The 141360-nt window shown below is 53.2% G+C and overlaps 2 protein-coding genes across 9 annotated transcripts in view; both read left to right on the plus strand.

Moving 5' to 3' along the window:
- The first annotated feature begins 2533 nt into the window (after window positions 1–2533).
- On the plus strand, window positions 2534–65450 carry SLC37A1 (solute carrier family 37 member 1). 4 transcript variants are annotated; one of them, XM_032392591.1, is made up of 21 exons: window positions 2567–2620; window positions 3262–3357; window positions 6536–6767; window positions 16348–16429; window positions 23169–23295; window positions 23963–24041; window positions 27387–27522; window positions 28880–28956; window positions 29886–30052; window positions 34208–34245; window positions 36623–36700; window positions 42352–42483; window positions 44874–44964; window positions 47404–47466; window positions 47977–48062; window positions 49044–49092; window positions 50221–50294; window positions 52781–52859; window positions 60764–60861; window positions 64099–64163; window positions 64582–65450. In XM_032392591.1, the coding sequence occupies exons 3-21, from the start codon at window positions 6712–6714 to the stop codon at window positions 64595–64597; spliced, it is 1593 nt and encodes a 530-aa protein (XP_032248482.1). In that variant the 5' UTR covers window positions 2567–2620; window positions 3262–3357; window positions 6536–6711; the 3' UTR covers window positions 64598–65450. The 4 variants fall into 4 exon arrangements, with proteins under 4 accessions (XP_032248485.1, XP_032248482.1, XP_032248484.1 ...); XM_032392593.1 differs by having other exon boundaries at window positions 2603–2620; window positions 3259–3357; XM_032392594.1 differs by lacking the exon at window positions 3262–3357 and having other exon boundaries at window positions 2534–2620.
- Window positions 65451–129842: 64392 nt separating this feature from the next.
- Window positions 129843–141360, plus strand: part of PDE9A (phosphodiesterase 9A) — an 89822-nt gene continuing 78304 nt past the window's right edge. For 4 of the 5 annotated variants that reach the window (XM_032392528.1, XM_032392530.1, XM_032392532.1 and 1 more), the window contains exon 1: window positions 129843–129955. In XM_032392528.1, coding sequence (XP_032248419.1) covers window positions 129887–129955 — 69 coding nt within the window. In that variant the 5' untranslated portion in view covers window positions 129843–129886. Of the gene's footprint in view, window positions 129956–138919; window positions 139171–141360 lie in introns of all 5 variants that reach the window. The other variant, XM_032392533.1, reaches the window with a different exon arrangement.

A 141360-nucleotide genomic window follows, 5' to 3' on the forward strand; every position in this document is an offset into this window, starting at 1 on the left:
TCCTCTCTCCTTCTCCCTCTGCCCCCCCACTCTCTCTCAAAGAAATTAACAAAATATTTTTTAAAAATTTCTAAAAAGTTACTTAGTTGCACAGAGAAAGTGTCTCAGTGGTGATGTCCCAGCTGTTCCCTCTGCCCTGAGCTTGCATGCAGCCAACTTAACCATAAAACCTGGAATGTTCATCGAAGCAGTCGCAGGTTCTCATTTCGAAGTGTGAACTGTTTTATTTGGAAGTTTTATACAAATTTATTATCTCCCCTACTACATTTTTTTGGTGTTTCTTATAATCATATAAAAGATTAATATTTTATAAAAGATTAATATTTTAATCTTTTTGAAATTAAAAGACTGAATATTTTCAGCAAATATGCTATAGACCATCCTGGGCCCCTCTGGTTTTCCACAGTGTGCCATACAAATACTTCCTCTGAGAAAGCTTGCGTACAAGGACTGCGGCCTTCTGAGTCAGGGCATGACCCTGAGTATCTCCCCAACTACATTTAGAAATAACTAGTACCAAGTCACTATGATAAGTCAGGATAAACTGGTTTCAGCTGCCCCCAGGAAATGCAGAGCAGGCCGCCTGAGAGGACAGAAATACTTGAGCCCAGGAGGAAAGGCTGAGGTGGGGCAGGCGTCACTGTGTGAGAAAGCACGCTTCCTGGAGGCGACAGCACTGTCCCGAAGCTGGGGCAGGAAGCCGCAAGAGTGGGGGCAGGCCTCATCCGGCTACTAAGGGACCAGGTCTTGTTCCTGTGGGACAACCACCGTGAGGGGTTTCATCAGGAATGACAGGATCCCAGCTGCTTTAGGAGGGCAATTTGAGGCAGTGAGTGGGTGTCTGAGGGAGAGTGGTGAAGTGGGGGGCTAGTACACACTTTCAGTGAGAGAGCAGGAGCCCTGAGTAGAACCCATGGGAGCGCCAGAGGAGGGGTGGTTTGGGGAGAGATGGGAGCCGGACGGGGCTCATTTGGGGATCACCAAGAACAGATAGTAAGGAAAGGGAGAAAGAACTGGCCCAAGGGAGAAAGAAGTTGATTGGCCTGGGGCCATCTCACTTGCCCGAGGAGGGGGCCCAGCAGGTGTCCTGTGGCTGAAACCTTGGGGCCCCCGGAGGCTGGCAGGTTTCCTTTCTGCATGGAGAACGCTTCCCAAAAGCCAAAGGGGACATTTGCATGGCTCAGTGGGTTAAGTGTCTGACTCTTGATTTCGGCTCAGGTCATGATCTCAGGGTCCTGGGATAGAGCCCCGCATAGCATCTGGCTGGGCATTCAGTGGGGAGTCTGCTTAGAATTCTCTCTCCCTCTGCCCCCCCCCCCCTCCCCCCCCCCCCCCCCCCCCCCCAGCCCCCCCCCAAAAAAAAAAAAAAAAAAAGCCAGAGAAGTGGTGTATTCTACACAACTCAGTGAACAGAAAAGGATAGCAGAGTGTTCTAGAAACAGAACAGGCTGCAGGGGAAACCGTGAGGCCTGGCAGGGGAGGAGGAAACCTTCTCCAGACCAGGCTGAGGGGGATGTTGGGCGGGGCAGGCTGTGTGCCCAGACCACTGTCCCGACAGACCTCTGGGCATTTACAGTGAGGCCTTGGATTGCTTTTAGCCATAAGCATTGTTTTTCTTGTTGTTGTTGTTTTGTTTTGTTTTTTATAACCAGGGGCAGCCTCCTTCCTGGAATTTCATCTGCAAAATGTGTTTTCTGCTTCACTTTGCTCTTCCTGGGAGGTTCAGTTCCGGGACGCGGGCGCCTGGGCCCAGTTAGGGTGCTCTGTGTGTGCTGTGGGTGCCCGTAGGAATATCATCGGGCCCTTCTGGGGGCTGCCCAAGGTCAGAATGGGCCCTAAGTGAGAGTGGGATTCAGAGAACAACTGTTCTGGGAGTAATGGGAACTGTTTGTGAGGGCACCAGCGAGGTGCCATGGACGCAGGTGACTGGAGCCAGACTGGCCTTCTCCAGCCTAACCGTCTGAGCTCCGTGTCATGCACACACAGGTGTGATTAAAGGCTCAATAGAGCCTATCCGTGGGCCCCTTTCCACTCAGCAGAATGCTAGTTTTAGGATTCTGACCGTTGAGAAGGGGCAGTGGGAAGAAAAGCAAGTAGACCAAGGCACACCCTCTTTAGCGCTGGGCCTTCCAGGGGGCGCGTCGCGTTACTGCTTGTGGGTCAGACCCACCTTGAGGACTAAGGGCCCAGGGGGAGCTCCGTTGGCCAGTGGAGAACAAGCCAGTGATTGACCGGGAGCCCGCCGGCAGGTGCAAGGACACGAGCCGGCCGCCAAAATCCCGAGCTGGGCCCCGGGGGGTGGGGGGCGGCCTGGGGGCCCCTGCAGCCGGCGGGCGGGCAACGCCACTCGCGTGGGCCCCCCCCCCCCCCCCCCCCGAGGCTGTTTGGGACCCTGGGCGCGCCCCGGGGCCGGGCGAGGATCGGGGGAGGGCGGGGAGGGTCGGAGGAGGGGGATGAGCCGGAGGGGGAGGGCCGAGCGGCCAGCCGCCGCCCCGGCCCCGGCGCCCCGCCGGCCGCAGGAAAGTGAAAGGGGCGGCGGGGCCGGCGGGGCCACCGCGCGCCGCCCCAGGAAGTCGCGAGCAGGAAGCGCCCGCGGCGGCCGGCTCGGGCCGCGGCGCAGGTGAGGCGCGGGGACAGGGACGGGGCGGGGAGAGCGACGCGGGGACGCTCCGCAGCGCCTGCACCCGCCGGGCCGCCGGCCTCGAGCTTTGCGGCGGCGCAGCACCTGCCGCGGCAGGCGGGTCCCTGCGCTCCGGCCGTCCCCCGCGCCGCCGGCCTTTGTGCTTGGCCTGGGCCTGGGCCGGGGACTCTCGACTCCTGCCTTGCCTCGGGAGGGCCCGGCGCGGCGCGGGGATCCCGGGCGAGTGGAATCAGGGGCGAGCTGAGCGGTCCTGCGGGCGCCCCTCCCCACCCGGCCCCGGCCGCGGTGACAGCGGGGGTCCGGGGAGCCCGCGGGAGGAGCCCCGCGCATTGGCCGCCGCGCGCCGGGGACGTGGGCGTGCCGCCGAGTCCGCCTTCCCCGGGGACCGGCCGCCGGGGAGGAGCCGGCGCTGAAAGCCGTCCGGAGGCTCGGGGCGCTGGCGCTCTGGGCCTCTGGGCTGTTTGTTGCTCAGGTGGCTCCCCGGAGCTCGTGAGCCTCCCGGCCAGCACGAGCGATAGCATCCTTGTGGATCGATCGGAAAGCGCCCCACCTGCCGACCTCCAACCATCCGGCTCTTTCTTCCTCTTTCCCCCACCTTCCGGCGCTCCCCGCCCTAGCAGCCTCCCGGCCGCTCCTGGTGACCCGGTGACCCGCGGGACCGTCCGGATTTGCATTTGAACGGAGGACACCGGAAAGCTCCTTTTCCCAGCCCCCAGGTTTGCATTTCTAAAGGTGGAATTCCAAAGCCTGCCTCTCCTTCCGTCTCCTGGGGCTGGGAGCTGGCAGCTGGCCTCTGGCTGCTGGGAAGGTGCCTCCCGCCTTAGGACCAGAAATTGTGGGAAGTTGTTTGAGTTGGTACGTGTGTTAGATTTTCTCCCAGGCTCCTTCCTTGGTCTCCCTGTAGGTCAAGACTCCAGACCTTAAGTGTCTCACCATGTAGTCTTGGACCCCCATCCGCAGGTTCTATTTTGTGCATCCCCTTTGGCGTTCAGTGTGTTGGTGGGGGAGAGGGCAGTGGTGCAGATCGAGGAGTCCTTTTTGTGTTTAAACCACAGGAAAGAGATAGTGGCCACTGTCAGTAATGTTTAATATGGAATAGAGCCTTTAAAGTACAAACCATAGAAAGTGTTTTCTCTCAAAAGGAGGTTGTATTCATTCTCTCCCTACCCCATTCTCTCCTCTGTCTTTCCAGGAAAAAGAAATAACTTTTTGGGGGGACATGCACCTCCCAGCCAACTTTGCCTTAAAATAAGATCCACTTTAGAAACTCTGTCTTTAAGTAGATCATTTAAAATCTGCACAGGGCTGCTGAGATGATTTACAGCAGCGTTCCATTCTGGGAAGACCCTTTCAGTGTTACTCGTGCCAAGACTTTCTTTCAGTCTTACTCTTGTTGGAAGAGTGCAGGGAGCTGCTCTGGGTGGTGGGTCACCCGTGGGCGGCCCGAGGGCGCGGCTTGGGAGTGTGTGTTTGTCTGGGGTCATTCCTCTTCTCGTTGCCTGGCTGGGGCTCTTTCAGAAGATGGGTATGAAAACGTGCCTGTTACGATTTTGACTGAGCTGCTCTGGGAGGAGGGAGGGAGCTGAAGTCCCTGTCTGATGGTAGAATGACACTGGATGGTGTGACTTCTCTCCTGGATCGGTGAGTCCCAGAAGCCCCTATAAAGAGCGACTAGGGAAAAAAGTATGCTTTTTATGTAATTGGGCTGTACACCCAACACAGGGTGGCAAGCAGGTGCCCCGCCTCGTTCCCCTGTGCTCTCCAGAGGACACGGGACAAGCCGGAGGAAGAGAGGGAGGACGGGGCTGAGAGAATGTTGACCTGAATTTGCCCAGTGTCCGGCCCACCGGGCAAGCTGCCTGTTCTCGTCAGAAGGGAGTGCCGTGCCTCACGGCAGACCTCACAGGGCTTGGCGGGCTCTCCATGCGATTCAGTCGGTGCTTCTCGGGGGTCACTGCCCGGGTTCTGGAGGAAGGAGCCTCATTAAATTGAGCTCTTAACATCCCACGTGTAAAATCACTACCTTTATGCAGCTTAACTGCACTTCTCTGAGAATTATAGCACTTGCTTTCACCCATTTCACAGGGGAAGCCCCTGCAATTGTTTTAAAAAAGAAATTGAGATTGTCTTCCCTGCTGATTTCCAGGGCCTTCTGGATTTTTTTGTTAAATTACAGGTTTTACCAGAATTGAGGTTGGTTGATTGATTGATTCAGATGGCAATAGAATATTCCTAGACAAGCCACACCTAGTGGACTGAGGAAGAAAGTGGACTCCGACCACCCATTTTCAGACACCGAAAAACTTAAATCAAATCCTTTACTCTGAAGTCACCATCACAAAATTGTTTCTCAAAGTATATGGAGACCCAAACAGGACCCCACTCATTTTGAGCGGAGTTTTAGTAAAATATTCTTTAAATCTAGATTTTGAGGAGAAACATCTTTGAAACATTTGCGGGGATTGGTTTAACACATCTCTGGAGCCCTTGCTCTGTGCTGAGTTTGAACCTAAGTCACGGGAATGGGGCAGCCGCCTGCAGCCCGGGCTCCCTCTCTAGCTGCTATTTACAGAGCTGCTTCTACCCACCAGGCCCTGGTGCTAAGGGCTTTCCATGGATGATCTTCTTTCCTCTTCCTAAGAACCCTAAAATGTAGGTGCCTGAGGTCAGCTGCGGCAGTTGCGGGGGGGGGGGGGGGGGGCGCAGGGGGGCTGGCTGGCCGAAGCAAAGTTCTAGTTCTGGCTGGGGCGCACACGCCTCCCTGAGAGAGGTGGGGAGGGGTCAGGGTCAGGGGTCCTGGGATGAAACGCCCCAAGGATTTTGACTTTTTTGCTAAAAGCATGCAGGGAGATCCTTGAAGAAGGCGCAGTGTGTGGAGGGGGGAGGGCTAGAATGAAGGGGGGGTGCCCAGGCTCTTAGGAATTTAGCTGGAACCTTCCAACAGAGCTATTTGCTTTGCTTGTCTGTAACCCCAAAGAAGTTCTTTGAAGACATTAAATAAATTTCAGCAGCTTTAAATTGAGATGAATGTTTACTCAAAAGTAGCTTTTTTTAAAAAAACATCATATAACCGGTGAATTTTCAGTAAGTACTAAGACAGCACGAGCCATGCTCCTGCATGCACCGGGTCCCGTGTTATCTAATACATTGGTCCAAAAGATTCCGTGTTGCCAAGCACAGAGGATAGACTTGAGGTTGGCTTTGGGACAGGAGCCCAGGCCTCCCTGCCCATTCCTTCCTGTCTTGCTCTGCCTTCGGCCCTGACTTTGGAACGGGGTCATTTTCCACGACCTCTGAGGGACACAGGACATGAGGTATCAGGAGGCAGAAACACAGTCAGGCACCTCCCCGCAGCGGGAGATGCATTTCAGTTCAGGTGCAAGGCCACAGTGAAATGATGGGCTTGCTGACCTGCCGTCTTGCCCAGGCCTGTGTGCCTCTCTGTTAGTGTGGTTCAGCGTGGCCTGGTCCACCGCGGGTGGAGTCGAGAGTGTCCCGTTCCCTGGCATGCTCTGGTGATTGAGCACATGGTGTAACCACTGGGCACATTACTGGTTTCACATGAATATTAATATTAGTTCCGTAGAGTATTGTGGTTAAGAGTGAATGGGATGATCTGTAGATGTCTCCCAGATGGAGAGGGACTCTGGGTCTGTCTATTCATCATCAGAACACCATGTGAAATTCATGTCTGTGATTGCTGAGCAAGCCATCCCGAGGGTAGACGCTCTGCCTCCACCCAGTAGCTGTCGTGGGGGGCAGTTCCCTGTTGCGCTGGAAGCCCCGCTTTGGTCTGGGTTGGCTGACACCCGCACCGCATGTCACTTCTGCCAGGGACTCCCACAGCGTTCCTGTTGGGACACCTGACTTTTCCATTCCTCATTCTCCTTGTAGAGAGCCGAGCCTCTGCCCGAAGGAAGAGGGCAAGCGAGACCCAGCAGGACACCTCGACGCACCTTCCAGTCCGCGGAGCTGCAGGGGCCAGAGAGAAATACTTGGAGCCAGGGTTGATCACCTCTGCATGAAGCATCTTCTCTTGTGACCAGAGCTCCGTGGTCTGTGCGGTGTAAATGGCTCCACTCCCCCCCGGCATTCGCTTCATCATCTCATTCTCCCGGGATCAGTGGTGAGTGTTGGCTCGTCAGTCCTGTGGCCTGGTGCTGCGTGGACGTGTGGGCCCTCGCGCGCCCGATGTCATTATATAACATGCACGTGGATGCCTGGCCTCCCTGTGTGACTGTTGAATGGCTTATCAGTGGTGGCAGCTGTGACCGGGAACGTTGCTAAGTTGTCCTCTGTCTTTGGTCTTCAGTAGTTTCTATAATAATCACAGTGTCCCCAGAAAAACGACCACTGGCTACTGGAAGGATTATAAAATGGCTGTGGGGGAGATAAGTATATGAACCCTGAGCCCAGTGAGTGGCTTAGCTGGGGCAGAACTTGCTGAGAGAAAATAAAATCTAAACAAGTTAGATGCAGACCAGAACACTGCTTCCTGTTCTGAGAGCAACCTCACCTCGCGTGCTCTGACAGCCCTTCTCATCGTGGGTTCAGAACTCCCACCCTCCTTAGAGGAAGAAGAGGGCGAGGGCAGGGTCTAGAACCAGCTTCTCCATCCTCGAACCCACCCTCTTAAAAGTTCCTCTTCCCTGTTGATCTCTATTGGGAAGGAATAAGTTTTCCTCTATCCTCTTAGGCTCTTTCCTTAGGGGCATGCAAATTAAACTACAAAAAAACAGATGTGATCACGTATGTAGGGGAGGTTGCTGAAAAATGTGATTCAGAGGTCTTATATGCCATCTTAATAAGGGAAAAGGAGGAGGAGAAGGGCATGTATGGAAAAACAAATGACTTTGGAAAGGTTAAATGGGCCCTTCTGGGAATAGATGGGAGATAAGATAGTGCTGTGGCAGCCTCCGTTTAGGTGTGCTGGGGATACTTCTCATTTCCAGTAAGAAGAGTCCTCTCCCCTGGTTACCCCTAGGGAGGGGTTTATGACACTTGAGTTCTTCTAGGTGGCTGTGCTTTTAGGCAGATGAGAAATTTCAGGAACTCAAATGCCTCCCACTCAAAATCGTTTCTACGTCATAGTGGCATATTCTGGATCCCTTCATCTCTGCCATGACAACCCACTTGTAGCTGTCACACCCTTATTTGCTTCTCAGGCCCCTGCTGGTTGGTGGGCACCCACAGGGCCTCAGGTGTGACCGCAGACCTCTGCCTCCCTTCCAGAGCAGTTCCCTTGTCATTTCAGGTCTACCAGTAACCTGGCCACAAGCTTTAGACACTTATCTTTCCATCTAGTGGGTGCTGACCTTCAGTTTCCTTGTCTGTTTTGTAACTTTATTTTGATACAATTTTCAAAATCACAGAAGAAAATTGTAAGAATATCACAAAGAACTCCCTGGAATTCCTGTATGTCACAAATCCTTTCTTTCTTTCTTTCTTTCTTTGGTTGAGGCACTGGTGGGGCAGGGCGTCTCACACTTTAGTACACATGTGCATCCCCCCCCCAGAACTTGTTAAAATGCAAATGCTTACTCAGGAGGTGTGGGGTGGGGCCTGAGAGTCTGCATTTCCCAGGGCATGCGGTGCCCTGAATCCACAGACCACACTCTGGGTAGCTAGGATATAGAGTATGTGTTCCATCTCTGCCTCAGACTTGCTCTTTGACCTTTACTTTCTAGATCCCAGCTTCCTTCCCTGTTGGCTTTAACATTCCTTTGAAGGGCTTTATATCTTTTTCCCAGCAGGCCTTGCCCTTCCTAACAACATCTTGATTTCCTTTGGGGACCTGACTTCCGTCCTTTTTGTGCAGTTGTGGGACTGATGCAGGCTGGCTGCGTGGAGGTGACCCAGAGGAGGGCCCCACGGGACCAGCCAAGAAGGCCCTTGGCTTCATGCAGGATAGAAATCAGACATGAATTGAGAGGAAGTAAGAACAGAGTCTGTTAAAGATACTGAGAGAGTGTGGATCCAGACAGAGCGTTTGGGAGACTCAGAAAGGAAAGAAGAGTAAGTCTCATATTTGCTTGGGGCCTGGGGTTTTTATTGATGATGGTCTGGCGCCCACATCTCCTCAGTGATCCAGGAACAAAGACGAGTGTTCAGCTGTCCTCCAAAAGTCACTTATGCCCTGGAGCCAGGGGTCTTGGTGAGTCTGTGGTCTTGGAAAAGTTCATGACGACTCCGCCCAGTCACTCCTTAGATGTTATCTGTTGTGCTGGAAGACTCCAAAGAAATCATTAACTCCTTGACATTTACAAGGAGGACATAGTTACAAGGAGGACATAGACGTGTAAGGCAGGGATGTAGGTCCTCGCAAAAATAGACGCAGGAAAAAGAGTGAGAAAAACAGTTTTTTTATGGGGTTCCTTTAGTTTCCCTATCTCAGTAGGCGGGTAAGTCTCAGGACTTTGGGGTTCATTATGGCGGCCATCAGTGGTTCCGGAGGCCCTGTTACCATGACCTTTCTCCTTAGCCCACATCCCCCAGGAAGCAGACTAGGACCCTGGGTGGGCTACGGGTCTCTCTCCTGGGATATTGAGTCTTGAGTAGAGTAAACCTAGGGTAGAGGGACTATTGAATGCAGCTGGTCCAGCTGGGGGCCAGGGCTCAGCTAGCAGACACACCTTCACATTCTGCCTCATTTGTTTCTCCCTCCACCCTCTGTGTGTGTGTGTGTGTACACACACGCACACACACACACACACAGCACGCACACACGCACACACACACACACTTTTTTTCTGAATCATTTGAGAGTCAGTTATGGGCATTATGCCCTTTTATTTCTAAATAGGTTAGTGTATTTCCTATGAATAAGGCATTCTCCTGTAACTGTGCCTGAAGGTCAGAATCAAGAAATATAACATGATGTAATACCATGATCTAATCCACAGTCCATATCCAGAAGTTATATCAGATGTCGCCTAATGTCTTGTCCAGTGTCCCCTGATCCAGGACCCCATCCAGAATCACATGTTGTCTTCAGTTGTCCTGTGAGTTTAGTCTCCTTTAATCCGAAACTGCCTCTTGGCCTTCCTTTGTCCTTCATGACCTTGACATTTTTGAAGAGTACCAGCCATTTATTTTGTAGACTGCCCCTTGTTTTGGGTGTCTAGTTAGTATTTCCTCTTGATTAGATTCAGTTAACGCTCTTTTGTCAGGAACACCACAGAAGGGAGGTAACTTCTCACTGCTGGGTGAAGGAGCTACGAACGTGGGTGCGGGAGGGGCTTGAATGGGTCAGGTGTGTTAGCTTGGAAATAACGTTATCAGGAAGCGCTGGAGAAATAGATACATATGGTTCTGCTCGTGTATTTGATGTGTGTGTGCTGTGTGTGTTGCGTGTGATGTGTGTGGTGTGTGTCTATGGTGTGCGTGTGATGTGTGTGATGTGTGGTGTATATGTGGTGTGGTGTGTTTGTGTGTGTGATGTGTGTGTTGTATGCTGTCTGTGTGTGGGTTGTGTGTGTTGCATGTGGGTCACGTGCCCTACCCCCTGCCCGCTCAGAGCCCGTGGGAACAGCAACACTCAGTGGCGGTGAGCACCACGCTGCCGGATCTTGGTCTCTATGTGCCGTCTCCCATGGAGGGAGCCGGGCTTCCTTGGAGACTGGGCCGATGTCAGGGCTGGGGCAGCAGGCAAAGTAAGATGAGCCGGGAATATTTGGTACCAGAAAATGAGGAGGTGCTTGAAAATGAAGGGGCTCTCGCTGGCTAAGTCTGGAGTGACTTGAGATTTAAAACAAATGATACTAGTGATGGATTAGCCCGTTGAATAAAATAACCTCGTGAGCGCGCACTGCTGTAAATAAGTGTGTGCACAAGGGGGAGAAAGGAAGCCCCCCCCCCTGGGGATCCCTGCTGCTGAGTAGAGCCACAGGGCCCGCCTGGCCCGCCTCCGTGTCGTGACCATCAGGAGCACACACTGTGGGGGAGACTGGAGGACAGGATAGCCGTGTCGGCTCCACGTATGTCCCCACAGACTGCCTATTAATTACACAGGGGAAAAAGTGTCGCTTCCCTGAGGGGCGGACAGGGGCAGAGAGCCCCTTAATCAGGTGGTCAGTGCCAACGTCACCGACATCCTGTCTCTGCTTTAGGATGCTCCGGAAAGGACTCACATCATAGCTGTGTGTGGTTTCCTTGTTCCCAAATTAAGGATGTCTTTGGACTAATTTGTATGCCAGATCCTAGTGCCCAGTTACTCTCATCTAAAGCATTTGTTTCTCCTCATTTGCATATGACTCCAATAAATAACACCCCAGCGAGGAAACAGATACTGTGCCCTGCATCGCTCAGGTTGAAGCAGGTTGCTGTTCATCTGGGGGCATGTGCGAGGTTGAAGAACATGTCTAAGGAGACCCTGCGGGTGCACACCTATCCTGGGCTGGCATCGCCGAGATGCGCTTTTGTCTTGCTAGAAACTTCGCGCTAACCCCAGCGCTGGTCTTGTCGTGCTTGTAGATGCGACCAAGGCTACCGCCAGACATAACCACAGAGTAAGCGGCACGCCGAGGAGTGAAAGGGTTCAGTAGCTCACCTGTAATTGTACATGTTTAATGTTTCCAAGCCTAAATGTGACACCGAACAAAAATACAAGTGTCGGCTTGCATTCGTGTCCTGAGGCTGCTGTAACAGCCGCCCACACAATAGAAGCTGGAAGTTAGAGACCCAGGCATCGGCGGGGCTGCGCGTCTCTGAAGGCTCCAGAGAAGGATCCCTCCTGCCTCTTCCAGCTTCTGGGGTGGCTGGCGGTCCTTGGCCTTCCTTATCTTGGCTCTGCCTCCGCAGTCACTTGGCCGGCTTCCCTGTCTGTCCCTGCATCTTCATACGGCCTTTATAGGGACGTCAGTCATTGGATTTAGGATCTCATGTGATCTGAGGTCATACATGGGTTCAGTATGGCCTCATCTTAACTAATTACATCCACAGGACTCAATTTCCAAATAAGGTCACGTTCTGAGGTTTTTGGATGGACTTGAATTTGGGGGGCACAGGGTTCAACCCAGCGCAAAATGGATAATAGAAAACAAATATCATCCACAATCCTGCTTTGTAAAGGATATAGGAAGACAGAAAATGAGGATAGAATTAATTACAAAGTGGGAAAAAGAGTCAGGAAGGTTGTGTAGGACTTTGGTCCCATAACCCCGGGTAATCACACAGAAGTAAAATGTCTGCTCGGTCTCCAGGACAGGTATATATTGACACGGCTGCTGTGGTCAGACCTTCTGGAAGGGAACAGTCAGCCTGGGCTGCTGGCTCTTCTCACCGCACCCCCCCCCCCCCAAGATCCCATATAAGCAAGATGAGAAAAGGAAGGGAGGAAGGACAGATTTGGAAATAGGGGAACTAGAGTTGGCCCTGATACCGGCTAAATAGATAGGGTTTTCCTGTTTAGGAGCCGTAGGTTCTGTCTCCAGGAAAATTCCAGTTTGCTGTGTAGGTTCACCCATTGCCCTGACTGCGGGACAGCTTCTCCCAGAGAGCCCTGCCAACCTGTAGGCAGTTACCCGCCCCAAAGAGGCTGATTCATCAAGGAAAGTTCAGTTCAGTCTGGAACCGTGTACTGCCCCCTCTGTGGCCCCTTTACTCATGGGGCGTCCCCCAGCGAGGGACAGTCAGGGGAACCTCCTTCATCCCACCGGGCCCTGTGCTGGTGAGAGCTACGTGTAGAGCTGCCCGTTAGGGAAGGAGGCAGCAGCCCGGGGAATGAACGTGGAGGCCCAGGGAAGGAGGACGGCAACCCAGAGGTGGAGCCTGGAGGCCCAGGTGGGCCACTAAGTCCCGATAACCTAGACAAACTTTACCATCGAGGAATGCACATGTATCAGGGCCCCTGGGGCTCTTCATACATGATCTGGATACACAGAGGAGCTCTTTATTTCTGGGCTTATTTGTTCTATTTAATAAATATATTAATGCATTCAATAAGGATCAACTATTTGTACATAGAATATTCTATTTATGTCTGGTTTGAGACTAGAGAGCATGAACCCAAGGCCCATTGAAGTTGAGCCACTCTCTCAAAATCCTTAGCTGGGTGACGATGAAATTCACATTCTCCTGGTTGATAATACACCTGTGAACAGGTGTCATGTAGCATCCTCGAGGGCTCCAGATTCTTCCCTGAGACTCTGATCTGGGAGGTGCTGGGGCTGACTCAGTCCCAGAACGTTGTTCATGCTCCTTGTGGAGATTGCAGAAGGGAACCCTGTGCCCAGGTGGGGTCAGCTCAGGGTCCCCGCAGAGCTGGAGCCCTGCCTTGTGCCCTTCTGCCACCCATACCTCCGCCGTGGGTGACTGTCCACTCGGGCGGGCACTCTGTCTGAAAGTCACTGGCCTTCTTAGGCCAGAAACAGGCAGGTTCTTTGGGGCTAAGGGCTGTGCCTCCTGAAACGAGGGGCCGGCCTTGCTTTCCTGGGGGGGCCCTGCTCTCCTCTCTTGCTACTCTTCCCGATGACCTCTTTTCTTCCCCAAGAAGTACTTTTCTAGAGAGTGGTTCAAACTTTGAGGCTGGAATGAACCTTTCTCTTCTTGCCCAAGTATCTTCTTTTCTGTAGTCTCTGATTCATTTCAGTCTTACTCTTGGGCTGCTTTTCGCATAAACCAAGAAGAGCAGCAGGGCCTTAGGCCAGGCTTTCTTATGTCATCAGCCTTGTTCATAGCGTGTCTGCGTCACTGACTTTCTCATGGAGGTCAGTGAGATATTTATATTCCTGCCTTGCATGTATCTTTCGAAAAAACAGAAGCTAAAAGTAAAAAATAGATAGGACCTTAAATGCCCAGGATACAGGCTTACAAGAAATTTGCAGTTAATTCTCTTACAAACCAGTTAATGGTTTCTTTCTGTTTACTTTGTGAACTCTGTTCACTTCTGTGTCCCAAATTTCTCTTTGATTGTGGTTATTTTTTTTTAAGAATATTTAAACAGTTTCAGTTGCACAAAGCAAAAGTGGCAAAATTTTTAAATGTAGTATTATGGTGATGTTGAAAATAGGATAAATAATTGATATAGGACTGATTGAATAATACATAACCTAAGACTATTTAAAGTACAGTTATAATGTATTATTTGTTAGTTTATTTATTTATTTTAATCATGAGAAGTGCACTCCTCCTTAATCCCCATCACCTAGTTCACCCATCCCCCTGCCTACTTTCCCTCTGGTAACCATCAGTGTGTTCTGTACAGTTATGAGTCAGTTTCTTGGTTTGTGTCTCTCTCTCTCTTTTTGTCTTTTTTCCCCTTTGCTCATCTGTTTTGTTTCTTAAATTCCACATATCAGTGAGATCATATGGTGTTTGTCTTTCTTTGACTTTTTTCACTTAGCATAGTACTCTCTAGATCCATCCATGTCATTGCAAATGGCAAGATTTCATTCTTTTTTAGGGCTAAGTAATATTCCATTACACACACACACACACACACACACACACACACACACACACACCACTTCTTCTTTATCCATTCATCTCTCTGTGGATACTTGGGCTGCTTCCATTATCTTGGCTACTGTAGATAATGCTGCTATAAATCTAGGGATGCATGTATCCCTTTGAATTTGTGTTTTTGTATTTTTTGTGTAAATACCCAGTAGTGCCAATGCTGGATGGTAGGGTAGTTTTATTTTTAACTTTTTGAGGAACCTCCATACTGTTTTCCAGAGTGGCTGCACCCAGTTTGCATTCCCACCAACAGTGTAGGAAGGTTCCCCTTTCTCCTCATCCCCGCCAACATCTATCATTTCCTGACTTATTCATTTTAAACATTCTGACAGGTATGAGGTGGTATCTCATTGTAGTTTTGATTTGCATTTCCCTGATGATGAGTGATGATGAGTATCTTCCCGCGTGTCTGTTGGCCATCTGGATGTCTTCTTTGGAGAAATGTCTGTTCATGTCTTCTGCCTATTTTTAAATTGGATTGTTTGTTGTTTGGTGTTGAGTTGTATAAGTTCTTCATGTATTTTGGATACTAACCCTTTATCAGGTATGTCATTTGCAAATATCTTCTCCCATTCAGTAGGTTGTCTTTTAGTTTTATTGATTGTTTCCTTGGCTGTGCAGAAGCTTTTTATCTTGATGAAGTCCCAATAGTTTATTTTTGCTTTTATTTCCCTTGTCTCAGGAGACATATCTAGAAGGATGTTGCTATGGTCGATGTCAGAGAAAGTACTGCATGTGCTCTCTTCAAGGATTTTTATCTCTTCAGACCAATATTTCTCATGAATATAGATGTGAAAGTCCTCAACAAAATATTAGCAAACCAAGTCCAACAATATATCAGAAAAATCATGTATCACAATCAGGTGGGATTTATTCCTGGGATGTAAGGGTGGCTCAATATTCAAAACAATCAACATGATACGTAATATCAATAAGAGAAAATATACAAACCTTATGATCATTTCAGTAGACGCAGAAAAATCATTTGACAAAGTACAACACCCATTCATAATAAAAACCCTCAACAAAGTAGGTCTAGAGGGAACATACCTCAACATAATAAAGGCCTTATATGAAAAACCCACAGCAAACATCATACTCAATGAGGAAAAACTGAGAGCTTTTCCCCTAAGGTCAGGAACAAGACAAGGATGTCCATTCTTACCACTGTTACTCTACATAGTACTGGAAGTCTTAGCCTCAGCAATCAGATAACAAAAAGAAATAAGAGGCATCCAAATTGGTAAGGAAGAAGTAAAGCTCTCTCTATTTGCAGATGACATGATACTCTGTATAGAAAACCTGAAAAGACTCTACCAAAAAAACTGCTAGAACTGATACATGAATTCAGTAAAGTCACAGGGTACAAAATTAACAGTCAGAAATCTGTTGCATTTCTATACAATAATAATGAAGCAGCAGGAAGTGAAATTAAGGAAACAATCCCATTTACAATTGTACCAAAACCAATAAAATATCTAGGAATAAAGTGAACCAAAGAGGTGAAAGACCTATACTCTGAAAACTATAAAACCCTGGTAAAAGAAATTGAAGATGACACAAAGAAATGGAAAGACATTCCATGCTCATGGATTGGAAGAACAAATATTGTTAAAATGTCCACACTACCCAAAGCAATCTATAGATTCAATGCAATCCCTATCAAAATACCAACAACATTTTTCACAGAACTAGAACAAACAATCCTAAAATGTGTGTGGAACCACAAAACCCCCCAAATAGCCAGAGCAGTCTTGAAAAAGAAAAACAAAACTGGAGGTATCACAATCCAAGATTTCAAGATACACTACAGAAGCTGTAGTAATCAGAACAGCATGGTACCGGCAGAAAATAGACACATAGATCAATGGAACGGAATAGAGAGCCCAGAAATGGACCCACAACTCTATGGTCATCTAATCTTCAACAAAGGAGGCAAGAATATGCAACAAGAAAAAGACAGTCTCTTCAACAGATGGTGTTGGGAAAACTGGACAGCCACATGCAAAAAATGAAACTGGACCGCTTTCTTACACCATACACAAAAATAAACTCAAAATGGATGAAAGACCTAAATGTGAGACCTGACACCATAAAAATCCTGGAAGAGGGCACAAGCAGTAAATTCTCTGGACATCGGCCCTGGCAACATTTTCTGGATATGTCTCCAGAGGCAAGGGAAATATAACGTATTCTTACTGCATCTTATATTATTTTATGTCATCCCCTACCTCTGTTTTGTGTTTCAGGTACAGAGCCTTCATTTTTATTTTGACATTTTTGCTGTATGCAAGTTTCCACTTATCCCGAAAGCCTATCAGCATAGTTAAGGTAAGAAATCATAAAAAGCACCCCATTTCATATCCTGCCTGTAATTTCTATGAGGAACTGGTAGTTACTTTAGGAGCCATTTTGGGAGTGGGGGAACGGGTGGGGGGAGGGCAGTGAGATAAATGGAGAAACAAAATGGTTTAGAAGCAAGTTATTGTGCTTTGATTGTTAGTTTCTCTTTCTGAAACGAAAATCTTTGACATGCTTTTAGGTTTATCATTTTAGAGGTGATATACTTTCAGTTATATTAATTGACAGCTGCAGAATCCTAAAGCTTAATTAAGTATTTATTCTGTGAATTTTCCCTCTGAATATAGCCAACCTTAAATTGTTCCCGAAAGTGCCTCTCTTGTCATTGTGCTCTGATTCTGAGTCTGGCTGTGGTGGTGGCTCTCTATTATTCTTAGAACCCCGAGCTTCTGTTTGAGTGATGGGTGAGCAGGAAGTTGCTCAGCAGACATTTAACTACACTTGGAGAGAAGAAGATTAAAGTAGACAATCCTACCTAATAGCCAGTTATAACTGGGGAAGAAGCAGGATAATTTTCTTACCCTCATAGGAATGACATCATTTTGCCTATAAACTCTCAACAGGCTTTTGACTGTAGAAGGAACAAGGAAATTGTCCGGTGCCAAAGAGTGCTTACTTATAGCCCGATTGCCTCCTCCCTCGCCTAGGCGTGGGCAGGGACACGGATCCAGCACTGTAATTCTGACCACTGCGGCCACGCTTCCTCCACTCCCACTGAGTGGTTGAGTGCTGGCCTCGGTCTTCCAGCCAATGGGAGAGGCAACGCCAAGCAAGGCCGTTGCTTCTATGGACAGTTTTGTATTCCCCGTTCTCCAGTAATGCCCAGTGGACGTTAAGTAGCATCCATCTATGCAAAGGATCCTACAATTCCTCCTTGACCTTAAGCCTTCCATGCCCTTCATGGAGGAGACTGTTGGAGAGGCCCCAGTGAGCGCCGTGGGGCTGAAGGAGGAGTGGTTGGGAACCTGCTGGGGTTTCAGCTTGGGATCAAGCTTGGATGGGAGAGGTGGACGCCTGGAGTAGCAGATGGAGGATGGGCCCTCACCATGAAGCCCCAGCCTGGTGGGCAGAGGCTCTGCTGGGTCACAGGCAGTGTGGGGAAGGCGGGCGGCCATCGGAGGATCTTTGCGGCAGGACAGGACACTTGGATTGGATGCTGTATCTCGAGGGCCTTGTGTAGCCAGGAACGGATGTAGCAGTGCTGTAGGGAGCTTGGGGCTTACTGGGGCGGTGTCACGATGAAGCAGGGTCCCATCGGCTCTTCTGGAAGCATTCTCTCAGTCACAGGGCTTGCTGAAGCCCGGGGCGCGGCACAGTGCACCTGCTCATTTAACGGAGTCCTCACAGCGGCCGGGGACTCAGGCGTGCAGTCCCCTCCTGCAGGGCAGTGCGAGCTCCGGTGAACTGGGCAGGGTCTCTGCTCTCAAGCTCTATGCCACGGGGTCTGCAGGGCATTGAATTACCCAAGTGTATCCGCAGCCCCACAGCCGGATCTTCTGCCACACACAGATCTTCACACTTAGTACCTTAGTTGTGCTTGGACATGGATTGGCCTCACGCGGGATCTCCTGAGATAGATAAGGATGTCCCACTACACACGCCAACTTAAACTTTGTAATGCCTTCCAAGGCTTTTACATGCTTTTAGCGCATCTTATTTATAAAACTAGAACTAGGGGTGAATCTGGTGACCCAAGGAGGAGTTTGAATTATCTGTAGCCTGTATTTCCTAACGTGATAAGCAAAACAAAATGAAAATATTTGTGCTTACCTGGAATTGATCCACAGTGGTTGTGAATTATAAAATGGTTCACGTTCTTTAATGACATTTGAAGAGTGGCATGACATATGTCATTTCCGTGTAGCCAAAAGAAACAAAGGTGGTAGCGATGGACACGGGCCGGGAGCCGGGGGGGGGGGGGGTGGCGTGTCGCAGATGCACCTCCTCCTTTCCACATGCCCCCACGGGATCAGCGACCCCCGACTGGTCTGAGTGTGAGTGCCCAGCCCTCTCTGCACACACGCAGCCTGGAAGGAGGGAGCTGTGAAGCGCTCCGTGGCAGATGGAAGACAGCTGGGAAAGCTGGTGGGGCACACCCTGACTCTGGGTGGGAAGCTTGCTCTCCGGGAAGGCCAGTGTCCCGGGACGAACGCTGCAACAGAAGGCAGCTCCCGTGGAATGTCTCGGCAGTGAACAAACTCATCCAAGAATTTATGTAGAAAAATGTCCAAGGGAAGTCTGGAAAAGATAGCATTTTTAAGCCACTGTAATCAAATTTTTATGGTATTGCATGAGAACAGACCAAGAGGTCAGTGTAAGAGAATGGATGGTGGGAAAAGTGTAGCTTATTTAGCAAATGGCATGAGCACGGCTGGCTATTCGTCTAGAAGAATAAAGTTGAATCCCTATTTTATAAAAATCGATGGATGGATTAAAGATTTAAGTGTGGTGAATAAGTAAAAATCCAAGAACAAAATTATGTCCATCTGAGGGGTGGGTGTGAGGCTGGCAAACCTGAAGGAGGACGGCCAGAGAGGGTGGAGAGGTAGTTCACAGACAGGGAGCCGGAATCTTGCCAAACTGGATGAGGTGAAGGCCGGTGAAAGCAGCACTAGATCGCCTTACACCCACCGTCCGAACACCTGACGGCGCGCCAGCCCGGGTCACGGCCAGAGGGCGGCTAGGGCAGCAAGGAGGGGAAGACAGCCGGGCGCCGCTGATGGGAGTGCAGGGCTGCAGGCTCCCGGGGAGCGTTCTGCGAACACCTATATGCACCCTTCAGCCCTGCGACCCTGGCCCATGAAAATGAAAGGGTCCACACTTAGGAGAATCTCCATAACTGGCCTTCGTTGTAGCATTTGCAATTCAAAAAAAAAAAGGAAAAAGGGAGAAAAAAAAACCCCCACGTATTATGTGGCCCTAATCAGCAGGTGGAAGTTTGAGTAAATTATAGCCAGTCCATATTCTGACATGTGCAACCACTTAGAATTAAGAGGGGCTCCTGGCTGGCTCAGTCAGAAGAGGGTGCAGCTCTCGATCCTTGGGGTCGTGAGTTCGAGCCCCACGTTGGGCGTAGAGATTCCTAAAAAAAAAAAAAAAAAAAAAAAAACTTTAAAAAATAAATCAATAAGTAAATAAATAAGGAAGCAATTTAAAAAAAAATGAATTAGAGCCACATCAGTTGACACAGAAAGATTTCAGAAAGGGATATGTTGAGTAAGAGGAGTTAAGGTGTCCATAAGTCTGCACAGGATTCCAGTTTTGAAAAATCAGCCATGAGCAGAAAGCTCCCCTCCCTCTCTGCGTACGCCTGTCAGTGGGGTGTGTTTGCGCCGCTGTCCCGTGGCACCTGTGTTCCCTCAGAGCACCTGACCCCGCGCGGGTCCTGCCGTGGGGGCGGCGCGGCCGGCGGGTCCTCCTGCCGCCAGCCTGGTCTCAGGCACTCCGGCTGCTCTCACAGAATCCCGTGGCCCCTGTGGCTTCTCGGCAGTGGAGATTTACTGCTCACGGTTCTGTGGGCTGGAAGGCCCGGGTCCGGGTGCCGGCGGGCTGGGGTTCTGGTCGAGTAGTCGCTCTGGTTCCAAGCTTCCACAGCTGTCTTCCTGCAGGTACCTCTGTGTAGGTGCGTGCCTTGGAAGGGCCCTGCTGCCCGCTGGTCCCGGCAGGTTCCCTTTCGCTGCCCACTGGGGGGGTGGGGGCAGGGCTGGAGAGGGATCTGCGGGGGGGGGGGACAGGCGCAAACACCCCCAGCCACCCCTGCCCGCCGCTCCCCCCAGCCCCGCATTGCTTGTGGCTCCGTGGCTGCTCACTGTGTCCCCCGTGCGCACGCAGTCCTCTCCCACCCCCGCCCCCGCCTTCCAGTCCCCGCGGCCTTTGCTGTGTACTCTGTTGCTGTTCTTCCTCCGTGGGCCACACGGACAGTGGTAGACGACCTCGAGGATCGTGTACTCAGCGCGCCACGCGCCAGTAGTCTTCCGATTGCTCAGCTTTTAATGACGGCCTGCTGCCCCGTGTGGTTAGTGCTTGTGGTCTGTTGGAGCACTCTGTAAACACTGCCGAAGGCGACTGCTTTTGTGAAAGTGAAGGACAGGTCCCGAACGCTGTCACGAGGTATGCGCCCATTCACCTGCTGAGCGTTTTTCTGATCGGTTCATCTTGGTCTAATTAATCCTTAATTTTACCTCAAACACCAGATTGGGGAGTAAAACTCGCTGAAATATGAAAATATAGCGGTGTGGCTGAAATGCAGCATGTGGTGACGCAAGCATCCCCAGGCCCCTGTACCAGGGCAGTATGGAGTCTTTCCTTGCTTCCGTGCAGCCTTTCAGCGGCCCGGAGCGGTGGAGATTGCGCTTCCAGGGGGAGGGGGCGGGCTGTGAGTGGGGGACCCCCTGCCCATGGCCGCCAGTCACCACGGGGAGGAGCGGTCTGCCAGCAGCTTGGCACCGGGGTCCCAGCTCCGAGTCCCCTCACCGCGGGACAAACCAGAACAGAAACGCTTTTCTGCTTGTTTCTGAAACAATCTTTTCTGTTTCTCACAACGGCTGCTCCCTGGGAATCTGACCTGATGGGAGAGGATGTGAAAACCGCATTTGGAGCAGGGGTCGGCAACCTCCTCCCCACTTGCTTCCATGTAAGGCCCTGCACATGGGGGTCCCTCCCTCTCGGCAGGCAGCAACACCCCCCCCCGCCCCAGCCTGCCTACAGCGTTCTTCGTGGGAGGTGAACGGGGAGGACAGTGAGGCGCAGGGTCTGGCCCAGGGAAAGGCTGACTTCTGCAGGCCAAGGGAAGGAACCAAGTATAGAATCAGGGGAATGGGGGAATGTGAGACTGCCCGCTGCATGCGGGAAGGAGGGGCTTGGCCTCAGTCTCCCAGTTCCCTGCCACATCCTGCTGGGTGAGCCCAGAGCACAGGCAGGGGGAGAGGGGGCTCTGAGTAATCCAAGGAGGACGAGAGGAAAGTTATTTAGCAAAGACTTAACTGAGTTTGTAAAGCAGAGCCTTTAGCTAATTTTTAGGCAATGTTTGAATTCTAGCAGAATGGCCAACGATGATGACAAAGCCACAGGACCACAGAGTGGCCGAGTCCCGTGTGCCATGCCAGGTCTCAGTGGCGTGTGTCCATGCAAAACCAGGAGGTGGCCAGCCCAGGCTGACCACAGCCTTGGCAAGGGCGGCCGCTTGGAGGTGATCGGCCTCTTTGGTGACTCCCTTCTGAAGAAACGGGTGCCAGCAAAGGAAGGTTGTGGGCAGGACTCTGGCTGCCCCCCACCCGGTGCACCGAGGTGCAGCTCCTTGCCCGCTGCCCTGTGTCCTGACCTGGGGGGGAATGCTCCTCCTGGGGCCAGCTTTCCTGGTGCCCCCCAGACCCCCTGCCTCTCTCAGGTGGCAGCTCAGTAAAGTATGCCCCTTTAGGGCCCCTGCTCCCCCTAAGGGCCACCTCCCTGACCTTGAGGCTGCCTCCTTTCTGCCCTCCCATCTGGAGGATTGCTTCCTCTGGGTCACTTGGAGTGAAAAACCCAGAAAACGCACAGCAGGTGGCAGGGAGCCCCTGGGGAGGGGAGGGGAGACATGGGCTGAATGGCAGACTGCCAGATGCATGGAGGTTCCCCCATAACAAGATGGGCCCCGGCCATCGTGTGGCACTTTTCTGGAAGTGGGGTTTCCTCTTCCTCGGGAGCACCCTGCATCCCCTGTGCCCTGCACACGTCCCCTGTGACCGCTCGTCCAGCCCTTCCTGGCACCTCCAAGCCCCACTGCAACGGCCACCTTTCCTCACGGGGCGCCGCGTCCCGAGCACGGTGCTGACTCGTGTTCAGCATCGCCAATCCCAGGAAGTGTTCTGTGGGTGAGGAGGGGCCGCCCCGTCTGCAGACGGGCACACTGAGGCAGGGTGGGAGCGGCTTACTCAGGCCCCCACACCCGTCAGCCAGAGAGCTCCTGAGCCTTACGCTTCCCTTCCACCTGAGCGCCTCTGCCCCTGGCCTGCCTGCTGGCGCCGTGGACAACTTGGTGGGCTGGTGGCCTTCTGCCCCAGCTGTCTTGGTGTTTTATTGACGTATGATTTTCACACGGTAACATCCACAGATCTTAACTATCTAGCCTGGCAAATATTTACATGCCCGCCTGGGAAATCATCACTTAGGCTCAGGTCTGGCCCCCTTCCAGCTCCAGCTCCAGGATCCGTGTGCCCTGTCTCCCATGGTTACCCTCCCGCAGGTAACCAAATCCCCACCAGTGCCACCGAGGGTTTGGGACCTGTTCTCCAGTGTCGCAAGTGGAGTCCTGCCGTTTGCACCGCGTCAGGCTTCCTCTGTTGTGAGATTTGTGCTCATGGTCGCGTGGACCTGTGGCTTGTTCTCGTGTTCCGCAGGGCAGTGTTTGTTTGTACACGTCTGGCACGATGGGTCCGTTCTTCCACCGCGACAGGGGCTGCCAGGACGGCAACAGGCACGTCCAGCCATATGGCTGCTCTGGGGGCCCCGCGTAGGCCTGTGTTGGCTGTGTGTGTTCAGGGCTGGGCGCGGCCAGGGGCCCGACGAGCCTCGGTCCCCGCGGGGACGCAGTGGGTCCTGCAGACAGGCCGCCCCCGTGGGGCCTCAGTCCCCCGCGGCGAGGTTGCCCTGCGCGGGCTTTGGGCCGCGAGCCCGCGGACCCTCCCTGAGTGCACTTTCTCCCTCTGGCCTCCGACGCCCGCGGACGTCCTAGGGCGAGCTGCACAGGTACTGCCCTACCCTGCACGAGGTCGGGTTCAGCAGCTGGGGACAGAAGGCCAGCGGCTCCCCGCACCGCCAGCCAGCACACAACGAGACGGACTGCAGCTGGGCCCCGTTCGGTGAGTTGTCCGCCCGTCCCCCCCGCCCCACGGGCGCACTCGGGTCCGGGGTTCCGGCTCCTCCGCGGCTGGGTGGCGGGCATGGAGGGCACGGGCGCTGCCGGACCCCCGGCCTGGCCCGTCTGAGCCGCAGTAACCACCGTCTCGGGTGTGGCTGCCCCTCCGGGGACAGCGGTCTCCCGTCAGCTGGCCCTCCCTCCGCCGCGACTGCGTGTGCGGCACCTGCGTGCAGAGCCCCTGCCACCTGGCAGATTCTCGTCCTGGGGCATCTGCGGAAGATCCCTTGTATTTTGTCTGTGTCGAAGCTGAAAGAGGATTTGCAGAGCATCAGCCGTGGGGGACGGCAGGGGGACCCCCAGAGGCGTGGGGCGGGGGCTGGCCTGGGGCTGGCCTGGGGCCAAGTGAGCGGTGGGGATTTCCTCTAATCCAAATGTTTGTTTAGTGAGTATTTGAAAATGTGGCGACTTTCTTTCCCTTTGTCAAGAAGCCGCCCAGACGTTCTGCCAGGTCTTCTGCGCTGGAAACGGCCCCATTCTCCGTCCGAGTGCCCTGCCCAACTGTGCAGGGCTTGTGTGCGTGTTTTATCGTCCTGCCCCAGGACAGAAACCCGTGTTGAGTGAAAAGTAGACAGTACTCACCGTCTCCTGTTGATTTTCATCCCGTGTAGACCAGGACAACTACCAGCAGCTGCTCGGGGCCCTGGATTACTCGTTTCTGTGCGCCTACGCCATTGGCATGTACCTGAGGTAGGTCCACTAGGGTTCTCTGTCCCTTGCTGGTTCTCGTCCCTGTGGTGCAGAACATGTCTGCAGGTTGCTTCCCTTCCCGTCTCTTCTCAGAGGCAAGGGCAGAGTGAAAGCCAGCATGCACGGGGTGCTCTGTTGGTCAAGGCACCGCAAAGCTGCCCATTTTAGATGTCCCAGGTATTGTGCTGATCAGGGCGGACCGTCCAGGGTTGGCGCTCAGGGCCCTGGGGTTTCAGGTGCACTGTGAACCCTGCCTTGATGTGGTCACCAGGGACAGGGTGCTGGTGGCTCCCGGGGATGCTCTGCAGAGTGCATCCTCTGCTCTGGTCTCTGGGGCTGCCATCTCTTCACACGTCCCAGATCGCCAGCGTCAGAGCTGTTTATGCTGGCTGCCCAGCTCGGCCCCACAGAGCGCCTCACCGCCCTCCTTGTGCTTGGGGCATGGACCCCAGAGGCATGCTGCTGGGAATGAATCCCGACTCTAGCGCTGGCTCACACAACTTTGGGCAAGTTACTGCCCCTCTGTGGGCCTCAGTTTCCCCTTTGTGAAATGGGGAGAATGGTAGTTAACTCCTAGGATCATGGTGAGGACTGAATGAGCTAATACATGTAGAATGCTCAGAACAGAGCCTGGCCCGCAGAGTGTTCCCAGCATCTTTACATGTGGTCATTACCCCATTCTGAATTGACCTAGGAAGGTGGAAATGGTATGTGGGTAATAGGACATGTGATTGGCTGATTAAAAGCTGGCATTGTTCAGTCCAGTCAGGTTTAAAAAAAAAAAAAATGGTAGGGACTAAGGCCCTTAGCTCACGAGGCTTTTGTTCAGAGACTGAAAGATCCTCAAGAGCTTTGAGAATCTTGGGGATCCCTGTAAATGGTTAGCTTCTTCCCTGATATCCACCCAGAGTGCGGCATCATCTAGACCTGCCCCCCATCCCCAGCTCAGGGCAGTTGGTGGGTGGTCAGTGCCCAGTCAGGCAGTTTCTGTTGATGGAGTGGATGTCCCTCCGCTTTATTGTTGTTGGCATGGCGCTGCAGAACTTGTTTGAGTGAACGAATGAATAAGGACGGATACGGAAGCCTGATGCATGTGATGCAAAACAGAACACAGCCCAGCTGAGGCGAAGGCGATGTAAGCATTAGGCTTCGTAGGGCAGGAGTTGCAACCAGGCGGCTGGCCATATTCCATCCTGAGGTCAAATATCTATACTCCAAAGACTGTAGTCTTACCGGACACCAATAACCTATAGTATAAAAAGATCCAAAGGTTGGAATGTGTTTTTCTCAGTTACTAGGAAATAGTATTTACATGTGGTTCTCAGCTGGGAGTGATCAATGTTCCCCTGGGCAACACTGAGCAGGATCTGGAAGCGTGGTTGGTTGTCACAACAGGAGAAAGGGGTGCTTCCGGCGTCTAGCGGGCAGAGAGCAGGGCTGCTAAGCACGCTCCAGCACAGGACAGCCCCTCACCACAGAGAATGACCCCGTGCAACATACCAAGAGTGTTGAGGTTAAGAAGACTTTAAATTGGGTGGTTTTATTGTTGTTTATTGGTAATTTGTCACGCAACCCGCTAATGAGGGTTATTACAAAATTCTGTCTAATGTAGAATCTGGAGCAGACTCGTGATTGTAACGAGGGCATGCACTGCTTCTCTGCGTGGCCTTTTAGTGCCATCAGGGCACATGGCTGGTGAAATGAATTGTATGTCAGGTAAATCGTCTACAGTAGGCGCCTTCATTAGCATAGGCCCTTCCTAGCAGGTGCGGCATGGCCCTTAGTCCTAGTCCCTGTATCAGTTGGATGTAATATGGAATGGCGTCCATTCCATTAGGCCTTTTCTTTAAAAACTTTGGAGTAGAGACTAAATTTGGGCCCAATATTGTATAGCAAGACTGAGAAATTTGCCAGCCCTGGCCGATGGCACTAGCCCTGTCCTGTGACGTCAGGCAGGTCAGCCGGCCCCTCTGGGACACGTTTTCTCTTCTCTGAAGCCAGCAAGTTGAAATAGATCACTTGTTTAGCTCTAGAATGCTCTTGAGTTTGTTGGTGATCAGTTTCTACCCAACTTAAAATTTGACCTGAATGTTGTTCCTAATTTTAAATTACTTCCTCTGCTTTAGTCATTTGCATGGTGCTAGGTAGATCGTCCCTCTTTGGGGTCTTGAAAAGGAAAAGTTTCCTGATGTATTGGTTCTTGAGATGAAGGGCAGAATTTTGGAGATAGTTCCCTAAGTATTGCTCACAGGCATTACGTTTCTTATTTATTTTACTCCCGGAATGGTTACGTGGAAGGAAAGAAGATCCATAGTTTTCAATCCCTTGTAATTATTCTGGGGTTTGTTCACTTAATACGTGACAATGACAAGTGGCTCTACAGTGGCATTTCTCCCCGGGCCGTCAGGCATCTACTTCCCGTGGCATGAAGTGCTTTATTGAGCAGACAGCCGTGGACCAGGCCCTTCACCCGCTTCAATCTCATTTGAGCACCCAGTCAGCTCTGGGAAGGAATTGTCCCATGAGGCCAGCTCATTATCGAGTGACATTGCTGAGAAAGGAGCATAGCAGCCCTAGCCCGCTGTGTCAGACCTCACGTAAAGAAAATCTGTCTTCAAACTGGTTCACGGTGGTGGCGGGAGGAGGGCAGCTGATGGCAGAGCCCATCCGGCCTGGTGTGTGAGCGCGGGTGACTCAGCCACAGCTCCGGGCTGAGAGCCTTCCCGAGGCCGCAGGTGAGCCCTTCTCATGACACACGTCTACGGTCTGAACATCAGCATTTTTAAATACTGTGCACATTTACTGGACGTTGTTTATATAAAAGCAGGATTAACTAGCGGAACAAGTTTTGCTGTTTTGTTTTGTTTTTAAGATTTTATTTATCCATTCCAGAGAGAGAGAGCCGGAGGGGTGGGGGGTGGGGATCAAGCAGACTCCCTGCTGAGCCCGGAGCCTGATACAGGGCTCGATCTTAGGACCCCGAGATCATGACCTGAGCCAAAACCAAGAGTCAGATGCTTACCCGACGGAGTCCCCAGGCATTCCGAGATTTTGGTGGTTTTAATTGGCAGCCGTCATATGCAAGTCACAGTGTTTGAGGTTTAGGACTTGAAAGTGGCTCTTACTAGAAATAAAGTCTTAAAAGACGTTGCCGATGGCCGGTTTCTGGTTAAAGCGCTGCGCTGGAGACAGTTGTGATGAAATCTTCCTGAAAACCGTAGTGCATTCAAGTTCTGAAATCTCCGAGAACAGCATGGAAACATCCGGAAAGATCACGGGCCCTCCACATCATGGGTGTGTCTGTCTTCTCATTCTCGTGTTTGCTTCTTTTTCCTCTGTCCTCAGCGGCATCATAGGGGAGCGCCTGCCCATTCGGTATTACCTCACGTTTGGGATGCTAGCCAGTGGCACTTTTACCGCCCTCTTCGGGTTCGGGTATTTCTACAACATCCACAGTTTTGGATTCTACGTGGTAACTCAGGTAAGGGCTGGGTCCGTGGCTGCGCACGGCCGGGGTGTCCGTGACGAATCGGACTGGACGTTTGTGCCTCGAGTCCCCACCCCTGCCGCGACAGAAAGCTTCGAGCTGGGGCCGCTCTGTGTCCTTTCTGCCGGCGGGGTCGGCGCTGGTGTGGGAAGCCCCCTCCTCTTTGCTCCGTCCTTGCAGCCGCCGTGAGGCCTCCTCAGTCCCAGGAGTCGTCTCTTAAAGAACCCCAGTCCCACCCCCATCAGCACCCCAGCAGGGGGACGGAAGCAGGAAGCCTGTGAGCCCTTCCACCTTCGTGTGGAAGACTTAGGGATGTTGTGTCCTGTGATGCCCTTGACCTCACGTTGGAGGGACGCGAGGTGTGGCAGGGGTAGGAGGAACGGAGGGCTCCGGAGTGGCTGGCAGGAGGACGGGGCTGCAGGCGGTCCGCGGGGAGGAAAGGAGAGAGCCTCACGGTGCTCCGAGGGGAGTAGAGGCCAGGGCAGGCCGTGTGGCTGTGCCCGTCCAGCGGGGCCCCGTCCGTGCTGCAGCCTTGCTCCGCCGCTCCCCACGGCCCCGTGGGTGGGTCCAGACTGCAGGTGGAAAGTGACTTGCAGTACTGCTGCTCAGCCTCCGAGGCTCCCCACATAGCCTGGGGGGTGCTCTGATATCAAAGCAGCTTGTATGTAATTTGCTTTTTAAAATGTTGCCATAGGACTTGAAAAAGTTTGGGTGTTTTAATTACAACAGTGATTCACACTTTATAGTAAAAGGGGAAATTAGAGGGAAGGAATGAACAATTTCCCAGAGTCCCAACGTATTCCTAGAGGGAGGGCAAGCCTGGCTGGCCCCGAGGCCAGACCCACAGCCCCCCCGACTCCCGGAGGGCTGGCCAGCCCTGCGGCGGTGGGAGGGAGCGCTCAGCTGGACCTGGTCTCCCATCTCGTCGTGAACTTGCCCTCAGCACTCCTGAGACTAAAGCAAACCTGCTCACCCTTCCTGAGCCCCTTCTTAGAGCCTAAGCTCAGAGTACTCTCGAAAAGTGGAGAATTGCTTTCCCCGAGCGCGGGGTCCAGCTTCTGCCCCTTTCAGAGGGTCAGGATACAAGGAGTGAAACGTGTGGACTATGAGTTTCACTGTACGCACTCTCATGATTACACACACACGCACATGTGTGTAGTTTAAAACACATGTTTGGCTGTTGAGGCTCACATCAAAGAGTGTTTTGCGGCCTTCTTTTTGTGGGAGTCCCCACTGTGTCCCCAAACTTGCAAAAGAACAGGGAGGAGTGAGCTTTGGTGAGCCTGGCCTGAAGGCGGGGCGCACGCACCCTTTTCGACTGGCGGTGAGCCCTCTATCCCGTCTGTCACAGATCATCAACGGACTGGTGCAGACGACCGGCTGGCCCAGCGTCGTCACCTGCCTCGGCAACTGGTTTGGAAAAGGAAGGTGAGCAAAGGTGGCCCCACTTCCAGCAGCATTTACCTTTTCAGATCCTGATGAACACCAGACCACCACCTTCTTTTTAGTTACTCTCTACATTTACTGCAGAAAAAGCCACTTTTACTAGTCCACTCTATGGGGGAAGGTGATTGAAACCTCTGGGACTTGGGGTGCTGAATTCAGGTGGGCCTTCCTCCTGGGAGATGCCCCCTCTGCTGCCCCCACCACGTTGTGGGCGGGTCAAGCCTGTCATTTCACACAGCTGACCAGCAGCTGGTCACCTGCAAGCCGGGGAGAAACATGGAGCTTAGGGCCCTGCCCCACATCTTCTGAAGCAGAAGCTACATCTTCCCAAGACTCGAAGGCACATGGAAGTGTGGCAAGTCCTGAGTAGTCACCCAGCGCCCAGCGGCAGAGCCCCACTCAGCCTCTGGTGACGGGACCACAGTCCAGATCCCATTGTGATGTCCGTGTGACACACAGTGTGGCCAGACCCAGGGTTAGAAGTGCCTGAAGCCACTCAGCAAGACAGGGAAAGCAGAACGAGAGCCCAGCTCCGCGAGCCTTGTTTAGATTCTCCGCTTTGTTCGTCTGGTGGGCTCTGTGAGTGGGATATTTCCTCAAATGATTGTGGTTAGATTATGGAGGCACCGATTTAAATCTGGGGCCATCCAAGAAGTTCAGGGAAAGGCTTCTTTTCCTCTCTCTAAGCGTAGACTCACTAAGCTCTGAGAGAGGTGTGCAGTTATTCCGCTGAGGTAAGATAACAACAGTGTTCTCTCGTGCACGTCTCCAGCCCGCTACCTCCCGGGAGTGGCGTCCACACTCCCGCTGGTTTCCGTGGTACCTCTCACGTCCTGGGGTCTGTCCCACACCTGCTGGCCCACTGAAGCTCCTCAACGTCATTTGCCGTCTTGTGTTCTGTTGTGTTGCAGGCGAGGTTTGATCATGGGGGTTTGGAATTCCCACACGTCTGTGGGCAACATTCTGGGCTCCTTGATTGCTGGCTACTGGGTGTCCACGTGCTGGGGCCTGTCCTTCATCGTTCCTGGGGTCATCGTGGCAGCCATGGGGATAGTGTGCTTTCTCTTTCTCATCGAGCGTAAGTACCCTTGGCCTTGGAGGGGACGCCCCGGGAGGGCTTGGGAGGGCCAGCTGTTACAGGAAAGGGCTGTGTCAGTCCAGCACAGGCCCATGGTGGCCCTGGCTCTCCGCCTGGCCAGGTAGACTTCCCTCTTCGGTGTAGACTTCTCCTGTGAGCGGTCTCTCCAGCTCTTGGAGGATTTTCTGTTGTCTCCTGATTTCTGGAGTAACTGATGTGGAAATTCCTCGCACCCTGCCGGCCCCCCCCACCCCGGCCCCTGCAGCGTCGGGTGTGCGTGGTTCGCCTCGTGCTGGGAGTGTCATATCTACCTGAGACCCGCCACGTCGCTCACCTCTGTGGCTGCACCTTCACCCGTCTTGCTGCCACAAACGGGTCTCTTACCAGCTTGCTTGCCTTCTGATAAGATCTATCTGAGACAATATTATGAAATCATTGCATGACTTAAGACTATGTATCCTCATCAGGTGAAGAGGGTTCTACCAGAAAATCAAAATTCTTTGTTCCCGTCTAGACTCAGTACCAAACTTCTGATTTAATTGGGTTTGAAATTAATTTTCGAAACAGAGATCTGGCAGGACAAGGATTCCTCGCAGTTAGTCCAGTGTTAGAAAAGCCAGCGTCGCTTTAGCTGTTGTGGGGCAGGGCGTCTGATCCCCCAAGCTCTTCTTTTTTTTTTTTTTTTTTAAAGATTTTATTTATTTATTTTTGAGAGAGAGAGAGAATGAGAGAGCGCGAGAGGGGGGAGGGTCAGAGGGAGAAGCAGACTCCCTGCCGAGCGGGGAGCCTGATGTGGGACTCGATCCCGGGACTCCAGGATCATGACCTGAGCTGAAGGCAGTCGCTTAACCAACTGAGCCACCCAGGCGCCCTCCCCCAAGCTCTTCTGAGGAGCTGTATTGGGCATTTGCCTCTTCAACTTGGCTTAAAGCAAAACAAAACCATACGGTAGCCGACAGCTGCCTGCCGTTAACTTCAGGCCGGGAAGCTCAGGAGCTCCACTACGCCAACCGGGCTGGGTGTCAAGTGCAGCTTCAGCTTTGCATCCCAAGCTGCCGGCTTCGTCCAGGACGTTAAGGCGTGTTTTACTCAGCTTCTGCTCTCCCTTTTCTCATGGCTAACGCTAACCTTTCCATTGTAAAGGAACGACTGTCTAACCGCACAGGTGTGAGGCTCCAGGCCAGCCTCTGTCGGTGAGGACAGGGGCCATGGTCCGCTGAGGCCTCAGGTGGACGGCCGCTGCAAGCAGGGAGGGGCGGCCACCGTGCCCTGCGGGGGCGAGCGTCTCCCCGCGGCCGCAGCAGGTGAACTGTGAGACAGGTGGGGGTATTTGAGCCCGCTTACCAACATCACCGGCCTGTGGCATTTAACTGTGGAGTGAGTGTCAGAGTTCCGGGAAAGGTCCCCTGTGTCACCTGTTCTCCAGGCTGGCTCTCTAGCCCGCGGAGCTCTGTCACGGGGCGCTCCAGCCTGTTCCTTACACATTAGTCACCCGGAGAACAGTGTGTGTCCTCTTGGCTCATGCACAGGGGCCCCCGGGTGTGTCCGGCCCAAGGTCTAAAGTCCACGGTCCCTTTTCTTCTCTTCCTCAACCAATGAAGCGTTGGTTCTGGGGGAAAGAGGAAATGCGATGAGGAATGGGGTGTGTGGCGGGAGATGTGAGCGGGTTTGCCGGCCGGACCGGATCTTAGCACTCGTACCTGTTCAGCCCGGTTCTCCCGGGCGGGGCCTCGTCCTCTGCTCAGGGCAGGGCTCCCAAGAACAAGGAAGCTGTGGTTTGTCTTTTGTAATAAAATGAGAGCCTCCTTCCCACCAAGCCTCCCCTCCTGTGGCTTCCGAGGGGGTGGGACAGGGCGGAGGGGGTCCCCATGGGGCTCTCCTGGAGCCGCCCCCCCCACTTGTTGGGGCCTTCCGCTCCATCCAGGGGCTGGCCTGTGGCCCCGTCCTGTTCCTGCAGTGCCCCTGGAGTGCTGCTTCTCTCCGCCCTGGCCTGCTGGGGGGCAGAAGCACAAGCCCTCAGCTTCCCCAGGCCCACCAAGCCTTGAGGCCAGGGGACCGTGCCTGTGAGGCTGTCCCGGGAGGCTTGCTGCTCCTGGCACGGGGGGTGGGGGCTCGTGGACACCTGGCCCTGGCATTTCTCTGCCTTCCCACCAGATGTCCTCCTTCTGTGGGCTCCCACTGGTGTTGGCATCTACCCTCTTGTATTAAAATCCGAGGTTTACTTTGTTATTTGCACCGGAGTTAAGACATCTTTCAGACTCTCCTAGTAATCTGTGAACACGTGCCCTGTGGCCCTTCTTCCACATCACCAGGAGAACATTCTCAGGGGCCAGGCGGCCACCATGGAGCACGTGCTCCCTGTGTCCCAGGCACGATGCCAGGCTCAGGGCGGATATTATTTCACGGATTTCCAGGGGAAGGTCTTGAGGCTCAGGGGCCGTAGGTGACCTGCCCAAGGTCACACAGTAAGTGGTGAAGTTGGGGTGTAACCAGGTGCCTGCTCACCCATTCAGACGTTCCCATACTTTGGCCATGGACCCTTAGGTCCTTAGGATGTGTTCTTATGGATTCAATTAAAAAAATGTTTTTTCACTTAGATGATAATCAAAAAAAACAAACTTTGTATATTATAAACACTGCCTTTTCTCATAGAGACAATATGCGTTTGAAAGACATTTTCTTGCAGTGGGGAGTGTAGGTCCTTCTGAAGTCTGTTTCTCAAACCTGGGTTCCCTAGAACCCAGGGGGTTGAACATTATTCTCTGGGACAGTGGGAACTCTTTACTTAAAAAGCATCTGAGAAATACCACATTTCCGTGTCTTCTCAGCTGCCATCATTCCACTATGTGAGCCTCTCCCTGCCGACTAAATGCACGACTGGCCACTGCTCGTGGGACATGCGCTGGCCCTAACCGCAGCCCCTCTTCACTCCCTCGCTGTGCGTATGCCGCAGACCCCACTCCTCCTCGCCTGCCCTCCCACCCTCCTTCCCCTGCAGGCCTGAGCATCTGTGCGAGAAGAGGTGGATGCCCCGCGGTGTTCCGGGCCCTTCTCTTTCCTGCCCCTGATGAGGCCCCCCAACAGGAGCCGTGAGGAGGTCAACGGGGCTCGCGGCCCCCATCGCTCTGGCGTGCAGACCAGACCGTACCTCTCAGCAGGGGGACCTCCTCACCACAGTACAGCCCCTGACCCCCACATAGGCCTGTCTGCTCAGATGTGGCTTGTCTGGGGGAGTGCCCTTACCCCACCATGCACCCCCATCTCCCTGCAGCCGCGGTCGGGACGGGCGGCTCGCACACGGCTCCCCTCTGCTCCGCGGTGACTTTGCTCTGGAGGCAGCACCACGAGCTGGCCTCATGTTGGCATTTCTGTAGCCTTCCGACTTCCCCTCATGCTGGGCCCCCGGGCCCCCGCGCAGCAGTGTGTGAGCAGAGAGAACCCCCCGGCTCCTCCTCCTCACTTGGGCCCCAGCCGGGCTGTTGGTGTGCCCGCAAATCTCTTCTACCCAAAGTTACAAAAAGACCCGGATTTGGGGGGCGGGGGCAGGGCAGAGCTGTTTGAGGCCGCCACCTGGATTCTGAAGAAGGGGGTCTGCTCCCCCCGGCTCCTTGTGGCCATAGGTCTGGCTGGCGGTTCTGTGACTTCGCACGTGTCCTTCCTTCTTTGCGTTTAGATAAAAAGGCCTCTGTTCTTTATCAAGATAGATGTTTTGTCCCCACTAATTTGTATTTGTAATTAATTCCATGATGTGGAACAACCCACCACAAATGTTACGGGTCACCCACTACTCACGTCTTCACGGTTCCTCCTGATCCTTGCGCATCAGTGTGTCTTCCGTGGCTCATCACCGTAGTATGCACACGCTCTGCTCATTTGCACTTGTCCCGTGTGAAGTCTTTCCCGAGGTGCAGAGCCGTTTTCACACGTGCGACGGCTTGCCTTTGCCGGGGCTCCCCCCTCCACCTGCGTGTGTCACGGGGCCTGACGGACAGGGGTGTGGGGCGTGCGTGGCGGGGTGCTGCCGCGCCCGTTGTCGTCATCTTCAACTCTTGCTCGTTTGGTCAAGTATCAGGTGGTGTCTTGTTCTGGTGTAATTTCGTGGGTGGTGGAAATGCCCAGCCCTGGGTTCACCGCTGTTCCCGTTTGGTGTTTCAGATCCGAAGGACATTGCCTGCTCCTCCTCCCTGGCGGCGGTAAGGACCCCCCTCCCCTCCTTTTTTTTTTTTTAAAGATTTTATTTGAGAGAGAGCGAGAAAGAGCGCACAAGCAGGGGGAGCAGCAGAGGCAGAGGGAGAAGCAGGCTCCCCGCTGAGTAGGGGGCCCGATGCGGGGCTCGATCCCAGGACCCTGGGATCCTGACCTGAGCCACCCAGCCCCCGCCACCTGTGTCTCCTAGGACGGTGTGCCGTCGGCCAGGTGTCTGATGACTGTCATCAGCCTGGTCCAGTCTGTGCAGTGTCAGTGGGTAACAAGTGTGGGCCTAGGTCCCGCCCTCAAAATAGTGGCAGTGCTAGAGACGGGCCAGTCGTCACCACAGCGGCGGAAACCCAGACAAGGAGCGTGGTGCGTCCTGGGCAGCTGTCCCCGCAGAGGCTGACATGAGGCCGGGTCTGCCCCATCCTGGCCACGAGGATCTTGCTCCTGCCGTCCCCCTTCCCCCTGCGTCGTTCTCCCTCTTCCCTGCGTTGCTCCCGCAGGTGGTGTCCCCGCCTTGGACGGAGTCTCTGTGGCCTGGTTCCCCGCTTACCTTAGAGCGGACCCCGCGAGTCAGCCCGTCCCTCACTCCGGCTGCATGGCTCCTCTCCCTCCCTCAGGCCTGCACCATCCCGTTGAAACAGCCCGGCCGGTCCCAGCAGCAGCGTCTGGCCACGTGTGCTCAGCCTCTGGCCCCCCCCCACGGCCTGCTGCCGGGCGTTTACACGCGTTTTCCCTCCCCCGGGCGACACTGTTTCTCGGGCTTCCAGACGCCATGCTGTCCCGGTTCTCACACCCCCATCGTGCCCACACAGAGCGCTTTGCCGGCCCCATGCCTCTGCCGGACCCCCGATGCGCAAGCACCTGTCCGCGCCCTCCCCGCCGGAGATCCGCACAGGCCCTGGCCATCCGCGCCTCCCTGTGCGCCAGGGCCTCCCGCTGAACTCCGCGGTCACACGTGCCGCCGCCCCCCTGCCATCCCTGCTGGGGGCTCTGGGGGGCTCAGATGTGCCACAGCTAGGGTCATCTCTCCACCCCATAAACTTGCTGGGCCCCACGTTCCTTGTCTCAGTCGGGAACCCCTGTCCTCGCCATGGGCAGGCCAAATCCACAGGAGTCCTCCTAGACACGCGGGATGTCCCCTCCACCACTGTGGCCCATGGCATCGGCGTCTCTCCTCTGAGGCTCCTCAAGCAATTCCCCTCTGCTCCTCCAAAACCCATGCTTCACACTTCACCTGGGAAGATTTTCTCGAAGTAGGAGTCAGAGCAGGTCCCTGACTTGACTGATAGCCTCCCGTGGCTCCCCGTTTTCCGCAGCATAAATCCCGCTTACCTCTCACCGCCAGTCACTCAAGGTGGCAACCCCAGGGCAGGGTCTCCTCTTGCTCTCTGCTGGGGCCGCGGCTGCCATGTGCAAGGGCCCTGGGGCCAGAGCGTCCTGCTGCCGTCCATTGGCAATACGTGGAGCTTTTGAGCACAGTTAGTTAGAAAAGAAGAGTTCTGGTACATTCTTAAACAAAAATAAGCCAAAACTCAATTTTGAAAATCACCTCCTTCAGGAAGGCTAAAGGCCACGTTAAAAAAAAAGACCTATAGTTGATATTTTATAACATTTTTTTAAAAAGCCCTTTTCCTGCCATGAGCATGAATTTCAGTCTCAGAGTTTACAGGGATCAGTGTTTAGTTGTGCAGTGAATTAACCCTTAGAGCTGGCCCAGCAGCTCCACTCCGAGGTGCCCAGCCGAGGGAGGGGACACACGCGTCCCCTGCGGGCACACACCCTGCCTTCTGAACCATCTCCTGACCTAGGAGGGGCCTCGGTTCCTCACTCGTCAGAGAAGAACATTGCCCAATATTGTTTCTACAGGCCTTTCCTTTCAAGGTTGTTTAAAAATGTCAGAGCATGAAGGAAGTGAAGTTGCCACAATCAGCAGCTTTTTATGTCCCCCCACCTCAGTCTTGGATCATTCTTCCCGAAAGGATCTTCTTCTCACCTGCTTTTATCTGAGGGTCTAGAGCCCCCAGTTAGCCCTTTGTTTTATTTTATTTGTTTATTAGAGAGAGAGAAAGAGAGAGAGAGAGAGCGTGAGCAGGGGGAGGGCCAGGGGGAGAGGGTGGGAGAATCTCCAGCAGACTCCCCAGCGTGGAGCCCAACACAGGATTCAACCCCAAGCCCCCCAGATCCTGACCTGAGCCGGAATCAAGAGTTGGTCGCTCGGCCGACTGAGCCTGTGTTTTATTTGAATCATGGGTCTTAGTGGCGCTTGGGAGGTGTTTGTGGGGCTCGCGCCAAGTGCCCTTGCCACCCTGCAGCTAGAGGTGGTGGCTGGCTGGCGGTTCGGTAATTGCTCACCGTGCTTTCCTCTCCCCGAAGCTGAAGGGCTGTGAGAACGGCACACACAGATTCCGACTGCAGAAGCAGGTCTTCACGGACAACAAGAACAAGCCTCTGGTGAGTTGGACCAGCCTCTGCTGCTCAGCAGAGATCAGAGCCCAGGCTCGGTGACAAACTTGGGTCTCGTATTTCTTCCATAAGACCCGTGAGTGCCTTGTGCGGTTTTTTTAGGTAGCAGGCCGAACTTTAAGTTTGTAATCAACCTGAAAGCGATGCACTCATTCCACGACTGTTGGCAGCGTTCGGTGTCCCAGACACGCTCTAGGTCAGGCGGCGCCCGGAGCCTCAGCCAGAGTGTCCACCCTGCTCCTGTGGACCCCCATCCTGGGGGGCAGGGTGGGGTACAGACAGGAAACCAGCAGTTTCCCGCAGCAGCTAAATGCCAGGCACAGAGCCCAGCGAGGGGTGAGCAGACGCGGGTCCAGGTCTGGTCTTGGCAGCCGTCCCTACGCAGGCGGCGTGGATAGAGCTGTGAAGGGGGGGTCTGCACGCACCTGGGCCGGGGGGGCTCAGGGGATGCACAGGGAGGGCTGGGGATGGGAGGTGGGCCCAAGAGGCAACATAGAGAGTCATCTCCCAAGCCTCCACCCTGCCACTCCCGTGTTCCATATGAGGAAACTGAGGCAGAGTGCTCAGGGACCTGCCTGGTCCTCCTCAGAAGGAAGTCCTCGAGGCAGCGCAGTGGGCCCCTTCCCTTTCGGGGTACTTCCGACCAGTCCTTCGTGGGGCTCTGCTTCACAGCACTGAGCCGTGGGGGCATCTCAGACTCGGTTTTACTCACCGATATTGTAAGTTCTTTTCTTTTTAAATCAAATACCTTAAAGGATAAATGTACCAAATGGGCTTCTTACTTTTTTTTCTTTACTGCCTAAGGAAACTTATTTGTGGTGGTTGAAATAACGGGAAAGGGAAAAATGATGTCTCATACATCATGGTTCTTGGAATTTAGGGAAATCCAACTGGAAAGCTCTAACCTCTCTACTCATTGCTGAGGGTGCATTTAAAAGGTTGGGTGTCTTAGTTTGGGCTGCTTCAACAAAATTACCATAGATTGTGTGGTTTAAACAACACACATTTCTTCTGGAGGCAGGAAGTCCCAGATCAAGGCACAGGTGGGTCTGGGGTCTAGAGAGGCCCACTTCCGGGCTTGCAGCCAGCCGCTTCACAAACAAAGCACGGGGAGGGACACAAACTCTCGGGGCCTCTCCTTACAAGGCACGGACCCCATCCTGAGGGCTCCACCCACCACAGTAGGGCTTGGGCTTCCACTCAGGAACTTTGGAGGAACAAATAGTGGGTCCACAGCATCAGGTGTTAATCGATGTCCAAACAGCTGCAACTCCTGATTGTTACTGAAGACTTACTTTTTCATTTGAGGCAAGACCCTGGACCCTGTGTTGCGGCACAGTACTGACCAGTCGAGCTGGCCCCGTCTTCTTGAGTGTCACTTCCCTCTTCCCTTTCCTGCTCCTTCTGCCAAAGTCTGTTGACTAACATGTCACCGGAGAGGCCTTGGCAGGTCTTGTCTCTTCGGGCCTGGCCACACCACAGGCTGACCCTGATGTGCCCATGACCAAGCAGGTTTTGGTCCCTTGTCCCTTATGTGGCAGGAAGGGCTCAGGCACTGGAGGTGGCTCTCGGGTCACTGGACAGGATGCCCCCCAAGCTCGGCCGGACATCCTGGTGTCCCCTTTCCCAGAATGACCTGGCTCAGATCCTTTGGGCTCGGAGTTAAATGTCACCAGCACCCCCATCACCACCGTTTCTGTGCCACGCAGGATGCTGAACAACTTCATGAAGAAGGGCGAAAGGAAAGGGGCGGGTGAGGAAGCAAAGATGAGCAAAGAGGAAGGGGCTCTGGCCTCACGGAGCCAGGAGGACCCTCTTCCCTCCTTCGGGTCTTTATGATGATTGGCTCGTGGATGGTCGAAGTTTGTCACCTTGTAGTCACATGTCATTGCCCATCCTTGGCTTCTCTGAGGACCTTTCTGATTGGCTGTGGCTCAGCAAACACTTCCTGAGCACTGAGTGGGTGTTTTAATGCTAAAGGTGACTCCACGTGGCACACCAGTGGGAATCCACAAATCCCCGGGAGCGACCTTCTGGCACAATGTAGCTGCAGGCAGCGGAGGGCGTGGCGGGGGCTTATCACGTTTGGATCAGTGCATTATTACACGCTTCCCCTCCCCCGCCGTGTGTGTGTCTGCGTGTCTGCGTGTCTGTGTCTGTTTTAATCGCATGGAGCCCTGTTGCTCTCTGACTCCTAAGGCTAGGAGTGGGGTTCCCTGGCTGAAGAAGCCCCCCCCCCCCCGAGGGCTCCACAGGTGCCATCAGACCCTGTAGGGCCCTTGATGCACAGCTTCCCATGTCCTGGTCGACCCAGGGGGTGTCTGGCTCTGTAAGGAGGCAGCTTTGCTCTCCTGGTTTGTTTTGGAAAACCCACCGTGACTTCCCACTTTCCCTCTGTGTCCTCTAGACACTGCAAAGGACTGGAATTTGGTAGCTGGGAGCCCCCGAGCTGTGCATAAGGATGAGTGACTGTGGGCAGGGGGCCCTTTCCAACAAAGGCCAAGCTTAGATAAAGAGCTGAAGGGCTGGATCTGGGGCTTTCCACCAGCCCAGCGAGTGGCCCAGAAATGCTTTACAGACCCGGGAAGGGCCGGGGTGGTTTCCGTGTGCAATTCCTGCTCCGGGCTAGAGCCCCTCTTCTCTTACCTGAGCAGGATCTGTTCACTCTGTGTTTTCTCTTTATCTGGTTACATGCCATCCCCTGGAGAGCCTGCTTTAGTGTTTACAAACACCTGTCCTAGACCTGAAACCACAGAAATCCCAGAGGAGAGCACAGATAGTAATGTCTCTGATATCAGCCCTAACAACATCTTTCTAGATATGTCTCCTGAGGCAAGGGAAATAAAACCAAAAATTAACTGTTGGGACCTCTCAATTTTAAAAAGCTTCTGCACAGTGAAGGAAACACCAAAACTAAAAGGCAACCTACAGAATGGGAGAAGATATTTGCAATTGACATATCTGATAAAGGGTTAGTATTCAAAATCTGTGAAGAACTTGTAAAGCTCAACACCAAACAACAACAATACAATTTAAAAATGGGCAGAAGACACGAACAGACATTTCTCCAAAGAAGACATCCAGATGGCCAACAGACACGTGCAAAGGTGCTCAACATCACTCATCGTCAGGGAAATGCAAATCAAAACCACAATGAGATACCACCTCACACCAGTCAGAATGGCTAAAATTAACAACACACCAAACGACAGATATTGGCGAGGATGCAGAGAAAGGGGAACCCTCCTACACTGTTGGTGGGAATGCAACCTGGTGCAGCCACTCTGGAAAACAGTATGGAGGTTCCTCAAAAAGTAAAAATTGAACTACCCTATGATCCAGAAATCGCACTACTAGGTATTTACCCAAAATATACAAAAACACTAATTCAAAGGATACATGCACTCCTATGTTTATTGCAGCATTATTTACAGTAGCCAAGATATGGAAGCAGCCCAAGTATCCACTGATAGATGAATGGATAAAGGAGAAATGAAGGTGTGTGTGTGGGGGGGGGGCATATTACTCAGCCATAAAAAAAAGAAAGCAATTTTGCTGTTTGCAGCAACATGGATGGAACTAGAGGGTATTATGCTAAGCGAAATAGAGAAAGACAAATACCATATGATCTCACTCATGTGGAATTAAAAGAAAAGAGCAAAGGGGAAAAAGAGACAAACCAAGGAACAGATACTGATGGTCACCAGAGGGGAGGTAGGCAGGGTGATGGGGGAAATAGGCGATGGGGATTAAGGAGGAGTGCACCTGTTGTGATGAGCACCGGGTGTTGCATGTAATGTGATGAATCACTATATTGTACACCCTAAACTATATGTTAACTATACGGGAATTAAAATAAAAAAAATCAAATACCTTATTAAAATAGTATAGTAACTATGTATATTGATAGCTACACATAGGTATCGATTCATTTGAAAGTAATGAATCGGAAAGTATTTTTTCCCATAATTGATCTGAAAGTCTATTTTTTCCTATAGTTCATACATTTCGTAGTTTAGACTCTTCATTCCATTCATTTGCAAGTTTGTTATAATACATCTTTTACTCAGTGAAGCAATTTAATAAGATATATAGAATTTCATTGGTTTGGTGACAGTATTCATGAAAGTGATGAAACCACATATTGTTGACTGATTTCTGTTATATCATAATTCATACCTTAAAATTCTTAAAAACTGAACAGAACCTGTCCTGCAGTTTTCAGCCTTGACTGCACGCCAGACTCTCCCGGGGCCTGTCCCCCGAGATTGCTGTGACTGGCCCGGGGTGCAGCCCGAGTGCCGGGCTCCCTCACAGCCCTGGAGATTGCGGTGTTTACCTGTGATTGACAGCTATCGATTTGGTCTCCTGAATGGGACCGCTAGCGGCGTCATTCAAGAGAGAGAAGTTCTTTACTGCAGACTCAGACCCTAGTTCTCTGTTTCTGTATGCTGTTATGGAATTGTCATTAGGAAGATGAGCGGTTCCACTGGGGGTTTGTCATCCTCACTCGGAAACATCAGATTATATGCTTACGTGTGAGTAGGCACGTCACCAGGCCACATCGTTGTTGGACGTCAGCTTCTCAGTGATGGGGACCTTGGGTCACCCAGGGGCCGGCTGCTGGAGCCTTCCTTCCAGGGTGCCAATTTCTGTTCTTCCCTGGAAGAGAATTCTAAATATCGAGAGAGGAATATGGCAACGCATTATTTTTTCCTAATTTAACTGCACTTTGAAACTTGCATAGGTTGTAGTGAGATAAACACAGTAAAACTGTTCAACTTTGTGGAAAGTGTGAGATACACAGAAACATTTCTTTGTAAGTTTTGGACCTTCATGGTTCACTCATGAAGAACATCTTTAGATCATCCTGGCTCTGACTTGGCCCCCACCCCCTAACTGGGGAGCACTGTTCTTTGCTTTAATGAAGGCAAACTGTCCTTTAGGAATGTCCAGAATTGGAATTTACAGAATATTGGAAGTGCTTTATGAATTTTAAAATAATGTTATTTCTGGTAATGGGTGTCCATTGTGAACTCCTTAGAAAATACAGGACCATGTAAAGAATTTATTGACCTGTTGACCTTTCCCTAAAAATCACACGTAATTCTATTACTCAGTAATAACCATTGTCAGTTTAGAATTTATCTGCTTTTTTTCCCTATAATTAGATCCCTCTAGTTACCTAGATATGTAATAGGTATATAATAAAATGTTTTTAAAGATCATAATGAAAATGCAGTTAATGGGACATAAGCATTAAAATCTCACCAGCTTTTTTTTTTTTTTTTTAACGACTGCAACAAGATATGTCCTTTATATGGGTGCACTTGACCAGTTCTCCCTGGTGGTGCAACGTTCAGTTTATGGTATTTTTCCGCCTTTCAAATTATCTTTCACAAATAGATTCCTAGATTGCTGGGTCAAAGGATTTTGCATGTTTCTAGTTAGCATTTCCTCGAGACACATGGGCGTTCAGACCTCTAAGGCGAGGACCCTGTGAGCAGCTTACCCAGGATGACCCCATGACCTAGGGGAGCAGCGTCCTGCTCAGGAGTTCTGGCCCCACTCAGCCAGATGCACACTCCCTGCTAACACCTGTTCTCCTCTCTTTCCTTCCCAATGGGATTCACCTCCAGGACCCCGAGATGCAGTGCTTGTTGCTGTCAGGCGGAAAGCACCCCGTCCATCAGAACCACGTCCTTGTCCTCCCAGCTGATGGCGGGGGCAGCACGGCCCCCATCAGCTTCACCGGGGCCTTGAGGATACCCGTGAGTACGCGCGCCTGGGGGGAGTCTCAGGAAGGGGCATTTGTGCCTCCTGTTGGTGAGCAAGCTTAACAAAACAAACCCGTGGTCATATACTCTGCCGCACAAACCAGAGGCTGCCAGCAGGCCGTCTCGGGACTGGGTGGGGCTGCCATGTCTGTTTGCCTCACACTAAGCTTTCAGTTTTTCAAAACTAGTTGCCTCCATGTAGAAGTTCACCCATTTCGTTGACAAATAGGGCTTCCCATCTCCACTTGGGAAACCAGAACGTCTGGTTCCAGCAAGCCCCTTGCCCCGTGGCCCAGCCCCTCCCTGGGCCTGAAGACCCTGAGTGTGAGCCCCTGGGGGCGGGGGGGCACTGTCCCCAAGTCCCACTCTGGGGTGTTGGTGAGCCCACTCGGTTTGCTTTACCCTTTAACGTGCTTTCAGGAGAACAAAGCTGGTGTGTTGGAGCTGCACGTGCTAACGGAAGGAGTAGTGGGGGGGAGTGTGCAGAGCCGAGGGAAAAGACAAGCCCCTGGGCGCACAACGCTGCTGGTCCGCAGACTCTGTTCGTTTAAAAATCAGAGTGCTGGGCCCCGTGCGGAGGCGGTGGGCCCTGGCTCCAGGCTGACGGGCACACGGAGCGCCTGCTGGCGGGCGCGCTGGTGTGTGGTCAGGGCGTGAAGGAGGTCCAGGGAGAGGTTTTTCCACATATGGCAGGGAGCTGTGCCGTGGTGAGATTTCTTGTTGCTTTAGGTTTTTCTTGTATGAAATTCATGGGCTCCCTCAGCAGAGAATCTGGGGGGCTCACAAAGGACACGTGGAAAATGTGTTCTTCTCACATGGCCAGCCATGGTGGGCAATGAAGGCAGAGCCCAGGGCAGAAGCAGGTGGAGAGGGGAGATCGCAAACACTGCCCACGTGGGGGAGGAAGTCCAGGCCCATGGACCGCGCCTAGAAACGTTTGGACTCCTGCCCTTGGGTGTGATATCAGCAGAGCTGCTGCGACCTCACACACAGACACGGTCAGCCTCACCAGCGCAGCCCCCGGTGAGAAAGGGCTGAGGGGGCACAGGCCCAGAGGCCCTTTAGCGACTGGGCGAGGCAGGAAACATAAACAGTACACCCGGGACCTGAGAATCACGTCACTGAAGTGAAAGAACTTCAGAGAACTTGTGCTGGAGAACAGAAAGTCCTGGCAGCACCCAGAGAAGCTGGGCGTCCGGCCAGTGGCGAGCGTGGAAGGCCAGGCCGGGGCTCCCAGAGCCACTGAGAATGTGGGCTGGCTGCGTTTAAATAAAAAGTCACCCTTAATAACAACTAGTAACTTTCCCGGTGGTGCCTTACGGTGCGTCTGCTCGGCTGAGGGTAGGACGCGCACAGTTACAGGGCGAAGGTGGCGCCGTGGCCCGGCCCGGCCACAGACGCGCTGGGGGTCCCAGGCAAGTGTGCCAGCCACTCGCAGCCTCTGTTTCCTCATCTGCAACGGGGCTCGGGGCCCGGTGCAATACTTACTGTTCCGAGGATTGAATGAGGTCGCTCAGGACAGTGGTGAGCGCCGCGCCGGGCGCGTGGTCCTCGTGCCATCAGCCCCGCGCACATCCTCAGACCGAGCTAGCCACCGTGACGCTAACTCGGGTAATTCCAGAATCGCATAAATTCAGATTTGTGTTCTCTGCCTAGTTTGGTGGGTGTCCCGGTGCGCACACAGCGTGACACCCTAGTGTGACTCCGTGTCTCACCCAGACCTCCCGAAGATGTCTGGGATGCGTGTCTTGTGATGCCACGTCTTTCTAAGAGCAGAGCTCAGGTAGAACACAGACAGGACTCTGACAGCAGGCCCCGGGGTCCTCGTCGAGACCCACAGTTCTCTTCCTGGTGTCTTCCCAGTGCCCCCACTTTGTCGGGTGCAGGTCCGGGCACGCGTGTGCGCTGTGACTGGTCGGAAGGCCTGTCCTGTGTGTGTCGGCCGCTGCGTGGTTTGCAGTGGTTTCCGGCAAAAGGAGAGAGAGCACCGCGTGCACAGTGACAAGGTGGCCCGTCCAGGCACGCTCTTTGAGAACTCCTTTAACAGCTAGGTTTCCAGAGCGATGTGGTGTGGGAATCAAATCAGCGCATACTTTTATGGACTCTGATCTGACGTCAAGACCTTGGGTCTCCATCTGCAAAGATAGGCAGGTGCTGCAAGAGTGGCCGTGGCCGGGTCCTCTGACCACCCCCGCCGCCCCCATCCTCGGGCGGCACCCTGCCCCACAGATGCCGCCCCCCCTCCCCGCGGCTTCTGCAGGTGCCCCACCAGACAGACATGCCGGCTGTTTTTATGGGAATGAAGTAACTCATAGTTGTGTTGCTCGTTTCAGTAAACCTGCTGTGTACGCACTTGGGATAAAGCCTGGCTCTCTCTTTTCCAGGGTGTGATCGAGTTCTCCCTGTGTTTGCTGTTTGCAAAGCTGGTCAGCTATACCTTCCTCTTCTGGCTGCCTCTGTACATCACAAACGTGGGTGAGTGCCTTGCTGGAAGCACCGATGTTACGTTCGTGCAGGGGCTGTGATCTGGACTCCCTTTTACGTGCTGATTTCTAGAGCCTCATGATGCATGATGAGTTGAGACGTACTTTTGGATCAAACAGTGGGATTAGTAGAAAAATAGAAGCAAAAGGAGAATTCGGATATGGAAGCTGTATTGCCATAATAACGCTGATGGGGCTTAAGGCGACCCGTGTTCCCAGCTGTGGCTGCCAGCTCCACGGGGCTCTTCCTATCTGGGGCGGCCTGCATTTCAATCTAGGCTACATCGAACTTCAGGTCACACCCTCCCGTGAGGAGGGGAGGCCCCGGGGATCTGAGATAATAAATGCTGAGTCATCTGACCTGGAAATTGCTCCTTGGAGGTGAGCTCTAGTTTTAGGGACAGCCAACAGCCTGTTTCCTAAGTCCGGCCGTGGCTGAAGCCGTGGATAGGACAGAATGCACCGGCCCACTGGCACCGTGCACCCCTGTGCTGTGTGTGACCACAGAGGGAAGGTCAAGAGGGTCACCGGCTGTTCTTAAAAGATGCTGGAGTGCAGGGGCTGCAACCATGGCTGAAGGGGGTTGGGGGACAGTCAGGGAGGGCCCTGGAGCCTCTGGGCCCAGGAGCCAGGGATTGCAAGGAGAAAGGAAAGAAACCAGGGCCCTGCAGAGATGTGGGCTCTGGGGAATGTGACAACGAGGGGAGATTTGGAACGTGGGGGTTCACAGAGCACAGACCACTGTCGGGGAGGAAGACCTTCCTCTGCCCTGTGGTGCTTCTAGCTGGACTTAGAATCAAAATGCCAGGGGCGCCTGGGTGGCTCAGATGGTTAAGCGTCTGCCTTCGGCTCAGGTCATGATCCTGGGGTCCTGGGATCGAGCCCCACATCGGGCTCCTGGCTCAGCAGGAAGCCCGCTTCTCCCTCTCCCTCTGCCTCTTCCCCTGCTCATGCTCTCTCTCTTTCTGTATCTCTGTGTCTCAAATGAATAAATAAAATCTTTAAAAAAAAAGAATCAAAATGCCATGTGACAGATGCCCAGGGAAAATCACAGTTAAGAGCATGCGTACGGGGAATCCACACAGACGGGGACAGTTCAAAGACAGCGAGGCAACATGAAGCTTACATGAACTCAGGAGCGGGCTTGGGTTTGGGGGTACAGGGGGGCGAAAGCGCACTAGCAGGCAGGTGAGAGGAGGTGTTTGGAAAACACAGGGCTGCCCCCTTACGCAGATCAGTTCCTTAGATAAAGGGGAGTCTTTGGTAACAGCCCCCTCGCTGGTACAGGCCCGTCTTCCCAGTGTAAACCTAGGCCGTTGTGGGGGAGGCAGAGAGCTTTTCCTGAATCTGTTGGGTTTTAATTGCTTTAACTTGAAATAAACTTTTTTAGATATTTATTTATTTATTTATTTAGAGAGTGCATGAGCAGGGGGAGGGAGAGAGAATCTCAAGCAGACTCCACCCTAAGCTCAGAGCCTGACGTGGGGCTTGATCTCATGACCCTGAGATCATGACCTGAGCCGAAATCAAGAGTCAGATGCTTAACCGACTGAGCCATCCAGGTGCCCCCTTAACTCAAAATAATCTTTATGCCAATGTGGCCCGTCCTGGGGCAGCCTGCCCTGGGCCCCAACACCGCATATTCCCGGTGGTCACTAAGGACAAGCAGAGGTGGCCGTGAGCCCGAGGCAAGAGGGCTGGGTTTCACAGACAGCAGTGAGGCAGTAAGGGGACCGTCCACATTGGGGGGACAGTAAGGAGCTGCTCCCTGTCACGTGACTCCATTAGGGCAGGCAGGCCACATGCAGCATAGACAGGTGTCCTACCTTCTTTCTTCCTTTGTTCCCTGTGATTGCAGAAGGGGTGACATTTTCAGGACTCTAGTCACGAATTGCTGGCTTTCCCAGTCCCAGTGATTAAAAAAGCCAAGTCCCTTGTATGTGGCACTGAGGTCACCAGGAAAGGCTGGACTTGACCCACGGTCCCAAATGCTTCCCCAGCCCGCTTCTCCTGCACGGGCCAACCTGAGTCCCCTGGGGAGCCCAGCGTGGCTTCCTCCTCTGCTGTATGAGGAGCTCCAGTCCCTCCAGACCTAAGCCTCAGGGTCAGCCGGCCAGTGTCCGCCGCCCTCCTGTCATGCCAGGGCCTGTCTGTGCCAGGCAGTTATTACCACCTTCTCCGCTACGCCCAACTTACGGCCACCCCTGGGGGACACTGAACCAGACGGGATGGTAATTAGGCTGAGCCGGGCAAATCCTCATTTCTTGGTAAAGAGCGGCTTTGGTCTTTTCTGTGCGTTTACCTGCATAGGGGGCTGCAGAGTCAACTCCTAGCTGCTATTGGTGTAAGTCACCCTTAGGACACAAACGAGTGCCACGTGTAGTCTTCCTTTGCTGTGACTTGCTCACAAGGACGCTTGTCGTTTTGTTAGATCACCTGGACGCCAGACAAGCCGGGGAGCTCTCCACCCTGTTTGATGTGGGCGGGATCTTCGGTGAGTCCTTCCCTCCCTGTTGTACTTGGACGGAAACTTTGCCCGCAGTAGGTGAACGCCTGGGCCTGTGTTCTCTCTGAGCTGACTTCCTATTGAGAGGAACACAGGATCCCCAAAACGTCACATCACCCGAGTGGACGTATGGCCGTCCCTCTGGGGGACGGTCCCCTGTCCCGCATCTGACTCCGAGCCCGAACTGGCGATCCCTCGGAAGCAGGGAGCAGGGGCCCGCCTCGTAGCAGGCGGCAGACTGGTGGTTTAGGTGCCCTGACAGCGAAGGGGCTTCAGGGCCAGCCTGGAACTAAACCCAAGACTTGCCCTCTGTCTCACGGGGAGATGCCCCCGGCTCGCCCACATCTGCCCACGGTCCCGCGAGGCCTGTTCACTGAGACGGTGAACATGGACAGGGGCATGGGGAAGGAGCGGATCCTCTGGTATACTCTGCTGCCTCTCGGTGGGCTCTTGCCCTGGGGACCCAGGCGCCCTGGGCCTCACCCCGCTGTGTTGCAGGTGGGATCCTGGCCGGTGTGATCTCAGACCGGCTGGAGAAAAGGGCCTCCACCTGCGGCCTGATGCTGCTGCTGGCGGCCCCGGCGGTGAGTCCGGCCCCCCGCTGCACCCCTGCCCTGTCCGGGCCCCAGCCTCCAGAAGCAGGCTCCCTCCCCGCCTGTAAACACTGTCACGTCCCGCCCAGACTCAGCCCCGTTCGTGGCTCATGGTTTCTGGATGCCGGCTGTAACCTCCGGACCCCTCAGTGTGCCCCTCAGCCTGCCGGGCCCACTCCCCTAGACGCCTCCCGTGCCCCCTGCACATTGCCGGCCCACCTCTTTGTTCATCCCTGGCTCCCTGTGGGGTGCTCCCTCCCCGGCCCCTCTCCCCTCCCCCACAGGCTCCTGCTCAGCCTCTAGGGTCCCCCACCTCCCCAGGCAGCGCTGACCCTGCCCACCATCGTGCTGGATTCTGCTTTTCATGCATTTGATGGCACATGACCTCGGGCAGGTGACCTTCCCTCTCCGGGCCTGTTTCCTCATCTGAAAACTGAGGGTGCTGGTTACACCCCTCCCAGAGGGACCGTGAGGGTTTCTAAATCAGTTCATGGTAATTTGGGGAATAATGCCATGACTCATCAACTTGCATTGTACGCATCTGCCCATCTGCTAGTCCGCCGGGCCGTGTCCCCAGAACAAGGCCTAGCTGCCAGTCACCTGGGGGCCTGGGACACTGGCCAACACAGACCCTCCAAAAACCTTTACTGAGCAAGCGTCAGTGTGGCCCCTGCCGCAGGACCCCCTTCAGCCGCTGCAGCTGTTCGGGGGGACAGGCTGAGGAGCAGACGGTCACACGGAGCCCAGGGAGAGCTGCCCCAAGCCGCGTCCGGCAGCCCTGGGAGCTCAGAGTGGGGGGCACCGTGAGACCCTGCGCACGGGGGCTGAGGCTGGGGACTCCCGGGCGCCTGTCTTCATCTCCCGCTGGCTGCCTGAGAATCCCCTGCCTGGCATTTCAGAAAGACAGGCTCCTGGGCGGTGTGCGGCCGCCTGTGCTAACCCACGGTTCCCCTGTGTTTACACCCTCGGCAGCTCTACATATTCTCCACCATCAGCAAAATGGGCCTCGAAGCCACGATCGGTGAGTCCGTGAGGCTTTTCTTCTTGCACACACGGGTTCTGTCCACACAGGTTGCTGAGACAAAGTAGAGAATCGGCACGGATTTGGCTGGTACGGCTGGAGCATTGGTGTGGCTACAGTAGGCCCGTGTCCCTCTCTGGGCGGGACGCCTGCTCCCCGAGGGAGGCCTGCCCGTCCGCAGGTCTGAGCGCAGGCGTGGGAGGGCGCAGGCCGCCGGCTCCGGGGCCGCGGGGAGGCCCCCAGAGAAGCCCGAGGCCTGCAGCTCCCAGCTGGCTTCCATCACCTGCCATCCTGAGAGCAGTTGCATGACACTGGGGGACTATTTTTAACTTCCTGCAGGCAGCGCTATCCGATGATGGCTCTGACAGTTGGTACTCTTTCTGTCGTAACAAGCTGGCCGTGGGGATCGGGAAGGAAGGAGGCTGTGTGTGATCCCATCAGACGTTATCCAGAAGGCAGGTTGCTGACATGAGGGACCGTGGGGTTTCCCGTGACCTGGTGGTCCAGAAGCTTCTGCACAGAGTGTGAACCAGAGGCTAGCTTGAGAAAGTGAGCCTGGAGGACCGTGTAGAAAGCGTGTGTTCAGAAATAAGCGTGTTATGCTGCCCTCGGGTGCTCGGCTACGCTGGGTCTCCGGGTGCCCCTCAGGGAGCCAGCAGCTGTGGGCGCTGAGAGAGAGAGAGCCCCTTCTGCTGCACAGAAGGCCGTGCAGGTGCTAGCACCCGGCCAGCACCGATGACAGGGGCGCCGGCACGCCCAGGGCACGGTCACACTCGGGGCACCAGGGTTCTGCTCGCTCCTGGGGCGTCCCCAGCTGCCCCCATTGAGGGTCGAGGAAACGGGAGTACCGGGCCCTCTGGACACAGCCGGAGCCTTCGGGGGTGTGAGAGGACTTACAGACACATCCGGGCAGGTTTAAAGGAAGATGCTCACCACACTTGGCCCGGCAGTCACCGCACCCCAGACGTGCGGGCCGCCTTCCCAGCACCCGCCTGCGTGCGTTCCGCTCAGGCCAGGCCCGTGCCTGACAGCAGGCTGCTCACCCCGGGGCGGCCGAGGCCGTGGAGGCTCTCCCGGAGGGCGCTGTGTTGCTACTAAATCCCTCCTTCTCGTTTCTGGTTCCCACAGCCATGCTGCTCCTCAGCGGGGCCCTGGTCAGCGGGCCGTACGCCCTGATCACGACCGCCGTCTCCGCCGACCTGGTGAGTGGCCACGCGTCTGAGCTCGGAGCAGAGGCAGGGGACGGTCCTCTCGGCCCTTCTTGACAGAGATGGTCGCTTTTAGTAAAACCGTGTCTTTGTAGAAGCAGCTTTTTCCCTATGAGTGATACCTATGCTTTTAAGAGTCTTCTGAAGCGAATGCGGGGAGATACTGTCCCTGTTCCATACACAAGGGCGCCGAGTCGAGGTGAAGGGGCTCGTGTGAGGCCCGGGGTCAGAATCCAGCTCACTGGCTCACTCCTCCATGCTGCCCTTGCTTAACCCCGGGGGCTGGTGGCCGTGCACCCCGGAGCCCGGCCTCGGGGCCCAGATCGGAGACCCAGTGGGGTCGACTCCTCCCTTCATCCAGCCCCCTCTGTGCCTGGCCCTCTGCGGGTCTGCCTTGGGATCCACAGGAATAGCTGCCCCACGCTTCCCAGAGGAAGAGGGTGCTGACAAGGTGACCTTGGACTCCTGGTCAGGAGAGCCCGACCTCCATGCTCCTCGGACCCCGTGGAGGCAGGGCCACCCTCATCCACCTGACATGAGAGACATTTCACACGGTCGTCAGATAACCCCACGTGTAGGGAACGCCGCACCAGATACAAAGTCCTCTTTAAAAGGTCGTTGCCCTACACGAATGGGAGAAAAGAGACAGATGCCCCGTGCAGACTTTCCGTGGATGCTCTGTCCTCAGAGAGCCTCACTCTCCTGAGGTGTGGGCTGCACACAGCGAATTCCTCCCAAGGGGGGGAACGGGGTGGCTACGGGAGGACCGGACAGACACGCCCACCAGGGGGCCGCGGCCAGCGCCGACAGTGACGGGGCGTGTGACAGCCTGCACCCTGGGCACGTACCCGAAGATGGCACTGCACCTCTGTGGCCTCCCTCCCCAGACCCACCACCCGGTCTCCTCACGAGGAAGGCATCGCACACGGCCCAGCGGAGGGGCGATCCGCTCGAGGCTGTCGGCGGCGTCGGCCAGAGAGCAAGCGTGAGAACCGTCAGAGGCGTGCGGGCTGACCGTCACGTGGGGCCCTGGACAGAGGAGATCAAAGGGGACAGAAGCTAGCACCCAGCGTGTTAGGTGATGCTGACCGTCAGTGCTGGGCCCCTCACAGTGGCAGCTGTGACACAAAGTGGGTGCAGGGCACACAGCCCTGTGTACGATCGTGCAGAATTTCCGGGCACCTAAGACTGTTTGAAAATTAGAAGCTCATTCAAATTCATAAGCAGTTGCCCAGAGCTGGTTCGTCGTCTCGTGGGCCGGATGGCCGGCCTCCCCTCCCCGACGGGCCCCCGAGGCCCCCGGAACTTTGCGGCCCCTCCAGGGACTCTGCTTCTCTTCTGCACCTCCCTCAAGTCCTCCCAGAATCAGACCCCGAACTCACCAGCCCCTCGCTCATTCTCCTGCTTGGACACCGTGGCAAGCCCGGGCGGCTGCGAACCCCGCGCCTGCCCCCTACCCTCCTCTCCGGGCCGGGCATCTCCCTGACACTGCTCCTTGCCCAGCGACGTCTGTGCTGTCCTCAGCACCTCAGGCCCTTCCACGTCCGAGACAACCAGAGGCCCTGCCCTGCCAGGTCAGCAAAGAGAAGCAGATGGAGGGGCACTGGGGAGTCCGGTAACAGGCCCACCTTTGTGCTCCTGTCTGCACGGGGCACAGAAAATTCTGGAAGGGTCCACACCGGACCACTAACAGTGGTCTGCCCCATGGGATCAGAGGACAGAAGAGGGACTCCAGACTCCAGAAAACGTGGATATCACTTCGTGTGTGTGCTTTATTTTGTATACTTACGTGGACCCACACACAAGCATCTGTTGTTGCCATCTTGGGTTTATTTGTGTAGCTTTAGGCTTCCGGGCACTGTTCTCCCAATTATTTTTTTTTTTCTTTTATTGTCCTCCGTTTGTTTCTTTCTCCCAACCTTCTATGTCGTGCTTTCTGAAAACCAGAGCTCCTGTGTGTTTGTCATTTAGGACTTGGTGACCCCCACATTGGCTTCTTGGGTCCTGCCCCATTCCCCATCCTCCGTGGCATTTGCTGAGAACTGGGTGGGTTTTTAGGTACTACAGAGCCATGTGGCACGTGTCACAGAAAGGCCCTCACGGGATCGTGGAAGTGGGCATCAATGCTGGCACAGCTCAGGGACAGGGACGAGTGTCATCCATGTCTTTATCTTCCACATGGGCTGGTGGGGTGTGCTGAGTAAATATTTGCTTAAGGAAAAATTCTGAGAGTTCTTTAAACCAGAATATGTTTGGACAGTTATTTCTGATGATTTCTTACTGTTGAAAACCGTTAAACTTTGTATATCTTTCCAAAATGAGTTTGGATTGGAGTAGAGTTTAAATTTTCTGATGGAAAACACCCCATGTTTTGAATTGCTTTGCAAAGTTGTTTGGGCAAATTGCTGAAGGAGGGGCAGGCTTGTTTCTCACTGAGGCTGCCCAGATGTGCATCACGTTTGCTGTCCCCTCTCTTCTAGGGCACGCACAAAAGTCTCAAGGGAAACTCCCATGCCCTCGCCACTGTGACCGCCATCATCGACGGGACTGGGTCTGTAGGTGCGTGGATATTTTTAACTCTAAGAGGTTAATTGTGGTCATAGGGGAAACCAGATTGTCACATCCTAATTAACAATTGCCAAGGATTCCAGGTGCTTTGGTAATATTAGGATTGGCTGGCCTTTTTTTCTTTACTTTTTTTTAATTTTTATTTTTTTTAACTGCATGAAACACTCTTTACACTATTGTTGCAATGCTTATTATTGGGGCACCTGGCTTGCTCCATCAATAGAGCATGCCACTCTTGATCTCAAGGGTTGTGAGTTCAAGCCCCACGTTGGGCGTAAAGCTTTAAAAATAAATAAATAAAAATAAATAAAATTCAAAAAAAAAGATTATTTTTCAAGAATCAAAGATTCTTTTTAGTTAGATGGTATCATCACGCTAGTAAAAGTATCTTTTTTGTCTACAAATGAGTGCAACACTGTAATTTAAAAATATAAAGGTTGATATGGGATTTGGGCACCAGAACCTTAAAAATGGCAGAGTTCAGAAGAAAGAGCCCCTGCAGCACGACAGTTCTCTACAGACACGGAAGGAAAATGCCAACAAGCAAAGACAGAAACTCCCCTTTCTTAGTAATTTTACAAAAGGAACTTAATTAAAAATTTAATCCTAATACATAATCACATATAAAATCTAACTTGACAAAATGGAAAACATCTCTCATGTCGTAAATATGGTACTTACATGCACTCAATAATTTAATTACAATTTTTACTGATGAAAAAGTACGGTATTCATAATCACTTAAAGTTCAAATAGTATTTCGGCAGAGTTGCTAATGTATGTTAATCATCTATTACAAAACCAGCTAAGGGCAATTTGATTAGTGCAGCTGCCACAGAGTTCAGATAATTGTTATTGACAAGTTTAGATCGTTTAATGAAAAAAAAAGCTCTAACAGTTGTTACTGTGAAAAACGGATGTTTTCTAAGACCAAACCATGGCACGCACGCAGACTCAAGGAGCGTGCAGCAAAGGGTGAGGACTGGGTCCCCACGTTCAGTCTAGGGGCAAGACCCTGCGTAGCAGGACACCAGCTCACCCGAACACATCCATAGCGTTTCCAGTATGTTACAGAATTTTCATCGATCAGATTTTTAAAATTTCAAGTAGAAAACGTAATTCCAAGATAGGATGTTCAGATCAATTTCAGTATTCAAAAAGCTCGGTCCCCATTCAGAAACAGATAAACAGTGTGCTTATTAAATGAGTTAAGACACATAAACCTGGGCGCCTGGGTGGCTCAGTCAGTTAAGCATCTGCCTTTGGCTCAGGTCAAGATCCCAGGGTCTTGGGATCGACTCTTGCATCGGGCTCCCTGCTCAGCGGGGAGCGTACTTCTCCCTCTCCCTCTGCCTGCCGCTCTGCCTACTTGTGTTCTCTCTCTCTCTCTGTCAAATAAATCAATAAAATCTTTAAAAAAAAAAAAAAAAAAGACACATAAACTTTACAAACAGACAAATAATAAGGGACGGCTTGGCCTTTTACAGAATTGATCAGATCAAAAGCATGTGCAGATCTGGGGTACATGGGCGTGCAGGCGTCTGTCCCCTGGTCGGGTGGCTCCACAGGAAGGACGGGCACGGGACTGGTTGCAAGTACTTTCCCTCCGTGGGAAAAAACGCACGCTCAGGTTTTCACCGAAGCCGGCTGTTGGCAAACTGCGACTGCGGTCACTGGTCCCCTGTTTATCACTCCCATTCAAGACGGGAATTAACCATTCCCTTAACCCAATACAAATGGCAGGAACACTATTAGGTCCCCAGGCACACAAGATGCAGGTGTTACCAGCCTCGTTATGGTTCTTTTTTTATTTTTAAAGAGGCTTATTTTATTTTTTTAAAGATTTATTTATTTATTTGAGAGAGAGAGAGCATGAGTGGCGGGGGTGGGCAGAGGGCGAAGCAGACTCCCCGCTGAGCCCAGAGCCCAACACGGGGCTCGATCCCACGACCCGTGAGATCTGACCAGAGCCGAAACCAAGAGTCAGACACTTAACCAACTGAGCCCCCCAGGCGCCCCTCATCACGGTTCTCGAAGAGCATTCAGTAGCATATTCTGGAGGAAAGAAAGGTGGCAAAATAAGCAAGTTCTTCACTCAGAGATGGTCAGGTGGGAACCAATATAGTGACAAGCGTGTTCTTCCCGACAAGTCAGCAGGCTGACGGCAACGTTCTTGACCTTTCTCGAGCCTTCCTGCCAGGAGCACATGTGCTGTGACCACCCCCTACCAGGGGCCCTGCCCTGCACAGGGCACCTGCCGTCCTACGCCTGCCCCTCTCCAGACATGGGAAGCTGAAGCTCGGGAGGTTGGCTGGTGTGGCGCCCACGGCTACCCAGGAGGACCTTGGGTGGCATCCCAGTGTCACCTGCTGCCCCAGGCTCCCGCAGGAAGGGGACCGTGAGAGAGAGGGCAAGCTAGATGGGGAGGGACACCTGGGCATCTAGGACAATCTCACAGCAGTAAAACCAAGCTCTTTCCAGACAAAGGCGACTCAGAAGAGCACAGTTCCACCTGAGCCTGGCTCCTGGGGCTGTCCTTCCGCACCACTGTGGGAAGCTGAGGTTTTTCTCTTGGCGGTCCCCAAGGCCCTTTGTGCTAGCTGGATAGAGACAGCCACCGTCCACTCCTGGACCCACTGCTGTCTTACTAATGGAGAATCTGAAGTCCTTCCCGCCGCTCTCCCAAGCCACGTGGCCTCCCTGTTGATGCTCGCAAACACCAGTGTGTCCCCGTGCAGGGCCTTTGCATGGACTGTGTGCTGCGCCCGAGGAGCTCCCTTTGGGGACCTCATGCCTGTGCCCTCGTGCCCTTGGAGTCTTGGCTCAGCTATCACAGCTGGAAAAAACTCAAGGCTCTACGTAGTTGCTCTGTGTATGACATACAGACACAATGAGCCTCTACGCAGTTGCTCTGTGTACGGCACAGAGCACACAGGTCCTCTGTGGGAACTCTCAGCCTCTCTGGAAGGCGGACCCCCGTCACCCGCACTCAGGGCGTCTCTTCCCTGGAGTCTCTTGTCCGCAGCACATTCTGCCTGTCAGCTCCGTGGACCTGGATGGAGTCTGTGTGCTCCGATCTCTGATGAATTCTCAGCACAGAGACAGCACCTGGACATAGTCGTTACTGAGTAAACGAGTGTGAAATGAATGGCCTGGGTGCTCTGAGACACCCAGGATCACAGGTGGGGCCAGGCCACTTCTGCCCAGGCCGTTGAGTTCACAGGGGAGGGGCCGGGCCAGCGAGGCCCTGGGCCCGCCGCAGCCCGCACGACTCATCGGGACAGAGCCGCCCACCTCTGGGTCACAGGAGCCCTGTCCGTGCTCCGACTGCCATTCCCGGGGGCTCCGGCAGCTGGCTTCATGTGGCAGGTCCTGCGTGTTCCAAGATGCACTAAGCAAAGTCGCCGTTGCAAGGGGGCCAGGCTTGAGCGTCTATTTTTCTCCAAAGTCATACCTGCCCCATTTTTGGTTACAGGAGGGGAGGTGACTGAATTTGCTGGGCAGTGTTAGCGGCCACCCCTCTGACGTTTCGAGGCACCCCTCGGGGCCTGGGGATGCGTCCAGAGAGAGGGTAGTGGCGAGTGTGCGGGGGGCAGCACGGCTCTGTCTGCGTGCAGGGTCCACGGCTCTGCTCAGTCACGTAGCTCAGCCGGGGAGACACACACATCGGTCAGAAGTCGGGACGCTTCTGGGCTGAGCTCAGTTCTAATGAGCCTCGTGACTTTGAACCACCTTCTGTCCCCAGAGGACAGATGGCGAGTCAGCCCAGCTGCCACCGTGAAGCTGTTTCTTCAAGCAGACTTGCACCCTGCCGGTGGCCCCCATAGCTGTTTTCTAGCAGAGGATGGCAGTTTACAAGGAGGGAAATTGTGAGTCAGGTGAAAAAACATGTCTTTCCTGATAGTTTCTCCAAACAAGAGGGAGCGGAAGGGCCTGGCTGAGGATGGAGAGCGCGTCTGTGAGCCGCCAGTGGAAACCAAGGCTCAGCTCGGAGCGCCTCCCCCACAAAGGGCGGCAGAGGGTAGCCGTCTCCCACCTGGCCCCTGGCCTGCAGCCCTGCCAGCCCCCAGCCCGCAGGCCGGGCAACAGCCGCCGTGCAGCAAGCGGCGCCTGTCGTTTCTCGCCGTAAGTGCTGCCCCCGCCGCACAGGAGAAGGAACAGCTCGAGTGGAAATGCACGCCGTTCAGAGCGTTCACCTTGACGCCTTTGCTCGATATCGCCAGTCCTGGTTTCGACGGAGGCCGAGCTCAGCTCATGGTAAATAAGCCCGTGTCTTCTGCCAGCTCACTGGGGCCATGTGGTTCCAATGACGCAGTTTACCCGTTTGGTGTGTTCCCAGCGCTCTTGAGTGGCCTTCCCGTGGGACACGAGGCTCATTGTGTCTGTGTGTCGTACACAGAGCAACTACGTAGAGCCCTGAGTTTTTTCCAGCTAATTTTTATCTTATCAAAGTAAAACATGATGTCACTTTCGAGGCCAGATAGCCTTACAAGCTAATTACGATGGAAAATGTTGGTCCTTGTGCGCCGCCCCCCCCAGCTCCCTCCTCCTAGAAGCAGCCATTTCAGCTGGTCCCCCTGGTCTGACTTGCATACGAGTCTACCTGCTCCTCCATTCCTCAGGCTGACACTGTCTGCTGTCCTCCTAGGAAGGAGGCTGGGGCTTGGCTCTTGTGCCCCCGAGCCCCCTTCCCCATCCTCCTCAGCACCCCTCATCATGTTAGCATCGCTCATGCTCGCTCCCTTGCTTCCGACCATCAGCAGTGAGGGGCCGCCTGGCCCCGCTGCTCCCGCGCCTCGCCCCAGAGCCTCTTCCCCCGCCTCCTGCGACCCCTTCCATCACGTGCCCACCCATCTTCTAGCCGCCAATTCCGCTCCTCTTTGATGGAGGAGACTTCCAGTGGCTTCCTGAGTAGTAGCTTGAGGGTTGGGAGTCTGCACGGTCTGGATTCTGCTCTAGCTTGTAGATATGAATCCCAATCCCGGGCTAAAAGTCGTTTTCTTCAGGATTCCAGTGTCTTATAGCTTCCCTGGTCTCCGTTGTGAAGTCCAGCCCTCATTTCTGCCTCTGCCTGCTTCCCCCAAAGACTTCTGGGCACCTTTCTTCATCCCGTGTGCCCGGGGCCCCCACCCAGGGGCCCACCTCACCTGGAGACACATGCCCTTCCTCTCCGCGAAATCCTGCTCTGTGTTTTCTTTGACACGTTTCCCCTACTGCTGTCTGTTTTTAATTCCTGGAAAACTGATTAGTCAGAGGTTAACCTTTCTGGGTTAATCCTTCAATTTTTTTCTTTCTTTTTTCCTTCTTTCCTGTCTTTTTCTTTTTTCTCTGCTTTCTCGGAGATGTTCTTGACTTTACTTTCCAGCCTTCACTTTGGTTGTGTAATTCATTAACGTTTTTCTGCCCCTTGCATGCATCTCATTTTCTGTGGGGTTTTTTTTGTTTTTTGGGTTTTTTTTTTTTTTTTTTTTTTTGCAGTTCTATACCTTTATTTGACAATCAGCAATTAGTTCTCATCCGCATTGACTGTAGATTTTTGGAAGTGGTGACAAGTACATAGGTAAACGACATAGAGAGCTTGCTTGAGAATTTTCATCCTCGTTACATTTTCTGGACAACCGCACACAGATACCGTATGGAACATTCCCTTCTTCCTTTGGCCCAGACAGCATTGTTGAGCCAGTGTCAATGCACACATGCAGAGTCCAGCTCCTTCACGGCGAATTTCCGGATCTTTTTGCATGCCCAAGGGGCATGCTTCTTGAAACCCACTCCATGGACGTGCTTGTGAACGTTGATGGTGTGTTCTCTGACCACTACGCTGTTGATGGCAGACGGCCCTTCCCACCACCCTTCTCTGCGGGAGCCTTGTGCGGCGCCATGGTGGAAAGGAAGGGCGTGAGGTACTGTGGGGGAGGGGAAGCCTAGTGCATCCTGTTCTTATTTCTTGGGTGCAGCATGTGTTAGATTGAATCGTGAAATTGCTGACCCTGGTTTTCAGGTATCTGTGAGAATATCGTCTGGTTCAACTTAAGTTTCTATCAGTTCTTTGAGGGTATTACAGCTTTCTGGGCATTTTATCCTCCCCAGTTTGTTGATTTCCTCTGAGTTCCCCTCCTCCCTGCTTGTTTGGGACTTTCCTCAGACTGATGAATCTGGCCGGCCCTTCATATATTCGTATTTAAGAATGAGCCACTGAGCACTTACTGGAAGCCCTTTCTGCATGAGATGGCGTATCAACCGCTGGTCTTCACAGTCATGGGATCAGATTGGAATCTGGAGGAGGAGAGCGCCAGTGCCCGCTGGGGTGTGGGCCTTGAGACAGCATTCCGTCGTGGGGGTGGGGAGGCGCCTCCTTGGTGGAAGTGGTGGGTTTACCCGCATTCCCTGACTCAGTCGCTGCCCCATCCCCACGCGAACCCCAAGCCCAGCGCCTCTGGTTCACAGTCTCCAAAGGCTGAGGGGCTGCTCTCTTGTGAGGGTGGGGGGTGGTCCCTGGAGTGATGCTGAGAAGGAGAAACCTGGGATCAGGAGTGTGGAGGGACGTATCCAATAATTCTTCATAAAAGATTCTCACCCACGACCTACCTTTCCTCACCTTCCACCCTCCCCTGCCTCGTGTGCGTGGACGGGCCTGGCTCTGAACAAGGAGTCCTCAGGCCCTCACCCGTCACTCTCCGAGCAAGGAGACTGGAGCCCATGTCCTAGTCGTGCCCTTGAAAGTCCATCCTCTAAGAATGGTGCCTTCTCTCATCTGCCCTTCTCTTTGTGGGCTTACAATTTGTTAAATTCACGTGTGGCGCATTTTGTGGTGTTGGGAGGTGTAGAAATAAGCACACGTGAGCAATCTACCGTGTTTACCTGGAAGCTCCCCTGAGACTTAACACACATGCAATCACTTCTCAGGTATACAGGTAGTAAAGGCTACCTGTAAACACTTGGAACAACATTAGTACGTACGAAGTGCAAGAGACCCCCATACTCTACCTCTCGGGGTGAAGTGTCAGGAAAACTTGATGTAGATTCTTCGTACTTTTGACTGTGTCGAAACGATGACCCACCCTATCACAGATCATAATCTATTCCTGTCTCTTTTAGGACAATAAATGCCCAAACTGCTGCAACATTCTTGGATATCTTTGGGCATTTTGAGGAATATTTGCTTTCTTTCATTTTCATAGTCTCTCAAAAATCGTTTTGACATAATTTTAGACTTACAGAAAAGTTGCAGAAATAGTACAGAGAATTCACATATCCTACATCTGCTTCATCTGCTCCATGTGCACACACACATTTGTACCACACATGTATGCACACGCACACGTAAGAATATACATATATGTATTTTTCCCCGAACCGCTTAGGGGCAAATTACAGACACGCTGCTCCTTTCCCAGGAGCTATGTATTCCGTGGGCATTCCCCAAAGACAGAGAAGCCCAGGGTATAACCACAGCACCTAGTTATCAGCACGAGGACGTTAGCACTGTTACAGTATTTAGTGCCTACAAACCTTACTCGTATTTTACCAATTATACGTCTCATAACATAAACATATCTAAGATTGTGCTTTAGATTCAGATTTCTTTAATAAAGTTTTTCACTGGGATTGTTGGGTCCAAAGAATGAACGTTTTAAGGTCAATATGTGTTTTTAGATTTGCTTCCAGAGAGAGGTTGTGCCGGCCGCACCCTCACGGTACTGGGTACTCGTGAGCTTTCCATCCCCACCAGCCTGAGCGGCGAGAATGAGTTTTTGTTGTTTTAACACGTTTTTTGTTAACCATGAAGGTGGTGTTGAGCACCGTGCTGTGTACTCCTGGGGCCTGGGTATTCCGGAGCCACCTTCCGGAGCCTTCCTCACACGGCTCACCTGTGTCCCTTTGCCCCCTCCCAGGAGCAGCCCTGGGCCCTTTGCTGGCTGGGCTCCTGTCCCCGTCTGGATGGAACAACGTGTTCTACATGCTGATGTTCGCAGACGCCTGCGCCTTACTGGTAAGTCTCTCTGACTGTTGACCGAACGCTGGGGACACTTCTTCCAGGGGAACTGTGGGTCTCAGGGAGGCTTGGCCTGTGACAGACCCCGACTTCCCTGAGCGCTCATGATCCGAGGCCTTCCTCTTCCTGGTCTGAGCAAACGTCGGAGCAGAAGCAAGCCCATCCTGCTCTGCAGCTTTGGGCAGGATGGCAGGGAGGCAGAGAGCAGGGGTACCCTGGCGTGGGACCCCAGCCCTGTCATCCGTCGGCGGGTGTGCACCTGGAGCAGATGACTCAGCCTCTGTCCTGCAGCTTCCACGGTGGTTAAATGGGCATAATAATAGCACCCAAGACAGGACTATCGAGGGGACTGGAGGAGATGGCAAGCCGAAACCCACTCCTACACGGCGATCCCCGTTGCCCCCATGCTCCTCCTGCATCCGGCAGCGTCCTGGGGAAGCAGCCCGACTCCCAGCACCCAAAGGGATGGGAAAGAAGGAGCAGAGGCTATGGGGGCAGGCGCCCAGCGCTTCTGTTGGCGACCCTGCTCTCTGGTGGCTGCCCTGAGATTTGGGTGTGCTGCAGGACAGACGGGACCCAGCACAAGTCAGAGGCGTGCAGCGCGGCCCTGGGAGTGGCTGGTGGGCACGGAGTCCCTGACCTGAAGCCACGTGCCTCCCCTCGCTTCCCCAGAAGACGCCTGACGTTGATCCCAGTAAGAGCGAGCTGAGGATTTGGAAATCTCAGCTCTGTCAATCACATGAAAGTTCTGTATTTTCACTCCAGGGCTGTTTCAGATAGAATTCAACGTCAGCTTTCAACTTAGGAGCCTGTTAGGTTTGAAGAGGCTGTTCCTAAGAGTATTTGATTTGTCAATGCCTGAGGGTTTTGGTTAAGTCCCAGCTCATTTCAGCTAAGTGGCAGTGAGACTCCCACCAGGAGGGCTGTTTGAAGACTGAACACTCTCCTTCGCCAATGTCGGGGATGCACCTTACGCTTCCTTCTAGCTGCACAGCAACCCCGAGGAGAGGCAGGGTATCCACAGGACCCACGGCGTCGAGGCAGCATAAAGTACTGAGGCCCCGGCTGGAGCCTCAGGGCGAGTCGTCCACTCGGGAATGGGGGGGCCAGTGGTTCTGCCCCCGGGGAGAGGAGATGAGGGGTCGGGCTGGGCTCCAGTGGGGGGCTTACCGGCAACACTGGCATGTGGGTCCAAGAAGACGAGGACCAGATGGACGTACAATAAGCCCACGAGACACTACAGGAGATGTCCGGGAAGGAACGGAGTCCATGAGCACCGAACGCGAGTTTGTGGAGCAGACAGAGGAAGCCCAGGGGCAGCTCAGACAGGGAGGTGGGGGCCAGCGCTAGAGGCAGACCAAGTACAGGACGGAGCGCACACGGGTGGTCTGCTCCGAGCCCTGGGGAGGGATCTCAGACCCGGATGGAGCACAGGGGAAGACAAAATAGCTGACGGAGAAGCCAGTGTGAGCACACGCGTCCGAACGGGACTGGGAACGGCCTGCGCCGGCCGGTCAGCCACAGAGTTTGCAAACTGACGTGTCACGGTTCAGGAAGGACAGAGATGAGAACGTGAACATACCCGCAGGCAGATAATAACTGAAAGGAAGCTGGACTGGCCGGGTGAGATGCGAGGTCGGGAGAGGAGCCGCCCCGCAGTGGGCGGTGTAAACACCTGCCATACCTCTTCTGGGACTCCCCAGTCTGATGCTGGGAACCTCGGCGTCCCCGGGCAGGTCACCCAGAGAGGTCAGATCCGGGCGCCCTGCAGGACTGTCTGTGGAGTGTGACCAAAGCCTGGTGGCCATGCTGTCACATGCATAGGCTTACCCCCGCGGACACGCGTCACGGGGGCTCCAGGCGGCTGGTCTCGCCTGCAGACAGCACTTAGTCACCTTTGACCTTCAGATTCGTTGCTACCGTCTGTGCTGTATTTCAGGCCACATAAATCTCTTGTCATTTTCCTCCCTCTCCCCCTCCTGTGATCCGCCCCGTGGAACCAGAGGCTCCTCCTGCTTGCGCTTCACACGTTGCACGTGGCGGGGGGATGTGTATGGATCGGGTAGCAGCTCCAGCTGAGCAGGCGGATGCTAGTGGGCTGGAAGCTCAGATTCCCAGGGTCAGCTTGCGCAACAGAAATGTCACTGTCGCTGCCGTCGCTGCCAGCCCCGGACTGAGCACCTGACGTGCCCCCTGCTTTCCCACTCTAACCGCATGCGCACTGCTTGAGGGTCAAGCAAAGCAGCTGGCCTCCGCTTTCTCTGTGGGAGACACACCTGTTCTCTTCAGCCTGAACTCATGTCATATGAGGGACTTCAAGCTCCTGCTTGAAACTCGAGCGTCGAAGACAATAAGTGTCCCTGCCTCCTAGAGCTCTGACCTGAGCTGGGTCCTGTGGAGCTGTGTGGGTTTTTAACCCGTGCTGGGCCTCTCTCAGCCCACTGGTCCGTCCTGAGCCCAGGGGCACCTGCTGCCCTTGTAAGGGGGCCACCAGAACCAGAGCTGTTTCCCTGCGCACGGGGCCCTCCTGTGGGGCTGGTGTCAGCGTGCGGGCAGACCAGGTCCACAGCCACAGACAAGCAAAACCAGCTCACTGGTGCGGTGTTCCGCCATTAGTCCGGCTCTGTAAACCGACTCGGCCCTGTGAGCAGGTAAAGGAGCTCGAGGGAACGGTGGTAGGTGAGGCAGAGCTGTCCCTGGTTTAGTCCCACGGCCTCTGCAGAGGCTGCGGGCGAGGGTCCCAGCGGAGCCAGGTTCTCTCCCAGAAGCTTCCCGATAAAGTGCGGCTGTTCCAAAGATGGCCTGGTCAGCCTCCCGGTGCCGGGGCCCAGGAGATGCGCATCTGCTTTCACAGCGCCTGGCAGCTCTCCAGTCCCCCCCATCCAGTGTCTCCCTGGTCGTGGGTCACCTTGTCCTTATTCTCTGTTTCTGATCTGGATATTTTATGACTGGACTCATTTCATTTTAAACGTTACTTGACCCAGAAATTTTAGGCTGAAATTTGTCCCAACAGCCTTACCTCCAGGAGCGTGGCCTCAGTGGGACTCACAGGCCCACAGCCCCGCCATGGGGCCCGGGCCTCAGGCTCCCGCTGCCCTGTGGGCCTCTGAGTCCTTCGTGTCCTGAAGGAGCCTCGGAGCTCCCCGGGGCAGCCCAGCGGGTGGCGTGGGGGCCGCCTCTCCTGACAGGCTCGCCGCCGGCAGTAACCGCCTCTCCTCTTCGTTCTGGGCACAGTTCCTGATCCGCCTCATTCACAAGGAGCTGAGCTGCCCGGGGTCTGCGACCACGGACCAAGTTCTGTAAGTGCCCCCCGCCCCCCCGGGTCAGAGGGCAGCTCTAATGAACCCACCCACTGTCCCTGCCATTGCAGGGCTCGTTCACACTCACTTTTCCTGATAAATGCCTCAGTGGGGCTGCAATGGCCATAATCTCTCCTCAAAATCTGAGAAAAATGTCAGGGAAATTGCCTTCTTTGCTGTCTTTGAGCTGCAGCTTTGTGACAAATAGCCCCAGAGCCAGCCTGGCGTCCTGCCTTCCATCCTCTCTCCCCCAGGCCTGCGGGGTGGGCGGGGGGCTGCCCCCTCCACGTGGCTCCGGAGACCCTCCGCAGACGGGTGAGAAGCTGGCTGGGCGGGGTTCGCACGTCGGCCCGCACGCAGCGTCTGGCCTGTGACCGTTGCCGGCCGTGTCGCCAGCAGCTCTTTTATCCTCTTCCAGGTTCAAGGAACACTGACCCCCTCGAGTCCCCTGGAGGGAGGCTGGGCCCGTCCCTCACAAACTGTCAAGGAAACGGTCAAATAAAGGATCCTGTGTTGGAAAGAATGATTTACCCTTGCCTTTTGCACACACACCCGGAAAAGACACAGAAGCCACCGTGAGAAGTCCGGGTCCTATTTTAGGCGAGCCGTGGCGCTCACGACAGCAGCGAGGAGGTGCGGGAAGTCTCCACGACGGAGCCTGGGACACACGGCGGGACGGGCGGGCGGCGCTCAGGGGAGCCGGGGTCTCTCAGGTGTCTCAGTCTAGAATGGGAGAGCAGGTGAGCGCCGATGCTGCGGTGGGCGCCAGAATGCAGCCGGCGCAGAGCCCAGCCTCTGGGAGGAAACGGACGCCTGGATCAGAACCAAGACGGAACTCAGAGCCGTCCCATCACCCAGAAGACTTTCCCAGCACCTCGTCCTGCTCTGCACGGGCCTGAGCACCCGCCGGTGGGAAGTGAGCAGCCGAGAAGCCGTCCAGGCCTGCCTGGCAGAGGCCCTGGGAGCCCCTGGACACATCTGGGGTCCGAGCTCCGAGGTGGCCGCCGCTGCTGTCCTGCGGGTCTCGGGAAGGACGTGGCGGGGGCGGGCGGGCCCGGTGCCCTGATGTGCTTCACCCCTCCACACGCCAGAACACCCGCAACTGTCTCTAGCGAGGTAGCACCAGCGTGGGTTTATTTATTGAAGATGTGGTATGTGTTCTAGACGTTTCAGAAACATAAATGGCATTTTGTTATTTATTAAGACAAACTGCCCTCTGGCCATTTGTTTTCCCACTTGTCGCCAGCAAAATACTCATCTGTTCTTTGAAATAAAGTGGTTTTTTAAAAAAATGCTCAAGCAGAATGTTGATTACGTCTCCTTGCGTTTCCATTATGTTAACAAAAGAGAACTTCGAACACTACATGTTCTTGGTTTTCCGGGGTCGGACACAGCCTGCAGTTCTGCTGCTGGAAGCTGAGGCCGTTTTCAGCAAAGCAGGGGTCATCCTGCTCAGGGGCGGGTTGAGCCCAGGCCCCGGCAAACAGAGTCGGGGTATTTTGTAAATCGTGCGATTTAAGGGCCATCCTGAGATTTGTTCTCAACGCACGGGAGGAGCAGGGCTGCACCTGAAATTGCACGGAGTGGGGCAGGCTCTCAGAGCTTCTCCCCAGACACAGGTAGTGGGTTCCTTCCCCGTCTGTGTGCCTGGGCCACGGCCGGGAATCCAGCCCGGTTCCCCATCGTGCCCATGGAGGGTCCTGCTCTGGGCTCTCCGGAGAAGGGCCAGAGATGAGGGCTCTTCTGGTGACCATCGTCCTCACCAGATAGGCTTGCTTTGTGTAACAACAAAAGTCTCTTAGACATTTAAAAGTTCCCACTAGTAACTGGAATAAAATTCCTGGCAGCACTGAGTAGATCGTACCGTTCCTTACACAAGGTTCCCTCCGCTCACAGGGGTCTCTTTCCCTCTGGTTCCTTCCATCTTGTGTTTGCTCTTCGCTTTGAGCCCACCGGCCTCAGGCCGCTCCCCTTTGCCTTCCCTCCCTGTCCTGGGCTTAAGCACCCGGCCCCACCTGGCCCCAGGGCAGGTGCTCGCTGTGCCCCCTGCAGCCTCCCGCTCACCCCATGTACCGTTTCAGCATCGACTCAACACGGAGAGGACGGAGGCGAACACAAACGTGCGTTCTCTGATGCACAGAGAATCCTTGCTAATGACATGCTGGAGTCCACTGCTCCCTGCCCCCCCAGAAGGTTCTCCCTCAGGCCTGAACTCGGTCTATTCCCCAGGCAAGGCCTTCAGTCGACCCGCTTCACTTCTGCCCCTGCCCCAAAGCGCAGCCCACCATCGGGTGTGGTTCAGCCATAGGAAGCTGTGAGTGATTATTCTTCCTGATTCTGGGGGCTGAGGTAGTAGACAGTCTTCCACAACCCACAGAGGAAAGGTCACTGCACCCCTGAGCCTGCTAGGAGAACCCCAGTCACGCCTGGTGAGATGCAGAGTCGACATCTGAACGCATGGAGGAGTCCACGCAGCTACTGTGTAAAGCACTTTAGCTGAAACACATGTCAGATCCATGGATGGAGATCTCGTCATCACTTTTAAAGGAAAAGTTATCTGATTTCAGTAGAAGAATTGATCTTCATTTCACCCTGAGCAATAAGCCGAGATGATCTCCTTCTGCTAATAGCAGTTGTGATGCATGCAAGCTTGAATTCTCATGGAAATGTGACTCTGCCCTCCACGAGTTTTCCTATTCAAATACGAAAAAACCCAAAAGAATGCCCAGGACAGCTGAAATACGAGCTTGTGACAGGGGCAGCGAAGGGCGTAGGGCGGAGCTCAGGAGCAGAGCCCTTCCGAGGTAACGCGCCTGGAAGCTCACCCTCCGAGTCAGAAATCAGAACCATCTCTCCAACTGCCCATGAGACCCAATAAAAACAAATTGCTAGAAAAAATGAACTGGAAAAACCCAAGTCCTAATGCCAGACATTGTGCCAATTGCTGTAGGGGCTTGTAAATGCTTGCTCGGGTCTCCGTGTACCGGACGTTCACGGTTGGTGGGCGGGCGTGAGCAGGGAGAGCCCAGCCAACAGGGTGCCCTGCCGGGTGCTGACCGGGGTGCTGGGGTCCAGCGGGCTGCTGTGAATTGCTCACAGAGTGTCACACGGAGGGTCCCCAAGAAGCTGCAGCAGCCGACTCCCAGGGCGCCCCTGGGCCTGCCGGGCTGGGGACTGCGGGCAGCGGAGCCGGCAGGCGGGTCTGTCCAACCCGGGCCCAAGGCCGAATGAAAACCTGGGCCTTTCGTTCAAAACGCAGGAAAAGGTGCTGTTCAAGGTACTGAAATAGAAAATGTCCTTTCTTCTGCTCTCGGAGGTGGTGGGAGGCGGTAGGAGGCGGGATCATGGGGAGGGGTGGGGAGCGGCTGGGCTCCAGCCCCCCAGCACCTGCCGCTGTCCCACCCGACTTCAGTTAGAAACCGCAAGGCATCGGAGGGGGAGACGAACCATGAGAGACGATGGGCTCTGAGAAACAAGCTGAGGGTTCTAGAGGGGAGGGGGGTGGGGGACGGGTTAGCCTGGTGATGGGTATTAAAGAGGGCACGTTCTGCATGGAGCACTGGGTGTTATACACAAACAATGAATCGTGGAACACTACATCAAAAAATTAATTAATTAATTAATTAATTAATTAAAACTAAAAAAAAAATTTAAACCCACAACGCAGAGATCACATTATTCAGGCCGTCAGCACCGCGATTGCGGAGTGTTAAACCCCAAGCACGGGCCTTCCGAGCGCAGGGCCCGTGTGGCTGCAGGGTCCCACTGACACTCCACCCCGACCTAGAACGGAGACTGACGGGTGGGTGGGTCCTAGCCTTGTCTCTGACCGCCCGGGGCCGGTGACCGAGGACGGCGATGGCATCGGGAAGGCGGGGGTGTGCTCACTTGGTCTCCCCTTCCCCTGGCGGTCCCGCCTTCATACTATGCAGCCAGTTCAGGTTCTGTGCCATCACGTGAGCTTCCTTTTCCAGAACGTTCCAAATACTCCTCCCATTGAAGATTAGTCTCCAGGCTCTGAGCTCGTCCTTCGAAGCCCAGCTGTCAGGCTCCAGCCAGTCAGTCCCCTTCCGTGGCCCTTTCACCAGCCGGTGCGGGGTCACTGCCCTCGGAGGCTCGTACTCTGCGTGTGTTTGGGGCCGCTGGCCCCGTCCCCGTCCCCATCCCCGTCCCTTCACAGCCGCTTTACAGAGCTGCTAGCTAAACGCAGAGACACTACGGAGTCCTTGCGGGAGCAGAGGTCTGAGACCAGCGGAAGCCTTCCCCGGGGACACATTCCCGACGAGAGAGCCGGGCTCCTCAGGCCCCAGACGACACAGGGGAACTGACACGCGTGTCACATGTGAATCCCGACCGAACGAAACGTGTGAGTCCCGGTCCCAGTCCCAACCGCCACAGCCCCATGACAGGGCAGAAGCATCCCCTTCAAACTCACCACTCGGGACCGCATGAGTCCCCGTCGCAGAGTCCTGTCCCTGCCGAGCCAGCTGCAGGCCAGGCCGCGGGCAGAGGGGCCGCGTCCTGCAGCTGAGGGGGCGGGCAGGGGCGAGGGCCGGCGGGCACAGTTGTCCCTGCGGGGGTGGGGGGGGTCGGGCGGCTCCTTGACTGGTTAACGCCCCAGGTGGCCCTGCCCCTGTCGGAGGCTCTAACCTGAGGCCTGAGTCAGGTGCTCTCTGACCTGTACCTAAAGGCATTTTGGGTAAAGGGGCCTCAAGTAGAGGCCCAGAGACCCTGAAGGTGCCCACGGCCTGAAGAGGTCCAGGGGCTCGGGCTGTGGTGCCCACGCCACTCGCTGATTGTCTTCGAGTCCGTCAGAAGGAGCGGCGTGTGCACCTGCCTTGAGCGCTTCGCTTCGCTTTTATATTTTCAGATTGAGGTGAGATTGACGTAACGGCGTACAGTGTGTCCTTCGGCGGCTTTCGGTGGGTGCCCAATGCTGTGCGACCACACCTCTCTAGTCTCACAGCTTGTCATCACCCTGGGCCCCCTCAGCAATCACCCCCAGGCCCCCCTCCCCCAAGCCCTTTACATTTAAAATGCGGGTTTTCGAATAGATGGGCTCCAGGGCACCTTTTGCACCTAAATGTGCAAACTAGCACTTCCTCTGTTTATGTGCTAATTCATTCACTTGTTAAACAAACATTGTGAAGAAATCCATGAAAGCATGCTGTCATATCATATTATCCCAGCTTCTCTGAGAAGCCTCGCGGGGGACCCCGGAAGACCTCCCCGAGCTCTCGCTGTCCCTGGAGCCATCGCTGAGTCCCACGTGGGCCACGAACGGGGTCAGCTCTGGCTTCTCCCTTCCACACCCACCAGCCTCCGCCATGGCTTCGTTCCCCCACAGCCCCACGGCCCCTGGCAGCAAAGCGTCCATCGGGGCTGCTGCCCACACGAGGGGCAGGGACACGTGCACAGAGGCCGCACTTTCCCCTGACTTCCCGGGAGCAGGATGCTCTGTTTCCGGGCCACAGCGCACTGTTTCCCGGCACGTTCCAGAGCCGTGCGCAGGGACTTGCAAGGACTCAGACCTCGGCATGCACCTTGCCTGCACGGAGAGCCACCGGGCTCGGTAGGAACCCCGGATGTCGCGGGTGGAGGCGCGGGCTGAGCAAGGGAAGGTGGCTCCGTCTAGACCAGCTCAGTGAACTCGGAAGTCCTTGGATCCTTCCTGCACCCGTACCCACAGCCGGCAAACCTCACTTCTTTCCGGGGCCCAACGGGAAGGCGATTTCCGGCCCATCCGAAGGGTCCTCGTGAGCTCCGCGGGCTGAACCGCGAGGAAGAGCGAGTGCGCAGGAACAGCGCTGCGGGCGCCCACACGCAGCCTTTCGGTGTGCGCACGTGTACGTGCCCCCCTTCCCCTTCCAGGCTGAGGCCCCGACACAGTGGTCCTAAGCACCCCTTCCTGCCTCTTCTCACTGGGTTTTATTTATTGGTGATCTCCCGGTAGCGCCCGACGGCTCACAGTCAGAGCTGCGACATGCCGCGAGTGTGTCGCCATGCCCACCGCCACCAGGATTGAGCAAGGGTCGGTCTAGACTCCTGATTTATTACTCTGAGTCAGACTAAGCAAATGGCCTGAGACAGGCAGATCATTCTGGCCAAAACACGTCCTGATGCCTCCGACAGTTGTGACTGAGACGCTTGCGTGGGTTTGTGCCCTCTGCACCAGACAGCGGGGCTTGGGTGGACGCCCGAGGAGCAGGTGGCCTGTTTGAAAGGGCGCGGGAGCCGGTGTTTCCTCCATAAACTTGTTGGACCCCACAGACAAGTGCATCCTCCCCGCTCTCAGGGGAGGATGGGAGCCCTGGGAGCCCCGCAGCCTCCACGGACAGGTCACAAATTATAAATTGTTTGGCCATGGAGCCAGTGTTCAGGGCAAGAAACAGTGTTACCAGCGCCCCAGAAATAGCCCCAGGCCCCCCGCCCTTACCAGTCAGCCCTATTCTGAGCACCTGGTTTGCATTGAGCTCAGCGAGCAAGGTTGAGTGTCTCTCTGCGTGTCTGTGGGCCACGCGGGCTGCCCCCCTGCGCCATCGGGCTGCCCCCCGCGCCATCGGGCTGCCCACAGCTGTGCCCGTGCTCCGGCCTCTGCCAGACGCGCATACCGCCCTCCAGACTCGCGCAGGCGGCCTCTCTGGGTGGCCAGACGCTAATGCAGGCGTTGCCGGGAGGCCCCTGGTGGATGTGTGAGCATCTTCACGCGGCTGATGCCAAGTCCGGAGATTCTCTTTGAGGAGCTGGGGCCGCCGCAATCAGCCCGAAGGCCTTCCGAGCAGAACTGAGGTTTCCCTGAGGAACAGGAGATCCTGCCTGTGGGCCGCAGAGTGCGTGTGCGCGGTACGTGTGTCCCCTCCTGCTCGTCGCTCTGTTGGAACCCTGACGTACGTGTCTTCCTGTATCATCCACACGTCTGGCCGTGGACGTGTCTCACCTTTAGAATCCGAGGAAGGAATAAAGCTGACTTTGAAAGCAGAGGCCGATACCAGAAAGTAGAGAGACCCGCTCCGCAGGCCGTCGTTGCCCGGGGCGGCTGTGTTTGGAGTCCGTGTGTCCGAGATGCGATGCAGCCGCGGCTCGGCGGAGCTCACACCCACCACCCCTCAGGGACCCGGGATGGCCCCAGCTCTACAGGCTCTCCTCGGGAGCGCCTTGTCCTTGAAGCCAAGCCCCGTGACGGCAGCTCCCAGGAGCCTGGCGGCGGGATTTCAAACTGACGGATAGACTGGTGCCATCCATTCATTCATGCATTCACTCAACACACACCCACTGCCCAGTGCTGAGTGAGCGTGGGGACGGCGACAGGCAGGGGGAGCCTGAGCCGTGCACCCATGGGGCCGCACCCTGGCGGGGGCAACACACCCCAACCAGCAAACAAGTCAGCAGCGCCGGTTGAGGGAGGCCAGGCTCTAGCAGAAACTCGCCGGGGTGAGGGCACGGCGGAGGGCACAGCGTTATCTGAGATCAGATGGCCTTCCTTGAGGGGGGAGAGTTGAGCAGAGAGCCCAGTGACGTGATGAGCGGACCCAGGGCAGTTGGCAGGTAACCGGGATTGGGGTTCTCTGGACACGCAGGGCCAGGGGAGGGGGCAGAGGGGTGCAGGGATGGGGAGGGGGTAGTGTGAGGGCGAGACAACCCACTGGCTTCAGAGAGGGTGCGGGGGGCCCCTGGGCATGAAACCCTGATGGAGGGCAGTGCAGGGGCCGGGCCGGGCACTCGGGAGGCGGCAGCCAGCGGGTCCTGGGCCCAGACACCCTGGTGCCGGTGCAGACGTGGCATGACCAGGGCAAGGCCACTGACAGTGGACTAGGGGCTGCCCCACGCTGGGGGGCTGGCGGGCACACGGGGCTGCTCCTGCCGCAAAGGCTGGGCCCCAGGTTTTGTTTCCTTTTGTTCTAATACAGCCCAGATCCTTTGCTGCCACGAGAGGGCCCCCAGCGCTGTTTCACAGAAGGACCTGGGGAAGGACAGCCCAGCGTCCCCGGGACGCTCCTCTGCAGGGCATATCCGGGCCCCTGTTTGGGGTCTCCGCTGTGCCCCACTCCCCAGCAAACCCCTCCCAGGGCCTCCCTGGGGTGTGGGCTGTTTGCCCACCTGTCTGCCTGTCCCACTTCCAGCGTGCAAAAGCCCAGAAGGCCTGCAGGCGGGCGGGAAGGGCGGAGCGGACCAGGCTCAGCCAGGCACGTGTGCGGCCGCTCCTCACCCCTCCTCCTGATGAGGGATGAAGAAACTCCGCCTGGGCAGGTTACCCCGCAGAAGCCAGGGGTAGCTTCCAGGGCCCCAGCCTCCCTGTGACTTTCTTTTAAGGGGTTGCCCACTTCTCACCCAGAACTGTCCTGAGCACAGGAAAATAGACAAGATCACGTAATGAGCTGCACGTGCCCGGCCTCACCCACGAGCAGAGGCTGAGCTCCCTGGGGAGGGGTGGGGGATTCCCTCCGTCCCAGGTCTTCGCCTGCACTAAGAATCAAGCTGACCTGAGGCAGACAAACAGGAGAAAGAAAACAAAATTTTATTACGTGCGCACAGAGGCCCAGTAATGAAATCGAGGCTAAGAAACGAGCAAGGCAGGCAGTTTTATGCCTTCTTCAACACAGAGACAATGCATCAGAAAGGGATTGCAGCACCAAGCAAACGTAACTTGGGGAGCTTCGGGTAGTAAGGAATTCTACACAGAATTTGGGCTGGGGTAGTGAATTAGCAAAAAAGTAACGAGGTTGTTGACAGCTTCTGGGCTCTTGATGCCCCACCTCTGGTGACAAGGACGTTTTCCCTTCCTCCTGGGACAGGGAAGGCGCCTCCCACAAGGGAGATTTACCTCCTGCCTTCAGGGGACGGGGGGGGGGGGGGTCTGAGGGTCCCTCCTGCACAGACTGGCTCTCAAGTAACTTCTATTTAAAATGATCGATACGCCAAAATGGCCCATTTGGAGTGGTGGGTCCATGACACCTACACCTGCTTCATCTCCACCCGGCCATTTCAGTTTTGGTTTATAATGTGGTATGTTTTCAAGCAAATTCTGAACTGATGTCATTGTGCCCCAAACCCCTTCCCTGCCTAAGCCAGCCATTTTTCTCAGCCCTCTATCCTGTGGGAGTGAAGATCAGGCACCCTGATCTTCCCCACTGTCCAGATGAGATCACGGAAGCCCCAGAGGTGGAGCGACCTCACAAGACAGGTCCCCCAGGATTAGGTCTGGGGAGCACTCGACTGCACTGGTCCTCCCGGGTGACACAACCCAGGAGGGGAAGGTGTGGGCCTCCACCCCCAGCCGTCCCACCTCCCCAGGTGACCACGCCTGTGCCAGTGGGATCTAAGCAGAGGGGTGGGCACACGTGCCAGGAAGGAGCCCAGGGGGCTTGGTCCCCCACCCATCTCCTCAGCAGCAGGATTTTATAAATCTAATCGCCTGCTGTCGAGGGGAAGAGAAATGAGTAAGAAACTCAAGTTACCGCTAACTTTATTTTTAGAAACAGCAGTATGAAATGAATAATGAAGTCTCTAGAATACCAAGTAGGGGAAATGATAAATCAATGCCTCCAAATTATATGAAATGCAAGAAAACCATCCAAGTGGCAATGACTCAGAGGAGCCCGGGGGTGGGCTCTGAGCAGGTCCAGGAACTACTGGAGGGCTTTCAATTCAGTGACAAATTGATCATGTTAATGACACCCTCCAGGACAGATCCCACTCTCCTCCAGAGCATCCCGGAGCATTTGCAAATGCAGCGTGAGGAGCAGGAGGATTTAGCACCTCGAGGGCTCCCAAATCCAGCTGGAACAAAAATCCAGGACCCGTTCCCAGAATGGAGACCCTGCGTAGGCAGTGGAGGGAGCACTCGGGGCTCTCGGGCAAGGACGGGGTGCGCGCTGGGGTTGGGCAGGCCTGGAGAGCTGAGAGCACGGCTCCCAGACCCCGCCGTGTGCAGCCGGCACGAGCCAGAGCAGCGGACAGACCATGAAACACGCGGTGTTCTCTCTCCCGACCACCGTGGTGCCCCGCTGTGGGGCTCGTCCCCTGCCCTGGGCACCATATCAGAGACCTGCTCCCCTTGAGCTCCCTTGGTCTCTTTGGTCCTCCGTGGCGGCCTTCCGTGCTTTCCGCCAAGCATTTCCAACTCGTGCCCCCTCTAAGCACACACAACAGTGGTGTCGCCGGCACCCTGCCTCATTCAGCCAACGTCCCGTGAGAGTGGGGGCACGCGGCCCTTCGAGGCTGGAGCGCGCAATGGCCCGAGCGTGCGCATCCCTCCAGAGCTCCTGCCCTCTGCCGCGGTGCCGGCGGCTCCTGGGTCTGGCTCAGGCGTGGAGCAGAGCCCACGGCCCCAGCGTGTACGGAGGGCTGGCGGGAGGGCCGCGAGGAGACCGCCGGAGGCAGGAAGATGGGAATTCCTGGCTGGGCAGGGGTGGCCCGTCCCATGGAAGTGGGGCCTGACAGTCGGCGGAGCTGGGGACGGAGCTTGCCCCTAAGAACACCGCGCTCCGGGGGAGCTGCCCGAACCTGGATTTTAGGAGCGTGTGCTGTTGGCTGTCGGATTCCGTGGGACAGGTGCGGCAAGAGAAAGATGAGCTCGGAGAACACGGATCTGGTGTGTAAGCAGGGATGAGAGGGAGTAGGGAGTTGGCAAATCCGGAAACCTGCAGGACTAAACAGTAGCACTCCGCACGTACCAACAGCAAAATGATAAAATCGGGAAGTGCCCGCGGCGGCTGCCTGCCCAAGTCAGCGGCTCGAGCGCGAGGCCCAGCCCCACCCCGCGGGCTGCAGGCGGGCGGACCGGGCTCCGTTTTGGGAGGGACACGGGGACCCAGAGTAAGGGTACGGCCCCCCACTGAGCTTGTTCGGCTCCAGAGACCAGCCACAATCTCTCCCCATACCCGCAGCAAGAAGCCACCTGCATTTTTAAGAGGCAGATGCCCCCCAAGAAACTGCAAACCGGGAAAACAGTCCTCATTCTGTGCAGTAGCTCTGTTCTAGAAAGTCTGCGTGGACACTGAGCTAGCAAATACCGAGCCCTCGCTCCCCCAGCCAGGGGGAAACACAAGGCTGTTCTTTCAAGCCTCTGCTCACAACACTCATCAATCAACACACGACCGGGTGGGAGGCATGCTTCTGCTTAAAGACACGTATTTCACATTTCCCGCTGATGCGTTAACACCGACCTCCCGGTCGACGGCACCGTCACTCACCCCTGAAGGAGGCTCATCTACACCCGCGTTTTCTCCGTGAGGCGCGTCCTAGCACGCCAGACAGCTCTTCCCACCCTGCCGGGGGCCGTTTTAAAAAGCACAAAAATGTGAGAAACGCTCCCTGACACTGCAGAGGCCACGGAAGGGACACTTGTGTACAGCGAGGCCTGAAACAAGGAGGCGGGGCGGCATCTCTCCCACCTCAGCTGGGAAGGTGCGCGACCGGCCACTCACGGGTTTGGGGCCAGCCCCGTTCCTGTCTGAGGACGACCTCTAAGTTTCTGGCATGTTGATGAGGGGCTACAAAAGAGTCTTCCCAAGTAGGCGAATTCAAAAATACAGAATCCACAAATAATGAGGATGGACCATGTTGGGGACCCTTTGGGAGGACCTGAAAATCACTCCGGGGCCCCGTTCCTGCAGGAGCGCGGGCAGCCCGACAGCGCTCAGCCCCGGACCAGGCGAGAAGAACCCCAAAGGGCAGGGCTGTGGGCCAGAGACATGGGCTGGGGCACGTCCCAGGGAGGAGAATCAGGGCCGACCCGGGGAGCGCGTCCCACCCGCTGGGATTTCAGGACAGCCTCAAAACCCTGGCTTCTTCTGTTGTCATTCTGCCCTTTTCCAAGTCAATGTGCAGTCACAGACACCCCCCCACCCCCACCCCCCACCCCCCGTTCCATCATTTTGCAGCAAGTGTGGGTGGGGGGTAACCTGTCTTTTCCTCTCATCCATCTACAAATCAAGAAGTGGCCGATCTGGGCCTGATGGGGACCACTGGGCATCCCCAGTGCAGGGACCACCCCACACCACCCCAAGGGCCCAGGAGTGCGGTGCAGGGCTGAACGGGAACATCGGGCGCCAACAGAGAGAATATATGTCCCATGTGAGGAGCGTGAGCCTCGACCAGAGGGGCGGATGCGTGGGCATCAGGGCGGCTCTCGGGGACTCCACGTTCTCTCGCTCTGGGAACAGGTGTCACGGGCAGGTTCCCCACAGGCAGGCTCTGAGACGGAGTTTATTAGGAGGTCCCCTCGGAATCGACGGCTGAGGGAAGTGGGGGGAAAGGGAGACGGGGAGCTGCAGTGCAGGCCACACAGTGGCCTCAGGCCCCCCACGCAGAGAGCGGGAGCAAAAGCAACCCGCGGGGTTGGCTGGCGTTGGCCGAAACAGCCAAGCCCACCCTCCCTCCTGGGTTGTTGAGTGTTCTTTGTGGTGGGCGCTCTCTGGGAGCACTAACCTGCTTCACAAAGATCTTCCCACCTCCTGTCCACTCCTAGATGCCCCCCCCACGCCTCAGCCGCAGACCCCGCGGTCCCTGCTCTTCACACCTCTCCCCATCCTCTGTGCCCTGGCCATGTCGCTCATGATTCAGATGTCTTCTAATCCTGGGGCTACTGCTCTTTCCACACAACGTGGATGCCCGGGTGGACCCCAAGCTCTGCCCACTGGGAGACTTTTCCTTCTTCTCGCTCTTTAATGGACAACCTGAGTGGGGCTGGAGGGGAGTGGCCGTGCACTTTTGGCTGGCCCCACAGATTGAAGGGACCCGCCCCCAGCCAAGGTGGGGCTCTCCCTCCCCGCCCCCGGTCGCTGGAGGGTTCCTGCATCGGGCCGTTGTGTGAGCCAGGGGGCTGCCGGGCGACATGCAGCCTACTGGCCCTCTGCCCCTGCTCAGGTGTCACTCCCACACAAGACGGGTTATTTCTGAGCCCCCAGCCTTACAACGTGAGGATGTGACAGGATCCAGCTCACGCTGAGCGGGCCCAGATGCAAGGTCACACGCCCCCCTCTTTCGGGGCCCAGCAGCACATCAGCAGCTGTTTTTCAAAAGGCACAGAATTCTCTCCTGCAGATGGTATGGCTTTGTTCCAAAATCCCAGGGGCCTGCACTGGGACTCGGACTTAGGCTTGCCATAAACGTCGCTCGGCATTTTTCCCCACCCCCAACACCCGTGATGACATGGGGTCTATCTGGTTCTGCAGGCAGGATCTCAGGGCTGCTTGCACCAGCCTGGACCTACTGCAGAACCCCTTCCTGCTCTGGGCTCCCCCAAAGCTGGTGACTCTCCCCATCAGCAATATATGGGCTCGGGCTGTCTCTCTGCAGCCGTAGGCAATCCCAGGCATTGTCTGTCTCTCTCTGCGTTTTGGGAGATGCAAAATGCAATGATTGGCCCTTCACTCTGGATGGGTGGTCCCAACATACTCCTGGTTAGGGACCCCCCAAGAATGTTATTAATGTGGTACCTCTCTCAGTCTTCTGAGGGCTTATCTCCCACCGGCTGGAGCTCAGGCAACTTACCAAGACTTCCGATGTGTTCGCCGCTCCTTGTCTGTCACCCTACCAGCGTGATGCCATCAATGTAGTAGACCGATGTGATGTTCTTCGAGATGCCCGGGTCACCCGTCTCTCTCTGGGCTCCACGAGGACGTAGAGGACGAGGCAAAGCAAAAACAGACCCTGTTATGCATTCTGCATGAATGCAGACTGTTTCCTCGTGGAGATAGAAGAGAAGGCACCGGCCAGCTCAGTGGGGGCAAACCGTGTACCTGCTCTGGCAATGGGCAGTGGGGGCCACCTCCTGGTGCAGCTTGTGAAGCCTCCTGTCCTTTCTCAGGATTCTTCTCTTTCTGCAGGGGCCAGAGTGGCACGTTAAATAGGGATGTGACAGAGGCCACCACCCTGCACCCTTCAGATCCTTAAGCGTAGAACTTAATTCCCACCACCACTTTTCACCAGGGCATATGCAATATTGTCTTGTATTTCCTACCTTGACCAGGGGCAGGGGTATTTTCAAAGGTTTCCATTTGTCATCCCCCGTGACAGTTGATTTTACTGCCAAGGACCTAAAGAGAGTTTTACCCACTGTCAAATTTGTCTGTCCTAATTATAATTTGGGGATGGGAGACATGGCCCCTTGGGCAGGGGCACGGAACCTGTGGACCCATTGTACATCAGTGCTCGGGCAAGACCACAATTATTACCTGGCCTCCATACACCCCCACTTCCATGGGGGGTCATGATGAAGCTTTGGGTCTTTAGGTATCAGTGCAAACTCTAGCCCTCTATCCAGCAGCTTTAAGATGTTTGGGTATTCCTCCCTCCCCAGTGTGCAGTTACCCAAGTAAATGACCACACGTCTCATTTGGGGAAGGAACAGGACAATTGTTACCAAGCTCACTGGCTAGGCTCTTTTGTCATCCTTTTCCCTGGGGATCCAACCTGCTCTTCAGCCAAGAGGTCCCAGGTCTGAATATGGCTCAGGTCTGGAAACAGGACAAAGGATCATGACTCTTTAATGGGGCACCTGTCTCCCCCTCCAGGTCATCCACCCTCGCTTCTCGGGTCTGAGCTGAGGGCTACCCTTGTTGGCTGCACACGTTTTGCCTCTAAGGATACTGTGTTCTCTTAACTATCTTCATAGCACTTCAGACCAGGCTGCCACACCAACCTCTCTGCTCACTGCAGTAATTACACCCCTGTCTTCTGACAGTCGGGCACTGATGCCAGCCCCTGTGGTTTTGATCTCTTTATTCCCATTGCTCTCAGTGAGCCTGGTTCCACGGACCCTTCCTATGGTGGCCCTGGTTTCAGTGGCCTGTCTGCAGTGAGCCTGGTCTAGAGGGGAGGCCACCACTAACTTCCGAGTGACGCTGGTGCTCTCCCCAGCAATGCGCTTCATGTGCTTGTGGTCAGTGTGTCACCTCCGGGACTCCCCGTGGAATCTAACCATCTGGTAGGCCTTCAGCCTCATGCAGTATATTCATTCCAGCAAGCCCACTTCCTGAGCTTTGGAGAAGGGATTACTTTGTCCACCATCTGCCATGGCAACTGTGGGTCCCCATCGTACTCAACAGGGGACTGTGCTTTCCCAGGCTTCTGGGGACCGTCCTAGTAGAAAGTCGGGGACATGTCCTCCTAGGTCCTTGCCAGGTAGAGAAGGCAAGGGAGACATCTTATATTGTCTTCAAGCAAGCGGGGGGGTTAGCCTCTATAACAGGAGGGATGGCCCACTTCCGCAGACTCGGGGTTCCAAGGAAGTTGGAAATTTAGGATTTTCAGGTGAGTCAACCTGAAAGTCCCTATTCTATGTGCCAGGGTCCCCTTTCTTTCCAACCAGGACCCTGGCCTTGGCAGAGCAGACCCACCTTGCTTGGGTCAGGGATCTAACCTTCTTTGGAACTCAACTATTGTGATGATTGAGTGCTGGGTATGACTCAGCTTTCTCTGTCCTTCTGCTGTGAAGCTGTGAGCTTAAAGACAGCCTTGGCCAGCTCCCAGGGAAGCTCTGTGTCCCATTTGGGGCCCAAACAGTCAACGTTTGCAGCCCCTGCCATGATCAGCCATGGAATGTGGGCTGCCTGGGGGGCTTGCCCTTGGGGCTGGTGGTTCCCCAAGGCTGAGAGAGTCGCTGCCTGCTGACAGCCTTCCCAGCATCCGAACCAACAAGCTGTTAAATGGGACCTCAGGGTGCATCTCTGTGTTTATTTCTGCAGAGAACATTTCCAGAACTCCTTCTGTTTGAGTGGGATCATGTGACCAGTTATGGCCCAGAGTCACGAGTGGAAGTGCCATGCATCATATCTTGCTGGACCATTTAATTGCTCATGCAAGATGCTCCTGAGCCCTCCATCCCAGGGCGGTGCTCCCTAACTTACAGTAACCCATCTACTTCTCATTCGTACTACATGCCCTTTGCAGCACTCTGGGGGCCCTTCTCCAAACTCCCAACTCTGGGGGCCAAGCTAATGGAATAGGCAGCACTTTGAAGGTTGGCAGAACTGTTCCACAGGGACCAAGAGCTGGATTCACAGCTCATGGGTCACAGCCAGCTGCGTGACCACACCCACCACAAAGAGGCCTGGAAGCTGCACCTGTCTGAGGGGCAAAGCCAGCTTCCACAGGGTCAGTCATTCAACGGGGTTACTTGGAAGTACCCAGGGAGTCCAGCTTCTCAGAAGGAGCTGGCCCAGGGCAGGACTTCCGGTACAATACTACACAGAAGTGATGAGAGCCTCCATCATTGTCTTGTTTCCAGTCTCCAAGGAAGAGCTTTTAACATGCCGCGTGTAATCATGATGCTTGCCCGAGGTTTTCTGGCATATATTTTATCAGATTTGGGAAGTTCCCTCATAGTCTGGTTTGTGCAGACTTACTTCTTTCTAATCACAAGTGAATGTTGAAATTTTTTCATACTCCCCCCACCATCTATTGAGATGATTTAACCATTTCTTTAATGGTTGTAAGACTTCACATTTTATATTTCTTATTGTGCTACTTTTGGTAAGTTATTTTCCCGGAAATGTTTCTGTTTCATCTAAATTTTCAAGTTTACTGGCATGACGTTGTTCATAAAATCCTTTTATTTCTTTTCTCTTTTTTAAAAAAATTATTTATTTGACAGAGAGAGAGAGAGTACACAGAGGGAGAGTGAGAGGGAGAAGCAGACTCTCGTTGAGCAGGGAGCCTGACACGGGGCTCGATCCAGGACCCCCGAGATCATGACTTGAGCCAAAGGCAGATACTTAACCAACTGAGCCACCCAGGTGCCCCATATTTCTTTTCTCTTTTTTCCTTTTCTCTTTTTCTTTCACATCTGTGTCTGTGGCAATGTCCTCTTTATTTCTGACATTGGATGTTATGCCATTACTTTTCCTTTTGATCAGTCTCAGACTTTTGTTAATGTTATTAATCTTTCAATGATGTTTTCTGTCTTTGTTGGTCTTTTCTGTTTTACATTTGCTGTCTATTCAACTATTTTGTCCTTCTCTTTTTTATTTCCTTCTTTCTACTTTGTGTTTCTTTTTGTTCTAACTTCTTGAGAAAATTCTTAGTCATTAGTTTTCCATCTTCCTTCTTTCCTAATGTATCTAATCAAGCTATGAATTTGTTTTTAAGAACTATTTAGCTGCTTCCCAAAGGTTATCTTTCGATTCAAAACATTTTAAAAGTTTTCATTGGTATTTCTCCTCTGAACTTTAAGCTTTTAGAAGAATTAAATTCCAAGCATGGCGGAGGGTGGTTTCTATTTTTCTTTTGCTGTTCCTTCCTGGCTTGGTTGCATTCTGGCCAAAGAACGTATGCTGCATGATTTAGCTTGTGAAACTTGTTGAGACTGTCTTTATGGTCTCTTTTGGTAAATATTTCACAGGTGCTTGAAAAGAATGGGTATCTAGCAGATTTTGGTGCAGTGTTCCACATATGTATCTATTATGTCAATTATTGATTTTATTAAAGTATTCAGTATCATTACTGATTTTTGTGCATGTTATCTACAAGCAATGAAGGAGGTGTGTCAGCATCTCCCACTATCATTTCAATTGTGAATTTTTCTACTTATTTTCATTCTATCAAATGTTTTTAAATATATTTTGGTATCATGTTATTAAGGGCATACAAATTTAGAATTGCTCTATCTTCCTGATGAATCAAAGTGTCCATCTTTGTCTCTAGTTTGTGTTTCTAATGATGTTATGTCTGAAGTCAGTTTTGTCTGATACTAGTATATTTACACTAATTTTCTTCTTGTGAGTGTGTACATGGCATTTTCCCTATTATTTGGGGGGGTTCCTCCAATATTTTGTTTTAAACAATTTTTAAACTTACATGTCAAATGTTGTAGGATGCAGGAAAATAATGTTTAAGGAAAACTGTTGAGTCTTAAGTGTTTTTCTTCAATTAAAAAAATTCTTAGCCAATATACTTTGCAATATTGCTTCTCCCAATTCTTTTTTTTTCCTCTCCTTTTCAGACCCAAGTAAATATTTATGAAACCTCTCACAACATTCTCTATGTCTTTACCTGCTATTTTGTATGCTCCATCCTTATATCTCTTTCCATACTTTATTCTGGATATTTTCTTTTAGCGCACTTTCAGATTCATTAATTTTCTTGTTAACTGATATAATTTCTACCCATCCATTGAGTTTTTAATTTCAATGATCATATATTGCAGTTCTCAAATTTGTACTCAGATATTTCATATATATTATGTCATTTTTATAGCTTCCAATTCTCACCTATTTTAATGTTTTGCCTGGTTAATTACAATATCTAGAGAGAGCCCCTGATGGTTTAATTTTATTGTCCTTTTTTTTCTGCTGGTTCTTGTCAACATTCTTTTCTCTTTATGTGTTTACTTATTCTAGATTGTGTCCTGGACATTACATTTGGGAAAAATTGTAGAAAAATCTTCACTGGGGATTTTTATGGCTGCCAGGCATCTGGCGTATTAGCAATCCGGAATCGTCTTAATCTAATTTTATAGACAGAGATTTTCCTGGGACATCCAGATGTCTTAAAACTGGGCTGAAGTTTTTGTGAGGGCTTGTTTATTTCCAGTTCACCTTTTTCTTCAGGTGCAACACTTTGGGGTCCCCACCAAAGAAGAAGGGTTGCTAAGACCCCCAAACTTGGAGGAACTTGGACTCTAAATTTTGTCCTCTATCACCATGGAATGGTACAAGGTGCTGCCCCACCTCTCAGCTCTCTCTTCCATAATTGGCAAATGCTCCCAATGTAGCAAATGCCCCAGATGCTGGGCTCATCTTTTCAAATTTCTGCCTTCTCCCTAAAGTTGTCCCCATGGCTTTCACTGTCTGATTTGTTCATTAGTATTCAAGAGTACTTTTTCAGATAGTTTGTTCAAATATGTCTAGTTGTCCTCAGAGGGAGGTTTTGGTCCAAATTGCTTAGCTCACCATTAACGGAAGCAGAAATCTGTATGCATTATTCTCAGCATAAATTCAATAATAACGCATTCTTCTGACACCAGGAGATCAGAGCTTCAAATATGCTCACTTTGGCAGCCTGACAGTATTGTTCTACACTCTGAATACAAATGGGGGAAAACTCTGTCAAACTCTCTAAAAAGTTGAGAAGCCTGAGTACAGGCTGACCTAAAACTCTGAATAGGTTGCATTCCGAAGTTCATGCGTAAGTAGGTTATCTAGAGTTCAGAATGGATGTTCCCATATGGGACAGGCCAACCCTCAAGAGCCCCATGGCAGGGCTGAGCCACTGAGTCCCCAGCTACGCCCTGAATGCTATGCTGTGGAAACTGGGGTGCAGACAGGAGGAGAAGCACCAGGGGAAGAGATGTGTCATGTCCCTGCATTACCCAGCAGGAGGAAGGCTCAAGGAGAAACTGTTGAATAGGTTCTGCCTTAGGCATTCACACCTTGTGTCGTAGTACCCAGGCTCCAGGCACCCTGTGCCTTCCTGGGGTCCCCAGTACTCACCAGAGAGTCTCATCCAGGCTGTCCCCCACTAAGTGCTCCATGCTCCCAATTAACCTCATTGTTCTCCCCGATCACAAAACTTCAAAGTCCTTTGCAGGCCTTGTCAGTTCAGAGCTGAGGGCCAGAGGAAGCCTCTATGCTTGGTGCACATTAACACCCTGCCCATTGTTTTTGAAGTTTTAAAGATGCATCTGTTGTAACAAGTGACTTATCATCTCAGGCCAGGTAAAGAGAGAAAACTTGCAGGAGACTTGGTGAAATTACTTGGGGGAGAGAGAAAACAGGAGAAGGCCGTTGAGGAGTCACATTAACTATTCGGTTCCCTCCTTCGGGTTCTGCTTTTCTAGTTCCTTCCCTCCCTTCAATTCTGATTCCTAGGAATCTCTCAAAGTTCCGAGTCTGGATATCTTTCCATTGGCTCCAGGGTGGGGTGTGTTGGTGTTGTATCAAAGGGGGCCAGTGACAGGAGATGGGGGAGAGCAGAGGGCAGGGCTCCCTCGTGCATCTGCACCCTGGAATTCTCTGGAGTCATGCTTTTCAGTTTCTTGCTTCCGATGAATCAAATATGTCTGTGTGCCACAGTGCTGTTGCTTTCCTTTTTCCTTCTTGGCTATCACTTTAAAAACAAATCAAAGTCAAGTTTTCGTTCCTGGCAGGATTGTCTTGCTTATGCTTTACATGCGTGGACAATTCCATTGCACTCAATTTGTCCATAAAACAGAACACCTTCCGAGTTTGGCTGTGTCCCCAAGAGGAGTGCGTGTTATAAGGAGGTGGAGGATCATTGCAGCACCTCGGAGCTGCTCAGTTCCTTACTATTAGCCAAGGGCGACCCTCGCCACCCCCTGAACTATCGGGTGGCTCTTCCCACCTTACAGACAAAGAAAGTAAGGCTCACAGAAGCCAGAAGCCCCTCCAGGTCACAGCTGGCCAGCCCAGAGCTACTGATCCAAGTTCAGCACTTCCCTTAAGCTTCACGGCATCGTCTGCATTTCTCTCTCAAACTCTGCACTCGTGTTTTACAGGGTTTGTCTGGTCAAAGTGTCTGTAGTAGAAAACCGCATTCACCAAGGGGCTATTTTGGGGCAAACAAACTTTGTAATATTTTTTCCAAAAGGGACTTCTCTGGGCTTTACAGGGATGAGGGGATATCTGACATTTATAATCCACTGCGGGTCTGGGCAGAGTTTACTCCCCGACAGTTTGGTTTCTGAACACAACTTGGCAAAGCTCCGAAGAGGGCAGCCAGGAAAGGAACAGAATGATGGAGATGAAGCAAAAAGTAAGCCCTCCATGAAACAGACACCCAGCACGGAAGGGTGACTCAGGAGATCCAGAACAGGGACACCCGGCACGGAAGGGTGATGTTGGGAAATCTTCTCGAAGCCTTTTAAGCAACCTGCAAATTTAGTACGTTTAAACTTGTCTTTAGGTGCGCCTGGGTGGCTCAGTTGGTTAAGCGTCTGTCTTCGGCTCAGGTCGTGATCTCAGGGTCCTGGGATTGAGCCCCACATCGGACTCCCTGCTCAGCGGGGGGTCTGCTTCTCCCTCTCCCTCTGCTGCTCCCCCTGCTCATGCTCTCTTGCTCTCTTTCTGTCAAATAAATAAAAAAAAATCTTTAAAAAAAATAAAATATACTTGTCTTTAATCTTTGCCAATCTGAGACATAAAGGCTGGTGTTGGATTGTTTTAATTTTCATGCATGGGATTACTGGTGAGGTGGAAAATGTTTTCACAGGTTCATTGATGAATTTACTCCTTGGCAGATTCCTTATTCCTCAGCGTGGCCCCATCTCTGCACTTTGTGTGCTGACTTGAGAAAGCTCTTTACATTGCACACACGGCAAATATTGACAAGTTTTTGTTGGAGCTGTTGGTGACAGTTTCTAGGTGTCACAGAAATGCACCCACGAGCCCCCCACCAGTCAGGGGTGACGTCCTCCGTAGGATGGGGCTGACGGTGGGCACTGCTGCTTCTGCCCTGGGCTCCCGAGCAACAGTAGGAAAGAGGGTGACAGGGTGCACATCCCACAGCTGCGGGGAAGGCGGCTGGCGAGGGGCGAGGGGCACAGCAAAGGGTACGACCTTCTCCAAAGAACTACGGCCAGTCGAAAGGGGGCCACGTCACCCCTGCGTCAGGCCCTCTCCAGCCCCTGCAGCCACAGACCATGGCTGACCCACAGTTCCAAAGCTGGCCCGTCTCAACGAGGGGTGAGGGCTGTGGAGCAGTTTTCACTCCTGGGCTCCTCTGTGGTGTCAGGCCGGAGCCAGTCCTCAGCTGAGACCCCCTGGCTCTCCCGGCCCGTCCTGCTTCCCTCTCTCTTCTTCTGAGCACAAGCCCTCAACAGATCACCTGCCCAAAAATCCCCACCTCGGGCTCTGCTTCTTCTCGAGAATGCAGCCTGAGACACCACACAGAGTGCTCACAGAGTTATTTTTCCGGAAATTGGGATGGATGTATATGGATCTGGCCACACTTTCCTTCCACCTCCTTGTTATGGGCTGAACGTTTGCGTGCCCCCAAAATTCATCGGTGAAGCTCTAACCTTCGATGTGGATGACATTTGGAAGCAGAGCCGCACAATGAGATTCGTGTTTTTATAAGAAGAGGAAGAGACACCAGAATTCTCACCTCCCCGCACAAAAGAAGAGGTCACGTGTGCACAGCGAGAAGGTGGCCCCCAGCAGGCGGGGACAGGGCCTCGCCGAGAACCGAAACTCCCGGCACCTCGATCAAAGATGTCCGGCCTGCAGAGTCGTGAGGCATACATGTGCCTTGTTTACGGGCCGGTCTGTGGCATTTTGTTTTCAAAGCTGGAACTAAGACATTCCCCTAACGTGCAAAGATTTGTAAAATGTGGTTAATGGGGTCTCCACGTCCTGGGCTCATTCGAGATAGTGAGCCTAACACAGGGCGGCCTTGCAAATCTGTGACCTGTAAGCTCCCAGGGAAGCAGCTAACACTGACGTCGAACACACACACACACACACACACACACAAGCCGCCAGGACTCCCAGAATCACAGAGCCGGGCTCCGCCTGCATTTCCCGCCTGCTATGCCCAGAGGGTCAACGTGTGTCCTGCCCACCGTTACAAAATGCCTTCCACCGCACCAACAGCCAACGTCACGTTCTCACACACAGCATCCACGGCGCGAAGGGAGGGAAGCAAAATGCATCTTCACAAAGCTCTCTTTTATTTATTATCAGGGAGAGAATAATTTCCCAGAAATGCTCCCGCCAACTCCCTGTACATCTCATTGGCCAGAAGTCGGTCACATCCAACCTTATAGAGAGAGTCACTGGGACACATGGATAGGACAGACACGGTTGGCTTGGACCAGAAAATACTTAATCCCAGGGCCAGGGAAAATTGCACTAAAATAAAACTGAGGTTTGTTAGGGCCATCTAGATGGCTGAGTCAGTTAAGCATCTGCCTTTGGCTCAGGTCATGATCCCAGGGTCCTGGGATCGAGCCCCGCCTCTGGCTCCCTGCTCAGCGGGGAGCCTGCTTCTCCCTCTGCCGCTCCTCCTGCTTGTGCTCTCTCTCTCTCAAACAAATAAATAAAATCTTTTTAAAAAATTGAGGTTTGTTAGCCAGGAAAAAAGGAGATAGAAGCCTACAGTGTCTGCCTGTTAAAGAATTAAACTAATACTGGAGTAGAGCGTCACCAGGTGGTGGGAGCACCTTGACAGGGCTGATCTCATGGACCAGGTTTAAAGGAGATTATTTTTATATCTAAAATAATTGTTCACGGCCCAATATTATAATTCATTCTTTCAATTAACATTTAATTGACTACCTGTCATGGGATTTTTATATAGTAGTATAAAAATAGTGGTCTTTATCACACCTCCTTACTTCGGCATCCTGATTGAACCATTCTTTACAGACATACAGTCCTGCCAACGTGCAGAAGTAATTAACTTTATTTCTGGGTTGCAGACCAACTGGAAGACGATGGTCCACATCTTTTATTCTTCAGTGGATTTATTAAAGAGATTTTTGTCACACGGGAGTTTCCTTATGGTTACTTTTCTCATCGGAAAGAAGGACACGGCCATTGTCAAAGGGGAAGGACTGTGCCCCCAGCTGCCCTCCACACAGGCCACTGCCTGTGCCATGACGTGATGTGCCACCTCCACGGCCCTTGCCGCTCAGTACCTTCAGAGTGTGTCCTGCTACAGAGGCTCGCATCTTTGCCACTAGACATTACCGCTTGGAAAATGTCTGTGAAGGAGACACAAATTACGGTGGTTTTTCCACCACCGTGAGACCACTTGTCAAGGGCTCCAGGGAATGCAGAATCCCTCCCATGGGAGTGCGGTGTCCTCCAAACCCACAGACAGCAGCCCTCTCTTCCCTTCGTCCACTTTTTGTTGTGGAGGATCTGGGCAAAACATACATTTTAAGTTATCTTGTGTGGTTATCTTCAAAATGGCAGGGTCTCATATGCAGACAAGACCCCATGGAGAATTAGGAGTGTACGTGAGCAAAAATCTCAAACGGGCTCATTTACTGACTCAGACTGCTCAAATGGGGAAAATGTGTGCATGGCCCCGTAGCCAGCAGGGGACAATGTTGTTCTCATAGGGACAGTGCTCAGACTTGACCTGTTGTCACAGCGGATGGCCTGCCTTGAGATGCCCGACAGGAATGTGATTCATTCAAAGCAGATATTCTAGAAAGCCCCCATCTTTGTCCAACGGAGTGTAAAGGCAAAGATAAGCCATTGCCCATTGGAATAATTGCCCACTTGAGTTGACAGGAATTAACCCAAAGCCTCCCTGAAAATGGTGCCAGGGTACATAGCTGTGCCCTTTGGGTCAGATCGCCTGTCTTCTTTCTAGTTAATTTTCATGGTGTATATAATGCTGGTGGAAAATCTGATCTGCATCCCTACTTCCAAAAGATTATGAGACACTGGTCTGGCAGCAGAAATCCGGTAGAAATAACAGATCTCAGGAATAAATGTAAGCATTTGTTCCTAGGCACACCATCTCCCACATGGGTGCGTTAGAGCACATCCAAAAATTTAAACCATCTTCCTTTGTATTAGTACTCCAGTGAATTGCAATTAAAAGCTACAAATAAAGAAATATTGACCATGTGTCACCTCTATCCCTCGAATGGAGTTGGAATTTTTGTGTCAGAGTCTGTGCCCACATTACACAGCGACCTCAACAAGGGCAGGCTATGGTTACAGCTCAGTGCCCAGTACATACTGGCCTTCCCAACAGCACTGCTGAACGAATGAATGAGTGAACTTATGGAGCCTTCACCTGCCTGCTCTCATCCTTCACAAGGGCATTGCACAGAGGTGTTAGACCCAGGACTCAGCCACCACAACATGCTCACTCCCATCAAACTTGAAGACGTGGCTTCCCTCCACTCCCTTGCTCCTACTTTCCAGTGACTGAACTTAGTGCAGGATGGATCACCGCCATGTTGAAAATGCCAACTGGCATTTGCCCTCTCCCTGGTCATCCTGGGGCAGCAGGAGACTTTCAGCATCCAGTGAGATGTACCTCCCGTTAGCCCACAGAGGCTGGTCCCATCTTCTTCGTCCCAGACATTGCTGACTGAATTCCTATTAGGAGTTTGACATCATGCTGGAGGCCATGGAGATTACGGAGATGGGTAAGATGTAGTCCAGCCCTGGAGGCGTGTACAGCCCACTAAGGGGGTAAAATGTGATTGGAGTCGGGGACACCGGCAGAGACAAGTCCAGAGGCCACGACGCCTCTCCCTCGGTACTGCTGAGTCACGAATTTACACCTCAACTCACTCCGATTCAAGGCCACATCAGCTTCATTTCCAGTGCAAGCTGTGCCTCAAAATGTGTGGTCTTAAAAATACTGATTATTCTATTTTAATTAAGCTTCTGTCATCTGCATTTCCATTTTGGGACAAGCTGTCAGTCACTGCTTCCCTGAAATGCATGTGGATATGCACAGGCTAATTTAGGGGCAGCTGGATAATGACTCATACTGAAGAGGAGCTAATGAGAGCTTGTCTGCTTTTGAGATGCTGTGGGGAAGGGATTGACCCAGTGAGTGTTTTATAAGCTCCTTGCAGGACAATCATCCAATCTTTCATGTGGTCGTCAGCAGCCTGGATAATGCTGATCAAGGGGCAAAGAGAATGGGGGTTCCCCACTAAGCTTGGCCACGGAAGGGCCCCCACTCCTCACAGGCAATGCCCACCCAGTACCCTGCACCAGTTCAACCCCAACTCTTGCACCCAGTTGACTCTGGCTTTGCAGCAATTAGAAAGCTCTACACAGTGGCTTTTAGCACCCACCCCAGGGTGCTCTTTTTAAAATACAGATTCCCAGCCCCACCCTCAGAGATTCTGGTTCTTTTGGTCTCGAGTGGGGCCCGGGCATCAGCATTTTAAAATACTCCCCAGTAGACACCCATGGGGACCCAGAGTTGAGAGCCCCCACTGTGCTGAAAGAACTTTCCTAGACTGAGGACCCTGAGCACTAACAAATTCTCTTCTCGTGGACTCAGCGTGTTCCCAGGTCTCTGGAGGCCATGCCTCAAAACATCTTTGCTTGAATTAAAATATTGACTTCTTCTGAAATTCTCAAACTAATTTAGCTTATTTCACATGAGAAACTATTACTTCTTTTCTAAAACAACATAGTAAAATGGCTGTTTTTCATATCTACAAACATATAAGGTGAAATTTTGTGTAAAACAGACACCCGTACCAGTCATAAGATTAACCAAGTCATTTGGTGCCTAGTGATATTTTCGACACCTGCAGAGCAAGGAACCTGAAACTTTTCTCTTTCTCTTTCTTTCTCTCTCTCCTGCAGAGCTGGGATCCCACACTGAGCACAGAGTCTGATGCAGGGCCCTATCTCACGACCCTGATCGTGACCTGAACCAAAACCAAGAGTCAGACACTTAACCGAGTGCACCACCCAGGCGTCCCAACCTTGTATTTAATACAAGTATACATTGCTAGATGTCACCCTCCTCCCATGCACCCACCCTTCCATGCAACACAACCAAGCCTGCTGTGTAGACCAAGCTGGGTTGTGCCTCACACAAAGGTGCCAGCCATACAGGCGAGTGGGGCTGAAATCCAGTTCATCTCATGGCACTGTCACCAAATCTTCAAAGGGGCACACACTGATCTCCATTGAGAAGAGGTACCCATTGGTCTCCAGTGTGAAGGGGCATCTGTTGGTCTCCAGTGTAAAGGGGTACCCGTTGGTCTCCATCAGGAAGGGGCACCCGTTGGTCTCCAGTGTGAAGGGGCACCCACTGGTCTCCATCAGGAAGGGGCACCCATTGGTCTCCATCAGGAAGAGGCACCCATTGATCTCCATCAGGAAGGGCCACCTGTTGGTCTCCATCAGGAAGGGGCACCTGTTGGTCTCCATCAGGAAGGGGCACCCGTTGGTCTCCAGTGTGAAGGGGCATCCATTGGTCTCCACTGTGAAGGGGCACCCGTTGGTCTCCAGTGTGAAGGGGCACCCGTTGGTCTCCATTGCCGAGACTGGGAACCTGAGCCTGAGTGATGTTAAATGACTCCCTGGTGGCAGTGTGCATATCTGCATGCGGGTTCGTGTCACTGTAATGCCCATGCAAGCATGTGAACACATCTGTAAATTGATATGCACATGTTTCAAGAAGCAAGAGGCCTACTATACCATCTTCTCCCAACCCCATAGGTCAGCTGAGAGGCCCGCTGCCCCTTCCCTTAGAGCCCCTCTGCCCCTTCCCTAACAGCCCCACTGCCTTAGTGCAAGACACTGGTGCCTAGTTTTCAGCAGGTCAGAGTGGATGGATCCTGGGCTCAGACCCAGTGAGCAGGAAGGGCCTCTCTTTTTGGTGGCTTCTAGGCCACTGTTGGGGTAATGTGTGTCAACTGCACCAGGCCAGGGGTGTTTGGGGGTATTTGGCTAAACACTATTCTTGGTGTGTCTGTGAGGGTGTTTCTGGGTGAGATGAGCATTTGAATTGGTGAACTGAGTCAAGCAGAGTGCCCCCTCCCCAGTGTTGTGGTGGGGGGCTTGTCCAGTCTGTTGGAGCCTGAATAGAGCAAAAGGCAGAGAGGGAAGACTTGCTCTCTGCTTGACTGTTGAGCAGGGACATCGGACTCCTGCCCTCAGACTGGGACTCACACCACCTGGGCTCCAGGCCTCAGGCCTTTGGACTCAAACTGGATCACACCACCATCCTCTTGGGTCTCCAGCCACAGATACAAGTCTAGGGATTTCTCAGCCTCACGATCACATGAGCTGATTCCTTATCTTAAACACATAGACATCTGTTCCCTGGAGAACCCTGACTAACGTGGCCACCCCACCTAGATTCCGTTCAATCTGCCTTTGACCCCGAGGCTGCCCTGCACCCCATGAAGTGGGCCCCATGCAGGGTGGTGCTGGAGAAACCTGTCTGTTTTTTTGCTCCACAGGAAATAGCAGAAGATAGTTCACCTGGAAGCAGGTGTCAAACCCGCTTCCACTCATAAATATAAGAGGATTGCCGGGCCTGAGGAACTGCAGGAGCAGCTCCCTTCTCCTTTCCAGCACTCGTACAACTTTCAGAAAACAAGCCAACCTTGGCTGGAAATGACTGGCAGGAGAACTGAGTCAAGGACAGAAACTCCAGGGCAACTGAGTGCCCCCCCACATGGTGTGGTATGCAGGACTCGATCCAAGGCAGGGAATCCCAAAACAAACTGGTTCTACAAGGCAAAAAGAGCCTGAAGGTGAAACATGGCCTTTCCTAACATGAAGAGCCGCCCCGCCACGGAACCGCGACCACAGGTACAGGTGCAGGTGTTCTGCCGCCTTTAAGAGTAGGGGGCAAGGGGTTCTGTCACCTGGTCTGCAGCAGAGACACACGGAAGGAGTCCAGCTGACAAATGAAACGGGGTATGACTGTGTCAACTCTCAGGATAGGAAAGCCAGCCCAGACAGGCAGGTTGGAGAAGACTGTGTGGTCAGCATGGCCCAAACAGTCATCCCTGGGCTGAGGTCAGGGTGCGTGGCTTTCAGGAAGAGTATCTGCGGCCTCGCAGAGCCGCAGGGGCTGTCTACAGTCTCCTTTGATTCCAGAATTTACATCTCTATCGTGGATGAGGCACTTAACCCCTCCAAACTGGGTGGGGAGAGACCATGGCTGAAGGAGGTCACAGCAACTGAAGTAGGGTTGGACAGGAGACATCCCTGGGCAATGAGGCCCTCACCATCCTGTCCAGGATGAATTGATCCCCTTTTGTTATGTGGTTCTTTGGGCAGTGAGTTATTTTATGTTGTGACCATGACTTCTGGGTGAAAGACTGTGCAAGAGATTGTTTAAATCCTGAGTTGGTTGTGGTTGGTTGGTTGATTGTGGTTGGTTTTGGTTGGTTGGTTGTGGTTGGTTGGTTGGGTGGGTGGTTGTGGTTGGTTGGTTGTGGTTAGTTGTGGTTGGATGTGGTTGGTTGGTTGTGGTTGGTTGGTTGTGGTTCTTTGGTTGGTTGTTTGGTTGGTTGTGGTTGGTTGTGGTTGGTTGGTTGGGTGGTTGTGGTTGGATGGTTGTAGTTCATTGGTTGGTTTGTTGGTTGGTTGTGGTTCGTTGTTTGGTTGGTTGTGGTTGGTTGTGGTTGGTTGGTTGGTTGTGGTTGGTTGTGGTTGGTTGTGGTTGGCTGGTTGGTTGGTTGTGGCTGGTTGGTTGGTTGGTTGGTTTGAAAATATGCTTTTGTGTTGAAAATATGCCTTTGTGTTGAAAATATGCCTTTGTGTAGAAAACCCCTTCAAGCTCAGAGAGAGTTCTGTGCCAAGAGCCTCCACCTCCTTGGGGAATGCTTTGTCTTAAACCCACACTTGCTCTCCCAAGTAAGCTCAAGTCTGTACTCAGAGCACATTGTTTTCCAACAACTTGAAAGGATGTGGCATTCTCCCTTAAACAAATGCAGGGTACAGGCCCAGACCCCATGCTGTGGCCCCTGTTTCTGTGGATTCCAGGCACCTGCACTCTCCTTTCTCTGAGACAGGGAACCTTGCAGATGCCTCTGTCAGGCCCCCCACCCACCACTCCCTCTTCTCTGGCACTCTGACAACACTCCCAACATGTCCACATTATTAAAGAAGTGTGGACAACAGCACTTGCCACCCTCATATCCCCTTAAGCAGACCTTTGCACCTGCTCAAGGAGACTCCTCTGGGAGTCACATTCAGACCATAAGATTTCTCCAGCACCCAGATGTTTGTTACACAGCAACTGCTGACTGATGCAGCCTCAGCTTCTCTCTGGTTCTCTCTAGGTGAGACCTGGCCCTCTCACAGATCTTGCAGTGTACCCTTAAAATAACCCAGTCCAAACTTGAGACATCCAAAAAGTGTCTGTCCCTTGTGGCCCAGGGTACTCAAAGCATCCCCCAACTCATGCCTCTGTCCCCCGCATTTCCCCTCCCAATCTCTGTTCCCTCAACTATATGACAGCACCAGGCTCTGGTAGGATGACCCAGGGGTCAGAGCTCATTCCCCACTCAGGATCTGTATGCCTTCAGGCAGGTCGTCCACTTCCTTGGCCTCAGTTTCTCTTATTGTAAAAGAAGATTGGTAAGTGAGGATGATGTTTTAAAAGGCATATGAAACCCCTCACACCACCAGGTATACAATAGGTATTCAATAAATGTTTTTCTTCTCCACCAGTTCCCTTCTCTGCTGCCCCAATAAACCTTCCTAAATTACCACTGGCTGTGGACTGACTTGTGTCACCCCCCCAAACTTATAGGTTGAAGCTTTAACCCCACTGTGGGTATATTTGGAGTAAGGAAGTAATGAGGTCAGATGAGGTCCTAACGGTGGGGCCCTGATCCTACAGGACCAGTGTCCTTGTGAGAGTACAGCAGAGAACTTGCTCAGTCCCTCCCCGGCCCCACCAAAGTGCACACAGTGGGGAAAAGCAAGAAGGTGGCCATCTGCAAGGCAGGAGGTGAGCTCTCACCACAAACCAATTTGCCAGCACATTAATGTTGGACATCCAGCCTCCAGAACCATGAGGAAATGAACTTCTACTGCTTGGTCACCCAGTCTATGGGATTCTGTTACAGCCACCTGAGCAGACTGAGACACCCTGACAACATTACTCTCGTCCTGCCCATGGTTTTTACTGCATTGTGAAGTCAGCCAGGGGGCAGGCAATGAGGGCTTTCCCAGGTGGGACTCCGACTGCCCTTCTGGTACCATGACAGCCCCACCGCCAACACCAAAGGGTCCAGCCACACCAGGCCAAGCTGATGGCTGATCATAGATGGACAGACAGACACGAGGGTCTGAGGGGGTCCCCAGAGGGAGCAAACTCAGTACCTTATGGCCACAGAGATGGCCAGAGGGATGCAGTAACAGCCGGTCACTGTCAGTTCTTGGAGGCGCTGAGGCTCAGCCCACGGGCTTCTCCTTCCTCGGAGCCACACTCTGTTTTGCTTTGTAGATGAGCAATGCTGGCAGTCACATGCACCACGGTCCCAGTGCCAGGGCCCTGGCTGTCATTATCTGCTCTCAGAGTCAAGGTTTTCACTAGAGCTCTACTTCACTTCTAGGGACCCTGAATTGGGTGCTCACCTATTCATGTTTTGTTTTATGCATTCGGTTTTCAACCTAGGCTTATCAAGAGGACACTGTTTAGGAGGCTGGGCTCCAGCAGTGATGGGGGCTGACCAAGCCTCTGTCCTCCCAGAACCTAGAATCTGATGGTCAATGTTGTTATGGAAGAAATGCAGGAGGACAAGCCATGAAGGACAATCTTCGGAAACAGGTCTTTCAGTCTGCGGAAAGTTTATCAAAAGCAAGCCTGAGGTGTTGATTTTATCTTTATGCGAGCAGCAGGTCTGTATGATCTTGCAAGCCTGTCTCATCTTATAGGCAGGGTGGTTTCTGAAAGGCTGACAGTCGACTTTCCTCCATATTAAAAGGTCCCTGCAGTGAAACATGAGCTTTAAAGTCACAGTATAAGGGCAGCTGCTACTGGGAATCTACGAAACCCGAGCGTCATTCAGAAAAGGAGCCGCAGGGAAACGTGTTCCAATGTGACCTCCTTGAATGTGAGCTGGCTTGAGGTGCATGTCGGGCAGCCACAGGTCAGCTGACCAGCAAGCAGCCTCCGGGCCTTGGTGTTCACCTGAAACTGATGGCTGACGTGAGCTGGGCTCCTTCCTGCTCTGAAATCCACCCTCCCCCCGCTGATCCTTCCTTCTGTGGTGTGGTGTCACATGGCAGGTGTCAGTGGGAAGAGCAGACAGGTGGACCCTGTCCCACACGGCCAAGGGCTTGCTCTCCTGCAGACACCTGGGTCCGAGTGTCCCACGGGCTCTGGCCGGGCCAGCAGTGCACCTGCCCCCACGCCAATGAGCCGCCTGTGTGCTTTGGGGAGTCAGAGCATGCTGGGGCCCCCTGGACACGGGCCCCTCACCCTCTTCCCGCCAAGGAAGGACCTGCCCGAAGCCGCAGGGCAGGGTGCAGGTGAGGCAGGAAGCAGAAGTTCCATCTAGATCCTCACTGTGCCGGCAGAGCATTTTCCTGTGAGGTCTTTGGAGCTCTGCTCTCTGCCTGAATGGCTGCTGACGTGTTGGGTCTGTGAGCCGGCGGACGCCACTTGTCCACCATCTCCTTTCCTTCCTCCACCTCCTGAGGACGTCTACAGTATTTTCCATGATCGTTTTTTCTCCTTGTAGAAGTTACAACCCAATAGGGGAAAAAAAGAAACAAGCCAGGACAGACAGGCAGAGTGGATGCCTACAGTGCATCACTTCAACATCCCTAAGAAAGAAGAAAGATGGGGACAGAAAATGCAGGATTCCATGAAGTTCAAGGGGACAGAAATGGGAAAAAACATATTCAAATATGTTATGTTATTGGAAATTAAAGGTGGAGACAGAGGGCTCCCTGTTCTCCCTACTTTTGTGCAAATTTGGAAACTTTTGTAATTGTAGTCTCGGGAGCACCAAAGAAAGGGAGGTCCCATGCCACCTGGATGGGATCGAGCAGCAGCCTCCATGGGACCGGAACACTCCTGTGAACGAACAGAAAAATCTAGCCAGACTGATGTAAACCTTTAGGATGTGAAAACAACATAGAACTCTTAAAATAAGGGATGTTTAAATATGAAACCACCCCTTTTATAGACTACAAGCAAATCTCAACATGTCCAAATGCACTGTCAGAAATAATGCACCAACATCCTGATTGTCACGGGGACAAGACCCTGCTGTCTCCAGAGTGGTTTGGGAATATGTCACTGCTTCCTTAGTGGCCTTCTAGAGATCACTTCTCAGGACATTTCAACAGCTGAAATGTTTGGAATCTTGTACAGAAATTTTAAGAAAATCAAACTCCTAGTCTATATGTTCATGTTAAAGAATTTATGGATATTCGGAGTTTGCTGTGTTCATAATCACAATCAAAGGGCTCCCTGGTTTCTTCTTTTGATTAAGATAGAAGTAACTGATGTAGACTGGGGATGTTAAGTAGAAATTTTCCTAAATTTATTTCCAGCATGGGAACATTTGAAAGAACTTGAGAACAAGACAGCAGAGGAGTAGGAGACCTGGATTTCGTCTGGTCCCAGGAATTCAGCTGGATGGGGATCAAACCATTCTGAACACCTACAGCCTCAACAGGAGATCGAAGAAAAGAATAGCAACAACTCTCTGAACAGAAAAGTGACCACTTTCTGGAAGGTAGGACGTGCAGAGAAGTGAATCCGAGGCAATATTCGGGAGGATAGACGGCGGGGGAGGGGGCCTCCGTGGGCCGCTTCTGGCAAGTGATAGAGCCGCAGGGCACAAAATCGGAACTTTTAGAGTCTACTCCGCTGAGGGACGTCGCTCCAGTGGCTAAGTGGGGGGTGGACCCCTCATGGGACAGTGTGGTCTCAGGACCCTCGGGGTCACAGAAAGACCGGGGGTGCCTGAGTGTGGCAGAGCTCCCAGGTATCGGAGCAGGGAGGCCGGCTGCAGAGACGGAGCCGAGGCGCGGGCTCTCAGCTCGGGGTTGTCATAAACTGTGATCCGCGGCACAGTCGGGCCACTGCTCCTCCAGCAGGGACCCAACAAGCGGCAGATCCGGGGAGACTCCCCTTCTTCCCCCGGGAGGAGAGGTGCGGGAGCGCACCGTGGGGATCTGCTGGGTTTGGAGACTCCACACGGGGTCGGGTGCCAGAGATAGAAACACGTGGTCACAGGCCGGGTGAGCACGGAGTGCGGCCGGAGACCGGGGAGACGGGAGTGACTGACGGCTTTTCTCTGGGGGCGCACTGAGGAGTGGGGCCCCGAGTTCTCTGCTCCTCTGCGGCGGAGATTGGGAGGCCGCAGGTTTCACTCTCGTCCTCCAAAGCCCGACGGAAAGCTTGCAGGGAACAAAAGCTCTTGAGAGCAAACCTGAGCAGATTACTTAGCCCAGACCCGGCAAGGGCGGGGCAAGTCCGCCTCCGGCAAAGACATTTGGGAACCACGGCAACAGGCCCCTCCCCCAGAAGATCGGCGAGAACAGCCAGCCAAGACCGAGTTTACCGATCAATGAGAACGGCAGAACTCCAGCGCTAGGGGAACACTGCACATAGAATTCATGGCTTTTTTACCATGATTCTTTAGTCTTTCAAAGTTAATTTTTTAATTTTCTTTTTTTTTTATTTTTCTTTTTCCTTTTTTCAACCAACATCTTATCAATCCTTTTTTTTTTTCGCAAATCTTTTTTATTTTTCATTTTTAGAGTCATGTTCTATCCCTTCATTGTAGTTAACCTTATTTTTGGTATATATATAAGTTGTTCTCTCTTTAAAATTTTGGGATACAGTTTCTTCTAACAGACCAAAATATACCCTAAATCTCTAGTGTATGGTTTTGTTCTAGTCTCCTGCCTGATCACATTCCCTCCCTTTTTTTTTTAAATTTCTCTTATTTCATTTTTCAACCAATGTCTTATCAATTCCTTTTATAAAATCTTTCATAATTTTCATCTTTACAGTCATATTCCATCCCTTCATCGTATTTACCCTTATTTTTGTACATATATAAGTTTTTCTTTCTTTAAAATTTTGGGAGGCACTTTCTTCTAACAGACCAAAATACACCCAAAATCTAGTGTGTGGCACTGATCTATGCACCAGCCTGATCATATTTGATCATAATATTTTTTTTTATTTTTTTTTATTTTTTCTTTCTTTCCCTTTCTTTTCCCCTGGTTTCAGGTCTCTTCTGATTTGTTTAGTGTATATTTTTCTGGGGTCATTGTTACCCTGTTAGCATTTTGTTCTCTCATTCATCTATTCTCCTCTGGACAAAATGACAAGATGGAAAAACTCATCTCAAAAAAAAAAGAACAAGAGACAGTACTGACTGCCAGGGACCTAATCAATACGGACATTAGTAAGATGTCGGAACTAGAGTTCAGAATGACGATTATAAAGATACTAGCTGGGCTTGAAAAAAAGCATGGAAGATACTAAAGAAACCCTTTCTGGAGAAATAAAAGAACTAAAATCTAATCAAGTCAAAATCAAAAAGGCTATTAATGAGGTGCAATCAAAAATGGAGGCTCTAACTGCTAGGATAAATGAGGCAGAAGAGAGAATTCGTGATATAGAAGACCAAAAGATGGAGCATAAAGAACCTGAGAAAAAGAGAGATAAACAACTACTGGATCACGAGGGCAGAATTCGAGAGATAAGTGATATACCATAAGATGAAACAATATTAGAATAATTGGAATCCCAGAAGAAGAAGAAAGAGAGAGGGGCAGGAGATATATTGGAGCAAATTATAGCAGAGAACGTCCCTAATTTGGGGAAGGAAACAGGCATCAAAATCCAGGAGGCACAGAGTACCCCCCTCAAAATCAATAAAAATAGGTCAATACCCTGACATCTAATAGTAAAACTTACAAGTCTCAGAGACAAAGAGAAAATCCTGAAAGCAGCTCGGGACAAGAGGTCTGTAACCTACAATGGTAGAAACATTAGATTGGTAACAGACCTACCTATAGAGACCTGGCAGGCCAGAAAGGACTGGCATGATATATTCAGATCACTAAACAAGAAAAATATGCAGCCAAGAATACTATATCCAGCTAGGCTGTCATTGAAAATAGAAGGAGAGAAAAAAACCTTCCAGGACAAACAAAATTTAAAAGAATTTGCAAACACGAAACCAGCCCTACAAGAAATACTGAAAGGGGTTCTCTAAGCAAAGAGAGAGCCTAAAAGTAACATAGACCAGAAAGGAACAGAGACAATATAGAGTAACAGTCACCTTACAGGCAATACAATGACACTAAATTCATATCTTTCAGTAGTTACCCTGAATGTAAATGGGCTAAATGCCCCAATCAAAAGACACAGTGTATCAGATTGGATAAAAAAACAAGACCCATCGATATGCTGTCTGCAAGAGACTCATTTTAGAACCAAAGACACCTCCAGATTGAAAGTGAGGGGGTGGAAAACCATTTACCATGCTAATGGACATCAAAAGAAAGCTGGGGTGGCAATCCTTATATCAGACAAATTAGATTTTAAACCAAAGACTAAAAAGAAATGAGGAAGGACACTATATTGTACTTAAAGGGTCTATCCAACAAGAAGATCTAACAATTGTAAATATCTATGCCCCTAACATGGGAGCAGCCAATTATATAAGCCAATTAATAACAAAATCAAAGAAACACATCAACAACAATACAATAATAGTAGGGGACTTTAACAACCCCCTCACTGAAATGGACAGATCATCTAAGCAAAAGATCAGCAAGGAAATAAAGACTTTAAATGACATACTGGACAAAATAGACCTCACAGATATATTCAGAACATTCCATCCCAAAGCAACAGAATACATATTCTTCTCTAGTGCCCATGGAACATTCTCCAGAATAGATTACATCATAGGTCACAAGTCAGGTCTCAACCGGTACCAAAAGATTGGGATCATTCCCTGCGTATTTTTGGACCACAATGCTTTGAACTAGAACTGAAACTAGGACTCAGTCACAACAGGAAAGTCGGAAAGAACTCAAATACATGGAGGCTAAAGAGCATCCTACTAAAGAATGAATGGGTCAACCAGGAAATTAAAGAAGAATTTTTAAAAATTCATGGAAACAAATGAAAATGAAAACACAACTGTTCAAAATCTTTGGGATGCAGCAAAGGCAGTCCTAAGAGGAAAGTATATAGCAATACAAGCCTTTCTCAAGAAACAAGACAGCTCTCAAATACACAACCTAACCCTACACCTAAAGGAGCTGGAGAAAGAACAGCAAATAAAGCCTAAACCCAGCAGGAGAAGAGAAATAATAAAGATCAGAGCAAAAATCAATGAAATAGAAACCAAAAGAACAGTAGAACAGATCAACGAAACTAGGAGCTGGTTCTTTGAAAGAATTAATAAGATTGATAAACCCCTGACCAGACTTATCAAAAAGAAAAGAGAAATGACCCAAATAAATAAAATCATGAATGAAAGAGGAGAGATCACATCCAACACCAAAGAAATACAAACAGTTATAAGAACATATTATGAGCAAATATGCCAGCAAATTAGACAATCTGGAAGAAATGGATGCTTTCCTAGAGATGTATCAACTACCAAAACTGAACCAGGAAGAAATAGAAAACCTGAAGAGACCCATAACCACTAAGGAAATTAAGCAGTAATCAAAAATCTCCCAAAAAACAAGAGCCCAGGGCCAGATGTCTTCCCAGAGGAATTCTACCAAACATTTAAAGAGGAATTAATACCTATTCTTCTGAAACTGTTCCAAAAATAGAAATGGGGGGCGCCTGGGTGGCTCAGATGGTTAAGCGTCTGCCTTCGGCTCAGGTCATGATCTCAGGGTCCTGGGATCGAGCCCCACATCGGGCTCCCTGCTTGGTGGGGAGCCTGCTTCTCCTTCTCCCTCTACTGTTCTACCTGCTTGTGCTCTCTTGCTCTCTCTGTCAAATAAATAAATAAAATCTTTAAAAAAATAAAAACAAAAAATAGAAACGGAAAGAAAACTTCCAAACTCATTTTATGAGGCCAGCATTACCTTGATCCCAAAATCAGACAAAGACCCCATCAGAAAGGAGAATTACAGATCAATATCCCTGATGAACATAGATACAAAAATTCTCACCAGAATACTAGCCAATAGGATCCAACAGTACATTAAAAGGATTATTCACCACGACCAAGTGGGATTTATTCCTGGGCTGCAAGAGTGGTTCAACATTTGCAAATCAATCAATGTGATACACTACATTAATAGAAGAAAGGACATGAACCATATGATCCTCTCAATAGATTCAGAAAAAGCATTTGACAAAATACAGCATCTTTTCTTGATTAAAACTCTTCAGAGTGTAGGGATAGAGGGTACATACCTCAATATCATAAAAGCCATCTATGAAAAACCCACAGCGAATATCATTCTCAATGGGGAAAAACTGAGAGCTTTCCCCCTAAGGTCAGGAACACGGCAGGGATGTCCACTATGACCACTGCTATTCAACATAGTACTAGAAGCCCTAGCCTCAGCAATCAGACAACAAAAAGAAATAAAAGGCATCTGAATCAGCAAAGAAGAAGTCAAACTCTTACTCTTTGCAGATGATATGATATTTTATGTGGAAAACCCAAAAGACTCCACTCCAAAACTGCTAGAACTCATACAGGAATTCAGTAAAGTGGCAGGATATAAAATCAATGCACAGAAATCAGTTGCATTTCTATACACCAACAACAAGACAGAAGAAAGAGAAATTAAGGAGTCGATCCCATTTACAATTGCACCCAAAACCATAAGATACAAAAGAATAAATCTAACCGAAGAGGCTAAGAATCTGTACTCAGAAAACTATAAAATACTCATGAAAGAAATTGAGGAAGACACAAAGAAATGGAAAAACATTCCATGCTCACGGATTGGAAGAACAAATATTGTGAAGATGTCAATGCTACCTAGAGCAATCTACACATTTAATGCAATCCCTATCAAAATACCATCCACTTTTTTCAAAGAAATGGAACAAATAATCCTAAAATTTGTATGGAACCAGAAAAGACCCCGAATAGCCACAGGAATGTTGAAAAAGAAAAGCAAAGCTGGCGGCATCACAATTCCGGACTTCCAGCTCTATTACAAAGCTGTCATCATCAAGACAGTATGGTCCTGGCACAAAAACAGACACATAGATCGATGGAACAGAATAGAGAGCCCAGAAATGGACCCTCAACTCTATGGTCAACTAATCTTCAACAAAGCAGGAAACAATGTCCAATGGAAAAAAGACAGTCTCTTCATCAAATGTTGTTAGGAAAATTGGACAGCCACATGCAGAAGAATGGAACTGGACCATTTCCTTACACCACACACAAAAATAGACTCAAAATGGTTGAAAGACCTAAATGTGAGACAGGAGTCCATCAAAATCCTAAAGAAGAACACAGGCAGCAACCTCTTCGACCTCAGCCACAGCAACTTCTTCCTAGAAACATCGCCAAAGGCAAGGGAAGCAAGGGCAAAAATGAACTATTGGGACTTCATCAAGATAAGAAGCTTTTGCACAGCAAAAGAAACAGTCAACGGGCGCCTGGGTGGCTCAGTCATTAAGCGTCTGCCTTCGGCTCAGGTCATGGTCTCAGGGTCCTGGGATCGAGCCTCACATCGGGCTCCCTGCTCGGCGGGAAGCCTGCTTCTCCCTCTCCCACTCCCCCTGCTTGTGTTCCCTCTCTCGCTGTGTCTCTCTCTGTCAAGGAAATAAATAAAATCTTTAAAAAAAAAAAAAAAAAGAAACAGTCAACAAAACCAAAAGACAACCGACAGAATAGGAGACGATATTTGCAAATGACATATCAGATAAAGGGCTAGTATCCAAAATCTATAAAGAACTTATCAAACTCAACACCCAAAGAACAAATGATCCAATCAAGAAATGGGCAGAAGACATGAACAAACGTTTCTCCAAAGAAGACATCCAAATGGCCAACAGACACATGAAAAAGTGCTCAACATCGCTCGGCATCAGGGAAATCCAAATCAAAGCCTCAATGAGATACCACCTCACACCAGTCAGAATGGCTAAAATTAACAAGTCAGGAAACGACAGATGTTGACGGGGATGCAGAGAAAGGGGAACCCTCCTACACTGTTGGTGGGAATGCAAGCTGGTGCAACCACTCTGGAAAACAGTATGGAGGTTCCTCAAAAAATTGAAAATAGAGCTACCGTATGACCCAGCAATTGCACTACTGGGTATTTACCCCAAAGATACAAATGTAGTGATCCGAAGGGGTACATGCACCCCAATGTTTATAGTAGCAACGTCCACAATAGCCAAACTATGGAAAGAGTCAAGATGTCCATCGACAGATGAATGGCTAAAGAAGATGTGGTGTATATATATACAATGGAATATTATGCAGCCATCAAAAAAAAAAAAAAGAAATCTTGCCCTTTGCAATGACGTGGATGGAACTAGAGGGTATTATGCTGAGCAAAATAAGTCAATCAGAGAAAGACATGTATCATATGATCTCACTGATATGAGGAGTTTTTTTTTTTGAAATCAACTGTATTTTTTTTTCCTGCTTGTGATTCCCTTTATTCTTTTTTTTAAGTAATTTTATTTATTTATTTATTTATTTATTTATTTATTTATTTTATTATTATGTTATGTTAATCACCATACATTACATCGTTAGTTTTAGATGTAGTGTTCCATGATTCATTGTTTGCGTATAACACCCAGTGCTCCATGCAGAACGTGCCCTCTTTAATACCCATCACCAGGCTCACCCATCCTCCCAGCCCCCTCCCCTCTAGAACCCTCAGTTTGTTTTTCAGAGTCCATCGTCTCTCATGGTTCATCTCCCCCTCCGATTTCCCCCCCTTCATTCTTCCCCGCCTGCTATCTTCTTCTTTTTTTTTTTTTTAACATATATTGTATTATGTGTTTCAGAGGTACAGATCTGTGATTCAACAGTCTTGCACAATTCACAGCGCTCACCATAGCACATACCCTCCCCAATGTCTATCACCCAGCCACCCCAGCCCTCCCACCCCCCACCACTCCAGCAACTGATATGAGGAGTTCTTAATCTCAGGAAACAAACTGAGGGTTCTAGAGGGGAGGGTGGTGGGGGGATGGGTTAGCCTGGTGATGGGTATTAAAGAGGGCACGTTCTGCATGGAGCCCTGGGTGTTATACGCAAACAATGAATCATGGATCACTACATCTAAAACTAACGATGTAATGTGTGGTGATTAACATAACATAATAAAATAAAATTTAAAAAAAAAAAAACTTGAGAATCTCTGTGTTTAAAGGGTTAATTTCCTAGATAGTTGGATCCAATAGGCAAGTTTGCTTTGTTAATCAAATAACTGAAGCTCTCACCAAGAAAACCCACTGTGCTGAACTGAGGAATTTAAGATATTCCCAGGTGTTTGACCTGTGCTCATAGGTATCAAAGGCCTCCTTAAAGGACTTGCTTCCAGTTACGAAACTGATAAGCTGAACTTAAATATAAGGAAGAACTAGTTATTCAAATTCTCCACTTTGATAAAACGAAGATTACTTTTATAAAAAAACGAAAACCAATTTGTGAATTATGTTTTCTGTATAAAAGCCAGCCTTGAGAGTGCCAAACCCTCACATTTAACACAAAAGGGAAAATGCAGGAAGAAGCCACCCACTACTGAAGTGCAAATGTGCTCTGACCAAGAGCCCTGCAGAGAGCGGTGGGGAGCCAGCCGGGGGCCTCTAACGGGGGCTCTGGAAGTGGGTTCTCAGCCCTCCGGCCCACCTCTCCCGCCTCTTCAGCCATCCCTGTTCCTCGGCCCTTTCCTGACACCCACCTGCCACCTGCGTGCGTCCCTCCGGGCTTGCACACACCCCTCACTGCATCCTCGGCCCCTGTGCCTCCAGAGAAGAACCCCTGGCTCCTTCCACACCAAGAGCCCCCCCAGCCCCCACACACAGCACGCCTCTTCTGTGCATGAATCACACACCTGTTCTCCAGTCCTCACAATGCCAAGCACAGAATAGGAGGCTGAGCAGAACGAGGCCATCCTCCCGTGCTAACCCACGGTGGCCCCGAGGGAAGGCAGGGGGCAGGGGCTGAGCTGGGATCTCGCCTAGCTGTGGAGTGTCCGCCCCTCGGGGTCTGCTTCAGCTGCAGGGGCACCAATTCCTGTCCAGGCTGAGACCCGAGAGAGGGGGAGGCCAGAGTGAGCCAGGGCAAGGGGCACTCCAGACAAGGCAGAGGGGACAGTGTGGGACCCGGAGCTGCAAGTCACAGGGCTCCCCTGGGAAGTGCTGGCTGGGGTGGGAGGCTATGTCCTCCAGGGGGCTTGTGGCAGTAGGCACCCAGGATGGGTGTCTTCCTGAGCAAGGGTGAAAGGGGCAGCTGAAGGACAGTGGCTTAGCTGCACCGTCCCTGGACCATAAACTGTCCCCAGCAGATCACCTCCACCCTCAGGAAGCTGCCAGGCAGGCACCCCTGTGTGCCCGAGTCTTTGTTCAGTCCCCGCCCTGGACGCTCTTGTGCTCCTCACCCACCCACCAAGGTCCCATGGCACCCCTCTGAGCCACCCGGCTCTTCTCCCTCAGGAGATCCCCTGCCACCTGAGTCTGATCTGTGAGCTTCCTAGGACAAAGCCTCTCCCTGTGGGGTCACCTAGTCCTTAAGTTGGGAGTGCTCATTCCTTCCCACAGCACCGCCAGCCTCGGTGGGCCAGGTGGGCTCCCCCCATGTCCAGGAGCCAGCAGCCCCCGACACCCCCAGAGCCGGCCCCTGCTCTCCCAGCGAGGCAGGCACACCTGCGTGCCCTTGGTGCTGTTCTCCAGACCCACAGCCGCCGCCCCGGCCCCTGAAATCGTACCTTCCGCCCACCGAGAAGCAGGGCCCAGACTAGATTTGGAGGAGAGAATGGGAATGAATCAAACATCCATGCGCTCCCCAGGCAGGCATTTGCTGAGGGTCACTAGCATCTGTCTGCACCCCCAGGGCCCCTGCCCAGAGCCTCCATGGGGACATTTTGGCAGTGGGAAGGCAGACTGGGCGGTTTCTCCCCTCCTCCTCCTTCACCCTCCTCTTCCCTCCCCCTCCTCCTCTTTCCATGCCTTCCTAGTGACAGTGTTAGGGACTTGAGGGAGAGGAGGTGTTCAGGGTTTAACCACACCCAGCTCTCCGTACCCCCTCACCAATCCCCAAGTTCATCTCCTCTTTTATTTTAACTCTTTCTTTTTTAAAAAAATGTTTTATTTATTTATTCATGAGAGTCAGAGAGAGAGAGAGAGAGAGAGAGAGAGGCAGAGGCAGAGGGAGAAGCAGGCCTCCTGCAGAGCAGGGAGCCCGATGCGGGACTCTATCCCAGGACCCCGGGACCATGACCTGAGCCAAAGGCAGACACTTAACTGACTGAGCCAGCCGGGCACCCCTATTTTAACTCTTTCTTGAAGTATAACCTGCATAAAGCTAAATACACAAATCATAAGTACTTAGTTTTATGGATTTTCACACCGTGGATGCACCTGCTGAACCAGCCAACAGCTCAAGCAAGAGAGCCTCACCCCCCAAGATCCCACACGGCCCCTCCAGTCACACCCCCTTCCTAGAGAGCCGCTGTCCCGACGGCCAGCACGACAGAGTATCTGGTGTTCCCTTGAGTAGGTGGACTGCACAGGGCTCTCCTGTTTCTGCCCTCCCCCATGTCCCGCCTGTGCTGTTTGGCTATAAGGTTGCCCGCGCCGCTGGACCCTCCACTCTCACCACCGTGTGGGGGCGCACGGGGCTCCGTACCTTAATCCTACTGGTCACAGGCTCTTTGGCAGTTCCTCGCTCGTGGCTAAGATGGACCGTGGCACGGTCCCACTTGAACGTGTTTTCTCTGGGTATATGATAGGAGGGGACTGCTGAGTCCTAGGATGCTCACATGCTCAGTGCATGCTTTTAAACCATGTTCCCGAGCCATGTGGCAGCTTACAAGCCCCCTGCCATGCGGGAGGGCTTGCTCCTTGCCACCAGCACCTGGAATCTCTTTCTATCCATCCTGAGGGTGCATTCCAGACCTGAGTTGGGCTCCTCTGATGACTAATTGAGTTGAGCATCTAGAGGATCCAGTGTGATCACCCTGTACATGGGGATCCCAGCTCCCAGCCGGTGGGACGCCATGGCACTCGGTGGAGCGTTGGAGGCCAAAGGACTTCCAAGCTGTGGTCTTGGAGGCCAGAGGGACTCCCAGCTCTCAGTTCAGTGCTACAACAGTGGGGGAAGCAGGGGCCACGGACCTGTGGAAGGAGGCGGCCGGCCGGCCCCCAGACCAAGTAGGCTTTTCTTTCCAGGATCTTTTCACGCTGACACCGGCGGCTCAGTTTATAAAACCAGAAAGGAGGAATTTGCTCAGCTTTTACAAATCCTGCAGAAAGGCAGCTCAAAGTTGAAAACTGTTCAAATTCTGTTTTCTCAGCGTGTATTGATGTAAAGTTGTCCGTGTTCCTTCCCCACCGAGGACCATGAAGAGGCACACCATCTGTCCCAGCTCCCTCATCTATGTGATACTCTGAGGGCAAGACATCCCTGGTGCTCCAGGGAGCCGTGCCCAGAGGTGGGGAGCCTGCACTCTGGGGCTTGGCTCTTGCCTGTCTGGGGGGACCCTCAGGGTCTCTCAGCTGTGGTGGTTTGATGGGGGACCCTCCCAGCCCCACACGGGAGTCAGAGAGCAGCTGTGCCTGTTCTCATGGCCCCCGAGGCCCTTGACCGTGGTGAGGTCCTGATTCCTCCCGTCTTCACGGGATGTGCCTGCTACAGTAAAGACACCGAAGATGTGAGGAAACCCTGGGGCGTGGACAGCACTGGCCAAAAGTCTAATCCAAACGACATCTCAGTGCCGGCCCATCCCCCTTTGCCTTCATCCCTTGCAGGCCACCAGCCTGGCTTCTGGCTGCCTACACCTGCATTTTCCTACCTGAGCAGTGCTGTGCCAACCCAGAGTGGAGCCTGAGACGAAAGGAAGTATATGCTCCCCATATGCACGCTTTATATAGTTGTATATGGTTATTTTCCCCCAGAGCATTAAAGTAGTAGAAAAATAATGAAAAGCTAAAAAGTAGGTGTATTAAAAGCCACAGCGCTACTGGTTTATTTATATTGAAACAGAATTCATTATAATTTTACTTCAATTTAAGTTAACTAAAAATTATTTAAGGTGACCACTCAGTTAAGAGAAATCGTCAAACGGGGAAATTCTCTCCATTAAAAATCAGATTAGCAAACAAGTCAATTTTGGATATGTTACTGATGCTTTGCTTCATGAAAGCCAGGTGTAAACCCACCCAGATAGATCTACCTGAATCCTGTGACTATGACCTTATTTGGAAAAAGCGTCTTGGTGGATGTAATTAAATTAAGGGTCTGGGAATGAGACCATCCTGGATCGGGATGGGCCCTAAATCCACAACAAGTGTCCTTATAAGAGAAGAGAAGGGGGTGAGACACACAGAGGGGACAATGATGTGAAGAAGGAGGCACAGGTGGACGGTGGAACTGATACAGTCACAAGCCCAAGACCACCAAGAACTGCCAACAGCCCACCAGCAGTGGGGACAGAGGCTGGAGCAGACTTCCCCCCAGAGCTTTCAGCAGGATCCAACCCAGCTCTCCCTCCAGAGCCAGGAGAATATGCATTTACCTTGTTTTAAGCCACCTCGCTTATCACCACAGCCCCAGGAAAGTAATACAGCTGGGGTTCCTCTTCTCCCCTCCTCAGGCTCCACTGTGGTTTGGTGTCACCCTGGGTTGTATCTTAAACTTTGATATTTTGTTTATTGTGGATTTTTTTTGCATTAATTTTAATTTTTAAAGTGTATTGTCTCTTTGACATGGATCCAACGAGCAAACACTGGGCTGGTTGAAGAAAGAGATTAGCTGATATCCATAAGATGGGATCCCTGAATACTGGGATGCCCCCACATCCCCCAATGGATATTTATGTCAAATACAACTATCTTCACACTCTGCCCATTCCACAAGATCCACAAATGTCTCCCCAGGACCCACCTTGTCACCAGGTTTTTATTTGGGCTCTTTCCACAGCTCTGGAAGACTGGCCCACCCTTTTGCCACCCTCCACCAAGCAACAGAGACCTGTGCTTTCAGTGAATTCTACACCTCCATGAAGTAGACAACTAGATGTGTTTCATGGAGTTCTGCCCACCAGGAGGATTTCCCGTCCTCATTGTCCTTTAGGGCAATGCCTTGATTGCACTGCATTGCCATCTCCTTCCAGCTGGTGCCAGCCCGTGTGCAGACCCCTCCACTAACCAGTCTCATGCTGCTCCTTCCCCATTAACTGGTGGCCACAGGTGTGCACTGAGGGAAAGGTGATGAAAGAGCCCGCAGGTCCCATAGAGTCTGAGCTCCTCCCTGCCCACGCAGGTTACGTGTGCCTTGTGGTCTACTCATGCCCGGTGTCCCCACGAAAACTTGCATTCTATAATGGAATTCTGTTGTGTGTATCCGATTTCATGGTTGGGCCACATGGTCAGCTGGCGACCTTCTCTTTCGGGGGTGGTAGCACCTGCTCACCATGAAATGTGTTGCTCTTGGGGGTGATGTAGTGTGAATACCACAGTAACGGCTGGGACATCCTGCGGAAAAGGGTTGGTGGTGCTAAGGAGCACTGGGGGCAGGGCAGGGAAGACCAATTTTTTATTTCTGTGAAAACAGAGTGCTGCTTCTATGCAATGGGTATATCAAGCTGGCCACCAAGTAGTCAGCTTGTCCCAGTGGGGATCACGCGTGACTCGGCACGGTCTCAGGTCAGCACTCAGCAGTGCTAGTAACCAGGTCAGCTTTGGTGAGAGGAGGATCATGTGGCTGAGTCTCCGTGCATACCGTAAGCGCAGACTGCTTATCATTCTCCTTAGTGATCAGAACTGAAAACAAGGCATTTTCCAGGCGATACCTACAAATCTGGTGCCAGGGGCTGTGCTGACTTCCCCCAGTAAAGATATATCTGAACCATAGTCTCCATCACCTCTAAGTTTGTGAAAACCCACTATCATGCTCTAGGGTCCATCTGACTTTTGTACCAGCTAAATGGGTGTATTAAATGGGCTCGTGGTACCAATCTCCACCCCGACATCTCCCAAGTATCCTGGTGTCCCAAATTTTCAGTTTCCCTGGGATGCAGTTTTGGGTTTGATTCATTATTTCTCAGGGGTATGGTGTAGAGGGCAGTTCCAGAGTTTCCTTGGCCCCTTCTACCAATATGGGCATTTGGCCAGTTGCTGAATATTATGGACTGAATGTCTGTGTTTCCCCTCCCCCCACAATTCATATGTTGAAATCCTAACCCGCAGTGCAAAGATATTCGAAGGTGGGACCTTTAAAAAAGAATAGGTTTGGATGAGGACATGAAGGGGAGCCCCCATCGTGGGATTAGTGTCTACAAGAGACACCAGAGCTGGTTCTCTCTCTGCCGCGTGCGGACATGGTGAGAAAGTGGCCATCTCTAAAAGCCAAGGAGAGACGCCTCACCAGACACTGAATCTGTAGACACCCATATCTCAGATTTCCCAGCCTCCAGAACGGTGAGAAATAAATGTGTCCTGTGTAAGTCACCCCGTCTATAATACTTATTACGGCACCCCGAGCTAAGACATTAAGCATATTTATTCCCACTGTGCACTCTGCATCTGGGGAAATAATTAAGAATGGATCTGTAGGTCCACTGGGCTCCATGTGAGATGAATTTGGGCCAAGACTCCATTATCACCGTGCCAAAAGCTTCTACTTTTTAAAGATTTATTTATTTATTTGAGAGAGAGAAAGAGAGGGTGTGAGTGGGGTAAGTGGCAGAGGGAGAGAATATCCAAGCAGACTCCCACTGAGCTCAGAGCCCGGTCTCACGAGCCATGAGATCAGGACCTGAGCTGAAAGCAAGAGTTGGATGCTTCACCAAATGTGCCACCCAGGAGCCCCCAGAAGCTTTTTCCACTTTTATTAGTGGATCACAGTGTCTCTTGGGGATCAGTGTATGTTCCAAATCAATATCTAATAATGCCCTAGGGTTGGCCATTGCATTGGTCCCAGGACATGAACACCTCTAGGGAAGGCCTGACGAAATTCCCACAACATATACTTGTGCCTCATTGCAGCACCCTTCTTCAAAGGAAGACAGCCTCCCCATCAATGGAAGGACCCAGATCTGCGAATTGGCTTTAGGTCCAGATCTGGGTCATGAATCCCTACTATAGTGATTTAAGTTGGATTTCTACCTATTGATTTAGAATTTGAATTTTCCACAGATAGATCAATATAGATAGAGATGATAGATAATGATATGGATAGATAGGTAGATAGAAAGAAAGAGAGAGAGAGAGAGAGAGGAAGGAAGGAAGGAAGTAAAAAGGAAAGAGAGAGAGAGAAAGAAAGATAGAAAGAAAGAAAAACACTCCTCCTTACATACATATGTCTTGAGAGGCTGTTCACCCGTTTCATTTCTATTGATTCCATGATCAGTTAGCCATTGCTGCACATCCGACTTGTCCAAACACTCTGATGACTACCCTTCCCATTTGGATATGGAAGTGGAGCCCACTTGTCTCTGATGGGTAAGCCCTTGGCCTCTGCCACTCCAGGACCTTTCTCAGAAATGCAGAGCCGTAGGCTCATTGAGCCCTTCTGTAGACCATCACTGAGTCCAGGCTCTGATGAGCAACCTAGTAGTCTGTTGATGAAAACATTACATTTAACCACAATTAACCAATGGTTCCCAGCCCTGGCTGCCCATTAGACTCTCCTGAGGCATGTTTAAAACTCCTAATGTCCAAACCCTACCCCAGGTAATCACCTCAGACTCTCTGGAGGTGGCATCAGGCTCTGCAGATGACTCCCATCCCACCTGAGTCAGTGGGTTGGGTGGGCCTTGAGCCTCATATCCCCACTTGGCCTTACACCATCAGAGCCCCCTCACATGTGCTCCCCTATTTCCTGCTAATAACTTGTCAAGGTCTTGAAGCCTCTTGGTGGGTAGGCTGCCTCCTCCCTTCCCAGCAGGACTGTGCTGAGCCCGCCTCTCTGCTGCTCAATCCATGGTCCAGAGCCCAGTGGCAGCACCAGGAGCTTGTTAGGAATGCAACCTCTCAGGCCCCACCCTGACCTACTGAGTTAAATCTGCCTTTTAACAGAACCCCCTGAAGATTCCCAGGCACACTGAAGCATGAGAAGGGAGACTCCACTCTCATTTGCACCTGGTGGGAATGGAGGTGTTTGGGGGTGGTGGTGGGGGAGGAACAAGGAGACTTAACATCAGCTCAGGGGGCACCTGGCCCAGTCTAATCCTTGAAAGGCTTTTGTGCAAAGCAGGGCTGGTGTCCTCAGACAAAAGAGGGGGACTGTTTCTAGGGGGGAAAGGAGGCTCAGGGAACTTGGAAGTTCAAAATTCTCGGCTCTATACATGTCTCCATCCCATGTGTCAGGTCCCTCTCTTTGCCCGCCGGGGCTGTTACCTCATGCATGTCCAGTAATCTAAGTTTTTCCTCTCCCTAGGGAGGTTGGAAAGCCAGGAAACTAAACTCTTGGGACTCATCACTGTCACCCCACAAGGGCTTCCAACCCAGTGCTCTGCCCTCCCCACTGCACTGTAGTCCACACTGACACCAGTGATTATCAGAATCATCAAGATGCCACTGTACTTGTGCTTCCCTGTGTCACCAAGGAGGTTATTCCTGGGCTTCTGGAATATGTGACCAACCCATTCCCAGACCCTATTTGGGCCTCTCCTTGTATTAACTACCTTATCAATCAAGATCTCAACAGGAAACAAGTGCAGAGTCAGGATACTTTGGGGTTATTTGGTAAAGGACTAATTATAAAGGTATGGGCAGAGCATGGGGGACACCTGAGAAATGATGTGGTAACCTGGAGATGTTACCACCAAAGGGGTTATAGGGAGGGGGAAAGCATTTACTAGGAGCCTGGAAGAAGACAGTCATGTATAGGAGGACACCCTGAGCAGAGCAGTGACCTTCAGTCATGGGAGACAACAGCCTGATGAGGGCAATGTCCCAGAGTCTGAGGCCCTGACCTCTCCCCCCAACTCTGAGCTCCTGCTGAATGCAACCAGAAGCCAGAAGAGAAGGGGGCCTGTTGGTGTGTCCATATGGGTCAGCCCCAGGACAGGTGAAGAAAAGGGACAGAGGGTGGACCAAGAGGGCATAGCCCCCTAGCACCATGATACAGACTTGCAGGGCTTTGTGAAGCCCAACATCATCACCAGGCTGTTCCTACCATAGTTGTTCTCTCTGCTAGAAAGCTCTGTGCCCTACCTGCTCAAGGCCAGTTCCATCTTCACTCAGGCTCAACCAGCTGCCATTTCTTCAGATGCTTTCTGACCCTCTACCAACAACCGGGGTCCCCAATCCCTAAAAGGTAAGCCTCATGCTGGCACCGTGCCTGTCACAAAGTAAGTACTCCATGAATGTGTGTCCACCTACCTAGTGAACTTCTGTGATTGCATGTGCTGACATTTGCCTAAACCAAACCAAACATCTTTATTTGTTAATTTATCCATCCATACATCTGTGCATCCATGCATCCATCATCCAAGCATCCATGATCCACCCATCCATCCATCCAAGGATCTTTGATCCATGATTCATGCATCCACGCATCCATCCATAGATATAACCAAGTATCCATCCATCCACCCATGCATTCATCCAAGCACCCATCCACCTATCCAAGCATCCATGATCTATCCATCCAAGCATCTGTGATCCATGATTCATCTACCCGAGCATCCATCCATCATCCATCCACCCATCCACCCACCCATCCATCCATCCATCCATTCATCCACCCACCCATCCATCCATCCATCCACCCACCCACACATCCATCCATCCATCCATTTAAGATATATTCTCCTATCCCTTTCAGCACCAGCCTCACTTCACCAGGTGCCTGTGGATTATGACATTAACCTCATCTTTAACTCCTCTTTTCTTGGAGGTTGTGTAGAAACACACAAAGTGACACTGAGATGCAGATACCCTGGACCAAGAAAGCTTTGCCTCTTAGGTCACCATAGCCCATCTCCACATAAATGCAAAGTAGCTCTCTCATTGTCCAAGATTAACATTTTTCACACCCACCCCAGGGTGGGCAGGCAGGGAAGCCCTAATTGGCGTGGCAGTTTTTCTTACTCCCCACCCCCAGTTAAAGCAAAGAATAGAAAGCAGAGAGCTCTAGAGCATATTCTCTGTTTTTCATTTGTTCACTTACAGATAGCTTTTTTCTTTCCTCCATGAGGCAGCTAAGTAGATTTAACAATGATTCATTAAAGTTCTGTCTACAGAACATCAAATCAGTCAGTAGAGAGGCTTACATTGTCAAATTACTAGATATTTATTCCACAGAGTGACTAACTTTCCCCTGAAGCAAATGGTTTTCTTGTTCTGTAATACTCATACCGTAATAATGTGCTATTGTGTAACATGTTAATAACACTCTGCAAACACCGTACGTAACTCAGTTAAGGAGCATTTCTAAAGAAGCCTGGAAATATCTCCCCAAAGACGTTTGCCTTTTCTGGTTGGATGGCGTCCTATGCACCATTTTTGTTTTCAAAGCTGGAAAATGAGCAGAAGTCCAGTGTATAAGCTGTCAAACAGGACAAATAATGACATTTGTTGGGAACGTGGGATGTGCATTATTTTTACCATGCACATTATTACATCAAACCCATGTACCTGATAATGGCATCTCTTAAAAGAATCAATCTGGGTTGCAAAATTATAAAAACAAATATTTCTAGAATACTGTGTGTTTTCTTAAGCCACCATTATGAGGTTTTCATGGAGTAGGTCACAGAGGGTGTATGTGTTTTATAGGTGGGGTGAGATTAATCAGCATAAACCAGAAGACAGATTCACGTCCAGTCCCCATTGGTGCTAAATGGGCTTGCGAATAGGATCTTTCAGTGCACACACACGTGCGCGCACACACACACGTGTGCGCGTGCGCGCACACACACACACACACACACACACAGGAAAGCTGCCTCTTATGGTCCATGCCTCCTTCCCAGAACTATCAAGCTCAGAGCTCTGTGAGCTCACTTGCAAATTCTGGTAAGAAATGACGTCTCATCCTCATGATGCGGAAAAGGGCATGTGACAGACAGCAAGGCAAGGCAATGTTCCAGCTCCATAACAGAGATGGGTAGGGAAACACAGAAGATGGTTTTCTTCACTCTGGGCACTCTGAAAATGGTAGCTCACGTGTCCACAGAAAACCAATACCAGGGTTCAGTTTCTATGAGGACTTTCCATATTCCCTGAAGGTCAGAGTTGAGCTATTTTTGAGCAAAATACTAAAGCCAGTTCTGCTGACCCACAAAGCACAGAGTGCCTCCTGGCCACAGCGGCAGCTCACAGTGGGCCAGCCGGCCGGCAGGGTAGCCTGCCCCAAGCTCACAGGCCCAGCGTGTCCAGGGACGACAAAGTGACAGGAAGGCGTCAGCGCCAGTCTGCAGGAGCGCTGTTCCAGGAGCAGACCCCACCCCCAATACTGTTACAAAACCATCAGTTTCACCAGGTGGGCTCCCAGGGGCCCTGCCTAAGCTACCTGGGTCTGGGGACTTCGAAGGGGCAGGTCACTTTGGAGGAAGGGCAAGACGAGAGCCACCTCTCAACAGCTTACTTTGAAGTTGCTGTTTCAACCTTGGGCCTCCCTTCAAGAGGCTCACTGCTTAAATCAAAACCAGCACGCCGAGAGTCTTCATTCCTTTTACATCCGGGGGCCCTGCCTAGACCTCCCCTAGCTGGCCTGATAGGTCCCCTCCCAGCACGATCATTCATTCTCTCCGGCTTGCAGAGCCGGGGAAGCCACTTGCCTGCCGCCCACACAAGTTCTCATGAGAACATCCTTCCTACTATCTCCAGCTTCCTACAGGCTCCCCGTTCTGCCCCAGCCAGGGTGGGAGAGGGGCATCTGTCCAGGCCCTTCATCGAACGCTGTGCAGAGAGGCATCTCCACGGCCCGTGAATTCCACAGCAGAAGGCTGACTGCTGACGCTGCAGGGCAGGGAGCCCGGAATGCTCCGCAGCCACAGACCTGGAGCCGGAAGCGGGGGAGCTCCTGCTGTGTAGCCCTCCTCACCTCCGCATCCGGGTGGCCAGGCCCTGAGAGCCCACCCACCCCTGACGGGCTCTCCAAACATCAGGACACATAGATACTGGGCTTCACCGTGGGAGGTGGGAGGGTGCATAAGCAAGAGGAGGGGCCGGAAAGATTATTTTGTGTGGTCACAGGCTAGAGCTGAAGATGCCAATATGATCACATCGGACGTGATACAGATACAGAGGCTGTGGGTCTGTGTCTACACACAAGTCTACACACAAGTATATACACATATATTTTCTTGTTCTGTCAGCTGAGACAGCCCAGAAGCAATGAGCACAGCCAGCCCCGGATGCTGGTCTCAGATACCACCCTCCAGTCCAGGCTCCTGGGGACATGGCTCATCTACAACTAGGGCAGGAAGTACACAAGAGGAGCTGAGCATCTTGTGGTGCCAGAAAGTAAGGAAGTGTGAAAGAAAGAAAGGAAAAAGAAAGAGAGAGAGGGGAAGGAAGGAAGGAAGGAAGGAAGGAAGGAGAGAGGGAAGGAGCAAAGGGAGGAAAACGGAAAAGCACATGTAGAGAATGTCCAAGGGACCCAGGAGCCTACTGAAAGAGCTCCCGGTGACCAAAACTGGAACAATTTGAGTAAGAAAATAAATAAAGTAGCATGGGATTATAACCCAAAGAATTAACTAAATATCCATGAGTCCATACAGATATACATAAATGGTTGAACAAACAAACGTGTAGGGGAAAAGAGACAAATTTCCCATACAGAAGAATTCAGAATAACTGATGTCAATGGATGGGGAGCACAGCTCACTCTCCTTCCTTGGGGATGGTGCACAGTGACTTCCTCTCAAAGAGGACGCTGAGGGAGGGGAAATGGGGTGACCGCACAGAGAAGAGACCTGACAGACACATCACAGCCAGGGGACCGAGCTCAACGTGGACGGTGACAGGGCATGTGGACAGCGGACGGCGTGCATCCCGGACCTGACGCGATTCAAATTGCTCCTCGCCTCTGGCTTCCCCCTCAACCCACACCCCAGTCTACTCATGAGAACAACATCAGACGGATCTCAATCGAGGGGCAAAATAGCTGACCAGCCCTCCTCTAAAGTCAACGTCACCAGAATCTGGGAAAGTCTGAGAAACCGTCCCAACCAAGAGGTGCCTCAGGAGACAAGATGACTGGATCTCATGTGGTTTCCTGGGCGGGATCCCAGGATATTAGGAAAACAAAATAAAACAAAGCAAAACCAAAACAAGACAATCTGACCAAGGCTTGGACCTGCGTCGAGAACGCTGGATGGATACTGGTTTCGCTGATTGTGACAAGGGAGGCTGGTGCGGGGTATGCGAGAACTCCATGTACCACCTTGGCCATTTTTCTGGAAGCCGCATAGAGTTCTGCCTTAAAGACTTTATCTTATAAACGGTAATGAGCATATTAAGCTTGTGAGTCATGGATCGTCCTGCGTCGGCTGTGACCCAGACGCCTGGGTCAGAGCACCCAGGTCCCAGCTGCGGTGACTCATGCTGGGCCCGGAGTGGCCCCTCAGGCCCGTGTCTCACCCAGTTCTGAGGAAGTGACCCTCCACTTGGGTCACAGGGCTGGCATGACCTGAGCTCTGGGCTGTCAGCCAGCCATGGCTCTGGCCACCCTGGGGGAGAGCCCATTTGGGGGTGAGGGGAGGACAGATAGACAGACACACATAGATTGAGACCCTGGATCTATTTGCAACCACTCCTGGACTTTTTAGTTATGAATCAGCGCATTCATTGTCTTTGCTTACGTTCCTCTGAGGTGAGATCCCGTCACTTGCAAATGCCACTGTCCTGATGGGCCCTGGATGTAAGCCCCACTCTGCGCCCTCGACGTGACATTTTAGCCTATGGGAAGTCCTGTGCTTTAGAATGGGAAGAAATTTGGAGAGCCATGTCTTGCATCATCAAACAATTGAAATTTTTTGTTCTAAAGATTTTATTTATTTGACAGAGCGAGGGAGCACAAGCAGGGGGAGCAGCAGAGGGCAGAGGGAGAAGCAGGCTTCCCGCTCAGCAGGGAGCCCGACGCGGGGCTCCATCCCAGGACCCCGGGATCATGACCTGAGCTGAAGGCGACGCTTCACCGACTGAGCCACCCAGGCGCCCCAAACAATTGAAATTCTGATGGAGCCCACCTAGATGAAAAGCTCAAACTTACTTTGTTCCGGAGCGCCAAGCTTTCCTGCACACAGTGGCTGAACAACCTGGCTCCCACCTCGCTTAGTGAGCGGCTGAGGGCCCTCGGATGACAGTGTAAGGTTCTGCCGGTGGGCTGCGGGATCTACTCCCCCGCTGCGCTCAAAGGAAGGAGGGGCCATAGGTTTCTGCGAGAAGAGCAGCGACCCCCCAGTTGTGCTCTAGCACCACAAGGACAGAGCTGCTCCCCTGCAGATGTCGCTGAAGTGTGGCCGGCTGGTCGCCCGGGAGAGAGCCTTTGGAAAGGGGGGCCCTGTGGCACCCGGCGTCCCTGCGGGCCCGTGCTGATGCATCCGCGGACCGGCTCCTGTCCTGGAAGGCGGAAGGCCATGGCGGGCCCCGGACGGCAGCAAGCGGCCGGGACACCCCCTACCCGCCTCCGCCCCCTGCAGCCGGGCATTGCTTGGGGGTTGCCTCGGGGAGGAAGACATTGCCCACCGCCCCGAAGGGGGAGCAGAAATTGTCTGTCATGTTCACCTTGCTCTGAAGAGGCCTCTTCAGCAATTCTTAGACCTGGGCTCCCAGGGGGAGAAGTCACAACTGCCATGGCAACAGTGATCCGTGCTGGTCAGACAGACAGCAAGCCTCACAGAGCTTCAGCCCCGCGGTCTAAATTCTCCTCGGACGTTGGAAAGCATAAAGACGCAGGACGAGGGAGAAGAAAGGCGTGGATGGAGACATGCTGTGTGCGGCTGAGTGCTTTCTACACTTATGCCCTCGAATCCTTGCAGAGGCCCTACGAGCCCATTTTACAGACCAGTAAACTGAGGCTTAGGGAGCATAAGCAACTTATCCAGTGTTGCCCAGTAAGGAAGTGCTGGGTTCTGGCCCCAGCTGACCAGTCCCTGGGACCCGCTGGCCCGGCCGCTGCACCGGTCAGCCGGGCCTCCGTGCACACGTGTCGCTTGCATCCACGTCAGCTCAAACTGCTCCACAACTTTTGATCCTCTGGGGGCTTTCCTCGCACCGAGAATAAAACCCCCAATCCCACACCCCAGCCTGCTCTGATGGCTGCCTGCTCCTTTGCCTCTCCACCATCTCCCCGCGCAGGGCGGGCTGCCTCTGGCTTTCCCAGGGGCTGCTCCTCTCCTTTCTGACAAGTCTCCTCCTTCACTTGATTCATGTCTCTGCTCACATGTCACCTCCTCCGTGATAACTTCCCTGACCACAATATCTGCAATAGCAGCCTGAGGAATTCTCTATCCTCTTTCTCTGCTTTTTTTTTTTTTTTTTAATTTTACAGGTCTTATCTCTGCCCTGACATTGTAGATCGATTGATACAATCTATCATATGGTATTTTTTCTATTGTCTATCTCCCCACCAGAATATAAGTCTCACTAGGTTGTTTGTGGTCTGTTTCCCCACCAGAATAGAAGTCTCAGGTTGGTAGAACTCTGCCTGTCTTATTTACCGACAGAGATTTTTGCAAGTCTCCCTGGAGAGAGTGCTTATATTGTGCATATGTGCAGGGTGAGGGAGATGGAGTATCTGCTCTTGCTTATGTATCTTCCTCTTCTCTCTGCCCATGAGCTCACCAGAGAACGGGGCCAACCCCACAGATCTCTGCCCCAACCCTGCTCCAGGCTCCCAGCTCCCCACTCCTGGCCCAGTGCTTCACCCTGATACATGCTCAATGAGTTTTGTTTGCTATTGTCTGAATCTGGGCTGGACCCAGAGTCTGGAAGGCCTGATAGGTCCTGCCATTCTACCTGCTTCATGGTTGGCCTTCATGAAGTTCTGGTCAGAGACAGGCCATCTAAAGCTCATTTTTCCAAACGTCGGTAAACCCTTTTGATTCCCTCCATCTCCCACCTCACCTAATTTCTTCGAAGAAGCTTCTTTGAAAATCTCCAGCCTCCACACTGATCAAGAAAAATGCTCTCCTTCATTTAAGGGTGTGATGGAGGTGGTGAGAATGGGCCACACCCAGCAGGCAGGGGACTCGGGGTCCTGGACAGAATATCAGAGCCTCTCCCCAGTGGCCAGGAGAAGGAAGGAAGGAGCGTAACAGGGAAATCCATGGGTTAGATGGAGTTTGGGGGAGCAAATCAAAAGGAAGTGGGAGAACAAAGTGGGAGGAGGAGTTCTGGGATATGATAAGCTGTCCTCTGGCAGGGGTGACCCCAGCCTAGTTGCAGTTTGGAGAGTCACAGACCAGAGGACCTTTCTGAGGAAGGTGGCCAACAGCGGGGTCTCTGGAGACCCTACTCCCTACTGCTCTCATTGGGGTGCCCAAGCAGAGGCCCAGTCACATGCTCTCAGACCCAAATCCTTTAAATAAGCAAATATCAGTAATGGCTCAACTGCTAAGAAAGAAAAAAGGAACAAGATTTTCCTTAAGATCTCTCTTTGTGATCATGCTACAATTTGCAAAATATAATCTGTGTTGGGGAAGGGGCACTTTGGGTTTATGGGCTTGCTTTCTGGGGAAGCACTAGAAGAACTGAGCTGGGGGTGGCTCAGTCGTTAAGCGTCTGCCTTCTGCTCAGGTCATGATCCCAGGGTCCTAGGATCGAGCCCCACATCGGGCTCCCTGCTCGGCAGGAAGCCTGCTTCTCCCTCTCCCACTCCCCTGCTCATGTTTCCTCTCTTGCTATGTCTCTCTCTGTCAAATAAATAAATAAAATCTTAAAAAAAAAAAAAAAGAATTGAGGTGGAAGGAACCATGTTCTCTATCAGCTGGGAGGATTCAGAGGCCCTTCCCTTCGAGTTTTGTAAACCCCCGGTTTGGGCCACGTGGGAGGGAGAGGGTGGCTCTCAGGACACGGGACAGGGAACCGCCCGCTCATTTGAACCAGCGGGCGCTTAGGAGAGTAATCACAAATGTACAAGAGTCATGGCCAAGGTCGAACTTTGAGTTCACGGAGGAGTTTCTCCCACCAGAATATGTACCAGCTCTGACCCCTAAAACTACTAGCATTGAGTATGTTTTTAACATATTCCAAGGTGTTATGGAAGCCACCCAAAATAAATAGGACACAACCATCCTCCTTAAGATCTATTAGGAGGAGTGCTATCCAGTCGGAGTGCCAGGATCCACAGATCTACTCCGGTGGTGAATAATCAAGGACAGGTCTGCATAACAATGAGGCCTTTGTGCCCTGTTTCTGGAAATGACATCATCGGTCCGCAGTGGACTCCACTTACAATGGCAGACTCACTACTGAGCCAGCGTGGGCCGGGAGGTCATTTGGCTTCTCTGATCAGCCTGGGCCCTGACTTAAAATCCTGCAGCTGCCCCGCACGGTCACCGTGGGAGCTGCTGGAGGCAGGGGATGCCGAGGACAGACTCAGATGCCCACCACGCTCTCCCAGAACCTGCCCTGGGGCCCAGACTGAAAGAAGCCCACCTGCTGGGTTGGCATCTGTGGGCGGCCACCTCCCCTCCTTGTCCAAGGACCTCGGGTGACGGGGTAATGAGATAATGACAGAAATGAGGGCTGGCTGGTCAGCAGGGACCTCCGGTGGTGACGGGGCCCAAAGCACCCAAGCCCCCACTCACCCCACGTCCGCACATCGAGAACCTCCTCCCGTTTCTGACGTTTTCGACGATGCTGGTCTTCGCTGTTCTCACACAGTTAATGCCGCTCTATGAAGCGGAATGAGCTCTCCATTCTGCCCGCGACCCGATCATAGAAACAGAGTCCAGAGAATGTCGGGGTCATTTCATCCTAACGGGCCTGGACCCCCCGACCCAGGGCGTGCAGCAGTCAGGCTCACATCGGAGCTCGGAGCTCCTCGCGGTGGACTGTCCTGAGGGACTCAAAAGCATTTGCAAGCTGAAGACCAACAGTGGTCCAAATGTTTGAGAGCGGCCATGGTCAGCACTGGTCTACGCGGCAGATCGGGGAAGCTGAGAGGGCGCATCAAGCCTTCGCAGACAGTCGGAGAGTCCACCCAGCAGCCCTGTGCAAGGACAGGTGAGGGGGCCCCAGAGAGCCTCGCTGTTCGCCCTCCAGCTGAGCCGGGCTCCAGGGCTACAGCGCTCGGCTCCTGAGCTCCGGCCGTGCACCTCTCGGCCGTGATGTGTCCGGGGCTCCAGCTTCGCTGGGCAGACAGAAACCAAGTTCACCCCGCGGCTGCAGGGTGAAAGAGGCCTTCCAGGTCGGCATGAGCAGCCTCTTGCTCCTCAGAAACGCCACCGTAGCCCAAGGGGCAAGGAGTGCACAGTTGGCTCTTGGTACTGTTTTAATGCCAACTGAGGCATGTCCAAAATTCAGCACAGGCCATGTGCAGAAGGAAGGTTGGCTGCTAAATCATGGAGGCACTCCTTAATGGAACAGTGTTTGACTGTCCACTCAGCTCCAGGTGGAGGGCCAGCCCCTGTCGGAAAGACCCCCACGACTCCGTCTTTTCCTCCCAAAGTCATAATTCAGTGGAAAAGACAATGGTGGTTCCGTGCACAGGATGAGCCAACAATACGCTGTCTTCCTAACGGGACAAGAATACGGCCCGTGCTCCTACTGTGTGCCAGGCCCTGAACCAGTGGATTCTCACGCATTAGCCTGTGCTCCCAGTGAATCTCCAGAAAGCGTTGAGCCTGTGTCGTCGCCCCCATTCGATCAGGGAGGAAGCTGAGGCTCAGGGGAGCACATAAGTTGTCCAGGGCCACCCGTGGGATCCCAGATGTGTGCTGGGTCTTGGGGGCCCAGGGGAGGAGCTCCCCACCCTGCTCCAGAGGCCAGGGGTTCAGGGAAGTTGGCACCGTGTAGGTGATCTTAATGGATCTTAAAAAAGAGGTGATCCAGGAAAGGAGAGAAGAAGGGACATTCTTCTCGATGAAATGAGGTGCAAAGTCACAGACATGACAGCGAGTATCTGTTGTCTCCTTGGGGGTGTGGACAGGGAAGGACGGGACAGATGGAAGATGCCCAGAAGGCCACACAGGGAGGCGAGGAAAGGTCCCCATAGAGGCCAGCGGGGAAGTGACAGCTCCAGACTGGCCTGCCAGGAAGCTGCAGCAGGGAACATGCACTCCGGAGAGATGAGAGGGGCCGGGATCCCTGGTACGAGGCCCTAAAATGGACCACGAGAGAGGAAGTAAGAGGGCCTGGTCCAGCCAGCTCCTGCAGAGGCCGTCGCTGGCTGAGGGGACGAGGGAGGCCCCCTGAGAGCCTGGGGAAGCAGCGTAACTCCACACCACACGGTTAAACGAAGGCTCACGGCGTCACGTTCGTAAACCTTCTGAGAAGGTGGGAGGGCGCTGATTTGCCCGCGCTCATCGTATGTCACCTTAATGCTTGCTTTCCCTTTTCCTAATTTCATGGCAAAAATAATATCACAGAATCAAAAAAAATAATGTTTTGAAAAAGAAAATGCCCACCCCCCCATTTCATATCCCCTTTCCAAACCGGCGCAACCCCGTGGCGGTTTTCACGGAGCAAGCCTGGTGGGCAAACTCTGTGCAGGAGGGGCTGGTTCTGTCCAGGCGGGCGTCCAGCTCTGGCACGCGGCTCAGGCCACACAGACAGGCCGTGTGTGGGAACAAGCGTCCAGCGTGTAAATGCCTCTGTGGATTCTACCGTGTCCTGGATGTGCTGTGACCTTCCCCTTGGCCTCCGAATGCTCATCATAATTACCGTGTTTGATTTTCCCCCTAGCGAATGCGCCACGATTAAGTAGCCAGTGCCGATCTTTGGAAATGTAGGTCATTTTTTTCTTTCTTTTAACAAAAATTTTTTTATTAGAAATGATACTTCCTTTCTAAGCTGACAGGAGACCCGGAGTGCTACCACTTGGTTGCATAAATATACAAAAGCCTCATTATAAAGACACTATGAATAAAGTTGAAAGATGAACCACTGACTTGGAGGAAATATTTGTAAGGTCTATGATGGTCAGTGCGCTGCTATCCTTTGCACAGAGGAGTCGGTAAACATGAGTAATAAAAAAGATTTGGGGACGCCTGGGTGGCTCAGTCAGTTAAGCATCTGCCTTTGGCTCAGGTCGTGATCCCAGGGTCCTGGGGATCAAGTCCCATGTCAGGCTCCCTGCTCAGCGGGGAATCTGCTTGAGATTCTCTCTCTCCTCCCTCTGCTCCTCCCCCTTGTGTGTTCTCTCTCTCTCTCTCTCTCTCTCTTTTTCTCTCACTCTCAAATAAATAAATAATCTTTAAAAAAAAAACCACAAGATGTTTCTTTTCTTTTTAGATTGGAAAATATAAACAGGATGGCGACTACCGTATTTTGTGTGCTTGCTGATGGGGGGCACATAACTTGCTATAACTATCCAGAAGGCAGTTCGGCAAAATCAAAAATTTAAGTGTGCACACACTTCCACCCGGAAATCTTACTTCCAAGAACCAGTGCTACACAATAAAACACAACTACCCAAGGCCACGCATGAGGATTCTTTCCGCACTACTTACAACCACAAAATGCTGAGAAGATCGCAACGCCCACGGCGTAGGGAGCCGGCTAATGAGAGAAGAGAGCATGCACGCAAGAGATCCACGGACGAGGATTAAGAAGAGGGTGCGTCTCCATGTTCTCATCTGGATGCTCTGCCTTTCCCACTGCACTATTGGAATTATTTACAACTAGTAATAATTTTGCAATTACCAAAGCCATAGAAAGAAACCTGTCAATGTGGGTGTGAGTCAAATACCAGTAGCACCGCATTGCGATGGTTCTTGTGCACACGGTTTTTCTCCCTCTGCACCAAAGCTCAGGGCAGACCTTTTCTCGAACTCTTGGTGCACCTGCCAAATGGCTTCCCAGAGTGTTAGAGCAGCTTAGGGGGTGTTCGGCTTATTCTATACGTGTGAAACAGGCTGATCCCTCCAAGAGGCTGACGGTAAAACTGTCAGGGTGTAAAACGTCTTACCTCCAGTTAGCTTATTAATTTTAATCCCATCCTATGGTGCTCCCAGAGTCCAGAGTACTCCAATCTCCCTTTGTAAGCCCTGCTCAGTGCCTTGTAGGCAGCTGACACTAATACACTTTGCTTGTCTGATACATTCACTTTGTGCCCTCCACCCCACCCCTGGTTTGGAAAAAGGATCCGTATAGGAAGCAACTGGATCCTCTTCAGAGCAGTTATTTAAAACACCAGGTAGACTGAAGACAGAACAGGCAGAAGGATGCCCTCAGGGCAGATCGGCAGCAGGTGCTGGGAGCAGGTGCTCGGTGCTGCTGGCCTCAAGGGAAGATGCTCTGCCCAGCCAAGCCACTCCGGACACACGTCTCCTTCTGCTGTGGATACATCCTCTGGACTTCTCCCAAGTGCCCCAAGCTTCCTTCCTAATCTCTGCATCCTTGCTGGAGGCTGCCCACCCTGCAGAGACAGGGAAGACCTTCTCTTGCTCCTCACGTGGCTTTGCTTCTTCAAGCCGGAGATGAAGAGCTGGTGTGGGGCCCGGGGACCAGGACCCAGCCCCTCCCACCACGGTCTCAGCTCAGTCCCTCTGCTCTTCATTTTGGCTCTCATGCCTTACTTTGAAATTCTCCTTGGGGGCAGTCTCTATGGCAATTCACGAGTAAGTTCTGCATACAGCAATGAGCTTGTGTGCATGCACAGAAGAAAGTGCAGTCCACTCGGGGGCCAGAGACAGAGGCCGGCCCCGGCTCTGGCTCTCAGGAGCCCCGCTGGCTTTGCACCTCCAGGAGCTCCTTCACCTCTTCCCCCTTCCCTGTGAGATTTAGGCAGGATCTGGCCCTCAGACGTCCCAGACCATCAGAAGCTTCCTTCCCTGTGACTCCCCCGGGGACTGTGTGAACGCCAAGTTCCCGTAACACTCTGGGGCCTCCTGCTCCACCCTGGCTCCTCGTCCTGCCCCCAGCCCCCAGCCCACCAGGCAGAGGCAGGCGGTTTCTTTAGTTTTTGTCCTGATTCTGGGAACTTATATGGGCTGCATTCCTGGTGACCAAGCCAGGGTCAGGAGTACAGGTCAAGGACACCGCAGAGATACCTGGGCTGATTCGGTGCTCGGAGGGGAGAGCTGGCTCCTCAGATGGCACCCCAGGGGCCGTCCAGGAAGAAGGAGCATGACTTCAGGCAGGACCACATGACACAGAAGGGAAGGAGAGCAAAACGTAGAAATAATGTCAACCTAAGCAATGAGCAGAAGTGAAAGATCTGAGCACCAGCCACACTGGATGCAGAATCCAGCCACTTCTCACCGCTGTGGCCCCGTAACCTGCGCTCTTAGCAAACGCTACCGCAGCAGTGTCTCTGCGGCCCTCCCTCCTACAGCCCTGCCAGCCAGCAGCGGATGATGCTGTCAAAACACCAACACGCGGGTAAGCCACGTCCCTCCTCCGCTCCACCACCCGCGGGGCTGGCATCCAGAGCAGGGGCATCGGGTGACTTGCATGGCCCACACGGGGGCCTGCCCTCCCCTCATCTCTCTGACCTCACTCCCCACTGCAGGCCCCCTCTCTCCCCTCCTCCTCCTCCCACCCACTGCACCGGCCCCCTGTGCGAGGAGCCTTGGCCTGAAGGTTCTTCACCTTTGCTAGAAGGTTCTTTCCTTCTGGGCTCCTTGCTCCCCGACTCCTGTGTGCTATGCCTGGTGCGTTCCTGAATACATCAGCTCCCCATATGCCGTATTTGGGATCTCCTTCCCACAGGGACTTTTCTCCTTGGCACTCATTATGATCCAACACGCTACATGCTACATTTCTTTGTCCCATCTTGTCTGCCTCCCAGTGAAAGGCTAGCGGCCCCAGGCCGAGATTTCTGTGTATTCTCTCCTGAGGCTCGGACACACAGTAAGGAGTGCTGACGAGTGCTGGAAACACTGCCCCGCGCGGGAATGAGGCAACGGCAAGGACCCCTCTTAGGGGCAACCGCCGAAGTCTCACTGTATCTGCAGCAGTCCTCGTCCATCACCCGCTTACGGGAGTATTATTCTGAATACGGAACCAGCCAGCCTGCAAGGAGGCCTGCCCCACATGTTGCCGGACGCAGTCCCAGCACTGCAGGCTCCCCTCTGGGGTATATAGTTCTGCAGAGCTGCACGCAGCATTTGGACACCTGTCCTTCCAGGGCGCCAGAAGGAGATGACTGGAGAGGGTCAGGTCAGATGGCTATAGACACGGGGAATAAAGAAGTGCCTGGCTAATGAGCCATCTGCTGGGTGGTGAGATTTCCACACCGGGCAGCACACCCGTCCCACAGATCCACCACTGGATTAGCCCAAACATCAGAACATCCGACAACAAAATTGAACTACAATAACTGTGCTTTTCCCAATTTTCTGGGGACACGTTATCACGATTGTGAGTCAGGTGGCCAAGTATAACCCCCCAGCTTCAGCTACCCCCACCTCGAAGGTCTCCTGCTGCCTCTTGCTCTCCCTCTAGTCACTTCTAAAACAAGTCTCATGGTGCCCAGGTTCTGACGTGGTCCCTTCACTGGGCTGGAGGCAAGGGCAAAGCCATCATCATTCTCAAAGAATGATGAGTCCTACTCCCAGAGCAGGCAGGAGACATGAAATGACACACACTAGACTGTCCAAAGGCTGAGGAAGAACGCTTCCCGTAAAGACGATGAGCCCCGCCTTCCCCAGCGCTCCAGCCTGGCCAATGCTCCAGGGGGCCCAGAAGACTCTGGAAAGCCTGTGCACCAGGGGAGGCTGCATGGCTGGGGAAGGGAAAGGCACTGACCGTTGGCAGTGGTCAGCCTGGCTCGGGCAGGCCTGGAGGGAGGGACGAGCCTGTGTGCACCAGGCACTCTCTCAAGACGCAAAACCCAGACATTCAACAGATGCAAGGCAGTGGCTTGGAATCCACATAGAATGGAACAATCAGGGCATTCTCTGGCTGGGTTGACACTCGCTTCCAAGAGCGAAAGGCACTTGGAGCCACTCAGCACTTACCAGCCTCCCCCCATCTGGGTCCCACTCGGAGATCCCAGAGAATCGGGAGCTGCAAAGCAGCCCCCACTGTGATCTACAGGTCACTAACTGCCTGAAATCCCTTCTTTTTCCCTCCTGCTTTTCCCATACTCCCTGCAGCGATTAACGAGGTGGGGGGAGGGTGGGCAGAGCAAGAGCTGCTGGCTGGGTAATCCTCTCTCCAGCTCCATTAAGAACAGAAATAAAATTGCCATTTCAGCTCTGGGTGCAGCCGGAAAGAGGCTGTCACTCCCGAGAATGTACAGAAAACTTAGAAGGATGCACATGAATGAGAAGCAACTTTTCCCATTTCCTAGTCAAATTACATGAGGATGGCAATCACGGCCCGAGAGGCTGAGCCTCGGGGAGTTGCCTAATGCTGAACAGTTCTGGATTAGCCACCTGGGGCAAAGGAGTCGCTCTGGGCAACTGTCCATGTGGGAAAGTGACCAGCCTGCAGCCAGAGGGGGTCGCTCTGGGAATTTCTGGCACTTGGGAAGGTGACCAGCGTGCAACCAGAGGGGGTCGCTCTGGGAATTTCTGGCACTTGGGAAGGTGACCAACTCTGTAGCCGGGGGGTCACCTGCTATGGGCATCTGTCCAGGGGTCACTTGGAGATAGGCTTCTCACTTGGCCCTATCCCCAAGGCGACTGGAGTCAAACGGAAGAAGAGGGGGTGTGCCTTAATGTGGGAATGGAGGAAGGGGGAGGAGGGAAGGGAAGGGAGGAGGAGGGAGGGAAGAGGAGGGATAGGGAGGAAGAGGGAGGCGGAGGAGGGAAAGAGGGGGTGGGAGGGAAAGGGGGGAAGGAGGAGGGGGAGGAGGGAGGCAGAGGGAGGGAGGAGGAAGAGGGAGGAGGAGGGAGGCCGAGGCTGGAGGCGGAGCACGAGCCCAGACGCGCGCGCCAGAGGCGGCGGCCCGAACCCGCACCGGTGCGGCGGCGGCGCTCTGGTTGGCTGGTCTCCCCCGTCCTGCCGCCGCCGCCGCCCCCTCCTCCCTCCTCCCTCCCACTCCCCGCCCTCCCCGCGGCGGCTGGCGTCGAGAAAGTACAGTAAAAAGTCCAAGTGCAGCCGCTCGGCGCAAGATGGGATCCGGCTCCTCCAGCTACCGGCCCAAGGCCATCTACTTGGACATCGATGGGCGCATTCAGAAGGTAGCCTCCTCCCCACCCTCCGCAGCCACGGCCTCCGGTGCGAGCCCCCCCACCCCCGCTGCTCACGCCCTCCCCCGCAGCGCTGTGCTTGGCCCCCACCGTGCGATCCCGCGCAGGGGCCCCTCCCCCGGTGACGGCGCGGGGGGTCGTAGCGGCGGGTGGGGGAACCTGGCGCAGCGACGGAGGGCGGCCCGTGGGGAGGGCCGTCGTCTGTGCGTCCGCGCGTCCTGGGTCCGGGCTGCAGCCTCTGACAACTTGGGCTGGGGGCAACAGGGCTCTGCGGAGCTGCTGTCCCCACGCGCCGCCTCCCCCCCCCCCATGGAAAGGGGCGACCCACAAGGGGGTATTTTTTTCCACTTCATGGGCAGAGCTTTCTTTGTAACAAATCTCATCAGGCTGAGTTTGTATGTTCAGAGGCTGGTGCATGGTGCATGAAGCCTTTCATTTCCCAGAGCAGACGCGCCGCAGAGCCCCTGGGCTGCCCTGCGGGATGTGGTCCCCGGGCAGGGATGGTGACTGAGGCACGGAGGGTGACCGAGTACGCAGCCCCCCCCCCCCAGTGGTGGTGCTTCCTGGCCAGGGGGGAGCAGGTGGGGGGCGGGGTTTGGGGAGCAGGGGCTGCGCTCGGCAGCCCCCCACCCCACCGCTCCCTGTACCCCACTGGGCAGATGGTCAGCTCTGACAGCAGAGGGGGGTCCTTGAGGCTGCTCTACCTCCTGGGCCCACAGAGAGACTGAGGGACAGGCCAGACCAGCCCTGTGGTCTCTCTGCCCTTCTCTGGAGGCATGAAGCCCTCCAGATGTCCAGGGTCCCTAACCAACTTGACTCTCATAGGAGAGGCTTCCCAGCAGACCCTCTTTGTTCCTGGCCCCTCCCTTGCTAAGCCCCTGGCCTGAGTCCAGAGCGTCCTGGGCCCATGTTTCTGATTGGCAGAGAGGCACAATAAGAAAGCTGGCTTGGAGGGGGGATTCTTAGCTCCTCCAGAACCACCCCCCACCGGGAAAAGCCATAGTGAGGAATCACTCCCAAACTTCAGCTGGACATTTCAGGGAAGCTGCCTCCAATCCCCTTGCTCTTCTCAAGGACCCCCCGCCCCCTGCCGGGAAGCCAGGGAGGGATGCCCCAGCCAGTGACAGAGCAGGCATGAGGCGGGGGAAGCGGGGGGAGTCTCCAGAGATCTCTGGAGTGCCTCTGCCAGCTGATAGACTTGCCAGAAGCCACCCTCACTCTCCCATCCCCGTCTCCATCCCAGGAAGTGAGAACTGCCCCTCCCCCACCAGCGCCCGCTTTAATAGAATCAGAGAGCAGGGAACAGGAAGAGTCTGCAAGGCCAGGTTGTCAAGCCTCTGGTTCGTCAGTGCTGGGCAGTTGGTCAGCGGCAGACGGAGGACTGGACTCCGGGCCCCTGACTTCCAGGACTCGGCACCTGTGACTGAGCAGGGACTTAACAGCGCCCTCAAAGGTAGAAATGACTCTCGGCTGAATACCTCCCTGTGCTGCGGACACGCGTGCACAAACGTGTTCACACACAACACGCACATGAAACCATGTTGCACACACACATACACGGATACGCACACGTGTGCACAAGCACACACACTCCTACCCCCCCAGATGAGAATTCTCAGAGATTGGCCTATTTTCATCTTTTTGAAAGAGATGAGATGAGATGCCTGCCACCGGGTCAGAAGTGACAGCTTCTTCCCGAGAACTTCCCAGAGGGCTCCCCGAGAAGCTGGATTGGAAGTGGGTAAGAAGTGGCAGAGAGGCGCCAGAGGGTGGGAGGTGAGCGCTGAGGCTGGCAAGCTCTGCCCGCGTGGCAGGCAGGCTGGTTTTTAGAAGGTGACACACCTCAGGTTGGGGTGACCTCCGGACAAACAGCCCTGGAGGCACACCTGCATTCAGGAGAGAGGCCGTGGCTTCGGGGGGGGGGGGGCAGATCTGCCGCTGAGTGCCGGCTCCCCTACTTTCTGTGGTCTTGAGCAAGTCGGCGGGCAGCTCTGAGCTGGCCTCCCCCTCCGTAGAGTGGGACGGCCGTCTCTGCTCTATAGACCGTCCTGAGAAGGACACAAGACCGTAGGACCAGAGTGCGCGGGGTACCGCGGGAACAGGGAGGGTCCCTCTCTCTGTCCACAGTGGCCTTTCGCTGATACAGATGGGGAAGGGGAGCCCGAGTAGGCTGGGGTCTAAACCTCGCCCGTGGCCGCAAGGCCTGTTAGCGGTTCTTGACCGGGCTCTGCGCCCTCTGCCTGTGCTGCTGACTCTGGTGGAGGCTCGTAGCTGGACTTCTAGCCGAGGTTGAGAGCCGAAGCATCTGGGGTTTCCAAGCACGTGCTGGAAAAGGACCACGGGGCTCTCACCGCACACCCGGCAGCATGGTGGGGACCGCAAGTGTCTCTGCTGAGAGCGTGTCCAGCAATGCTTTCTGTGGCCGCACTTTCCGTCCTTAAGGCTCCAGGCACTGGATTCAGCCCTGCTCTGTCTCCCTTTTATCCTTCCCAGCGCTTCTCCCAGGAAGGTCATGGACACAGACCCCTGTTGCTTCGGAGGGGCGGGCGCGCTGGGGGTGGGGGAGGGGCTAAGGCACTGCTTTGTCTCCCCCGCCCTCTGCCCCTCCAGTGACCTTCTCTTGGGCACCCCACGCTCCCCCCCAGAGAGAGCACCAATGTGGGGGGAGAGTGTTCACAGCAGTGACTCCTGCAGGTGTAATCTGCTCCAGCCAAGCTTAGGGGGAACGGTCCCAGGTCACCGGAAGGGAGGCCGCCTGCCCTGTCTGAGGACGTACTTGGGGTGACACTGGATGTGTCTCAGGTGCTTGAAGAAACCCCTGCAGCTCCCGGGTAGCTAGTTCAGGGCCTTCTGACATGAAGAAGACTCCAGACACACAGCTCTCCGACCAACCCAGGGTGACACGGCGCGAGGCCAGCAGGGGGATTTTGGGGGATCCTCAGGCCGCCGTGAGGGGATCGAGCTTCCATCTGCGGGCTTTCCTTCAGCGCTGTGCGGGGTGGGGCGGGTTTGGAGGGCAGAGGTTCTCCTCCGAGCCTGCGCCCCGCTGGGTCCCCACAAAGGCAGCAGAGAGCCGTGTGGCTGCTCCCAGGGCCTCGCCTGCATCCCCGTGGCCTGGGCGAGGTCCCTAACCTCTGTGTAAGGTGGGGATACCGTAGTGCTGCTTGTCGTAGAATCGGCCGGACAAGACCCATCACTTAGGCCGCTCTCCAGAGGAGCTATGGAACAGCCACTGTGTGCCGAGGCCTGGGTCCCGTGCGAACGTGATACCCACGACCCTGTCCCACCGAGCGATGGGCTCACAGGTAGTAAACCACAGCTGTTGCAGGGTGCCCGTGGACGGACAGAAGGACATGGCAGGCCCTGCTGGTGGGCCAGGGCTGTGCGCCAGAAGTGGGATGCTTGATGAATAGGCTCCCTTCCTTGGTAAAGACTGGCTTTGGGGGGCCCGGCGTGGGGGAAGGGGACTTTTTGCAGACTGGGAAGCCTTAGGGTGGCCCAGGTTAGGAATTGCTGGCTGGCCAAGGGGACAGCCTCACTCACCTCCACACGCCTGTCCCCTTGGTGCCTCCTCCCCTGCTCCTGTTGAAGGAGGAGGGAGTGGGAGTCAGCGTCCCCAAAGCTGGGTAGCTGGGGACCCCCGCTCCACAGGACTCTTCTCCAGAAGATGCTGCTTCTCTTCTTTGCCCAGATGGTTTGCGTTTTCCTTTCCTCCGCTGGCCCTGGCCTCAGTACCTGTTCCTTTCTCCCCTTCCCCACACGGCACATCGGAGAGAGGGGGCACTCAGCTGGGATGTCCCGGGGCTGCCAGGGTGGTGCCCTTAGGCATCGGGGAGGAGGAGGGGCCCTGCCTGGTAGCACGTCCAGGCGTGCGTTTGATGACCTTACCATTACCAATGAAGAAGAGTGAGGGGTTCACATGACCTTGGGGCCTGGCTTTGGGCTGGAGCTGCTGGGAAGCCTCATCTGGACAAGGATGGGCATTCTGGAGCTCCTACCAGCTCTGGAAGGGAGCACCTCCGTTGGTGCATTGCCCTGGCCGCTCAGGGACATGGCAGTCTGCCCGGACCACCTTCGGCCACTCTGAGCTCCTACGTCCTTGTCCCAGTCTTGCTGCCGCAGGAACCCCGGCCTTACTCTGCCACTGGAACCCAGGTCCGAGACAGCCAACAGCCACTTGACTCTGTTAAGTGGTTTCTACTCTAAAACAAGGAAATGAATGAGGAAAACCCAAAGGGAAGAGCAACCTTGGGAAGTTGTTGAACTATCTGCAGAAGACTGTGCCCGGTTCACGGCTGACTGCTAGCCCCTCCCCGGGCCCTGTGCGCTCAGGGGTCCCGTCTTCTCCCAGGGAGCCGGCGTCCACCCTACCTGGGCCCGCTGTGACAGGGATTCCGGGGTACGCCCCTGGTTCCTTCCCCTGGCGCCTACAGGGCCCGGACCCTCGGTTTTCCTCTGTGGCAGGGCCCTCCCCCCGCCCTTGGAGGACAGGCCTCTGCAGCCCTGCCAGCCACCTCCCTTTCTCCCGTCTGCCTCCCTCTGTCCTCCGCTCTGCTCCAGCCCTGCGCCCTGCTCCAGCCCTGCGCCCTCCAAGGGACTTCAGACTCGTCTACCTTCGTTGCTTGCCTTTGGCGCAAATAGAAGCCGCTGCGCTTCTTCACGCCAGTCCTGTCTTCCATTCTTGAAGGGTGTAGCTGCCCCTGTCTTGTCCCGTGTGGTCAGCCCGGCAAGACCTTGAGACCCCCCAACTCATGGGCACGTTTCCCCTTCCTGGAAAATACATCTGTCCTGCCACCCGGCAAAGCCCAGTGACAATTCCCTTTCACTTTAAGATGTGCGCACCTGCTCTGCCCGCACTCCGAGCCGGTGGAGCCCAGGAGCGGAGGGGTCTTCCCTGGGTTTGCACAGGGCTGATGCACTGGCTAGGCAGACCCATGGTGAGTTCTCTGGGCTTGGGCGTTCCTGTTAGCCCTGCATCCCTGCCAGGGGACGGGAGCACCCCTCGGCCATCGCCCGCAGTTCCAGCCCCGTCTGCTTATCTTTCTTTAAATGTTTATAGCTTAAGATATTTACGCGGGTACTGAAATGGTAACAGAAGCTAATTGCAACGCAAGGAAGTCTGGGGACTCCTAGTTTGGAGAAGGGAGTCATCCCACACCGTCTTGGTTTCCAATGGAAAACCAGAGATGGTCTGCAGGTGATGGGGAAGGCATTTTGCCTCCAGGCCTGCCCCCGAGCTCACGATGACCCGTCTGTCTCCAGCTGGGTCAGAGCTGGGAGGTGAGATTTAACAAGAACACCGTGTGTTCAGCCTCTTGCTCAACAAGTAGATCGGCCCAGAAGGTGTTGTGCAAACAGAAACTCTTGGAAACGCAACCTCTCCGAATTCTACCTAGCCCTGGGCGCTGAGAAGTCAGAGAATGCTGGCCTCCCTCTTCCTTCCCACTTGCCCTGGCCTAAAGGCTCGTTCCCAACATCTGGAGGCCCCAGGAGGGGCGTGGCTGAATCCCACTAATGTCATCAGGATTGACAGATAATGACACGGCGGTCTCTCAGACTATGTGCAGCTCCCCCTGTCTTGGAGGGGTGGCCACACCGAGTGGGGAGGAATCAACAGCCCCACAGATCCAGCTCTGTCCCTTGACGGCTGGGAGGCCCAAGGGAAGTCACCTTCTCCTTGGTTAAGTGGGCGCGGCAGTGACGCCCCCGTTGGGTGACCACAGATGGCACTAAGTAATGTGCGAAGTGCCCAGGGCTGGCGAGCTGGCCACACGGGGAGGCTCGGCCAGCACGTCCTGCATGCAGGCCCTTGCTCCCTCCCTCCCCAGCACACTGTGGAAGGAGCTGGGGCAACCCTTCCCGTCCCCGGTCGGTATCTCTGCGAGTCCGCTGCAAGCCTGAACTAAGGCCCCAGGCCCCCGGGGCCCACTGTCCAGGACACCTTCATCTCCAACTTAGCAGAGGCTGCTGGAAACAGGACCACGTGAGCCCCGAGCCGGGAGGGCCGGCGGCCTCCCCAGAGCCGCTGTGAGCTAAGGGCTGCCTGGCCTCAGACACGTGCAGAGTGCAGCTCCGGTCATCCAGGAAGAGAAGCAAGAGCAGACGAAGAGCATGGTGTCCCCGTCAGACGGCTGATGTGAACCGACATGCAGATGAAAGAGGAAACGGACTCAGCCAAGCGGCTGATGGCAGAGCCAGCCACAGGGAGCCCAGGACGCCGCCCCGCGGTCAGACAGCGGGACTGGGTGCACAGGGAGCCTTGGCTCACTGGAGGCTGGGCCCCCACACCCCCGTCCTGGCTTTGCTGCTCCCGAGGCCCTTCCCACAGCAGAAGGCAGAGGCTGAGCCGTCCGTACCCGGTCACCTGCTTCCGGGCCACCGATGACCCGGCAGCCTGCGCTACTGGGAACTGGCGGAGGTCTAGAGCTAGAAGGGATAAGAGGGTACCCGGAAGACACAAAGGGACCCCCACGTACCCACCTGCACAAGACAGCAGCAGCCCACCAGCTGGTCCCGCCCCCAGGAAGGATGCCCCCCTGTGTCTCAGCGCCCCCCGGGCCACACGGACACATGCATGCATCTCTCCCTAGGCATGTTTGGGATACGGTCACATGGTGGGCCACTGTCTAAACAGCACTCAGCTCCTCAGCCCCAGATACTTGCAACCTCAAAAAAACCAATCTCTGCAGTCGACAGTGTGGTTCCTTTGCCTTGACCGCACCCACCTGTCTGCCTGTCCCCCTCACCTCCACCACGGCTGCACGTCTGCTCCCCGGATCCCCAGGCTGATCACCGGATGGGAGCATTGGCCTGAACAGAATCTCACAGCACTGCTGAAAACCTGGTCTAGAAGATTAAGTTCGGGCCAGAACATCTCAGCAAGTTGGCTTTAGATGTTGCCCCGCATGCCTTCTTTTTAATTTTAACAAAATACATATAAAATTTGCCATCTTAACCATTTCCGGGTTCCGTGGCGCTGAACACACTCACATTCTTATGCAGCCGTCCCCACCATCCGTCCTGAACTTTTCCATCTTCCCAGACCGAAACTCTGTCCCCAGTAAACGCGAACTCCCCCAGCCCCTCCCCGGCCCCTGGCACCCACCTCCTACTCTCTGTCCCTGTGGGTCTGACTGCGCTGGGTCCCTCCTGTGAGTGGGTCACACGGTGTTTGTCCTTCTGTGGCTGGCTTACTTCACTGAGCATGGTGTCCTCAAGTTTCGTCCACGTTGTGGCACGGGGCAGTTTTCTTCCTTTTTAAGACCGAATAATATTCCGTCATGTGTATTGTCCACGTTCTGTTTATCCGTTTGACCCTCAGTGAACCTGCCTGATCGTCTTTAGAGCTCAGTCATTCACATTATTTCCTCATTGCAGTGGGTATATCATTGTGTTTTCTGGAAAACACTCTTCTCCCTAAAGCCCTCCATGGTTTCCTGGTCGCAGTTGTGTGAATCTGAGGAGTTGTGTGTGGTGTGGTCTGGGAGGTGGGATATGTTCCAGGCGGGGAGAGTAAACTGCTCAGGGAGGGGGCTGCCTCTCAGATTCAGTGACATTCCGCGCATTTACTGGCAGCATGATGTCACGGTCGAGAGCATGGGTTCCGGGGCAAGTGTGTCTGCCTTTGAAGAGGGTCGTGTGCAGGCAAGTTCCTGACATGCCTCGGTGACTCCATCTGTGAAGTGGGGTGAAGGGAGCATCTCCCTCATGCGGTCATTCTGATTAAATGCGTAAATGTGTGTCCAGTGTTAAAAGGGGGCCAGTACGTGGCCAGTGCTACCTAAAGTCCCTGTTATTTTTATTTGTTTGTAACTTATTTATTCGTGTTGTGGATGTAAGGCAGTCAGATCTCCGTGTCTTGTTGGGAGAGCCTTATGGAGACCCCTGGCTTCGTGCTCCTGGGTTGGCAAGTGGCCCGTGGGGCAGCCGGCCGTCAGTCCCCACAAGGGGCCCCGTGTCCAGGCGTGCTCTGTGACATGCAGGGCCCGCCCAGCCCCGAGGTGCTCCCAGCTCCGTGATCCCATGCTTCCTGGGGTAGCCCCAGGTCCACCCTCGTCCCCCTGGTCTTTTCACAGAAGCTGGGACCACAGATGCCTTTCATTTCTCCTCCGTTTCAGAGATGGAGCTGTGGGGACTGCAGTGAGGAGGGCGGGCGGTGGGGTGACTGCTCAGGCAGGCAGGCATGGATGAACTAGGACAGCCAGCGCCGCGTGCACACCAGCTCTCCGGTTGCATGAGCGTTCCAAGCTTCAGCCTCATTTATTTTGCCGGAGGGGGGTGGTTGTGGTACCCAAGCCCTTAACGGTGATTTGCTGTTGAAGGGAGCTGCGCTGGCGGGGGGTGTGGCTAGTCGCTGTCAGCGGCGGCCCCGGGGGCTCGCTGCCACGTTGGCCACTAGACGGCTGGCCTGGGGGAGACGGAGGTGGGGTGCTTTGGGGAAACAAAGTCAGAGCCCACCCGTAGAATGGCAGGAGTTGGCGGGCTTTGGCAGACTCTCTCCGTTTAGCCCGGAGCACTACCATGAGGACAAGCTGCCTCCGTCCCGCAGTCAGCACCACCAGAGGGAGGTGTAGGGGGGCCGGAGCTCGGTCATCCTGGGGGCCAGTCACACACAGGGCTGATGTACTTTGTAAGCAGTTAACGGAACCCGGTGATCAAGCTCTTTGTCCTCACAGCTTCTGCCTTTAGGGAATTTTTTTTAAAAAAACTTTTATAGCCTTACAAATAACAGAAAAAGACGCAGTGCCTTTTGACATTATCGTCTAGAGATCTTCAGTAATGTTGAATTGGCCTTTGCGAGAGCAGCAAACCCAGGGCTTGCGTGCGGGAAAGCTGAGGGCAGACAGCCGCGGGCGTGGCTGGTGAGCCAGGCTGGGCTCGAGCCATTGCCAGGGCGCTTGGGCAGCAGCCCCAGAATGATTTCGCTCAGAGTTGTGTCCTGTAAACTTCACGCAGGGAAAAGTGAAGATGTGAGCCGTGGTTAAAGGTTCGTACATACGCGGAGACCTCTTGGTGGAGCTTCTGAAGGCTAACACATCTCGCCGCCGCTGTGGATCACAGAACATCCAGAGCCCAGAACAGACACCAGAGGGGCTGGGAAACGTGACCCCAGTGATGGCCAATGATGCCTGGACATTCGGAGCCCCTGAGACTTAAGGACGCCCCCTCCTTGGAGCTGCCCGGATGCATGGCCGTGGTCCCAGCATGTATTTGATCCCATTTTGTGTGTGTTGTTTAGAAAGCTGTGCCCCAAGTAGCAGAGGTGGGAGATGGCATCTGTGCCCCATCGGCAAAGCCAGCCTGGGGTATTCCAAGGAGCCGGGGTGCAGGGAGGCGCTTCCGTAGCAAAGGCGTGCATGGGGAAGTGTAGGAGCAGTGAATTTCCCCCACAGCTATTTCTGGAACCCGGGCTGGGTGGCCCCAGGCTGAGCAGGTGAAGGAAGTGGGTGCCAACCTCGGAGAGCTGTGTGGACACAGGGCCAGGTAGCGTCTGGACGTCGGCGGGGTGGACAGCCCTGGCCGGGGGGTGGGGGGGGAGGCGCTGAGAAGTGACTGGTCTCTCCAGGGATGAGGGACCCTGGATCTCCTGGGTGTTGTGCAGAAGCAGCCGAGGCCAGGGGCTGGATGCCAGACCCCCTGGAACACTCCGCCCCCCTACCCCCCACCTCCGCCCCCCTGCCCCCCACGCTCCCGGGGCTGGATTTCTGATTCAGCCTCAGCCCCTGCAGTGAGCCCTGGGCATGTCCTCCAGAGGGACAGAGCAGGCAGCCGGGAGAGGCCGCTCTAGAGCCGAGGTGGGTCCCGGCACCAAAGGGGCCCCTCGCGGCGCCTCCCGCCCCTCACCTGCCCCTTCTAAGGGCCAGGCTTGGTTTCTGGAAGAAAGAGCCGGTGGGGGGGGGGGGGGGTCACCCGGGTGGCTCAGCTGGTTAAGCGTCTGCCTTCGTCTCCCAGGGTACTGGGTTCGAGCCCCACATCGGGCTCCCTGCTCAGCAGAGAGCCTGCTTCTCCCTCTCCGTTTGCCTGCCTCTCTGCCTACTTGTGCTCTCTAGATCTCTGTCAAAAAATAAATAAATAAAATCTTTAAAAAAAACTTAAAAAAAAAAAGAGCCAGGGGGTTGGCCGCTTTCAGCCAGCTGCTGTAAGCCCCAGGCATCAAACTAAAGGGTGAGCCCGCACGCAGGTCTGTGGCTCAGCGTGGCCGGGGAGACACGGCCCCAGCTGAGGTTACATCACAGGGACACGCCCCCCCCAAAGTCCAGCGGCACTGAGCAGAACCCTGACCTTTGGAGGGACTGTGGCAGCTCCACAGGAGGCCCGCGAGGCCTCAGCCTGGCGGGTGGAGGCCAGCCTCTGAAGGACAAGAAGCAGGGTGGGGAGGCCACTGCAGCCCCCGCGGCAGCAGGCACGCGGCCGACTTGGACTCGAGGCCCCTTGCCTACACTCAGAGACACTTCTTTTCTGGCAAGAAACTATGTTGAATTTTTCTAATGAAATTTCAAGGCAATAAAGAGAAAAGGGAAAAGAGGCAGGAAGGAGGCAGGAAGGAGGGACTTCTCCTCCACTCCCGTGGCCCTGAACTGCCCACTTTCTCCCACGTCTCTCGGATTTCCTTGTCCCCCGCCGCGGCTCGCCAGGTGGCTGTGTGAGGACCTCAGATCCGCTGCCCACGCTGTCCTGTGCTCTGTCACCGCCCATGTCAGCCCCCAGCTCATGACTGTTGCAGGATGAGGTGTCCCCATCCAAACCCCAAAACTTCCGGGGGTATTACAATTATTTCAAAGGGGATTTAAAGTTATAGTTTATTTGAGGCATTTCATGAAAAAGAACTTTGAATAAAAACATGCCCCTCCCTCCTCTTGCCTGCCTCGTGCACTTGGAACAAAGTGGCCTTGTAAAGTGAGCGGTGCGGGGAGGGTCCCCATGGCCGCCATTAACGGGAGGAAGTGGGGTTTGCTTCCCAGGCCTGCCGAGGGGAGGTGGACAGAAGGACGTGGAAACTTGACCTGCTTCTCCAGCTCATCCTGGGCTACCTCTGCTCACGGTGTGGATTCCGGGTTTCATGCAAGTGCAGACTCCAGCATGGGTCTCAAGAAGGTCAGGGGTGGTGAATGATTTCCAGGATTACTTGAAAATACCCAGATAAGGAGATAGTGCTGACGAGTGGATTCCTCTGGAAAGAAGTCACGGTCCCCCGTGTAATTCCCGGAAAGGAGCCTCAAGCCAGAAGATGCGTCACCCTCCTCCCAAAGCTTTGACAGGTTCTCCTGAAAGGGCCGCAAGCCCTAAGTCACCCAGAATCCTCAGGGTTTGCTCCCCACCCCCAACCTCAGGGCCAATTGCCATTTGGCCAAGGCCTCTGCGGCCACCTGTTGGCCCGCCCCAAGGAGGCCCACGCA

This window comes from Phoca vitulina, unplaced genomic scaffold, assembly GCF_004348235.1.
Source record: "Phoca vitulina isolate PV1807 unplaced genomic scaffold, GSC_HSeal_1.0 scaffold68, whole genome shotgun sequence".
In the NCBI taxonomy this organism is placed as follows: Eukaryota; Metazoa; Chordata; class Mammalia; order Carnivora; family Phocidae; genus Phoca; species Phoca vitulina.

Bases quoted from the DNA above. Each gene is read 5' to 3' on its own strand.
- SLC37A1 (XM_032392594.1), top strand. From the start codon at position 6,712: ATGGCTCCACTCCCCCCCGGCATTCGCTTCATCATCTCATTCTCCCGG. The intron at 44,965-47,403 runs GTGAGTGCCTTG...TCGTTTTGTTAG, and splicing joins TCTGTACATCACAAACGTGG to ATCACCTGGACGCCAGACAA. The intron at 52,860-60,763 runs GTGCGTGGATAT...GCCCCCTCCCAG, and splicing joins CGACGGGACTGGGTCTGTAG to GAGCAGCCCTGGGCCCTTTG.